The sequence below is a fragment of the Lissotriton vulgaris genome, chromosome 5, assembly GCF_964263255.1.
Source record: "Lissotriton vulgaris chromosome 5, aLisVul1.2, whole genome shotgun sequence".
NCBI lineage: Eukaryota > Metazoa > Chordata > Amphibia > Caudata > Salamandridae > Lissotriton > Lissotriton vulgaris.
Window position 1 is genome coordinate 177,169,396 of NC_141693.1, and position 144,179 is coordinate 177,313,574.

Here is a 144,179-nt window from a genome sequence, read left to right on the forward strand (position 1 = left end):
ATGGAAATTAGGTTGGTTTGTGCGTAAATCTAAATACTATCAGGTAAAACTGCCAGGACAATAGCTGTGTGGATTGATAGGTAAGGGAGTTAAAAAAGAAATACATTTTTAGTAATGAGGCTCAAACCGGAGCAGATATGCACAACATTAATACTAGAATGTGCATGTTTTCATATAAGTATAATGATTTGTTATTTTTGAGTGTTCCTATCACTGTAACATGTCTGGCATTCAAGTGAGAGTGTGCATTTATCAGATAAGTAAATGTGGAAGTATACCACTTTCAGCTTTATTTTTTATCAAACCCCAAAATAAATGTGACTAAATACAGATAAAATTAGCAAAAAGTAAACAAGGACAAACACAGACAGAAATTACCAAAAAGACCTATAAAACCGGGAGCCCTCACTAGTATACAAAAGGTACTTCTAGAAAGTTACCTTTTTACTGGCTAAAGTCTCTGGAGGGTAATATGTGTTAGCCTACAGCTGCAGGCCTCTGAGTGCTTAAACCTGATTGAGATGTGAAAACCGCTCCCAGAGCAGGAGATAATGGCTTGGGTGTGGGGAGGTGTTTCTGTTCCTTTGACAGGATGACCCTTTGGGCGGTCCCCAAAACCCTATTTAACTTCAATGGGGCCTTTCCTATCACAGAAAGATGTCAGATGACATCTGCACAGGCCCCTTCTTTGTTCCCCTCTGTCAACCAGGCTCCAATCAGATTGTTAGTGGGCCTGCCCCAGAACTGGTCTGAAGTGACCACAGAGGAGGCATCACTCCTTTCTCAGGTGACATCCCTGGGATGGGTACACAGGCTCCGGACAAGTGGAAGAGAGTTTCAGCATCTTGGATTTAGGCAGCAATGTGCATGGGATTGTTTGCTGTAGGGCACACTGGAAATGCTGCAAAAGTGGGTAGTTACCCCTGGGAGTTTTTACCCTATTGGTTGGCGAGGTGTCAGGAGTTACCCATACCCACAAGATTGTGCCAGGCATAAATTTGGCATTCCCAGTATCCTCCTGAGAATACTGCTGGACCTGTGGAAGATCCGATGAGGACTGCATCTGCTGTCTAACACACAAGAGCCCTGAATAACTAGACCTGCTCTCCCTTTTGTATCCAGGACAAACAAGTGGGCTCCATTGGTCAAAAGCTGACCTTCTGCGCAAGTGGGTCAAACGCTGACCTTCTGCTCAAGGTACAGGGACATAACAAGTTCAACAAGTCTTTTCATGCATCTGCCCAGCTGACTTGTTCCACCTTGAACTGCCCTGGACCCTGCTGGTGACTTCTAATGGAGTCAGTCTTGACTCCAAGTGCTGTTAATGAGGTCCTGGAACCCTGGGCTGTGTAAATAAAATAAATAAAAACATGTAAATCTCTATTTGTAAAGCGCCAACTACTCACCCTTACGGGTCTCAAGGCGCTGAGGGCCATCATGTAAATTAAGTGACCTATTGCCCAAAGTCACATGGTGCTGAGCTGAGCTGCCACCAGAGCCAAGGATCAAACCGTAAACCCCTACTCCGAAGTCAGCTGCTCTGGCTGCTGCACCACACCTCTCCACTATTCATCTGGGCAGATGCATGAAAGGACTTGTTGAACTTGTTATGTCCCAGTCAAACTGTACTCTACCTAACATTCTTAAAAACTTAGGACATCGAAACTTTTTGGCCCCAACAACCTCTAGAGGACTGGGACAAATCTGCCAAGCCAATTTGAAGAAGGTGTGTTGTCGGTAGGCTAAAGAGTCAGCTTTCCTCTATTCAGAGCTTTTCCGTAGCAGCAAATCCAATTCAATAGGATGTCGTTGAGAAAGTATCTGGCCTCTTGGAGCCCTATTCGGCTACAGTTTGCAACCTTTCCCTGCTGGAAGACTCCAAGCCTTGAGAAAGTGACAAAATGCGACATTGAAATCGGATGAAGGCGCCAAATGTATCCTGCAGGTTAGGAACATTCCTGGGTCAGGAAATTGAATTTTTTTTGCTCAAAGCTGTCTGAACTTGTGAAGCACTTCTTGGCCATAGCCTCCTGTTTTCCCCCACAGAAGAGTTTGGATTTTCATCTCAAAGGTAAGACTTCTGACCAGGTTGAACCTGGTTTCTGTAGCCAACCCGCGTCCATCACAGGTGCCCCCAAATAACTTCTAGGTCCCAGTTTACTGCCACCAGTTGACCATGGTTGGTGCTTAACAATTATTGATGCTATTTGTATTTGAATTTGTGAAAATTCATATCTCTGGTTTTCCATATTGGATTTTAGATGCTTTGGTGTCATTCTGTTTATTAAAATGTACTCTCTGTTTCTAAATAGGTTTCAGGTTTTTCTAATTTTGTGTTTTGCTTCTATTACTGTTTTGAAATTGCATAATTAGGGCTCCTTGTTTTCTGTTTTTACAGATTTTTACAGATAGACACAGGCAGAAAACCATTTATTTCCATGTCTGTCTTTATTTGTAAATGTGGATGAAAATGGAAATTGGGTTGCTTTTTCAGTGATTCTAATTACTCTTTGCCATAACAGCCAGGCCAACAGCTGTGTGGTTTGATAGGTAAAGGGGTTAGGAAGAGAAATTACTTTTAGTAAAGAGGCTTAAACAGCAGTAGATATGCACAAGTTTGATACTGAAAGTAGCATGTATTTTCATATAAGTGCCTTGATTTATCTTCTGCAGGTGTTCATATCACTGAAACCTAGCAGCCATTCAAGCATGAGTACATATTTATTAGTTAAATAAATCCAGAAATAAACCAGTTTCAGCTTTTTTTTTTCATAACACCCAAAATAAATATGGATAAATACAGACACAATTTGCAAAAAAATAAATATGGACAAATACAGATGGAAATGTGAAAGAAATATCTATACTAATATAATAAAGAGAGAGCCCAAACCTTTGAGGCGGGTAATCTCAGCACCAATCACAACACCCAATACAGCGTTAAAAAGGGCAGTTGCAGCAGAAGGACATAGGCTATGCAGACGACCACCATATACATTTAAAAGGTAAAAGAACCGTGACAGCAAAGTAGTCCCTTGTGGGCGTGTCTGCGTTGTGCTGTGGGCGTGTACTGGGGGCGTGACACTTGCTGGGGGCGTGTGGTACGTTCCGCCCTTCATGCCAATTCTCATATCGTGTGCTGTGGGCGTGTGCTGGGGGCGTGGGCATGTGCGAGTTATGGAAAAAAAAAGCAAAAGTTGTGTCCAATATTGCATTGTTTTTTCTTCCCAGGTTCTCTACATTCCAGCTCCAGGTGTCCACCCTGCTCCCTTTAAATACCCCTGCACCCCATAATCATAACCCACCCTTACTCCTTAAAATACCCCAACACCCTTAAACACTAACCCATCTTAACCCTATAAATATACCTTGCACCCCAAAACCCAAACCTATCCCTAAACCCTAAAAATACCCCTGTACCCCAAAACCCAAACCTAGCCCTGAACCCTATAAATACCATTGTACCTCAAACCCCAAATCTACTCCTGAACCCTAAAAATACCCCTGTACCCCAAACCCCAAACCTACCCCTGAACCCTTAAGTACCCCTGTACCCAAACCCAAACCTAGCTCTGAATCCTTAAAATACACATGTACCCCAAAACCCAAACCTACCCCTGAACCCTAAAAATACCCCTGTACCCCAAAGCATAAAACCTAGCCCTGAACCATAAAATAACCGTGTACCCCAAAACCCAAACCTACCCCTGAACCCTAAAATACTCCTGTACCCCAAAACCCAAACCTAGCCCATAACCCTAAAATTACCCTTGTACCCCAAAACCCAAACCTAGCCCTGAACCCAAAAAATAATCCTGTACCCCAAAACTCATACCTATCCCTAAACCCTAAAACTACCCCTGTACCCCATAACCCAAAACGATATCTGAACCGTTAAAATACGCAAACACCCCAAAACAAATACCTCAGTACCCCAAAACATATACTCCTATACCCATACTTACCTTATCCAAACATTAAAAAAAACATGCTTTTACCATTCATGCATTGACAACGAATTTCGTTGTAAATGTATGCGTGGTAAAAGCATATAAAATGTAATGCCATGCATTATAATGGCATTGCGGAGTCATGGTACTTTCGTAATGAAAGTATGCGGAGTGATGGTATGCGGAAATAAAGTTGCGGAATAATGGGCGTTTACCCTCCCCCGGTAAGTACATTGGTGGCACGGCGGCCCAAATCTCCAGCAACATACTCATATTTTTTCACCACCGAATTGAAAAATGAACAGGTCTCTCTCATTGATAGCCAGCACCGACATACACTTTTAGACACACCTCCCGCCACAAGCTCTAGAATTGCAAACTTTAGAGCTGGGGAGCTACGTTCGAATCTCAGCATCAGCTCAACATCCTGTGATTCCAGGCAAATCGCTTTGTCTCCCCGTGCCTACCAGAAATGAATGTGTTCTTCTGTAATGTAAATTGTGCTCATGCCATGTTGTTGAGTACGCGCTATATAATATTGCAAGGAAAAATAAAGTAGGGAAACTCGAGTTCACACACTACTGAATGCGCACTCTCAATCGGAGCGTTTCACAGGCCTGTCACAGATAACAAATGCTTTCAAAACGAAATCCTACAAAACAATATACTACTGGCCGGCAGCAATTCATACCCGGACAACGTCGGGACGGGCTGCTAGTATACTATAAAACCGGGAGCTCTATGCATAATAATTTACACATTGCCTCAAAGTTAAGCCTGACTGCTCTGTGCCATAGCTACCAGGGGGTTAAGCTCAGCTATAGCAGCTTTAGTGGATCACCCTGACAAGGATTGTGATTATAGCGTGAGGTGGGTAATCACCCCCTCAACTAATACTCCAATTTCTTACACTCGTAACCTCAATATCCAGCCAAATTATATCTCTTTATATTGTGTGATTTAGAGGAAGGTGTTATGAAAATAAATTCCAAAAATGAGTTCTGTTTCATAATCTCCCCTGCACCTCAACAAATCTGTTCGTATGTGTCCATTCAAGCAAATTGTATCTGCATGTACACTTACAACGCAACTTTTACCACGCAGTGCCTTTACGACACAACTTTTACAATGCAAACATTACAACGCATTGCGCTGGGGGGCGCTCTAGGATAGGGAATAGGCTTAATTTACTGTCCAACACCTTCCCTACTATCCACGGGGACTGGAGTTGGAATAGTAAATTAAACTATTCACTATCCAGCGCCCCAAAGCACTATGCGTTGTAATGGTATGTGTTGTAAAATCCGCGTTGTAAAAGCATGCGATGTAAAAGCATGCATTGTAATGTCGTACATCCGTATACTATACGTACACTTGCAATGTATTTGTAAAGCGCAAACATATCACCCCTCAAGGGTTTCAAGGCGATGGGGGCACTTGGGGAGATTAAGTGAGCTATTACCCAGAGTCACATGGTGCTGAGCTGCCGCTGGCACCTGAGATCGAACCGTGAGCCCCACACTCTGGCCGCTGCGCCACACCTGCGAAATGTCCTGTAAACTGATAATGGAAAGTCAGCCACCCTACCAAACACAAAGATCAGTTACACCCGCATAGGGAACAGGAACAACATCTAGTGGCCTGTGGGGAGGAAATCGGCAACCACTGCGTATACTTACAATTACTCTGCTGGGTACTACTCAATCTTATAAACATCTGTATAGCAAACAAAAGCCAAAACAATTGTCATAGCTAATGTTGGTCTGCTACCTAAGCAGGAAAAAAGTGCAACATTAGTCTGCTTAAATGTTCCTCTTTCTTGGAACAAGGCTTCTTTGTAGCTCTATTACGCACATAAAATTATTTATAAGCAACAGATGCATCAACATATATTTTTGCAATGGTATCACAATGTGTTTCCTCAATTTCTCCGGGTCTACAACTCATTACAACATTTGACCACATTTTTCGAGAGAGTAGTGCTGATGTATACTTATGCCAGGGGAGGGGACATTAATAGAGGATCAGAGGTGCATAAGAGAGTTGGCAAAGAGACTGAGTAAAACCCAGCAAGAGCGATCCACGCAAGATTCCCACGCAAGCTCCGCGCCACTGCGCATCGTAAGCCTGAGGTAAGTCAGCAGCGACTCACATCTGGCTCGCTGTCACCCCCTTGCCTTTGAAGACAGCTTTCGTTTCTTCGTGCTGGTGTTTTTCCGGTTTTTAGAGGTCGGTGGGGGCTGCGAAAGAAGAAGTGGTCTCTTCTGAATCTCGATGGAGTGGGGAGACGAGGGGCGCGTGGGAGAGAGTGCCTATAAAAGCAGCGACTGCTGGGGAGCTGCGCAGGTGGCGTCGGAGAGCGAGAGTCAGTGGCCGTCACTGGAACCTCCCAGCGCTGATGCTGCTATGGAGCAGGTGGAGGGCACCGTGCCAAGGTCGCAGGGGCACATCATCCGGGTCCTTTGCTGCATCACCGCCGTATCCTGCTCCGTGTGTCTCCTCCTCACGGCCACCAGCTTGGTGGTGTTCCTGTATCATAAGGCGGTAAGTCCAGCTGAACATTCTGAAAGTGTGTTTTGTTCCCGGGTACAATCGAAACTCGAGTACTGTTGGCGTAGTTCTATGACACCTCAGGGAGGTCACTAATTTAACTAACTCCTAACTATATATTCACCTTAGAGTTTAGCTGTAGTTGGAGGCAGGTGCAATGTGACTGTCATGCAATATGTAGCATGCAATATAGTGAGCCGTTATTACTGAGATCCTAAATTGTTCATAGTGGATGCAAATTTTGTGTGCCCGGCATCCTTACTGGTCACGCTGGAACCAGCACACGTGTGCTTGGCAATGATGGGTACACTGCAAAGCTGGCCCCTTCCGGAGCATCTCTTCCTATTCTACAGTGATGCTCTCTGTGGAAAGTGTTTAATTCTGATTACATTCACAGTAAAACGAATTGCAAGTCTTAAACATGTCTGTTCAGTCACGCTCTAGCTTCATTTGCTTCGCTTAAGAATGATTTAGGGCCGTGCTAATTTTGAATATTAATAGAAAATCGTCAGAGTTCTGGAGGAAGTAAACGCGGAGGATCCGCGCTGGCGGAGTTCCCTCTATTTAAAAGGAAGAGTGGAGTTGTGGAATTGGCCCTAGTTTCGGCTGTTTCATTTCTCCTTCCAGGAAGCAGTGGATTGTTGTTAAATTTCAACCCTACGCTAAATCCGGGCACAGGAATGATACCCTATAACCACGGCCATTTTAAAGTTGAAGCATGTGTGTGCATGTGTGTGGGTGCGTGCAAGCTTTTTATTTAGTGGCCATGGGACCTGGTAAGGTGTCTTGCGTCTGCGACTGCCTATCATTGCACCTGCATGTGTTTTGTTTGCACTTTATTTCCCAGCCTGGTATAGTGTTGGCTCCGCAACAGAACTGTTCATAGTGTTTCAAGTTGCTGCTTCTACGTGAGATGGTTTTATTTATGCCGGTGCCTTTCATATACTGTCCCTACAAATGCACTTGGTTGTTCTTCGGGGTGAATGTGCCCACTGTAACATCATGTACCTGCCATTGGCTAAGATTTGCTGAACTGCAGCATGTGCCGGAAGCAAGCTCTCTGTTGTAGACCATGAGTGGGAACGTGAAAGTTCACTTTTCCAATATTCTCAACGCACAGAGACTAATTACAACCGCTTGACCAGGAAATAGCGTGTGGAAGGCTTAAACTAAACTCACCAATCCGTGTGCGATGTTGCATCACAGGGAAGGGGGGACTGGCGTGTTATCTAGATTTAGAAAGGACCCAGCAACTCTTAAACTAGCTGATGGCACACAATAATTTAAAAAAATATATATAAACACGCCCTAATTAGGCTCTACATTGTGTCCTTGCTTAACTTTACTGGCATAAACACTGATCTATTTCTCACCAAAACTGTAAGATTCCTTGAGGAAATCCTTCTTTACGTTGAATATGCTTTACTTCATCTGGCATTCCCTAAGAGAGTCTGTTTATCTGCAGTTTTTTTTTCATGTCACATATAACCTCAGACTGAGTCACCTCCAGGTGTCTGAGTGAAATCATGAAATGCACGACTGAGAGCTCTGAAGTTGAGGCTGAAGGCGATGTGAGTTCCCAGCAGTCAGAACTCACTGACTGCTGGGAGAGTGAGTCAGAGAGTCGTAAACGCGTACAGACTACATGCACATCCGATCCTTGGACACTCTGCAGAATGCAAAGCTTGTGAAGGAGGTTTAAAGCTGCAGGGAAATAAAGAGAACTCTGAAAGAAATGAAAATGCAGGTGCGTGGGTTGTATGCATGGGAGGTGATGATGAAGTGGAGGAGATAAGGAGCAGCACATGCAGAGGGGGAGAGAGTGAACATACTGATCTGAAGAGGAAAGAGATGACGTGAGATATGCAGATGGGGAATTTCAGAAAGATGTGGGGAGGAAAAAGAGCCCAAGTGACTAACAGCGAGAGAATGAGCAGGGAAGGGGTGTGAAGGGGAGAACCGGAGTACTGGGGACACTCGGAAGGCCACTGCTCCTTTGACAGACCGAAGGAATTTTTAATACAGTCACAATTCGAATTATTCACAGCAAAGTCATTGATGATATTAATTTATCTGGCACAGCTAACGGGCAGTGCAAAGCCAGAAGCAAGGGTAGCTTCTGGCTTTAGGAAGTGATGGGGCATAACCGTTTGGCCTTAATGTTTACATTCCAAAAGCCGGCAGTGCTGCAGTGCCAGAGCTACTTTCCCATGTTACATCACTCACATACACATACTCACCAGGCACTAGAGGAGGGGAACCGTTGAAGGCCACACTGGGATCTTATACACAAATAATTAAAGACAAAGCAGTGACTTTTGATGTCAAAAGGGTGACATATAGAGAAATCCATCTAGTGGCTGAATTGCACAATGTGAAATAAGAAATCCTTGGACCTGTAGCTGCTGGCGAGAGACGTTGCAAAGTATTTGTTTTGCAAAATGTGTAGAAAACATTTCACACTTGTGAAGGGTAAAACGTTTTTTTACCCTGACATGCGTACATGCAAATCACAACTCTCTCGACAAATTACGTTCAATATATTCTTTTTCACATTTAAATGTTTATGTATTAATTAGATTTTCTTTGCAGAGAATAGTTTGTTTTTCTCATAAAGTCAGTGAAATGTGTCGCAAAGGGCAAGCCCGGGTTCCACCTTCAAACACTTGTGACTTCTATGAAATCCCATTCATGAGGTTTGTACACATTCAGCTGCAGTAAACGGGAATGGTAAAGGAAGACAAGCATTGGTAAAATGCATTAGGTTTCGCCAATATGAATAAAAATAAGCTGTTTTTTGTTGTAAGTTGTAGCTTGCTGAGAAGTTGTAGAATATAGGGAACAGAACGTCTGTTTAAGTGTTATGGTTTGTTTATGTAGATAAAAGGCAAAATATTGTGATGTTACTAGTGGTATAGTGCCGTTAAGTAATAGCAATTATATTAAAAATGTTAGATTTCACAAGTGCAGCTCAAGTGTTGTGCAAGCAAAACACAAACAAAGGAAGTTCCTGCCGTCATTATTACATTGGTGTCTGCAACTCGACCATACACAGCACATGCCAGTAACCATGGAAGGTGCCTCAAATGTATTGCTATTACCATCTTCTGATTTGGTATCCCACACGGTTCTTATAAACACACTCAAATCACAGGGTATCGGAGGGTATGCCCTTAACTGGCTCATTGCCTTCCTCTCCAACCATACTTTCCAAGTTTTTTCCCATGATGCCTGTTCTGAAGTCCGCTCTTTTGCCCATGGAGTGACCCAGGGATCCATCCTCAGCCCTCTATTGTTCAATCTTTACGTAAGACCACTGGGTGAGATGGCTGAGAAATCCGGTTTATCCATGCATTCCTATGCCGGTGATTCTCAAATGATTTTTTCCCTATCTGCTCATAACACAGCCACCCCCTCTATTTTAAAGACTGGCCTAAATAACATAGCATCATGGATGCAAAAAACGTTTTGAAATTAAATGGAGAGAAAAACAGAGGTACTGGTGTTAGGAAAACAGAAAGATCTCTGGAGCCAGAAACATTGGCCAAGCAAAATGGGTGTTCTTCCATCTCCAACACCACAAGTGCGTAACTTAGGTATCACAATAGATGAGGCCCATAGTATGCATCCGCAATCAGTCAAAGTTGCAGCCACCTGCTTCATCATTATTAAATGGCTAAGGAAAATCTGTTGGATGCTACCAGAAGCGACAAGAAAAACCGTAGTCAATGCCTTAATTACATCTAGGCTTGACTACAGAAACATGCTCTATCTTGGAGGAAACAAATCGGTAATCAATAGAATGCAGATGGCTCAAAATGCTGCAGTCGGACTCCTATGTGGAGTCCCTAAGACCATGTCTATTTCAACTCAACGGCGCAAACTTCACTGGCTGAAAATAGAGAGTCGTATAAAATTCAAGACTCTTTCATATATGCACAAAATTAAATCTAGAAATGCTCCAAGTTACCTGCTTGATCTGGCTAAGCCCTACATTTCTTTGCGGAATCTTCGATCAGCCACTAAAGGTTGGTTTATCATTCCGAAATTTAAACTAGCCCGTATAGGCGGCAAATCCTTTTCACACTTAGGACCCTTACACTGGATATCCCTTCCCATAGCTCTCCGCAATGAGACAACTATATTAATTTCCGCAAGTCACTAAAAACTTGGCTGTTTGACAAATAAAATACGCTATGTCCATCTCGCCTTGATCTGCGTTATGCGCCGGGAAACCCTTGTTGGGTAGCTGCTGCGCTTTAGAAATGTAAAAACGAAACTAAACTAAACTGATTGTAAAGCCCAATGACATGAATACCAACATCACTGATTTCAAAAAGTGACATGACAGCAGCATGTACCAAAAGGAGGCTGCAGAGAGCAAGAGAACGATGAGCTCATGAATACCATCTTCAAACATTAGCCTATATGAAGAGATAGAGTCCCCACAGACACTGCCTGCAGCCAACTATTGAATGAAACTGACTCAGCAAAAACAGATAATCTTGTGCACAGTGACTGCACATCTCCACAAACCACACCAGGCTCCGGTCTGAGAAGGTAAAACTAGAACCACTGGAGCAGCAGCCTTTTTTATATCCCGGAAAAGCTGTGTGCTAGGGGGGTTATAGGTGAAGGGCAGATTGCACTGGCTGGTGCGTTAATCAGGGCTCCTTGTTGGAGCAGCAGCCTTGTTTATATCCCGGAAGAGCTGTGTGCTAGGTATGAATGCCATAGGGTGCAGGTCAGAGGCGGATTGCACTGGCTGGTGAGTAAATCAGGGCTCCTTGTTGAAGCAGCAGTCTTGTTTATATACAGGAAGAGCTGTGTGCTAGGTAAGAATGCAGGGGGGTTGCAGGTCAGGAGGGTTGCAGGTCAGGGGCAGACTGCATTGGCAGCTGGTGTGTGAATCAAGTCTTGTTGGAATAGCAGCCTTGTTTATATCCGGAAGTGCTGTGTGCTAGGTATGAATGCAGGGGGGTTGCAGGTCAGGAGGGTTGCAGGTCAGGGGCAGACTGCATTGGTGGCTGGTGTGGGAATCAGGTCTTGTTGGAATAGCAGCCTTGTTTATATCCGGAAGTGCTGTGTGCTAGGTATAAATACAGGAGGGTTGCAGGTCAGGGGCAGATTACACTAGTTGGTGTGTGAATCAGGGCTCCTTGTTGGAACAGCAGGAGTGCAAGGTCAGGATTGGTTGTAAGTTCTGAGCTGTGTGCCCTAGCAGTGATACCGCTGTCGTGGCTGAGGAAACCTTGGGGATGCCTCTATTGGGTCCCAGTGCTGGATTATCACTGATAAAGGTCAGGACTGAGAAGTATTGGCAGAGTGTCTCGCTGCTGAAGGTGAAAGATGAGGTGCACTGTGACTGCATTTCACTTCCAGAACCTAAAGGCGCGGTTCTTTGGACTGAGGTGCATTAGCGCAGGTTTCACTGCCAGAATGCCAGGATCATGGTGTAGGCCACTTACACTGGATGTACCAGGCTCTACAGATTGTATTGTTCAGGCGGATCTTTCCCCTGCGCAGCAGACGCAGCCCCTTAAAGTTCTTCCACTTTGGAGACACGAGTTTCCAAATGAAACTGAAAACACATTGGAGAGGTTAAAGAGCGACTACAACTTAGGGAGGCATGAAAAGCATGAGGAAACTCCTCTTGGGGAATATCATTCAATGCACCGCTGGGCAAGAAGAGGTGGTATAAATGAGCAAAGCATAAAAAGGCAAGGTGAAGGGGAGCAGATCTGACTGTCCACTCAGTGCCATTAAAGGTCCGTTTTTAGTGTCTTGGGGGCATTTTATCAAGAACGGCGTTACAAAATTATCGCCGGTTTGGCGGCAGAAAACTGACGCTAAAACGGCAATAATGGGCTTCATAATATGCCCTTGAGAATTCTAATAGAAGCCCATGTTCTGGTGTGAACATGTGTAAGGATCCCAGAGAAAGACGTATCACAAACGTACACAATTAATTATTCAAAACATTTTCTAATAAAAGAATTCATCACATTTAATAGAGCAAACACTGTTCTTTAATTACAATGTGCTAGTCAATAAATCAGACATTATACACAATCATAATAATGCCCTGAGCACAGGAAAGGGAGGGAAGTTTAAGGTGTGAAATGGAAAGGGTAGGGTAGTTCAAAAGAGAGACCTTAATGTCATACTCAATAAAACATTCACTATTAATTAAGATAGGCTTCAACTTATTCAAGCCAAAATTACAATTACAGTGACATTGTAGAAGTCATTTGACGGTCACAATCATAAATATTAAACAGTCATGGATAGTGCCGGATGACAATACTGGTAGAGCCGTCGACGTTTTGACCCCTACATGGGAGGTTGACTTGAGCCCTTAGACGGGGTCTTCATCAGGACAACAAGGGATGTAGAGGGGCAAGACAATTCATGGTAACTCGGGCCAGCCGGCTCCGGGTATTGGGAATCTGTTGGACCACCTTCTGTGTGGTCAGCTACTAGTGGACTGAAGACCAATTCAGGCCAGATGTGTGTTTCAAGATGGGGATGGAGTCTGTCCTTCTGCTGAGATGAATAGGAAATATCCACTCCTGCACTTCTGATCGATCAGGAGGCCGCGAAGGCGTTTGACAGGGTCTCCTGGGATTATCTGTGGTATGTTATGAAGTGGTGCGGGATAGGGGAAAAGTTTATAAAAGCTATACAGGCCTTATATATCACCCCTACTGCTAGAATTAGAGTTAACGGAGGGCTCTCAGCTGCAGTAAACATTGCTAGGGGGACCAGGCAAGGGTGTCCTTCCTCGCCCCTTCTTTTCGCGCTATATTTGGAGCCGTTATTGCGGCGTTTTGAATCTAATGTGGATATACCACCAATAAGAGTAAATAATTGTATAGTGAAGACCCTAGCATACGCAGACGACGTAGCAATCTTAACATCGAACCCTACTTTAGCTTTAAAAGAGGTAGAAGCAGAGGCCCTGATGTTTGGTCAGATATCTGGGTATAGTTTGAACAGAGCCAAAACGCAGATTATAAAGAACACACATGCTAGGTGCGATGATAACAGAGTGGTTAGCTCGGCAGTATATTTGGGGGTCTCATTATCGGCGGACTTGAGAGCAGTAGTCGAGAGTAATATGGCTCCATTAATTTTGAAGGTAAAGAGTGACTTAGAGAGAATGAACAATCTTCATCTTTCCCTGATGGGATGCACTAACGTAATAAAAATGTTGATTCTGCCCAAATTTCTTTATTTTTTTAGAACTATTCCCTTGGTTTTTGAAGTTAAATGGTTTAATTTGTTAGAGAATGTATTGAATAGATTTATTTGGGCACATGGGAAGACCCGGCGTGCATATCGCTATATGTCTCTTCCAAGAGAGAGAGGGGGGTGGGGGCCCCCTGATTTTAGAATGTACCAAATGGCAGCAGCATTACAGTACATGCAGGGACTAATTGGGGGTGGTGGACTCGAGCAAAGAGTTACGACCATGTCCACAGAAGTGTATTCAGCAGTGTTGGGGGTTGAGACAGAAAATTCTTTATTAAATTGTGTAGAGTTTGGGTACTACAAAAGGACTAGATTTAAGACTGTAGAAGCATCAGTTAAGATTTGGAATGCTTTTTAAAAAAAGGCGAACCTAGGAAGATATTATAGTTATATCAGGCTATACAAGAACAAATCCTTACCGCGGAAGTCTTTGCTGATTCAATAATGGCTGGATGGGCACAAAAAGGGATAATACAGATTGGGGACTTAATGGACGAAGAGGGGATTGTCCAATTTGAAGATCTAACCCGCAAATATGGTATCGGAACTAGGGATTTTTTAAAATTTCTACAGATAAGGAGCTTTCTCAGCAATAAGCGGGGTGGGGCAGCGGGCTTCAGCCGCAATGAAATACTCGAGAAAATAGTACTAGGAGGGGATTGTACGATAAGATCTTTTTATCAAGTCTTGCAAAAGGGAAGGTGGATGACATGAATAAATTTAGTAACAAATGGGTTAAAATCCTGTAACTTTAGAGGAAGAAACACGTTGGTTGGTTGAAAAATATTAAAAATAGTACTTTTCATATTCGTGTCTGATATATTTTTCTTCTTGTCAACTTACAGGGACCTATGACTGCAGAAAACAAAGGCAACCATGAACCTCTGAAGAACTCCTGCATGACAAGCCAGGATGAAGGTGAATAACATGATTTAAAACATTGTCAGACTGATGAGCAAATGTAGTGGGCCACAAAAAAGACATAATATTTGGACATTCAGAACTGAACAATCAAACCATGAAAACAAACCTTCCCCTCCTCTACTGCTGAAATCTGAAAATCCAAAAATTAATGTTGATATTAAGGCCTTTCCTTAGAAGGGGCTGGAAATGTCATTGGGCCTAGTAGCATGGCATATTGTAAGGGATTGTGGTTGTGGGGTTTCACACAGTTTGTGTCTCTAGAAATTTGTTGTAATCTCATGTAAAATTCCAGAGGAAAACATGCAGGAATTGTCAAGGAAACACCAATTCCTCCATGTTATTTCTCATTCTTTTTCCACAACTGGAATTATCAGGACTCACTGTAACAGTAACTCCCGGATTTGGAAATAGCGGGAATTGTAATGGGTCACTCATAATAAGTCCAAAAATAATCTCCAAGAAAATATGCTGTGTGTACAATTAAACACACTAATAGCACATAGTATGTGTTGACAAACGTTCGAAGGACAACAAGAGAAGTACAAACGTCCCACTGTAAAGTTTTAAAGAGAGCGCAAATCGAATCATAATCACCAACTGACCATAAATATGTCACATTTCACAAAAACTAGTGACATATAAGCCTGTGCCATCTGGTTATGTTCCTTCATCAGCATTAGCATTATGCAAAATGTAATGCTTTTGTCGGCCACAACATAGTGCTCATGTAGCAGAACCCATTGCTAAGACCCCTATGAATATTTACACTTATACAAGATCCAGATGTCATAAAGATTCCCTGCATAAAAAACAAGCTACAAATTGACATTTGCAATAATGAGACTCATCAATTCCATCAATGCCCAGTTGTCCAACAATTATATCTCCCACAAATGCAAGCATGCTACCACTCCATCAAACCATTAAATACATTTTCCTTGCCTCTGCTACAGGATGTGAAAATCCTGACATTAATGTCGTCAAATTAAGGAATTAAGGCCCTCTTTCCGAGGGCCTGGAAATTCCAATGGGCCCAGTAACATTACAAGGATTGTCCCCTCATAGAATTGGAGGAATTTGGAGACTATGAGTTCCAGCCAAATTCTGCCTATTTTTCAGTGCTGCTAATGCAACAGGCCCTAAATTGCAGCACGAGCTGTGCAACATGTATATTTTTGCCTGTTGGTTGAACTCCATGGAACTCGCTAAGTTTTTATGTAACTCCACGGAATTCCGCGGAGTGAATCTCCACAAGTTACGCCCACCCCTAAACTTAACACATTGGCCCCATCAGAATTGTGGCAATGGGATTCACACAGAAAATGTGTCAGTAAAAATCAGTTGTAAACACTATGTTATATTCCCAGTTAAAACATGCAGGAATTGGCACAGAAACACCAATTCCTGCATGTTATGCCTCAGTATTTAGCAATAGCTGTTATTTTCCCACCAACGGAATTATGAGAACCCAGGATAACAGACATTTCTGGGTTGGCAAATAATGAAGTTTTTAACAGGTTGTTCACACAATGAGGGCCTTTGCGGATAAAATACACCAATTGCACATAATAAGTGTTGACAATCCTTTAAAGGACAACAAGAGTTGTAACAAAGTCTAACTGCAACGTTTTTAAAAGACGAATCATAATCATCAATTGATGAGAAATATGTCACAATCCGCAAAAACTACTGACATTTAAGCCTGTGTCACGTGGTTCTGTTCCATCATGAGTATTATGCAAATATGTAATGCCTTTCTTCTGAAACAACATAGTCCTCGAGTAATAGAACCCCTTTTCAAGCGCCCTATGAATATTCACACTTGTACAAGACCCAAATGTCATAAATATTCTACTATATTTAAAAAAAATCCACAAATTGACATTTTCAATGTGAGACTCTTCACCAATACCATCAATGTCCAGCTGGCCAACACCCACCCTGAAAGATTTTACTATGAAACTGAAACTGTTCAACTGCAGCTCCATCTCAGATTGATACTGAATCACAAAAGTCATGTAAACTGTGTGACAACTCTATTTGATCTGGAGAACACCAAGCTATGAAGCAATCTCCAATCTGGTTTCTCTCCTTGTTGAGAAACACAAAGCTTAATATTCAACAAGAGGAGTGCTTGGAATTGATTACCAGGATTCAGCACACACTTAAATTCTTCTGGAGGTCTTGATAGCCTTTGATACCATTGACTACATGATAGTAAATTACCTTAATTTGTCTGCTGGAATAGTTGTAGTGTTCTTATCCTGTTTTACTTATTTAATAGCCATTACACCCAGTTGGGAAACCCTACTCTGGTTAAAAAAGCTAGGAAAGAGTATTAATTATCTCTCAAACAAGCTAGACTTGATTGGGATGAGGCCCACTGGGAGGATCTAATGGAGGCAAGCAACAAGAGAGACTCTGCTTCCTTTTGGGCTCTAATTAAGAAGAGTGAAAGGAGTGATAACACCCCAATCCCGAACCATATTGGTAATCAGGCCTGGTGGGATCACTTTGCTCAATTGTACACCGAGGAGGGTTGCACAGAATATGCTTCCATCAAAACCAGGCCCCACCTGTTTTGGACGCTACCCATCCCTTCCAACTGAATGAGATTGTGAGCACAATTAATTGTATCACTCCAGCAAAGGCGGCAGGGCCAGATGGTATCCCGGTTGATTTATTTTTAATGGAACCACAGAAGTGGGCTCAGTATATCTTATTCTTAATTAACAACATAATGGAAATAGTGGATGTCCCGAATTTGTGGAAAGAGGCAGCGGTTATACCAATATTTAAAAAGGGAGACAATCAGGACCTTGCCAACTACAGGCCTATTACCTTACTAGACTCTAAGTAGAAAGTGGTCGGCAGAGCCCTCTTAAACAGGATTCAGATTTGGATGGAGGATGAAGGTATACTTTCCAATTACCAAGCAGGCTTCAGGAAAGCCACAAGCACAGTAGATCAAGTATTCAGACTACTTTTTCTTTTCGGGAAAGTAGTTATTATTGGCAAGGGAAGCCTTTATCTTGCGCTTATAGATCTTAAGACCACTTTCGACTTAGTGCCGCAAGAAAAGCTATGGGCAGTGCTCCAGGAAATGGGCATTTCCCCATTATATTTTAAATCTTTTAATACGCCTTCATGAGGATACTTATGCTCGAGTTAGATGGGGGGACCAGGGGCAAACTACTGAGAAGATACTGGTCAACAGGGGGGTCCGCCAGGGTTGTGTGCTGGCCCCTACCCTCTTTTCACTTAATGTGAATGGAGTGGTTAGTTTTTTGAGCCAAGTTCCAGCTGACGCCCCAACCCTGGCGGGGGAAAAAATTGCAACCCTCCTGTTTGCTGATGATACTCTTCTAATCTCGAAAACCCCGATGGGACTTCAGAAATTCCTCACCCGCTTCCAATCATTTTGTACATTAAGGGGCCTAACAATAAACATTTCAAAGACTAAGTTTATGTTTTTTAATTCTGGGAAACATTTTAGAAATAAACTTACTCTCAAAGGTTCCCCTTTAGAAAGAGTCCATTCCTTCGACTACCTCGGCATTAGACTTTCTGACAAAATGCATTGGGGCCCACATCTGAACAAGACGTTACTGAATCATAAGCGGGTGGCAGGCGCCATTGCTAGAGCTCAACACTCCTCTCCATCTATACTGGTACCCCCAGCCCTAGTAGTTTATGAAGGAAAAGTGGTGAATTCAGCAATGTACGGTGCTGAACTCTGGGGCTTTGAAAAAACTGAAGAGATTGGAAGATCAGAGAATAAATTCCTCAGAGAACTGGTATCTGTCCCCATCAATACCCCACTTAAGCCTTTATTCTCTGATATGGGTAGACGCCCTTTTAGTGAGGTGGCCAGATTTCGCCCCCTCTTGTATTGGGTAAGACTAAGAGGCACCCCAGAACTTTCTAACTACGCGACTGGTCTCTCCGAGTTGATTACCATGGACACTAACAAGTGCTTAGGGACTTGAAAGACCTGTTGTCCAACTTGATAAGTATGGGCGAAATTTGCGATTTTGCGTTCCGCGCATTCGCGCGAAATTGAATTTGCAATCCGCGAATTCGTGCGAATTTGCGGATTTTGGGGATTTTGCATGTTTGCGGGGTTTTTTGCGTGTTTGTGGGGTTTTTTACGTGTTCATGGGGCTTTTTGTGTGTTCGCGGGCCGCTTGCATTGCGAAGTTACCCATGCGGTCGTGTATGTGCACAGCACCCTCTGGTTCACCACTGCCACCCTCTAGTACATCACTGCCACCCTCTGGTTCACCACTGCCACCCTCTGGTTCACCCCTGCCACCCTCTGGTTCACGACTGCCACCCTCTGGTTCACCACTGCCACCCTCTGGTTCATCACTGCCACCCTCTGGTTCACCACTGCCACCCTCTGGTTCACCCCTGCCACCCTCTGGTTCACGACTGCCACCCTCTGGTTCACCACTGCCACCCTCTGGTTCACCACTGCCACCCTCTGGTTCATTACAGCACCCTCTGGTTCACCACTGCCACCCTCTGGTACAGCACTGTCACCCTCTGCTTCACCACTGCCACACTCAGGTTCACAACTGCCACCTCCTGGTTCAACACAGCACCTCTGGTTCACCACTGCCACCCTCTGGTTAACCACTGCCACCCTCTGGTTCACTACTGCCACCCTCTGGTTCACCCCTGCCACCCTCTGGTTCGCCACTGCCACCCTCTGGTTCATCACAGCACCCTCTGGTTCACCCCTCCCACCCTCCGGTACACCACTGCCACCCTCTTGTTCACGACTGCCACCCTCTGGTTCATCACAGCACCTCTGATTCACCACTGCCACCATCTGGTTAACCACTGATACCCTCTGGTTCAGCACTGCCACCCTCTGGTTCACCACTGCCACCCTCTGGTTCAACCCTACCACCCTCTGGTTCACCACTACCACCCTCTGGTTCATCACAGCACACTCTGGTTCACCCCTGCCACCCTCTGGTACAGCACTGTCACCCTCTGGTTTACCACTGCCATCCTCTGGTTCACGACTGCCATCCTCTGGTTCACGACTGCCACCCTCTGGTTCATCACATCACCTCTGGTTCACCACTGCCACCCTCTGGTTCACTACTGCCACCCTCTGGTTCAGCACTGCCACTCTCTGGTTCACCCCTGCCACCCTCTGGTTCAGCACTGTCACCCTCTGGTTCACCACTGCCACCCTCTGGTTCACGACTGCCTCCCTCTGGTTCATCACATCACCTCTGCTTCACCACTGCCACCCTCTGGTTAACCACTGTGACCCTCTGGTTCAGCACTGCCACCCTCTGGTTTACCACTGCCACCCTCTGGTTCACCCCTGCCACCATCTGGTTCACCACTGCCACCCTCTGGTTCATCACAGCACCCTCTGGTTCACCCCTGCCACCCTCTGGTACAGCACTGTCACCCTCTGGTTCACCACTGCCACCCTCTGGTTCATGACTGCCACCCTTGGGTTCATCACAGCACCTCTGGGTCACCACTGCCACCCTCTGGTTAACCACTGTCACCCTTTGGTTCACCACTGCCACCCTCTGGTTCACCACTGCCACCCTCTGGTTCACACCTGCCACCCTCTAGTTCACCACTGCCACCCTCTGGTTCATCACAGCACCCTCTGGTTCACCCCTGCCACCCTCTGGTACAGCACTGTCACCCTCTGGTTCACCACTGCCACCCCCTGGTTCATGACTGCCACCCTCTGGTTCAACACAGCACCTCTGGTTCACCACTGCCACCCTCTGGTTAACTACTGTCACCCTCTGGTTCAGCACTGCCACCCTCTGGTTCACCACTGCCACCCTCTGCTTCACCCCTGCCACCCTCTGGTTAACCACTGTCACCCTCTGGTTCAGCACTGCCACCCTCTGGTTCACCACTGCCACTCTCTGGGTCACCACTGCCACCCTCTGGTTCACCCATGCCACCCTCTGGTTCACCCCTGCCACCCTCTGGTTCACCCCTGCCACCATCTGGTTCATCACTGCCACCCTCTGGTTCACCCCTGCCAACCTCTGGTTCAGCACTGCCACCCTCTGGTTCAGCATTGTCACCCTCTGGTTCACCCTTGCCACCCTGTAGTTCATCACTTTCATCCTCTGGTTCATCACTGCCACCCTCTGGTTCACCACTGCCCCCCTCTACCGAGACCTTTTGTGACGCAGCGGCAGCCCAAAAGATGCGGCATGGTGCTGGGTATTAACAACGTGACGCATCTGAGAGATGAGTCACGTTGTAAAGCCCTGCGCCATCAGGAGGCGTTCCGGCGCAGGGGAGGGCGTTCCTGCACCGGAACGCCTCCTAAAAGTGGCTGAGTGAAATCTACAAGATTTCACTCAGTCACTTCTAGGCCAATGCTGCGTTAAAACCCTGCGCCTGCTTGAAGCAGGCGCAAGGCTTGATGCAGCATTGGGGAGATAAGGCCCCTCAGAGCATTGCTGGAGCTGCGTCGCAAGCGGAACGCAGCTCCAGCTGTGCTGTTTTTGCCACATGGTGCGCCACATTGTAAATGCGGCGCACCATGGGTGGCGGGGCTGCGGCGCACAATAACTGTCGCATCCCTGGGGATGCGCCAGTTATTGTAAATCTGCCCCTATACATTTAGCCAACGAGGGAGCACTTACTGATTAGACAGTAGAAAGTATTCCAGTTGAGTAGAGGTATTGCACAAAAAGGTGGCATCTTCGTGGACAAACACGCAGGGCGGGGTTCAATCTGCCCCCTGTTAGACTTGTTTTTTGTGCCCTTCTGCCCTCTGTTAGACTCGTTTTTCCCTTGTTTTTGTGCCCTTCTGCCCTCTGTTAGACTCTTTTTTCCCTTGTTTTTCTGCCCTTCTGCCCCCTGTTAGACTCATTTTTTGTGCCCTTCTGCCCTCTGTTAGACTCATTTTTCCCTTGTTTTTCTGCCCTTCTGCCCTCTGTTAGACTCGATTTTTGTGCCCTTCTGCCCTCTGTTATTCCCTTGTTTTTGTGCCCTTCTGACCTCTGTTAGACTCGTTTTTGGGCCCTTCTGCCCTCTGTTAGACTCTTTTTCCCCTTGTTTTTCTGCCCTTCTGCCCTTTGTTAGACTGCTTTTTGTGCCTTTCTGCCCTCTGCATCACCACATCATCACTCAGCGATACCCCAGCATCACTCAGCACCACCACATTATCACTCAGCACCACCACAGCATCACTCAGCGCCACCACAGCATCACTCAGCGCCACCACATTATCACTCAGCACCACCACAGCACCACTCAGCACCACCACAGCATCACTTAGCACCACCACAGCATCACTCAGCACCACCACAGCACCAATCAGCACCACCACAGCCCCACTCAGCGCCACCACAGCATCACTCAGCACCACCACAGCATCACTCAGCACCACCACATTATCACTCAGCACCACCACAGCACCACTCAGCACCACCACAGCATCACTCAGCATCACCACAGCATTTTAATATTATTTATTTATTATTTATTTATTATTATTTAAGTAGCTTATACAGCGCGCAGCTACCCCCGGAGGGGTGTCCCGGCGCTAAAACAGAAACTCAGGAATATAGGAGAGGAACAGGACAATTGTAGGGCTAGATTCCTGATCTGGAGAACAGCCACGTTTTTAATTTACTACGGAAGAGGGATTCAGACGGGCAAAACCTGAGGTCAAGTGGGAGGCAGTTCCATAGTTTAGCAGTCATTACGCTAAACCCTCTGCCGCCCATTCTGGATCGTCGAAAACGTGGTACAATCAAGAGACGTAGATTGTTAGATCTCAGTGATCTGACTGATTGAGATATTACCACTCGCTTTTTCAGGTATCCTGGCCCAAGGCCATTGATAGCACGAAAGGCGAGGGTGAGGATCTTGAATTGAATGCGGCTTGCAATGGGAAACCAGTGTAGCTCTTTGCAATAAAAAGCAACCGACTGACGGTAGGGGATATTTCCAATCAGTCTAGCTGCCGCATTCTGCACGATCTGAAGACGATCGATCAAATATTGAGGGGCACCGGCGTACAAGCTGTTGGCGTAGTCTAAATGAGATGTGATGAGGGCCTGAGTGATGGTTCTGCGGGCGTCTAAGGGGAGGTAAGGGAAGATCTTTTTAATCATGCGAAGTTTCGCAAAGCAAGCTGAGGTGGCCTTGTTGATTTGCGCTTTACAAGAAAGTGAGTCATCAAACTGAAAACCAAGGTTACGTGCTGATTGAACAGGAGTGGGCGAGGGGTTAAGCACTGTGGGCCACCACAGGCTGGGGGCTATTGGAGTTTTCTGGTTAAAAAATAAGACTTCTGTCTTATCAGTACTATGCCTAAGGTGGTTGATGGTCATCCAGGCACAGATGTTATCTAAACATTGGCGGAAGTTGGCAAAGGTGGAGTCAGAGTGATCTCTAAAAGAGAATATCAGCTGAGTATCATCAGCGTAAGAGACCACTCTGACCCCACAGGACTCCACCACTGCAGCCAAGGGTGCGAGATAAATGTTAAAAAACAGAGGGCTCAGGGCAGAGCCCTGCAGAACACCACACAGCAGGGGTTTACCCTCTGATTTAAAAGGCCTGAGCGCCACCTTCTGAGATCTGCCCGTAAGGAATGACTCAACCCAGGCTAATGCGGAGCCACCAATTCCAACCTGCCTTAGACGATTTAGTAGGATTTTATGTGAAACCGTATCAAAAGCGGCGGATAGGTCGAGGAGGACCAACATGGCCTCCTCGCCCCTATCCACACACTCACGGATCGTCTCAGATACTTCCAAAAGAGCAGTCTCAGTACTGAAGCCCGCTCTAAATCCGGATTGAGAATCGTGCAGTAAAGAATTGTTTTCTAGGTATTCTGTCAGTTGTAGCTGCACGGCCTTTTCCAGAATTTTTGCGGGTTTGGGGAGGAGGGAGATGGGGCGATAATTGCTAAACTTTGTAGGATCAGCATCAGGCTTTTTCAGGATGGGGACCAACAAAGCCTCCTTCCAAGCAGTCGGAAATATGCCATGATAGAGGGAGGCATTCCAAATAGAAAGAAAGGGTCTAGCCAGTGAGGGGGCCAGGTCACCCATGACCTTGGCAGGGATTGGGTCAGAAGCAGAGCCAGATTTGCACTGGGTAAATAGCCTGAGTGCCGTCTCAGGAGTCAACTCGTTAAAAGACTGTAAAGAAGCAGATTCCGGGGCCATGACAGGGGGGACCGGGGAGGGTTTCTCAGTAGGAAATGAAGTTTTAATTTTATCAATTTTCTCTAAAAAGTAATCAGACAGTCCATCGCATAGTGCCTGGCTAGAGGGGTTCTGCGAGGCCCTGGCGGGAGGGTTTACAAATTCCTTAACAATATTAAAAAGGGTTTTAGAGGAGTTCTTAGCGTTAGAGATTTGTAGAGAGAAATAGTCTCTCATGGTAACTCTTTTTAGTTTAAGGAATTTTTTCAAAGCGGTTTTGTAAATTGCTTTAGATTCAGGGTCATAATTCTGCCGCCACTTGCGTTCTAGTATTTTGCAGCAGCTTTTTTCCTCACGGAGGGTCGGAGAGAACCAAGGGGCAGAGGGGCGAGTTCTAGCAGAGGTATTGGGTTTGAAAGGGGAGATGGAATCAATGGCAAGGAGCAGCACGGAATTAAGTTTGGACACATTTTCATCAATGTCACTAGACAAAGGGTCCGGCTGATAGTTGAGTAAGGGGTCTAAGGTCGTGCAGGTGACTTTATTCCACATTCTTCCCAGCTCTTTACCAAGGACAGTAGGTCTAGGTCCAGAACTTAGCTCTAAGTCAAAAGGGACAAGATGGTGATCTGACCAGGTAAGAGGGAGAGGAGGATGAACAATAATATTCGAGAAATTGGCAAAGATAAGGTCAAGTGTATGCCCAGCTGTATGTGTTGGACCCTTAACTAATTGGAGCAAGTTCAGATTCTGCATAGTTTCTAACAAGTAGTTGGCTTTCGTGCAGAGAGAATTATCCACGTGGAGGTTAAAATCTCCAAGTACCAGAAAATGTTGGTGCTTAAGGGAAAGATCAGCCATCAGGTGGGTTAATGCCGTTAAAGAGAGAGTCGAGGCAGTAGGAGGGTTGTAGACTAGAATGCCCGCCAAGACTACTGCCGCGGTATCAGCAATAGTGAAGTACATAGCTTCAATCATCCCGATATTCGTCAGTTTGCTAATGGACAAATTGAGATGGGATTTTAGGATAATGGCGAGACCGCCTCCTATTTTGCCCCCTTCACGATTGATACCCTTCAAAAGATAACCCGGAGGGGTAGCCAGATGGATGTCAGGGTTAGAGGTATCCCTGAGCCATGACTCAGTAAGAAACAAGATATCCCAGGCGTCCGATACAATTGACGCCCAGATCTCGTTAGAATGACGAGGCAAGGAACGACAATTAATCAGACCTGCTTTCAGCGTCGAAAGGTAGGTCAAGCGCTTGGGCAGGCTGAGGCAGGGAGAGGGGCGTTGGCTCCATGGCGAGAGGGTAAAGTTACATTGTAGACAGTAAAAAAGGGGCGTCCTCCAGATGGCAGGGACTACAACGCGTAGTGGACGGACAAGTTGTTGGTTTTAATTGAAGGAGCTGGGATCTGGTCCAGCAAGTACGACTAGAGACAGCCCGACCGCCAGGGGGACTGGCCCTAGGCACGGGCCAGGCGCGGACGGGCGCAGACGGGCTTGCCTTAGGTGCACCTTCGGCGCGCAAACGGCGCTCCCGCTGCGCTCGTCCGCTGCGCTTGCGTGGAAGGCACATTTATAGAGAGAGGGGTGGGCGTGGCCTCACGGGTGGGCGTGTCCCAGCGTTAGAGCAGCGATGGCGGCCGTGGAATATTTCCCTCAACACAGCGCTAAGATCCGCTGTATCGGGGTGTAACAGAGTGTAACAGAGTGGCTGCTTGGCGGGAGTTCCAGAGAAGAGCTCTGGGTAGGTGCACAGTGATTAAAAATATAGTTAAACACACTTCACAATTTTTTTAAAATAGCGAGCAAAACACCTCCGGCTTCCGCCTCAGAGGTCTACAGTTTCCTTATGTCGCGCTATCAATCAGCGCTTTAATAGGATAGGGGGTGGGCGTGGCCTCACGGGTGGACGTATCCCAGCGTTAGAGCAGCGATGGCGGCCGTGGAATATTTCCCTCAACACAGCGCTAAGATCCGCTGTATCAAGGTGTAACAGAGTGGCTGCTTGGCATCACTCAGCACCACCACAGCACCACTCAGCACCACCCCAGCATCACTCAGCACCATCCCAGTATCACTCAGCACCACCACAGCACCACTCAGCATCACCACCGCAACACTCAGCACCACCACAGCACCACTCAGCGCCACCCCAGCATCAATCTGCGCAACCATTCAACAACAACTGATTCAAACATTTTCTCTCAATGTTTCAAACTTTATTACAAATGTCACACAAAGATGTTAATATTTCACTTCTGTTCTTGGATTTTCGTCACAATAAAATACACTGAACATAATCTTCACAAAAGTTATTTACAAAAGTTTAAGCTATTGCCATTATAAATTAAAATCACTTTTATTTAAGTATTAATTATTTTAAAAAACTTAAAAGCCATTGTAATTTGTAATATCAATACAGCTAAGTCACGTAAATACAAAACATGTTGTATAACAAATGCTATAGGTGTCACATTTGCGAAAGTTATAACTATTGGCATTGTAAATGACAAAGCTATTAATTTAGCTATTTTCAAAACCAACACATAAATAAAAAAAATGTCATTTACAAGACCAATAGCTCAAACTTTCCTAATGCGAGACCTATTGCATTGTAAATGCTTTTTTTATATCTGTCAGTGCTTCCTGTTGAGGTTTAATTTTCGTGACAGGCGCCTCATTGCTTACTTGTAACTATTCTCTGACCCTGCTTCAAGGGTCAGAGCAGGGTCAGAGAATAGTTGCAAGTAGGCCACGAGGTGCCAGGAATCACTTACAGGCTTACAGCAGCAGGTGCCCAAATTGAAGTTAATTTCTTTGTAGCCCTTTTGGAAAAGGTTACAAAAAATTAGCTTCAACTTTTGCACCTGCTGCTGTAACCCTGTAAGTGCTTGGCTGAAAATGCGTCCCCGATGATTTGCGGATTTTACCGAGATTTCGCGAGATTCGCGGATCGCGAAATCGCGGAAAATCCACAAATTCCGCAAGCGGAACGAATTTTCAGCCCATGTTTACAAATTGGGTCAATCAGGCCCCTCCGACCAATAGCGTGATAAAAAAGACCTATTGGAACTGGGTTAATCATCAGCTCTTACTCAATCCCAGGCTTGGGAGACTTACTGATAAATTTTTTCAGCATAAATGAGTTGGCTCCCAGGAACCTAATTTATATTTCATCAGGAAACCCAGAGATAGGGCTCTATATATGCAGTTTAGATTTGGGTCCCTTATGCTAAATACCACTCTGGAAAAACGGGATCCTTTAAACTCCATCCTAAATTACTGCCCTTGCTCTGATGCCGAGCAAGAAACTATTTTTTGCTTGCCCAGCATATAAACAGGCCAAGGCAAAATGTCTGAAGCCTGTATGCCTTCAACTGGGCACCAGAAACCACCTTGTGGCCCTACGTATCGTGAGAACAGATTCATCCTGGTCACTGTTTGTTTGTGGCGTTGCTAAGTACCTGGGATGTGCGTGGATTATCCGTACTAAAGTACAAAAAAATAAGGAAGCATGTCCAGACAAATAGTATTCATTTTAGGGCTTTGAGAGTAAAGTATTATTTGGTAATGTCATGTAATGTGCTGTTGTTTTATGTTAGCTCCGAGACATTTGTATCAGAAAACTTTGTAAATTTATACTTAATGGTAGAACGCCGACTTGGATATGATGCTAATTTATCAGAGTGGTTTTGTATAGTAAGGCTTTTTAAATGTTCTTAAGTCTGATATTAACTTTGATATGAAATGCTAATTTTATACCCTTTTATGACTCTGAAATGCTTTCATGATACTAGCTATCGAATAAAGCCTATTTGAAATTAAATGAAAATGAAACTAAGCTTCTACCATCACTGAAGCATCCAAAAGAAGCTGAGAACTATTCAAAGAACTCAAGCAGTAAAAAAAATCCCTCTACTGGCCCACCCATCAAACATTCAAAGGAGCAATGTACTTCCATAAACAACTTTTTAAAAGAGAGGATGAGCACATTACATGGCAAATCAACAAGACAGATGTCTCAGTCTACTTGCCAAAAGAGCCACTTTATGTCAAACAGAAGGGTTTCTCCTTTGACTTCTGAAATGTTGCAACTATTTAGAATTCAATGCAGACAGTATTTGTTTCTAGTCAAAGTGGCAACCCCACCCGAGCAGGGTATGTCTTCTTTGCAACAGTAGGGAAAGTTATTCATTCCAAAAACATAACATATTTTAACAACTCTATACAACTGTGTTGTATCCAAAGATCACAGGAAAGAGAAGTAAACTTAAGGATTTAAGTTTATTTGTGAATAACAAGTACAGCACCAGATCAGTCAGAGTGCTCTTCCAAGAAGCATCAGTCTTCAACTGAAGATCAGAGGCTTAACATTCTAAAATAACCTAGCAACCTAAGCACTTGGATACAGCAGTATAATGGAGAACATACAATAAAGAGAATAACTGAGAAAACATAGGAAATAAGAAAACATAGGATATAAGACACCTCCCTTCCCATAAACAGAAACAAAAAAGAAAAGAAAACATTTCAAATACAAGCCAAAAGAACAAAACAAGCCAACATCTTACAAAACATATCTCTAAAAGAAATAGAACATATCAAGTAGCATATTCATCTAAACATTTAGGTTTAGACCTAATTCTAGAACTGGACCTTGAGCAAGGGACAGACACATCAGACAAAGGCATCTCACAATTGTTAACATTCACGTTATCGGCAGGAGGGTCAGGAATGCTAAGGCTGCAACCATCCACTTGTAGGCCCAGGAAATCACTCATGTAAGGAGATAAAGCATCCAAATCTGTCTCAACTTCAACAAGATCTAAATTTGAATTCTTCACCTTGGCAACACTTCTCTTACTCCACCACTTGCCACCAAGTACTTTGACAGCATGTTTGCTGACTTGAACAACAGTTGTTTCAGGATAAAATTTTGACCCCTTAACCTTACACGGCCTTCTGATTCTAACCTTGTCACCAATATCCAAACAAATTTCTTTTACATGTTTATCTTGATCATACCTGATTTTAGACCTCATCTGAGCAGACTCAACCTTTTACTTAACTTGATTCAAATCAGGTACACCCCGTTCGTGAAAAGTTTTGCTAACAACCCAACCAGGAGACAACTCATTAAAAGATTGTCTCACTCTTAACAAAAAGAAAGGAGTTATTCCAGTGGTCGAATGCGGGGTGTTGTTATATGACCAAATTCTGTCGCTCACGACATCCTGAACACTAATACCAGAAGAAATAGCTAATTGGACTGCATCCTTCAAGACACGGTTCATTCTTTCCACTAAGCCATTACCTTGAGGACTATATAAGGCAGTGGTAAGATGCTTAATGGCAAAATTGTCCAAGAATGTTTTCATATCATGTGACACGAATTGTACTCCATTATCTGAAACCAGAAAGGTTGGAATTCCCTCAGATTGAAAAAGTTGTTTAAGAAATTTTATGACATTCTCAGTGTTAGGTTTCTTCAAAAACTTGAAGACAATCCATTTGGAATGATAGTCAACAATAGTAAGAATAAAACTAAAACCTTGATTTAAACCACCAATCGGTCCTAAAAAATCCATGCCTAATGTATCCCATGGACTATTAGGAAAGACAACAGGGCACAGTGGTTTATTAACAGTGCATAAAGATTTCTCAGCATGTGAACATTCAACACAATCATTCAAAAAGGTATCCACACAAACATCCATTCCTGGCCACCAATAATGAAGTCTCAACCTCTTCTTGGTACTTGTAATCCCTCCGTGACCTTTGTGAGCGATGTTAACGATCTTATCTCTGATGGACACAGGAGGAATAAGAGAAAAACCCCTCAAAACAAAATCTCCCTCCAAGCTTAATTCATGTCTGATTTTGGAGAAAGGAAGAAGATCCTTATCAACTTGATTCTCTCTGGGCCAACCCTCAGCAATGTATTTTTTTTAAATACAAAAAGAATAGTCTTGCAAAGACGCCTTAATCCAATCTGACTCAGAAACAACATCCTTAGCTAAAACCAAGCCATCAAGTAAATTAACTACCACTTCCTTGTCATCAAGAATTGGTGCAAAATGTGGAGAGCTTGAAGGACATCTAGACAAGAAATCAGCAGTGAAGTTTTTTCCACCTGAAATGTGTCTCATTACAAAGTTAAAATCATAAAGTTTAGAAAAAAGTCGAACTAATCTTAGACTTGCATTCCTTAAACCTTTGTCATTCCAAATGTAAATTAATGGTTTGTGGTCTGACACCACCACAAATTCACGACCCCAAACATAAGTAGAAAAATGCTTAACTCCCCAAACACAAGTTAAGGCCTCCTTTTCAATTGTACTGTAGTTTCTTTCTGATGAAGTGAGTTGACGGGAAGCAAAAGCAACTACATTCTCATCACCTCCATTGACTTGACTCAGCACAGCGCCTAAACCAGCATTACTGGCATCCACTGTAATATATGAAAGAAAACTCTCATGAAAAGGTTTAAGAACCGGAGTTCCTATTATTAAATCCTTTAAAGACTCGAAAGCCAATTTATGCTCTTCATCCCACACAAATTTAACATTGTTCCTGTTAAGCATCCTCAAAGGCACACTTATATGTGCAAAATTCTGAACAAATCTTGAATAAAATTCACTTAAACCCAAAAATGACCTCAACTGGTCTTTGTTACTGGGTTGAGCACAATCTCGAATACCTTGCAACAGGTCACTTTTAGGAGTAATGCCTTTATGAGAGATGGTATGACCAGATACTCAACCTCATCAAGAAGAAATTTACACTTTTGTTTTTTAACAGTCATGCCATGATCATTCAAAATATCTATCACTTGATCTAATTTAATGAGATGTTCCTCGACAGTGTTAGTAGATATCAAAATGTCATCTTGATAGGCTAAAACATCACGAACCTCGCCAAACAACTGAAACATTAATTTCTGAAAAACTGATGTTGCTGAAGCAAGACCGAAAGGTAACCTCAAATATCTGTAGGGACCAAACGGCGTGTTGAAAGCAGTCAAATCCCTAGACTCCTCACATAACTCAATCTGATGATATGCTGCTCGCAAATCTATGGTAGAAAAAACTTTTGTACCTCTCAATTGAGTCAGCATATCTTGGATACGTGGTAGGAGAAAACAATCCACCTGTATGTTCTTATTCAAAGCTCTAAGGTCTACACACAGCCTAAGCTCATTACAGTTCTTTTTAAGTGCGACCACAATTAGCGAAACCCACAAAGAAGAAATAATGTGTTCAATGATACCATCCTTACACAGCTGAAGAAGATGAGTTTCCAATTTCTCCATAATACATAAGGGAACATGTCTGACCTTATGAATCACTGGAACAGCGTCAGGTTTCAAAATGATTTTGTGTTCGAAGCCCTTGACTGATCCAAGACTATCAGAAAACACAGCCTTGTATTTCCCCATGATACTCTCTAAGGACAATTGTTGTACATTGATTCTTCATGTAATGTGGTTGTCTGTAATCTTAGTCCTTTCTTAGTGTTCTCTCATTCTCTGTCTACCACAATGCCTATGTATGTTCTTACTTCCACCTGAGAATTCTACTAGTGTCAGTTGATGGTCTGGTCAGCTAGCGAGGTTGTGTACTCAGCTGTGTCCTACAATAAATCTACATGTATTCAACTAGAAGTATCCTGTCATCACTTACCATCTTATCTACAACATTTTGGCGACGTTTTCTGCTGACCAGACCAGAGAAGAAACCATCTAACACAGCTTGAGTTACACCTCGCGAAAAGAACCCACTACACCTATCTGCTGCCAGTAACATTGTCAAAGGAAGCTTGAAACCAGATGAATGAAGAAAAACAAAGAGGAATTTAAAGCAAGTGAAGAACTGTGAGTACATTACTCATCTCTGGCAGTATGGCGCAACCTTAACTGATCAAGAAGTAAGGTGTAGGAAAATTATAAAGCGGTCAAGTAATTTGAAATCTTTGAAGCACAGTGGAAACAGAACAATCCAGCTGCAAGTATTTAAAGCGCATTGATAAGTTAAGTAACCTTTTTGAAGTGATAGCAAAAGTCAAATGAAAGTACATCTCTACCGATTGAGCTGAAACCAAGACGAAAAGGAATTACAGATGCTGTGAAACTCTTCTCAATAATTAAAGCAAGCCTGTAACTCTATGAGTTCAGTTCATAGGATTTCCCCTGTTTGCCAATATTGTTACAAATAGAGTTTTAGACCTCTCTAACTGAACATTTTAAAGCAAGTACTTCTAACGGTCTAGCCACTGCTGCTGTCATAATTGAGATAATGTCATCTAAAGCGGACACACATGCTGCCAGGAACGACTGAATCACCCAAAAAAAAAAACACGGACATATGTTGCCTAAAAGGGGTGAATTAGAGACACAAACGGAGGAAGAAAAAGAAGAGACAACAGCCAAGTTCAAGTTCTTCTACCGTGAGTCTAACGTACTTATATGATTATAAGCATGGGCGGAAAATCCGTTTCGCTCTCGGATTTTGCGGATTTTCGGGAAATTCGCAATCCGCGAGATTCGCGAATCTCCCGCAAAATCCGCAAATCCGCGAGCAGCGGATTTTGCTCGCACTGCTCGCACTGTTCGCGTGAGTTCGCGGCTTCCCAGTACAACTTCGCGCCCCGCGAATAAGTGCTAAATTGCAGAAATACGATCTTAGCAAAACTGAAACTACTTACCTGGTTCAAAAGTTCAGGCTCATCATTAGTAGCCATTTCCTGTAGTGCTTCCTGAGGGGCCCCTCCAGAGTTCAGTTGCCAGTTACAACTATTATGTGACCCTGCTCTGAACCTCAGAATAGTTACACATATGCCACAAAGGTCCTGAATTACAGCTAAGGGAGACAAGCAGGAGCCAGGCTGGAAGTTAAAATCCATTAATCAGCCCCTAATTCATTATTGTCAGTTGGGGCAGGGCAGGTGTTGTAACTAATTTTGCAACAATGAAAGCACTTAGCAAGTGCAAAAGATCACTAATCAGGGCACACTAAGGAAGCAGGTGCCAGCTAAAAAAATATTCTGTGACACATTAATCAGCCCCAAATTAATTCAGGTCACTTGAGGCAGGGAAGGTGTGCTTTGCCGAAAATAATGTACACTGGACAACCAGAGGGTGTGGTGATGAAACAGAGGGTGGCATGGGTGGGCCAGAGGGTGGCATGAGTAGTCAGAGAGTGGCAGTGGTGACAGAGAGTGGCAGTGATGAAGAAGAGTGTCCCAAACAGGCTGGACACGTAGAAACAACAAGTTCGCAAAACTTGCGACCCGACAGGTAAGTTCGCAAATTGCGAAATTGTAAAAACCCTCGCGAACTGGCAGAAACACGGGCGAACAAAAATAAAAAAATCCGGAAATTCGCGGGAATTTGCGGATTTTGCGGATTGCGAGTTCGCAAATCCGCAAAATTCGCGAACGCGAGATTCGCAAAATTCGCCCATGCTTATATGATTACCGTTATTTTCTCTCCGTGTTGTTCCGCACTTCTCCTTGGCACATTTAAAAATGATGACGCATTTCGTTTTCCATTGGAGTCAGCGGAGGAGCAGCATGCTCGATTGTGACGTGGGGCTTCATTTCAGCGTGGACGGTCTTTCAATGTCAATCTTGACAGGCTGGCTGCATCATCGCGCATTGTCACGCAGCGTGTAACGTCACTGCGTGAGGTCAAGCACCCATTTTGTTTTCACCATGAAATCCAGTTTCCTTGGCAACTGAGCTTCCGGAGCACATCGCAATGAAAGAGTCTTGTGTTAAACTTAAAACAGCGCTCGTCCCTGCTCCAAAGTTTATGCATGAAATAAAGGTAAGCCAACATATTCACTTCATCTTTATATGTCGGAATGTTATTCACTCTACAGCATTCAACGTGAAAGCCTGCACTCGGTTCTTGGGTATTTGAAGACAGTTTATGTGTAAAATTCTTCACGGCAGCGCCATCTTGTGGAGTTTGAACTATTTCATGTGTGGCTTATTTTTTTGGATTGTACAGATTGATGGTCAAAACACGGACCTGCATTAGAGTATCAAAACGCAATGGAGATTTTATGAGTTAAAGTGTGTTAAATACTTGAAAATAATAAAGTCAGTAGCCAGCGAAATTGAGTGTATTGATACCACATTTTGTCCACGCTTTGAGTAAGGCACCTAATCACGAGAAGGCGCATTTCGCATGCAGAAGCTCCAAAGCAATTTAAAGCTGAGTAATTTGGGAAACACAACACTTATTGATGGAAATTAAGAACTAACGTATCGCTTGTATCAGTAGCAGTGTCAGTATTTCTAGTAAATGGACAAAAGAGTGCAGAGCAAAATTAGTCCATATCTGAGTCAAGGAAGCAAGATGACAGAAGTAAAAGAAAGCAAAGTAGGGAACAGAGCATGGACAATGGTCTTGCAAGTAGAGTCAAATTTGCAAGATGAACAAAATGTCCACAACCGGGACAAAGGTCCCAGGTGAGAGTCTCGACGGAAGGTCCACATCGGGGACAGAGGTCCCAAGTGAGACTCTGGATAGTAAGTTCACGACGGGGACAAAGGTCCTGGTCCCATGGGAGTCTCTGGACGGTAAGTCCACAACGGGGACAGAGGTTCCAGGTGAGACTCGGGATGGTGAGTTCACAATGGGGACAGAAGATCCAAGTGTGACTCTCGACGGTAAGTCCACAACGGGGACAAAAGTTCCAAGCGAGTGTTTGGACTGAAAGTCCACGACGGGAACTGTCAGAGTTTGGACAAGAAGTCCACAACGGAGGCAAAGTTTGAAAGCCCGTATTTGGGACCAAGGTTCCAAGATTTACAGCAAGGATGGATGAATCCATCTTTTGGAGTGAAAGCTTCAAGAAGGATAATGAATTTCTTTACATTGCTTGTGATACTGCTAGAGGACGAAGTATATCAAAGGACAAAGATTCTAGCATCTAAACAGGAAAGGGCAAACAATGTCAAGTAGAAGTGAAGGAGTCCGGAATAGTGGCGTGGAGTCTAGAGACTCCGAAACAGGAACAGTGAGTTCTGAACTGGGTCGGTGAATAAGGTAGAGTCAAGTCTAAAACCTGTGTTCAGGACTGAGAATGTACAGGATAATTGCTGTAAGTGTGGTGACTCCAAAACTTAAAGAAAAAGATCTGAAATGGGACAGTGAGTCCAGAAGCAAGTCAAGGAGTCTAGGAGAGGATTGAGCGTCTGAGCGATTGTGACTGAGAAGTTTCCAGTTGAATTAAGAAGAAGGTTTTGAATCCCGGAACCTTGAGGAAATTTGTGACAGTGGGGCTTACAGAAGTACCAGGTCTAAGGTCCCAGATTCACGACAGAGAGTTGTGACAGAAAGTTTCTGAGAGGAACCAGGACTAGGGTTTGTCCCACAACATATGTTGTGTGTGAGTTGTGTCAAGTTGTTAGGCAACTCATTAGCTTGTGTAAGGGGGAGGTTATGTTGTTTGTGGCCACCCCTGTTTGGTTGTGTTGTAGGTGATCAAGTCACTAAGTGCATTGGTAAATGGTGCATGAATGAGGTATGAGAGTGCTCGTACTAGATCAACACCAGGTACACGATGACAATTTAAAGTTACTTATGAGACTTGATTGGTCTTGCCTGCTGCAGGTCACGATGCTTGTGTCAATGGTTGGGTTGACTTGTTGATAATGGTAGAGGACAACCTTCATGGAGCCACATAGAGCTACTTATAACGAACTTTGAACCAGTTTCATATTAGTGATTACTTCAGGTTGTATGAGCGATTCCCTCTTCATCCAGTTTCAAGGGTCTGTTCTCCTTTTGTTTTCTTCACAGAGAGGTTGTTCTGACATTCAGTGCCTTATTCTAGTTTTAAAGGCCAATACCCCTGATGTACTCTATCTAGGAGATCTTATATAATCTTACCTGGTGTGTTTAACCTATTGTGTGTTTTGGGTGTCATTATGGAAAGTGTAAGAACAGCTGTTGTGGCTGTGCTTTCCTAGGGCGGTGTTTTTACCCAATGGTGTACCCTTCTTTGAGGAGGGTGTGGGGCCTGTCGGTACCCATGGTATACCCTATGTAGGGTATGTTGTAGTTTTATTTCCAGGGTGTGAACTTGTGTGTTTGGGGGGGTCATTGTGGAAAGCGTAAGAAGAGCTGTTGTGGCTGTACTTTCCTAGGGCGGTGTCTTTTACCCAATGGTGTACCCTTCTTTGGGTATGGTGTGTTTCTCCCAAGGGTTTGTGTCTACACCTACCTGTGTGTTTTGGGGGTCATTGTGGAAAGTGTAAGAAGAGCTGTTGTGGCTGTGCTTTCCTAGGGCGGTGTTTTTACCCAATGGTGTACCCTTCTTTGAGGAGGGTGTGGGGCCTGTTGGTACCCATGGTATACCCTATGTAGGGTATGTTGTAGTTTGTGTGTCTTGGGGGTCGTTGTGGAAAGTTGTCCTAGTCCTAGGGCGTTGTTTTTTTTTATTTACCCAATGGTGTACCCTTCTTTCGGGAGGGTGTGGGGCCAGTCGGTACCCATGGTATACCCTATGTTGTGCTGACGTTCAGTGCCTCATTCTTGTTTTAAGGGTCAATACCCCTGATGTACTCTATATAAGTGAGCTTATATAATTGTACCTGGTTTGTTTAACTTATTGTGGGTTTTGGGGGTCAGTGTGGAAAGTGTACCTACCCTCTGGTGTACCCATGTTTGGAGAGGTTGTGGGCATAAACACCTTTCCTTGTTGCATTGATTTTCACTCATCTAAACCATGTTTTGGTTTCACCAGGGGAGGGGGATGGAGTGTGTAGTACAAAATGTATTCTATCTTATTGTTTTCCGTTCGTGTTAGTGATATTTCTGATACCTCGTGTGGTTCTTAATTAGATTTGTGTATCTCATTTTTGTACTACATGGGGTAGGTGTTGTAATCTCTGTTTTTGCTTTATTTCATTTCTTTTCTATAAAGGAGGGAGATGTGTTGTACATTGATTCTTCATGTAATGTGGTTGTCTGTAGTCTTAGTCCTTTCTTAGTGTTCTCTCATTCTCGGTCTACCACAATGCCTATGTATGTTCTTACTTCCACCTGAGAATTCTACTAGTGTCAGTTGATGGTCTGGTCATCTAGCGAGGTTGTGTACTCAGCTGTGTCCTACAATAAACCTACATGTATTCAACTAGAAGTATCCTGTCATCACTTACCATCTTATCTACAACAACAATTCTTCAGTAACTAGAGCATTAAATGTGGTAGAGCGATCTAAAGAAATGGGATTATTAGTACCAGGTCTTAACACTAAAGGAAATTTTCCTTGATCCCTCCATCCCAGAACATTATAGCCTTTCTTAGCTACATACATTTTTGCCTGTACAGTATGATCTTCAAAAGTGAGACTATCAGTGAAATAGCCTATTAAGTCAATAACCTTTCCAATAAATGCAACAGTACGAATGTCAGGAGGCAAAAGTTGAACTCCTTTCCAGTGTTCTAAGAAAAGAAAATCAGCAATAATGGTGATAGGAGTTCCTGAGTCTACAGTAACTTTAACAAGAACCTCACCAATTTTTAAATCACACACAGGATGATAAGTAGAAGAATCCTCATGGCTACCTATCATATCAACGGACAATAACATTTTCCTTACAATTTGTTCTTCACTTACATTAGACACTTCTTCAGAATTAGTAACCTCAAGATACATTGTTTTAGATTTGAATTTACACACTGCAGCAAAGTGCCCAATTTTTTTTACAATTAGAGCATTTTTTTTAAGGCAGGACAGGAAGTCGAATTAGCCAGATGTGACTTTGAGCCACATCTAAAACAAGCAGGAGGTTTATCAGTTTTCTTCCAGATGAAAACACTAAAAATAACATCGTAAATGAAGTGGAACATAGGCAGGCACAGTTATGTAGAAAGGCAGACAGAGTTATGTAGAATGGAAGTAATCCAAAGTAAGTAATTCCAAAGTCAATCAGAGACGAAGAAACAAATCTATGAGCCTGCATCGAAGTATAGAAAATAAAATGAAAGTACATGCAGCGAAGCTCCCAATAGACTTTTTTAAAATTAAAATATTCAAATATTAAAACTTATCTTCATAGTAGTAGAAGAAGATGAAATTTAGTATGTGTAGCAAGCAGGATTCAAAGTCTTTAAGGTTGTTCAGTAGAAGTGAGTTGAAGTATTCAAGGTCCACGAAAAATTCAAAGAAAGACAGTGAATGAAAACTGAAGTCTGACAAGATCTTCCAGAAAACATTGAGTCTGGGCGTAGGTTCAGGAAAGTGCTGACTTGACCACCTCGTCGCCAAATTATGTTGTATCCAAAGATCACAGGAAAGAGAAGTAAACTTAAGGATTTAAGTTTATTTGTGAATAACAAGTACAGCACCAGATCAGTCAGAGTGTTCTTCCAAGAAGCATCAGTCTTCAACTGAAGATCAGAGGCATATCATTCTAAAATACCCTAGCAACCTAAGCACTAGGATACAGCAGTATAATGGAGAACATACAATAAAGAGAATAACTGAGAAAACATAGGAAATAAGAAAACATAGGATATAACAAACTGTTATTAGAAAAATTATATATATTTTACAAAGAAGATGTATCCATCCAGTGTTCCCAATCAGATCGCCTCGACGTTCCGATAAAAATTCAATAGCCTGACGCGTTTCGAGGCATGACGCTTCTTCCTCAAAGGCTTGGCTTCTTTCACATATGGCGCCATGACAGCTCTCTTTGGATCAATTGTTGAGCGTGCTTTGATTAGCTGATGGCCCCCAGTGGGCTGCGCTGAGTGCGCTTACATCTGTGGTGCGCGCTGGGACATGTGGTCCTGCAGAGAAAACATAAATAATTCCCCTTAGTGGGTTCAATTTTATTAAAAGCAATTTAAATGTCCTTAGTAGGAACCAGACTGTCAGGGCAGCAAAATCTTAATTTACGGCTTACTGTGCTGCATAGCAGCTCGGATACAGTTCCAACCGCAGTCTCTCTTGATTTAGAGATGGTGCCCTCCTCCACGGCAGGGCCTCCGTGTCCATATTTTTTCAAACAAATGGCCGTGAGCTGCAAGGAGGCACTCAACAGCTCGCCCACCATCCAGTGTTTCCAATCAGATTGCGTCGAACGTGCTGTAAGAATTCAAAAGCCAGATCCATTTTGAGGCATGACGCCTCTTCCTCAAAGGCTTGGCTTCTTTCTCATATGGCACAATGATGGTTCTCTTTGGATCAATTGTTGGGCATGCATTGATTCACTGATGGCCCCCAGTGGTCTGCGCTGAGTGCACTTACATCTGTAGTGCACGCTGAGAAAACATAAACATTTTTGAGTTCCCACACTATACTCCCACAAACCTAGCACCCCACACTTGAAATATAAGATAAAGAAAAATAACAAAATAAACATGTTTAATTATCAATTATTAATAAATGATTTTTTTTTTGTGAAAACCTTTATTTAACATTTTCAACCAGATAAAAACACGGGCCTACAACCCCCAGGGCTGGCCGCTAAGCAATTGCAACACAATATTACGATCAAAACTTCAGAAATAAATTAATTTTTAATTATTTGTTGCTTAAATATCTTCTAATTCTATGTCCCTACAAAGACACCAATCCACACCTAATTTATAACTTAAAAAACAATTGTTATGCTATTTAAACAACTAATAATCAATTAAATAATTCACAATAAATTAATAATTAATTATTTATTAATTAATACTTAATTAACTTCCTGCACTATACCCCTACAAACCTAGCAACCACACATAATATACAAAGGAAATACAACTACACAATTGACATCATTAATAGTCAATTAAATAATTATTAATACATTAATAATCAATTGTCAATTAATCATACTTATTTAACTTCCTACTCTATAACGCTACAAACCTCTCAACATGCTACAACACTAGTAGCAATTAGATTACAAATTATATATCACTTAAAATTACAAACTATGTTTAAAAATATAGTCAACAATCATGCAAACAATATTTACCATATGCAATTAATATATGAACTAAAGCACATAACATTATCATTAAAAACAAAATGTTCTACAACTACATTATTGAAAATGACATTAACAACATAGATATTCTAGAAAACTATATTACTTACCTAAACATGTGAAACTCTTGTCAGCTATATTTCTGCATCTGGGTATTTTTGTATCATCATTTTTTCCCGATGTTTCTCTAGCTCAATATTTAAAACTTGTTATTTTGTCCAAACAATGGAAAAATGTTGCTCTGGGAACCCAAAATGTGTGGGTCAAGGTGTGGCAATGAAAAGTGAGTGGAGTCACAAGGGCGGTCAACGTATAATTTTTTTTTTTTTTACATCTCTACTGCACAAGAGGGGCAAATGTGACAGAAAATATGTTCAATCTTAATTGTACACAAACTCTTCAAATTAAAATTGTATTGGTTAAGGCACCTGTTGCAGGGATCTTTATGCACTCAGAAAATCTCAGAGGCTAATAATAATAATTGAAAGATAGCTCTAGTGGTTAATGCAGTTGCAGGAGACATCTGTGTTTTGTCTAGTCAACGTTTGGACACACAGCGCAGCATTGAGGGTTAATGTGCGTTGCTCAAAGCACATTGTGTAACATGCAGATCAAATATTTGTATGTTATGTAGATAGGTAAGTTAATTATTGGTTTTGACACAGAAATACCCTTGCTACTTGCAGTTCAGATTGAAAACTTTCTAATATGGCATATACACAGTGAGTTATGAACCAGCATCAAGGAGCTGCCTACGAACATCGAGGAATGAGTTTAGAACCTTGATGGTTATTTTCTGAATATGTTGTCTTTGCATACTGATAAAGTCTTATTACAGCAGACAACCCAAGCATTGTGTTACGTGTTAGTTCCTGACTTTCTCTTCCTTCCGCGAATGTATTCTTACTACAGAATCCTATGAGACTCCCACACCTAGTGCTATTTAAATTATGTAACCACCATTTGTGCTCTGAACTCACCATCGGATCTTCGTGTTAGCCCAGCGAATCCCTGCATCTAAGGAGGCGTTGAGGAAAGCGTTCACCACCTCGCCGGACCCGCTTCGCGGGTCCCGCAGCGCTTTGCCTTGCAGAGGCGGCTCGTCGTGTGGGAGTGTTTCTGGAGAGGCGCGGGCAGGTGATAGCGTCGGCGGGGCTGCGAGCACACAGGCAGGGACTCCAGTGTCCAGGAGCCCCTGCGCGCCCAACCCACCACACCTGGGCTGCTCTCCCCGCTGGCCACACCCCCGCCAAACGGACTGAAATTCAGCCTCTCTCTCCAGTTCTTTGGGACCATTTGTGCTCTGAACTCACCATCGGATATTCGTGTTAGCCCAGCGAATCCCTGCATCTAAGGAGGCGTTGAGGAAAGCGTTCACCACCTCGCCGAAGCGGGTCCCGCAGCGCTTTGCCTTGCAGAGGCGGCTCGTCGTGTGGGAGTGTTTCTGGAGAGGCGCGGGCAGGTGATAGCGTCGGCGGGGCTGCGAGCACACTGGCAGGGACTCCAGTGTCCAGGAGCCCCTGCGCGCCCAACCCACCACACCTGGGCTGCTCTCCCCGCTGGCCACACCCCCCTGTCCATTAGCCTATTAGCCAGTAGCATTAGTGTTTAAAGGCGACCTTTGCCACCGCTTCGCAGGAGCGGGCCGGGAGAAGCCCGGGACAAGGGCGGGACCGTCTGTGGCCGTCAGGGGCCGAAGGAGGCCGGGCTGGGCCATCCCACTGACATTCACCGGACTGGTATCTTGTTTTGTTGGTTGTGTTTGTAACCTACCTTGCTTCTTTTTCTAGAAGGGGTAGGAGGTTGCATAGCATGGCTTTTTCTACCACCACTCCTACTTTGTTGCCCTCTTTGAACGAGACAGGGGCTGTTATCATGGGCCCCTTTGGATACCTATTTTAAACGATTACCCCAAGATATTGATAGGGAAATTGCCCTGGCAGAAAGACGTGCGGGACGCAGGTTGTCCATTGAGCTTCTAAAAACCCCTGTTGACAAACGTCCCTCTCAAAGTTTTCCATCACTGGTCACGCCTTTATCATCTATCACACTGCCTGTTGCACAGGAAATCCCACACCTTTCTCCCCCAATTACTGAGTTACCGGTTGTTCTACCTTTGGAAATAGAAACCTCTACGTTGCCTGTAACCTCTCCTAGTGTTCTTACCAATCCATCCACCGAGCAGCAACCAACAGTCCAACCCAGTGCTCTAAAACATGTCGCAAAACCTAAACCTTGTCTTAAAACGAAAAGGAGTGTAGCTCAAAAGAAATGTTATGCTCCAAAACCTCCAAAAAAATATAGGAAATTAGGAATATGTACACGACCTCGTGATATTGTTGGGAGTAATCCTAGTGGGCCACCAATGGGCGAGGGAGAAGTTGTTCCACCAGGTTTAGATCCCATAGTAATAGCACCCCCTGGGACACCACCATCTAATCCGCCACTGTTCTCGGAGTTGGAAAAATTAATACGATCCCTCCTGAACCCCTTTGAAGACAGACTTAAAAAGCTAGCTGACCAGCTAGACCATCTAGAGCAGGCCAGTCTAGATAACTTCTTTTCAACAAAATCATTAATTAAGTCCTATCTTAAGACGGGTGAGAGTAGGAATCCCCAGCAACTAGCTGGGTGAGATGAAAGTGCCCCCACGGTTGCAGTTCATTCTCCCGTGGCTAGTATTGTAACTGGCCCACAGGGAAAGGGACAAAGCCGCAAGATTACCACTGAATCGCCAGCTATCCCAAGCAAAAACAATGGTGGGAAAACTAAGCTCCCCGATATGGTAGTTAAAGGTAGCAAAGACTGCCCAAAAAATGTCACCTCTGCAAATAATGTTATTCAACACTTACCAAGTACCCTGATAGCTTGCCAGGGTCCTGTGGTTGGTGATAATGGTAATTCTTGCAAAAATAGTGTTGTAACAAATAATTCCCATGCTTCTCAAGTTCAAAATAAGGTTGGTTCTGTAACTGGTGGTAATGACAGCTCTAGGAAAAATAAAGCTTCCTTGGTGTCAAAAAATGTTCCCATTTCACGCCCTGTTGTTCTAGAAACAAGTCGACCAACACCCTGTGTGACAAAGCCTCCACCCAGGATACCCCCCATACATCTTACCCCGGATTCTTATCCCTATGTGGCTGTTCTTACCAATGTTCCACCTCTATTGGTAGGCCAAACAGAAACTTTCCAGTTGTTAAAAAATAAGGTCATGCACTGGTTAAGGGTTAATAGACCACTGCCCGGGGAAGTGGATGGTTTGATTATCGGGGTAAGAAGGGCTAATTGGATAGGATGTACTCCAAAAAACCTGGGGGGAGAATGCATTATAATCAATTTTCAAGATCCAAGGGTGGTTGGATTGATCACGAGGCCAGGTTGGAGCACTAGCAGTGGTGGGATTGGTATTGTGGATCTCACCTTTTTTTACCCAAGACCAATTGGTGCTCAGTTTGGTGGGAATAGTGATCTGGGGAGTTCCAGCTATCCACCCCGATAGATAATATCCCTTTTAATGTACCTTTTCTTTGACCAAATTTTTGTTATGGTCAAGTTTATAATTCTTATGATGGGATGAAAAATTTGGGGTGGGGCTGCTGACGAAAGTTGGGTGATTCCCTGAAAACTGGGGGCAATATGGCTAGGGGGGATATATCTGAGCATTTTGTGGCATCAACCTTGGAAGCAATAGTGTGTCCAAAAGAAGTGACTATTGATGGGAAGAATGTGAATTGGAGTGGGGACAGTAGGGTGTGTATGGAAAGTTTGGGGGGTGAAGAATCGTCCATATTAAATACCACTGTTATCCAGGGAACTGATGTTAACTCTGTGGATACTGCTGTAGACCAGGAAGGTAATTGTGAGAGTTTGGCCAACCTTCCACCTATGCCAGCCATCGAGGTGGGAACCAGTGATGGCCCTAGCCCGGGGAGGTTTTTCTCGTGGAATATCGCGGGGCTAGCTCCTAGACTATTGTCTCAAAATTGGATAGATTTTGTCAATGGGTTTGAAGTGTGTCTATTCCAGGAGACATGGGCTTGCGATTCCATCTTCCTCCCAGGCTATTTACATTTTTCAATTCCAGCGAGTAGAGGCCCTAGGGGTCGACCTATGGGAGGTTTAACAGTTTGGGTCAAGCAAAGTTTACAAATCAAAATAAAAGTGCTTGACCTGGGTTGCAAGGATATCCAACTAATAAGAATGACATTGGATAAGGGGGGTGTGATAGATATATACAACATTTATGCTAGGGGTACCAATACTGGGAATTCTCCCACCCTAGAGGCCCTGTCCACTTTCCTTGAATCACAGTCCCTGGGAAACAGAGTGGTAGCGCTTGGCGATCTTAATAGGACCTTCGAACCGTTGGAGAATACGGAAAATCCAATAGGGCAAGAGGAAGATGTCCAATGGGGTGTCCCGAATCTAAATCTGACACCGGTCAAACGGTGGACGAAAGATATATTGCTATTAAATGCATTATGCTTGGAATATGGGTTGAGGGCCCTTAATGGAAGGACAAAGAGCGACCAGGGAGGTGATTGCACATTCGACAATGGTCATAGTAAAAGTAGAATAGACTATGTCATTTGTAGCCTTAATTTATGGCATGGGATACGTGATATGGAAATAAAGGGTAGATTGGAAAGCGATCATAATCCCCTTTGTGTCACCCACACTTGGTGGATGGCCACACCAGACAAGTCACAATCGCGTGGTGAAGTATTACCTGCTATGGCCAATGACATGCATAGAGTCAAATGGCCAAATGTGCTGGCGAATGTAGCGTCCATGGACTATATAAGTTCCGAGGTGGATACTGCAATCGCCGTCATGGAGATAGCAAATCCCGTAATTCCTGGGTCCGCCTTAACGACAGCTATACATGATAAGTTCTTTTCCCTTTTAAAACCACATTTTATGAGATTGACCAAGGCAAATAGAAAAGCCCCACCCAAAATGGCTAGGTGGTTTAATAAGCAGTGCAGGGTAGCTAGATTGGAACTGGGTAGAGCAATCAGAAGTAGGGATAGGGTTTTGATTGGTGTAGCCAGGGTGTGTTACTCTTACAACGCATCTATTACAACGTAATGCTGTTACAACGCAGCTATTACATCGCAAATACCATTACAATGCATGCCATTACAACGCATGGCATTACATAGCAGATGCTATTACAACGCATACCATTACATCGTAAGTATTGGTAAGTATTTAATTTTTTTTTATTTTATTTAATATTTTATAATTGATTTAATTATTATTAATTATAAAAAAATATTTATTTCGTTTTTAAATATTATAAATTAAATATATTAATTTAAGTATTTTTTTAAATAAGTATGAGTATAGGAGTATATGTTTTGGGGTACTGATGTATATGTTTTGGGGTGTTTGGGTATTTTTAGGTTTTAGGGCAGTGTTTGGGTTTTGGGGTACAGGGGTGTTTTTAGGTTTTAGGGCAGGGTTTGGGTTTTGGGGTACAGGGGTGTTTTTAGGTTTTAGGGCAGGGTTTGTGTTTTGGGGTACAGGGGTGTTTTTAGGTTTTAGGGCAGGGTTTGGGTTTTGGGGTACAGGGGTGTTTTTAGGTTTTAGGGCAGGGTTTGGGGTTTGGGGTACAGGGGTGTTTTTAGGTTTTAGGGTAGGGTTTGGGTTTTGGGGTACAGGGGTGTTTTTAGGTTTTAGGGCAGTGTTTGGGTTTTGGGGTACAGGGGTGTTTTTAGGTTTTAGGGCAGGGTTTGGGTTTTGGGGTACAGGGGTGTTTTTAGGTTTTAGGGTAGGGTTTGGGTTTTGGGGTACAGGGGTGTTTTTAGGTTTTAGGGCAGTGTTTGGGTTTTGGGGTACAGGGGTGTTTTTAGGTTTTAGGGCAGGGTTTGGGTTTTGGGGTACAGGGGTGTTTTTAGGTTTTAGGGTAGGGTTTGGGTTTTGGGGTACATGGGTGTTTTTAGGTTTTAGGGCAGGGTTTGGGTTTTGGGGTACAGGGGTGTTTTTAGGTTTTAGGGCAGGGTTTGGGTTTTGGGGTACAGGGGTGTTTTTAGGTTTTAGGGTAGGGTTTGTGTTTAGGGATAATTAAATTATATTTACCATTTTAAAATTGATTAAAATATATTTAATAAATTAAATTAATTATTTTACACTAATTACATTTTTAAAATAAATTAATTAAATTAAATAAATAATTATTATTAATTTAATTTAATTTCATTATAAAAAATATGTACTTTAAACTAATTACTTTTTTTAATTAAATTAAATTATTTACCATTTTTAATAAAATTACATTTATTAAATAGATATTATTTATTAAATAGATATTATTTAATTAAATTAATTTAATGACAATTTTAAAATGTCTTTTAATTAAATTATTTTAAATAAATTAATTACAATAAACTAAATAACATTTTTTTAAAAAGGTATACTTACCTATACTTACGATGTAATGCCATGCGTTGTAATAGCATTTGCGATGTAATGCCATGCATTGTAATGACATCCGTTGTAATGGATCCCGCGTTGTAAAATCTGCGTTGTAACGGAACGCGTTGTAATACAACGCGTTGTACTGACACCAATCCGTAGCCAGGAAACACTACAATGTTAGTATCCGTCAGGCTAAGAAAAAGTGGGACGAAGAATATTGGGATGAATTGCTGGAGGCCTCAGGGGCAAGGGATTCCAGACTTTTCTGGAAAATTGTGAAGTGGGGCCGAGGTGGTACCCCAAACAACCCAGATAACAATGTCAATGAGGCATCCTGGGTTGAGTATTTTAAACCCAAGTATGCAGAGAGCAGGGAGACCGTGGTCACGGAACCAATTCCAGTTGTATTTTGTAAGGAAAGTTTGTTTTCCAACAAAGAAGCAGAATTGGTAATTTCCTCTTTACAAGGGGGAAGGGCACCGGGTTTAGATGGGATACCCTCTGACATATTTAAAAATGATAAGGTACGGTGGGCCAGGTATGTGACCCTACTGGGAAATGCCGTAGCAAAAGGGGCTGTAATCCCAGAAATATGGAAGGGGGCAATAATTATACCTATCTACAAGAAAGGTGATCGGTCACTCCCGGGCAATTACAGGCCAATAAGTTTGATTGCCACTGTCCAAAAAGTGGTGGGGAAGATGGTGGTAAACAAACTTATGGACTGGGTAGAGGAGAACAACGCTCTTTCCCCTTACCAGGCAGGTTTTAGGCGGGCGACCAGCACGGTAGATCAAATATTCCGTTTTACCATGTTGCGGTGGGGGACGGTGCTCCTTGGCGAAGGCAGCCTATATGTCGCTTTTGTAGACTTGCGGGCTGCCTTCGATCTGGTCCCAAGGAGCAAGCTTTGGGCAGTTTTGAACGGGATAGGGGTCCCACCGGAGTTGCTCACTCTGATAATGCGACTCCATGAGTGTAACTTTGCCAAAGTCCAATGGGGGCTGAACGGGGAATCCACTGTTGACTTTCCGGTCGAGCGGGGAGTACGGCAGGGATGTGCAATGGCACCCCTGCTCTTCTCCCTATTCATCAATGGAATTGTGGATAGAATGTTGGACGCAAGTGTGGATGCACCTTCGCTAGCGGGCATCAGGGTCCCGATCCTGATGTTCGCTGACAACACCCTAATTGTGTCCAAAACCCCAGCTGGACTGCAGCGTGCTCTAAATATATTCGACACTTTTTGTAGGGAGCATGGCCTTGAAGTTAATGCTGGCAAAACTAAGCTGATGGTTTTCTCCCAAAGACGTAGACCCCAACCAAGGGTATCTCTGAACAACATCGAGCTCGAGGTAGTAAAGGTTTTCACCTATCTTGGGGTTGAGATATCGAGTAAGCCAGGTTGGTCTCGCCATATAGAAAAGGCGGTATTGAGACACCAGCAGATTGCAGGGGCGCTTCGGTTAGAGCAAGTAAAATCAAAAACTAGGCCTATAAAACCGGTACTTTTGGTCTATGATGCCAAAGCTCTAGGGTCAGCCCTGTATGGGGCAGAAGTATGGGGTTTTGAGAGGTTCCCTACTTTACAAATATCAGAAAATAGGTTTATGAGGGGAATTACGGGTCTCCCCCAGAGCGCGCCATTAATCCTGCCTGGACTTGATCTAGGGAGGAGATCGATCAGTGACCCAGCACGATTAAGGCCTATCCTTTATTGGAGATGGCTTTGGACAACCCCAGAGATCCGACACTATGCTGATGGGTTTTTAGCCTTAATTAAATCAGATACTTTCCATAAAATATCATGGTTGAACACACTCAGGGTTGTTCTTGGTGAACTTGGTCTCCCTAATCTTTGGGACAATCCCTCTGGGAAAGTATTCCCAAGCATAAACACCATTAAGACCATTTACTGGGATTATATAGAAGAAAGACTCTGGAGGAGTACACAAGCCGAAACAATGGGGGGAAGATTTCTGGAAATTAAAACGAGACCTGTATTAGAACAATATTGGGACAGTATTACTGTCCCGATAGACAGGAAGTTATTTTTCCAGTTAAGGTCGGGCTCCCTCCCCTTGAGATCATTGACGGGCAGGTGGAGGAGTTCGAATACCACATCCTGCCCGGTGTGTGGTGCAACTAACGAAAGCATAGCCCACTTTTTATTTTTGTGTGAAGCCTATGCAATCCCAAGGAGAGCATGGCTGGCCCCAGTTTGTAGAAATCTTGGGGTATCCAGCGGTGTTATTGTGCTGGGAACAGCAAAGTACTTGGGGTGGGCATGGTCCATTAGGCGGAGGGCTTTATCCTTCAACATGAATTGAAATTTTTATAGCAGTTTTTATTACTTTTCTTGTTAAAGCTTGCACAACTGTTTAAAATGTATTTTTATGTATGAAATGCAGATTTTTACTCTTATGTATTTTAAAATGTATGTATGTGCTTTTATGAGTCTATAACTCGAATAAAGCTTTACAACAACAATTATGTAACTACTCAGATGGACAGACAGATCTGACATCCAGACAGCTCATGGGTATTACATGAATAGAGAGGTTGAACAAAGGCAGAAATCTAGCTACAGTGTTTTCTTAACTGGGAAGTGATAACAAGTTTGTGCCTTTGTTTCCTTCCACTTCCTTGGCATCCAGTAACAGGCTCCACATGGCTCACATGTAGGATAATACTCGAACAAAAGGAGGGATGACGGCAGCCTTGGTTTTGGGCCTAACTGGAAATGAAAATAAGAAAGTCCCTTGACCGCTTGAATGTTGCAGCTTGGCATGGAAATAAAACAATGCGCATGTATGCTTCTGAATGTGTCCTTGTGTCAGCAGACTACCCTGGGACAAATTTAGCATATTACACTGGGGCCTGCCAGATCTGGCTCAGGAGTAGCTTCCTGGACCTCCCTCACTTTCTGAACTTCATCAATTAATCCAAATCCCAGGAGTGCCCAGCATCACTCACCTGGATGTCGATTTGCCAGAGGTAGCAGAAGTGACATCATATGCCCTTTGAACTTAATGATGTCACAGGAAGTGACATCCTATGAACTTTGACCCTGCATTGTCCCAAGAAGTGATGTCACATAACCGTCATCCTTATGAAATCACAACAAATAACATTGTTGAAGTTACATAATTACATAATTAATATTATAAAATTTTCTAGGGAGAACAAAGAGTAAGTGTTTCTCGCCTTGAGAAGGTTTTGAAACAAAAATGGGCTTTACTAGTGCATTTTAATACACAATTTTCACATAAATCTGCTAAAAAGTCATAGGCTCTAAATAAACACTCACTAAATATTTAAGTCCTTTCATGGTGTACCAAGCTACTGAAATCTGACAGTCCCCATGAGGTCACCCAGTCACGTTTTTTAAACGTCCTATGGGTTTTCCCTGATGTTAAACATTACCTTCATTGCTAGGGCCAGCATTTTGCCATGGTAACCCTTTTTGCCAAAACATTACATCCCAGTGCCAGAATTTTCCTAATACTGCTTCTCTATCTAATATGTCAAGGACCACATTTTGTCAAGGATGGTCCCATGACCCTGCCACAGTTTTTTTCCTGTATGCCAAGAATTTGCTACACATGCGCCATCACAAGTAATTTGCCACAAGTGCCAACTATGCCAAGAATTTCCTCCAGGAGGCAATTGCTGATATTTTTCCATTTGTGCTCCATCCCAAAATGACCCTACAGAATGCCAGCAGTAGCCTTTTGCCAATGGTATCCCGTATGCAAGTATTGCAGTGCCTACATTTTGTCAAGAGTCCTGCTATAAGCCAAGAAGCATGCCCAGTCCAACAGTAGATCTGCAATCATAACAACACATGCTCACATTCACACTCATTCTATCCTTAGCACTCACGTGCACTCATTCATTTTCACCTACTCTTGTGCACTCACTTTCAACCTGAATCTCCTATTCATACTCTCACTCACTTTTACTCTGACTCACATATACATACTCACTCATTTTGACATGCACACACATCTATGATCCCGAATACAAACATACATGCTCACACATATATACGCTATCCCACCCAAACTCACTCGCATCCACATGCATGCACACAGCACACATTAAAACCATGTATTTATTTTTCTTATCTAAGAAGCCAGTGAAGGTCCAGATCTTGCAGCTTCCCTTTGTATTACACTAATAGTGAATAATAAACTATTAATCACTATTAGTGAAAATAAAATGAGCAGAAAACAAGGTTAAAGCATGAATCTGATAATGCAAGACAACCCTGTGGTCTTGGCACTGATTTTGCCACCTCTGAGGCCAGGGGTCACAAAGGCAGTGGCAGGGGTAGCAAGGGGCAAGTTAGGGATCGCTACTGCGACCCCAGGCAACAACTCAACAACATCCATAATAACGCACTTCGATTTTTCAGCCTTTGAAACAGCTTTGAACTCCTGTTATGGCCTCAATATTGTCACTTCCGCTTGGCAAAATTCAGCAAAAATGCTGACTTCAGTAATTGTTAAACGCCTTCACAAGAACCACACACTGAAAATGTATAGGAAAGAGTTGCATGTGCGTCTCCCTGTGTGGTACACCCAAGATAAAGACCAGGATGTGGTTGTTTGCAGTTCTGAATCACTTTCCTGTCACTGGTTCTTAAAAGCCAGACTTTGGTGCTCTTGTCTTCCTACTCTTAATGCACACTCGGCCTCCAAGCAAAATATGCCGAGGACACATCTGAATTGTCAGATTACTCAAAGATATGGAGTTGCTGAGACAAACAGTTTGAAAGGTTATATTTAAGAAAGAAAGTTACATGAAAACCGTAAATGAGGCATCCTGTGAACTTGAAAAGGATTTAGGTAGACAGATATTGCACCTGTGTCCCATCTATAGTGAAGTGGCATGGCCCACGCCAAGGCAAACGTATGCAGGTTGGCTGTCGGGCTGCCAGCAGCAATGTGGGCGTGTCCTTCTCTACCGGTACGGATACCCATCAGTACTGTGAAAGCTTAACTGAAGGCGTAACACTCAGGGCGGACTGGCCATATCGGGCACCGGGCTTTCCCTGGTGGGCCGCCAGGGCGGGGGCCGATTTTGGGCCCACGGGGCCGTTTTTGTTACACGGCCATAGCTGCAATATTGGCCCTGTAACTAAATCGGCCGATACCGGCCCTGGTAAAGAGCTCAGCGGCACCACCAACCCCTGGGGGGGTGGGGGGAGAAGGAGTGCAGCTGAGCACTTTGCCATGGACTGTTCTGGTTACGTGCTCAACCCTGGTAACACTGTGCAAGCCTGCAATGGATTTACAAGGCCTGATGGCTCCCTCCCAAAATACTGAATCATGGGAATTGTAGTATTTTATGAGTCCACCCTTTTTTAAAGAAAAAAATACAAACAAAAAGGGATTTTGTTTATGGTTGTGAAACGGGGCTGCCATTGCCTCTTGGGTCAAAACTCAACCCTTCTCTGTATTACATGGGCATGCTGCTCCACTGTAAAGTGGACAAAGGCAAAGGTGATTGGTGCGCTGCACCCGCTAGGAAATTTGCAACTGACCGCTGGGTTACCATGTGCAGCTGCTGTAGCTTAACTATCAGCACTCAGGCATTATATTCAATGAGGGAGACCTGCTAACAGCTGCGCATGTAATTAGAATAAAGAAATGGAAACACAGTTGATCTTATCACAGGGGAACCACCACTCAGTTGGGCGTTTAGTGGGACATAAAAAACCTATTCTAATCAGCGGGAGAAAGGAGCAAGCAGCACTAGGTGATCCACAAGGGACACGCCTTGGAGTATTAAGTGGGTAGTAGGGGGAGAAGTCTTTCACACCAATGTCCCTTGTTTAACTTTGTAACAAGGAGGCTACAATGGTGACGATATTTATGACTCCCTCCCTACGCAGTGTGTGACTATAGGGGTTCCTGAGCCCTTCCTCCATGGGCCCCGGATGACCCACATTTAGGTTAAGAGAGATGTGAGCTGGTCTCACTTCATTACAGTTTGGAACGTGTGATACCCGAGTGCAGTATCACATTTATAATGTGTGCATGCAAAAGTGCATGTTTTGTGTTTTTCTGTTGCTTTAAAACTATTTTAAAACTGTGGGTGTTTATTATTTTTTACGTACCTAGGGACACAGGAATTGTGAGTGGTGACAAAGGTCAGCCTTGATTTTTAATGACACTGAGAGTAGTGTATGCAACAAAATGATCTCTTATTCCATCCTGACAAATGCCACAGACTCTCTTGAGCCAAGAGGTAGAAACATATTGATGGTTTGAGTGGTGATGGGTTATTGGTTCCCCCTAGTCTCCACACTGGTTTTTAACACACAGTGATATCTCACTTAAATTAAAAGGTAGTTTGATGTATCACATTGGTTTTTAGTGTATTCATATCACAGTTTCAGGAGTAAGGTAGAAGTGCCTCCTTTACTATAAAGTGTACCAGGCCTACACTATAAAGGTTTTTTGAAGAGCAAGGGAAGTCCTATGATGAAGCATGACACCTGGTGGTGAGGACATCCTGTCACATTTTTGTGTGTTTCCAGAGATAGGCTTGGGGTGGCCAACCACTTGTAAAAATAACAAGTAAACATTTTCTTGGGTGGCTTTTGTTGTGTTTAGCATTCGTCATTGGAAGTTAGCTCACCCCAGAGACCCCATAGCCTCTAGCTCCCTACTGTGAAGAATTTCCAAGGCTTTTGTGGTTTGGTGTTAAATTAAGTCCCTCTCTCCGTTATTGTCTATGGAAGTGTTTTGCAGCACCTGCATGTGACCCGTGTGGTGAGGTCACCTTTAAGGTATTAGTACATTTACATGTATGGGCCCAGATTTACAGAGGTCTTGCACTGGGTTTGCACTGCTTTTTTAATGCAGACCCTTCAAAAAATCCTTTTTTACATTTACAAAGTAATACAAACAGTGGTGATTTGTATAAAAAAGAAAAGTAACGCAATGCAGTGCATTGTGTTGCTTTGCTTTACCTTACAGCAGGGAGTTTTCATGTATCCATCCATGGATTTTGATGGAAATTCATATCTACAAGGACTTGCAGACATGGATTTCAGCCAGAATCCTGTGCCTCGACGAGGCTGACAAAACAATGAGCGATATCTTTATTTCCTCTTGTGATTTCCCCTTTGAATATATACTGTATTCTGCTGCACACACTCAAAGACGAAATAGCTCCAAAATAAATGATAGTTTTTTGTGCAGGAATGTAACCCTTCCTGCACAAAATTTTCCTGACCTCAATGCAGATACCCTTGCACTATGGTGCTCTGATGCCTGTGTTGATGCTAGGCAGCACAGAGTGTGTCAGCACAAGAAGAGAGCAGAACTGCACCCTTTCTTTGAAGATATGATGCAGTTTTGCTCTCTACAGGTGATGCAATGCAGTGCAGCAACTGTGCATTCTGCACTGCAGTGAGCCATTTGTTAGTAAATCTGGCTTGATGTGTGTGAATAGCAACGGTCTTACTCTTTTGTGGATGAGTGTTTGTATTAGTGCCCTTTCCTGAACTTCTCCTTACCCCTAACTGAACCCCGTCCATTTCCTCCCATAACCACTTCCATTTATTAGTAGATGTTCCCCATTTTCCCAATACTCCCATAGTCCCTCCCACATTCACTCCTAAGGGGCCTATTATGATGTCAGTCGGAAAGGCTCAGAACAGGATTCGGATTCTCCTAATCGGATTTAGAACCTACGTTTCAGACCGAATCGGATACATTTCCAACCAACAGATTATGATGCACAGAAACTGTTTGGGGTGTCCAATTTGTTTCCAAACGGCAGTTGGACAGCATGAGTCGTTCGGAGACAAATCGTACAGCTCTATGGACACGGTTTCCGATGGCCGATTCTGACATCCTTTCTGAATCGGTTTGCCCGACACGAAACACACCTCCCTTCCTGCACAACTTACAGAAAGAGAAACTCGAAACCAGGGGAAACTGCAGGGAAAAGGTAGGTAGGGGGAAAAAGAGAGAGAACCTGATAATCACAGTTCAGCAATGTCACCTAAAGGGGAAGAACACACAATGCTGTTTCATTTCAGATCTTACAATTTTATTACAACTCCACCACTGTCCATTGTCAAGTTTAGCTACATTTCTTAGGACCTTGGTAATGCGGCACGGGGGGTAGAACTTTGAGTGCTCCAATCTTTAGCTTCCCTCCTAACTTACACTGCATCCCCAATTTCCCAACTAGGAATTTTCACTCCTTGATTCTGGTCGTAACACTCCTTGTACCTGGCTTGATGAGAGACCACCTTCCTTGCCCCTTCCTCCTGATTGGGGTTCACTTCCTTGCCTCCCTCTAACCAGATTGGGTTAAACTTAGTGCAGGGCTCTCTTCTGCGAAGCGAGATGAAAGGGGAGATGCCCGTGACCAGATTGGGGGAGGTATGATATGCCCACAAACAGTTTCTTACATGGTGTTCTATGTTATGACCATTGGTCACAGCTAATTGAATGTGCTCTTTGATCATCCTATTGGCACGCTCGATCAGGCCATTGGCTTTTGGGCAATATAAAGCTGTTAGTTCATGCTTTATATCCATATTGGTTAGAAAATCTTTCATGGCTTGTGACGAGAATTGGACCCCGTTGTCCGTCACCAGGGTAAAAGGTATGCCCTCTCTAGAAAATACTTATCTGGGAAACTCCAAAACCGAGTCGGTGTTAACTCGATGCACCCATTTCTGAAAGATCCAATGTGACGTGTAATCAATCAACATGAGCATAAACCGGCTCTGAACTCCCAGGTGGTCCATAGGCCCGATGATGTCCATGGCTAACATTGTCCATGGTTTAGTAGGTACCTGGACAGAGGAAAGAGGTGCCTTGTGAACTGTTTTCGATTTGTCGCTTCTTGCACAGCTCACACAGTCCTTGACTTGTTGTTCGGTCATAGTGTCCATCATTGGGAACCAGTACGTCGCTCTGATTCTCTGTTTTGTGATGCTACGCTCCAGGTGTCCAACATCCCAATATTCCTTCAGATCCTCATCCAGTGCACTCTTTTTGTCAGGCCATCCTTTCACTGTAATCTCTTTGAGGTTGACGTTGCGTCTTCCTCCGTGAACTTATTCCATTCTTCTTCTGTGATGGCCGGGTTGTCTACTGCCATGATAGGATTGTCCAGGGGTTCTTCTTGGACCACATCACGAAGAGGGGATCTGGACAAGTAATCTGCAATAGTATTTTCCACTCCGGGTACGTACTCTACTTTAAAGTTGTAATTCTCCAACCCCAGTATCCACTTGCTTATACATGGGGTGCTGTTTTCCATGCCCTTTACCGTAAAGATGGAGGTTAACGGCTTGTGATCTGATCTGATGGTAAAAGGCAGACCCCAAAGGAAAAACTTTAAAAGTTTCACAGCCCAGAAACATGCTAGGGCCTCCTTGTCGATTACCGAGTAGTTACATTCTGCATCAGTGAGGCATCTGGAAGCGAATGCAATGATCCTCTCTTCCTTTCCTTCCTTTTGCATGAGAGTGGCTCCCAATCCTTTATTCGAGGCATCAGTGTTGAGGATGGTTTATTTCTTGCTGTCAAAAAATCCTAGAGCTTGGGAATTTAAGACTTCTTCTCTCAATTCATCCATGGCAGCTTTATGTTCTTCTTTCCATACATATTTTGTATTTTTTTTTAAGAGACTGCGCATCACATCACACTTCGCAGCAAAGTTCTTAATGAATTTGGCCAAATACTCCATAAGTCCCAGGAAGGACTTAAGTTCTTCCTTGTTCCTCGGGTACGGGGCATCTTTCACTGCTCTTAACAGACTGACCTTGGGTCTGAACCCCTCTTCCGAAATGGAATGGCCCAGATAGTCCACAGACGTGACTCTGATTTTGCATTTGCTCCGCTGAACCACCAACCCTGAATCAGAGTGCCTCTGGAATACTGTTCTGAGGGTTCTGTCATGTTCTTCCACACTGCTACCACATACCAGGATGTCATCTTGAAAGCACATCGCACGGTCTATTCCTCTTAGGACTTGTTGCATTATCTTCTGGAAGACCGCCGACACCGACGCCAGACCAAAAGGCATTCTCTTGAACATGAATGCCCCTTGGGGAGTTATGAAGGTGGTGAGTGGTCTGGAACTTGGGTGGAGGTCCACCTGGTGATAGGCCATGGACAAATCAATCACACTGAAACATTTTGCTCGTCCCATGGTACTGAGCATTTCGTAGATGTTTGGCAGAGGGTGTCTCTCCACCTACATGTTCTCGTTGAGACTGCGAAGATCCACAATAGCCTGATACCCTCACCATTGGCCTTGGCCGCGATGACCACTGGGGCCAACCACTCTGAGCAATCCACTGGTTGTATTACCCCGAACTTACACAATTTGTTCAGCTCCTTTTCTAGTGGATCTCTCATCAGCTGGGGTACAGGGCATAACTTATGAACCATTGGTTTGGCATTAGTTTTGAGTTTCATTTTATGCTGGAAATCATGCAAGCAGCCCAATCTCTCTTGGAACAAGTTAGGACATTCTTCGCAAATGTCGTCTCTCCCATGTACTTTTCCAGTGAGAAGGACTTGTTCTTCGCTGTTGGGGTCTAGGATAATTCCCAGATCATTCTGTTGCTGCCACCCTAGCAAGTTAGATCCCGACTCGACTATTTATAACTTGCCATATGTCTCTCTGTCCTTGAATTGATCTTCATTTCTTTCATCCCCATGAGTGTTATGGGTTCCTTGCTATAACCAGTGGGAGAAATGTCAGGTTTTTGTAATAAGGCCTCCTTCTGTCCCCCCATATTCTCATAGTCCAGCTTGTTTAGCAGTGTGAAAGGCGAGCACAAATCAGCATACATGGTCACCCTTTTGTTGTTCAACAGAACTTCACATTTAGGATAAATAGCATTGATAGAACCAGTGTCATTCTTAAGTTGCAAAATACATTTTTCTCACCATCTATTACACATTTGACTTCTCTGCTGTATACTTTTACACCTTCTTTGTCTCCAATTTTAGTGTGAGGATCCCCTTCTCTGCATACCCTGACGAAATGCCCCCTTTTGTTGTATTTTTTACAAGTTACATTCCTGGCTGGACATTGAGGAAAATTTGCAAAATGGTTACTACAACCGCATCTATAGCACTTAAATTGAAAATCCCTGCCGTTAACCTTTTTACTTGCATTTCCTTTACCTACTACGCTGCACACTTCTGACTCTTCATCATTGGTGTTGACAGTGGCTACCACATCACCCCCAGGTTTCATTTCTTTTATGCACTTGGCAGTGTGTTCAATAGATTTGGCGATCTCCAACGCTTCTCTCAAACCCGGGTTCCTAGCTAAAAGTTTCTCTTGGACGCAAGGATTGTTAGTGCAACGCACTATTTGATCCCTTATGAGAGAATCCATGAGGTCACCAAACTCACACAACTGTGTCAAACCCCATAAGGCCCCAACATAGTTTTGGACAGACTCTTGCTTCCCTTGTGCTCTGTTAAAAAAGCTTATGGTGCTCTAAAACAACATTGATCTTATCAACAAAATGTGTTTCTAATTTCTCAACAGTGCACACAAACACATCAATGTCCCCCCCTCCCTGCAGGTTCAGGTAAGGTCTCGTATATCTTCCTTCCATGGATTCCTAAATTGTGAAGGAGAATATGTTGTTTGCGCATAGCAGTAAATCTCTCGCCCCCAATGGCAATTATATATGACTCAAAAATCTTGAACCATTCCTTCCAACATATCTCAGGTTCTCCTATCTTATTTAGGAAAGGTGGCGGTTAAAATATAAACAGAGATAGACATCAAACACACCCGGGCAAAAAGCGACACAGCTGATGTCCTCGAGGAAACTCTTATACAGTGCTAGAATGTAAAGTTAAAAGCATATGCATAACGTGCTGTGGCTGAAATATTTGCAATGGAGGAACAATCATTTACACTTTTTATTTTCCTCCCTCTGCTTGTGAGGAAACTTACGCACTTGCAATGAGGTAAACTGATGTATTCTTGTAGCACAGTCAATATACTGATGATGAATCGTAATGCTGACAGGAGGTCCGCAGTATGGAAATTAATGTCAAAAGAAAAAGAAAATACCTATTACATTGACTGGGAAAATCGAGTCATTTCCAAGGAAATCCACACGGTGGCGCTGTTGCATAGAGAACACTCTCAAAGGAACTGCCACCGCTGACAGGTACGTGAATGAAAGGAAGTTTTGTCACGGAGAATGTAAACGAAGGAAGAATTTCACAGCGTACCTCAGGAGCAGCTACACAACGAAAACTGAAGTGCCCACAGGATCCACAGGAATGCAGTCCTCACTTGAAAATGCTGCCAGCCTGCCACTGACAGGAATAGCGTGAAAGCAATCACATGGAATATGGCATCCAGAGACCCCACGCCTTCGCCCAGAGCACTAAGATGACAGGAAATGCACCGGGAAAAAGGGTCCTGACAGCTGACACATCCGGCACACCTCACGTCTTCGCCCAGAGTGAAAGGAAACGCACCGGGGAAAGGGGTCCTGGCAACTGACACATCCGGCACACCTCACGTCTTCGCCCAGAGTGAAAGGAAACACACCGGGGAAAGGGGTCCTGGCAAATGACACAGCCGGCACCTGATCACGACTCCACTAGCGTAAGCTGACAGGAATGAGCTTGGAAAAATTGTGACTGCTGCTCCAGCTGGCAATTCGGAAAAAATGCCGCCAAGGATTCTGGTAGGTGAGGAGTTCAATCTCGCGCCCCTCCAACAGCCAGGAGGTAAGAGACAGGGGACGCGAGATACAAACGTGCAGGTAGAGGCCCCAACTGCAGTAAATCCAGGATTACGATAGCGATCCACATCACAATCACAATATTTATGGAGCGTGAGACCCGCACATCAGCGAACGTGGCAGAAGGCAGACGTACAAATTTGCCAATCCGGGCAGCATCAGTCACATACCTCAAAATCCATGAACCGAAGGCATAATCTGGCCAGGAGATGTTACGGCAGTCAACAAAGTCGAACAGGGTTGCCAGTCTAAAGAGCAACGCGAGTGAAAAAGAATGGAGGTCCTCAGGAAGAGCAGGAACCACATGGAATGGAGAGAGTACGCAGAGGGGAGATGGTCAGCACTGCCCCCTTCGCAGTGGTTGTCGCCAGTGTTGAAAAGATTCAATAACGCAGGAAAAGATGACTGACACAGGAAGCTCTGGCAATCACTTAATTGACCATCCACTCTCCAACTTGCCAGCCTCCAAGAACATCACCAACATTCCAAGGTGAGCTTCAGTGGGGTATACCAACATTCTATGCAGTGTAGGGGTGGGCGGAATGTTCCAACATGCAGATAGATACAACAATAGGCTTTGGTTAGGGGGACCATGTCCAGTATTTCAGACAAAAAGGAAAAGGGAGGCATTGACTTAGTCCAACAGGACTTCCATGATTCATCACTGAGGATAAACTAACTGTTCTTAATCCACCTGTGGATATTGGTGAGGCACTGAGACAAGTTAAAGGCTACATTACAGTGGCCAAAGTGGCGTTGAGAGTGTCATATAAAGGTTGAAGACTAAACGTATCAGATCAGAGCTTTAAGGAAATCTTCAGTGGATATTTGTGATCCTGGAGAAGAATGGTCCCAATTTTACTTGTTGGGAGTGGTTTAGCAGGAACGACTCAAGCAAGGGCTGTGCGGTGCCCCTTATCTGGGCTGAGGTGGACAGTTTTTCGAGCAAGATATGATAGTCCGTGTTATCACAGGCAGCTGAGAGATCTAAGAATGACAGCACATAGTGGCACCTTGGGCACATGCCACAATCAGTTCTTCTCTAATGTTAAGTCCATTAGTCTCAGTGTCCCAACGGGGTCTAAACTTGATTGATAATGGCTTAAGAGATTGCTGGTCTCCAGGTGTGCTTACAACAAAAATTTTACTTTATTTTGGTTTTTCACAACCATAAAGTGTACATAAAAATAACCAATAGTTTAAAAGCAAGATAAAATTACTGGTTTGGCTAAGAGTTTACAGTTTATAAAACGCAATCGCTTTCCGGATTCAAAATTTGATCTGTCCCGGGTTTTGGTATCAAAGGCGGCATGTCTTTTCTTGCTGTTTTACTTTCAAGGTTGGAATTAGGTCCATGGAGCAGAGATCGCCAGTCTATATGCCATGAATTTCTTTTTTAACTGTAGCCTGAAGTAAGCTTCTAAATAAAGTTGTGGTTTTAGTCTTTTATAAGAATTAATTACTGTCCAGGCGTGACGGCGGTTGGCCAAGGTTCTTTTATCCTCTACCAGAGATAGAGACTTTGCATTTAATTTACAAATTTTGTTAAACGATCTTCGTTCCAACTGGCTGTTCCAAATTTCTTCGATGTTTAGTACTTCGATAGAAGTTCTCAGGTAAGAGCCCCAGGTGTTTGGTTCATTTTCATTGTATTGTTTCTTGATCTCCAGCCAACATAGGTTGTTTAGTGTACCTATTTCAGACTCTCTGAGTTTCCAGCACCATTTTGCGAAGATAGCTTTCCGCTGGTAAAGTTGATTTTGTAGGCCGAATTCCAGGCGTATTTGTGCTGGGGATGCTTCTTTAAAAAGATTAAACACAGATTTGTATATTCTTATTTGTAGTTTATTAAGGATGTTGGTTTCTTTCCCGTGCCATATTTAAGCCATAGGACAAGGTAGGTAACACTTGGGCTGCCATTACTTTTAAAATGTGACCATACGAGGGGGATTGTAGTTTCTTTTGGAGCAGTTTGTAAGCAAAGGTGAGTGATTGTGCTTTGGCTATAATATCCCCACTTTGATCCACAATGGACATATTTCTGCACAGTTTAATGCCCAAGTATTTATATGTGGATATCTCCTCGATTTGGGTATTCTTAGCGTACCATTTAAAAGATCCTCGGGTTGGGCCTGCTAGTCTCACGACCTTTGTTTTTTTATTGTTAAGTTCCAGACCTACTAGGTCGAAGTACTCTATTAGCTTGTTTATAACCCTCTGCAGGCCTATCGGTGTATGACTTAATACCACAATGTCATCTGCATATTGCAGGAACTGGATGGTTTCGTTTTCCAATTTTGGAGGATGACCGTTTACCTGTTGGAGGTGGCTATTTAAGTCGGCTAAGTATACGTTAAAAAGACTTGGAGAGAGTACACAGCCTTGTTTTAATCAATTTCTTATGTGTGTTTTTGATGATAATATTCTTCCATCCCCAAGTTTTACTTTAGCCCATGTTCTACTATATAAGGCCTTTATTATATCTATAAGATTCTGAGGGAGTCCCCAATCTTCTAACTTTTTCCATAAACGATCTCTTGGTACTCTATCGAACGCTGATTTTAGGTCGACGTAGCATGCCAGTAATCCTGTCTTCTTTTTTACAGCTCTTTCAATTAAAAGTGCCAAAACGGTAAGATTTGTAGTGCAACCCATGCCTTCCCTAAAACCGGTTTGGAACTTCGGGACTATTTTGCTTTTATTTATCCACTCTTGTAAGTGCCGTAATATACAAGATGAGAAAAGTTTTTCCTCTACATCAATGAGGGCTATCAGCCTGAAGTTCCCAGGTTCCATTCTACTCCCGTTTTTGTAAATAGGGTGGAAGATATTACCGTACCAGGATCCTGGTATCTTTTTGTCTGTGAAGATATGATTGAAGAGTGGAGTGAGGTAATTTGCCCAGAAGTCGGGATCTTTTTTAAATATGGCATTTGGTATCCCATTGGGGACTGCTGCTCCTTTGGCTTTTAGTTTTTTTATCAACAGGGTTGTTTGTTTCACTGTTGTTAATGGTGTTTCTGTTTCCCATTTGTCCGATATGTGGGAGGTTTCTATCTTTCCTGGTACTGGGCCCTTGTTTAATTCATTCCTTGCTTCTGTAATCCGGATGTCAGGCGTGGGTGTATTGTATAGCGTGTCTATGTATTGTAACCACGAAGTTTCACTTATTCCTATGTTTCGCTGCGTGCCAGTTCCTTTTGATAAGTTATTGATTAAGCTCCAGAATTCACTGCTGTTTGGTAATTTGCTAGTCCTGAGCAAATCTACCCATACTTTCCCGTTATGTATGTGGAAATTAGCAAAATTAATGTACCTAAGCGGCGTTCATTTGCCCTCTCCCGTCCCCCTCCCTGTAGGCACCACGTATACCCTGAAATATCGACCACATCATTCTGCCAATGAAAGCCCGTACCCATATGTACATGGCAGCCATTCTAGGCTCCATGGCCTTTTGCCCATTGGAATCCCCGGCTTCCCTCCTGCGCGTATCTTAAACCTTCTCTCACATGCATCGGCCATGAAACCCTCTCCCTCTGCGCGACCCTGCCCTGAAAGGCAACCCTTCTGCTTGACCCACGCAAACCCCCCATTTCCTCTTGGAGAGGCATCCTTTGCCTCAGCTGACATAGCCCTCCCCAGCTGCACCTGACTGCCCCCGCTCTCTCATGTACGGGTCATAAGATCACTCTCTGTGCGACTCTGTCCCTGCGCGCACCCTGACCCCCTCCTTCTCCCTCGCACGAACAAGTCATAAATCTTCCTCCTCTGCAAGACCCTGTCCTTGGGAGTCACGGCCGCGCCTGACCAACACCTCCTTTCCTTTCATGAATAACCCCTCTGTTAGTAAACCCTCCCTCCGCGATGAACTGTCCACACATGTCCGAGGCCATCACCTAAGCCGGGAGATACTGTTTACTGCCCCTTATTGTATGGAGTCACTCCTCTTCAAAGAACCCACTATTGATCCTGGCTTCCCCACCCCCTGGGTTACGATCAGGCGCACACAGCCTAATAATCAGCGGAACATTCAGCTGCGTCATTGCCCCCTCTCTTATCTACAGTTCAAGGGTCTCTATTGATGACGTATGTGGGGTAGGATTGACACGAGGATTATAGGGATGTCATTTCTTTGTGTCACAATGTCCTGATTGTAATGCCAAATGTTTTGTAAGGTATAAAAGACGGAGTCTCAGCTCACTTGTTAGAGCACCTCCCGAAAGACACTGTGTTTCGTGTCCGACATGACTGGCTCTCCTCATGAGAAATAAAACACTGTTCTTGATTCCTGCTTCCAGCGCCCGTCTCTTTATTTGGTAATATTTCAGAATGGGAACTAAGAGGCGTCTTGCGCCAACAGCCCGGGCATCGATACTGGTATGGGCTCACCTTTTACAATTGGCGTCCCAACGCGGGGTCCATCAGTGACATAAGGTCCAGTGAGAGAGATCCAGACGATGAAGTGAATATCTAAATGATCGGAGTATACCTGCCTTGAGAGGGCCCTCGTCCGGCTGCCGATTGAATGAACTTCACTGATTCTGAACGGACCTCTCTCGAGTGACCTATTGTCCTGACTGGAATCCCACAGGAATGCTACGCGGAGTAAGAGAACGATCGGGCGCTGGAGGAGGAAGATGAAGAACTATCCGCATGGTCCGGTCCGGGTAAGATTAAGTAGGGTGTTTTTTACGCCTGATTGGTAGGGTGGTTCTATCCACCTGATTGATTGATTGATTGTATTGGAATCGGTATTTGTATACTGATATTGTTGGTATTGGTTCATTTAGCTTTGGATGCTATTTGAAATATTGGTTCTCTTATTGAGAACGAGACATTCTCTGTTTGCAAACAGCGGCGAATAGGAACGTCGTCTCTCTTTGCAGATAGAGAAGGGTAGGTAATGCAGACTTTTGTCCCCGTTGTAATCCGTCATGCCTACTTTTCTCCCCACTGATTGTTTGGAATCGATTAATAATCGATTGTTGCTCTTTGAGATCTTCCCTGTCTACAAACAGAGACAAATAGAAATATTCTGTCTCCCTTTGTGGATAGCGAAGGACAGGTAATGCAGACGTTTGTCCCCGTTGTAATCCGTCATGCCTGTTTTTCTCCCCACTGATTGATTGGTTGCCTGGACATTGTTGTTCCAGGAATTGTTTCGTTTGAGGTATTTTCTATTTGCAAACAACGTGGAATAGAAATATTCTGTCTAGTCTTTGCAAGTAGTAAAGGGTAGGTTATGCCCCTTTGTGAATTCGTCAGTCCTACCCACTCCCCACTGATTGGTTATTTGGGGGGTAGCTCGCATGGTCCGCCCAGGAGACTACCCTTATGGAGGACATATGCTCCCCACTCATGGGCCATTTAGTAGAAATAGACCATCTGGTCCGTCCAGAAGGCTACCCTAGTAAGTGGAAGTACATTGTTTGGTCTGTCCAGGATGATACCCTAATGAAGGAATATATGTTCCCCTTTTGATCGATAATCTAGTTCCACCCCGGACCATTTATTGGAGGTAACTCGTCTGGTCCGTCCAGGAGTGCCCCTAATGAAAAGGACACATAAAAATATGAAGTGATCACCGCACCCCATTAATAAGAAACTTTAGCTCGAAACACGCTAAGGAAAAGAAGAATAAAAAAAAAAAAAAAGAAATCAGGCTAAATCTGTAACCACCTGATGAGCTTTTGATTTCACTAAAAATAAGAAACATTAGAAACAGTCCGTAATAAGAAATATAAAATGGCGAAAAATTTTGACAACAAGATAGCCACGAGGTAGCTAGGTTACGCTGCCTACTCCTGCTCCAAACATGTCTGCCTCATTGCCCACCACGCCCAAATAACGGTCACATGAAATAGATACAAATCAACAGGTACCTACCCCCATTCCGGAAGCTCCCGAAGTGCAACAGGTCCGCGGTTATGCCCATCCGGAAGGCGAGGCCTCGAGGCATGCGGGGCTCGCCTGGCCGCAGTCGGAAGGAGAGGCTGTTGGGCGGACGGCCCAAAGAATCGGAATGACCTCTCCTTCTCCCCTCTTCTGCTGCCCTGCAGGCCACGGGGGGGGGCTGTCTTGCCACAGCCACCGACCACCCCCCACCCCCTCTCTTGCCTGATCTGGCCATCGATGAGGACCGGAGCCAAGGCGAGGTCGGACAACGCTGAGAGTTGCAGATAGTCCCGCCACATGACCACGCCCGAAGATTACAGGTAGTCCGGCCACATTTCAATGCCTGGACAATTACAGGTAGTCCCACCACATGTCGACGCCTGGACAATTGCAGGTAGTCCCGCCACATGTCAAGGGGGGGGGGCTGTCTTGCCTCAGCCACCGACCAACCCCCCCCATCTTCAATAGCCGGCACGGCCAATATCGAAGCGGCGGAGCCGAGGATCGGCGCGGGGTCGCTGGAAGGGGGAGGTGGCGCGAACGAGCCTCTCCCACCTCCCTCCAGGTGGAGGCTTCCAGCGATGCCCCAACGCTCTTACTTAAAGAGGGTCCACATCGAAAAGCGGTCTTTTGCCCGGGACGGGCACACGTCCCATGCCTTCTCTCCTCAACTTTGAAGATTCTATGAGAGCCGGGGGGGCTCCCCGACCCCTCCGCATGGGCGCCCCGCCCCCCTCGCTGGGAACCGCGACATCGACGCACTTCTGCCGGCGCCAGCCTCAGTTTGGAAATGGCTAAAGCACAGCCAAGGTACAGACTTGTTCAGTTCCGGTGGAACACCAGAATGACCCGGCAGGAAAATTGTTGCCGCCCTCCCCACTCTTTGAACTAATGGTCCATACTGTTAGACTGTTACCACATTGCGAAAAACTTTTTGAACTGCCAACGGAAGGTTCTGGTCCAACCATGAGTCTTTGTAGACATTCTGACTATACTGGAACCTGCCTGACCTCGCCCAAAATGGCGCCGATACACGAAACAAAACTTTCAAAACTCCCTGTTCACCCGGATTGCTCGAATCTTGATGCTCTGAGATACGTGTGCATTTTTGGACAATGAAAGTCGATAAGATGGATAGTGATTATGTGCTTAGAGAAGAAAGCAATGTAAGACAGATATTGATCATGTGTTTGGACAATGAACTGATTTAGGGTGGGTACTAATTATGATTTGGAAAATGAACTGGTGTAATTTAGACAGTGAATGAGCATTTGGATACTGAATTAATGAATTAATTGAAAAACAGAATTCTTGACATGCATCATGCTTGCTCTGTAGGGAAGTTTGATACGATTTTATTGCACTGCTGCACTTTATGCATTGAACTGCCACCAACTTCGTTCTTCTTATGTACAGTTCCAATCTGCTCCGTGGCCGGTCCACTGGGTTGTAGGCCTGTATTTATACATCAACACTTTTTTTTTATTAAAGGTATTTTGAAAAAGAAAGCATAGTTGTAGTGGTTGCATTAATGAGTTTCGAATGTTTTGCTACTATGAGCAGAGAATCAGTATGATGAAAGCTAAAGGTTAAAAAGGACCAGATATTTAGCAGCTACATTATGTGTCACAGGCAGCTGGAAAAATGTTTTAGACACACTTAAAAACGACACCACAGAAATGCCAACTGACCGCCACCCTTGCACACCACCAAAAAGGGGTCGCGACCGAGTAACCCGTGTAGATACACAGATCGTCAATGATTATCTATCTGACATTACTGTTCCCTCTGGGCTTAAACGCCGAGATGGTAAAGAAATGCACTGCGTAGAGATAGGTCGAGTATGTGGTAGGTAAAAACATTTCCAGATTACTGCATGCTGATGTGGTTTGAATGCTGCCCCCCCACCCCTTCTTTCTCCTCCCTTCTGCAGGTCGCATTGGAACATCGGCTGAAGTATGGGAGAACGATGATCGAACCACCGACGAAAAAGGGATGGAGGGAATATGAGCATGGTCCTTATGACGATAAGTCCTTAAAAGACGTAGACTTGAACATGACTGTTCCTCCTTAGAACATAGCAACTGGGGGGATGGACTGACATAGAAACTTGACAGTACTGAACGACGGAAATAGACTCGAAATTAGCACGCTAGATAACGCGATTATGACGTTTAATTAGATCGGGAAAGGACTAGTGAAAGTCCTGAGGTAAGGGTACCCAGGCACCACCCGTCTGGGAAGTTAGAAATATTGTTGATGTTCGAAATGTACCACCTCCTTCTCGCCCTCTTATAGATATAACGAAACTGCCCGACTGTTCTCCTGATCGATACCCTCTGTTGCCTCAGCCCGGAGAACATCCAGCCAAAGGAAGAAAATCAAAAGTGGTTTAAGATCCACCTATGGGCAAATAGCCCAGCCAGGTTAATTCCTGACCAACTGACTGCGGTGTGAGTATTAGCAACTGAGAACACTCGCAAAGATAGTAAGCGAGAGGAAAAGGAGGAAAAAGGTAAAAAGAGCTCAACATGTAAATAAATAGGATACTAAGGATGCGCAGCATGCAGGAAAATTTTTGTTTGGCCAATAACTGTTTTATGTTTTGTCGTGAACTCTTTTATATGTAACACATGTACTGTCTTCCCCTGTCTGAGTTTGTGTGTATGTAATGTACGAGTTTTATGTCCTCCCTCTGTCTTGTGTTTCCGTGTTACCTGACCCCTACCGTTCTGTGTTATGAATGCACTAAACGACCTGTTGCCGTACACGTCTCCCATCCCTCTCTCCCTCTACATGTCATACGTGTACCGAATGGCTCGTTTAGGTTGCGGACGACTCTCACTCCCTACGAGAGTCCCTCTGTCCCATCTTTTTATATGGTAATATTGTGCCCCGTCGGCACCAGTCTAATTGGAAACTTAGTGAACGCGAAGGTGTTCAGCAAAATTGACAGAAACTAAAATGATTGTAACTTGCCATATTACTACCTCTCCTTTCTACAAAATGAATGAACTTGAATTGGCTAAGAAAGAGAGGACAGGTAAGACGACTGATATCCCCTAATCTGGCCCTTCTATAAGGGGGACTATATGTCAATGGCATCCTAATTTTTATTGTTAGAGACAAGCGCCAAGGTCCAGATTGACCCCCAGTGCCCAGATTACCCCACCCCCCCCCTTTTGCACCCAAGCGCGAGCGCCCGAAGCATCCCCGCCCCATTTTGATAGACCCCAGCTGCTGTCCCGGAGATAAACATGATGACCATGAGTAACTGTCGTCCCTTGAGAAAAACCTGTTTTACCTGACTCCTGATGATAGCGCCCCTGCCCTGTTTGACGAGGTTAGCCAGCCTTGAAGGGAAATGTTCCGAAAATATTGAATTTAATGAAATGCACAGTTGATGGGAATCTTATTTTATCCCCATTTGAGTTATAAATGGGACGATGAGTAAACTTGGCATGAACCCAATAAGAATGCCGACATATGCACTGCTTGGTAATAGACCTCTGACTGTGACCAATGAGCGTATCTCCCAAATGCGTAGGATTGAGGGAGGGATTCACAAGCATAAATGTCTTCGTCTGCCAGTTCTCTAAAAGCTTGTTTTGTACCTATTCAAAGATTCACGACCACCGAAGGAGAAGGGTCGGATGTGACGTACAGCCTGGCTGCAGATCTTGAGACACGTGTGACCTCGACCAAAGGGGGAGCTGCAGAGCAACAAGATACGGGACGAGACAGCAATTTCAACGTGGAAAATGAAAAATGACGGGCCGCCTTGAAGCCCTCCGTCTGCTAACCCACGTGTGCCTGGAGTCTCCGTTCCCCTTCTTTGGGCCCGATTGATGGGCCTGCCTGCTTGTTATCCTTTGCTCCCTTGGTCCCTTTTGTGTGTCCCAGGAACTCTGACCCAACTCCGCCCTCTCTCCTATCGACTATTTGAACAACACACACACCCTCTTTTTCACGTGACTTATTGCCAAAAGGAAGAACTGCATTCAAGTGGGAATAGGGTGTTGCCACGGAAATATAGGTGCCGAGCGTAAGGCGCCACTAAATGGATTGGTTAGGGAACAGGACTGTGGTCTAACAGCAGAGGACTGACCGCACCCTGCAACGCGTAAGGATAGAACCGAGCTGGACCTATAGCTCCACCGCCGGTGCTCAACAGCGCCAACGAAAGTACACGGACTAGAGCCTACCAGTGATGGCTCACTACTAAAAAGACACTGTGACGAAGAGATCTTACTGAACTGAATTCCTCCCTCAACTACTTGGTCAAAATGTTCATTGGTCACATTCGTTTTTTAAAGTCAGAAGCATTTATGCTATGTAGTACGTTTGCAAATGCAATTTCCTATGTACCTGCATTTTGCCAATCACACCAACTGTTCATGATTTTTATGCAATATGTTAGTATTGACAAATGCTATTTCATCAACCACATGTTTATATGTACGCCCCTTAACTAGGAAGGATAGGAAAATGAACTTTGTTGTTTATATGTACGCCCCTTAATTAGGAAGGATAGGAAAATGAACTTTGTTGTTTATATGTACGCCCATCAACTAGGAAGAATAGGAAAATGAACTCGCTTATGTTAAAAGCGGCGACTGTGGAAATTAGCAAAATTAATGTACCTAAGCGGCGTTCATTTGCCCTCTCCCGTCCCCCTCCCTGTAGGCACCACGTATACCCTGAAATATCGACCACATCATTCTGCCAATGAAAGCCCGTACCCATATGTACATGGCAGCCATTCTAGGCTCCATGGCCTTTTGCCCATTGGAATCCCCGGCTTCCCTCCTGCGCGTATCTTAAACCTTCTCTCACATGCATAGGCCATGAAACCCTCTCCCTCTGCGCGACCCTGCCCTGAAAGGCAACCCTTCTGCTTGACCCACGCAAACCCCCCATTTCCTCTTGGAGAGGCATCCTTTGCCTCAGCTGACATAGCCCTCCCCAGCTGCACCTGACTGCCCCCGCTCTCTCATGTACGGGTCATAAGATCACTCTCTGTGCGACTCTGTCCCTGCGCGCACCCTGACCCCCTCCTTCTCCCTCGCACGAACAAGTCATAAACCTTCCTCCTCTGCAAGACCCTGTCCTTGGGAGTCACGGCCGCGCCTGACCAACACCTCCTTTCCTTTCATGAATAACCCCTCTGTTAGTAAACCCTCCCTCCGCGATGAACTGTCCACACATGTCCGAGGCCATCACCTAAGCCGGGAGATACTGTTTACTGCCCCTTATTGTATGGAGTCACTCCTCTTCAAAGAACCCACTATTGATCCTGGCTTCCCCACCCCCTGGGTTACGATCAGGCGCACACAGCCTAATAATCAGCGGAACATTCAGCTGCGTCATTGCCCCCTCTCTTATCTACAGTTCAAGGGTCTCTATTGATGACGTATGTGGGGTAGGATTGACACGAGGATTATAGGGATGTCATTTCTTTGTGTCACAATGTCCTGATTGTAATGCCAAATGTTTTGTAAGGTATAAAAGACGGAGTCTCAGCTCACTTGTTAGAGCACCTCCCGAAAGACACTGTGTTTCGTGTCCGACATGACTGGCTCTCCTCATGAGAAATAAAACACTGTTCTTGATTCCTGCTTCCAGCGCCCGTCTCTTTATTTGGTAATATTTCAGAATGGGAACTAAGAGGCGTCTTGCGCCAACAGCCCGGGCATCGATACTGGTATGGGCTCACCTTTTACATGTATCCTTTTTGCCTTTCCGCATGCGTCTTTATAATCTTTTCGTAGTTTCACTATCCCGCTATTCATTGAGTTTTTTTCCTGCTTATTTATGGTAGCCATTCGCCTTAGTTTTTTTGCTATTTCCCTTTTTTTATCTCGTAGCTTTGAGGTATACCATGGATGTCTATAGGCATCATATATAGTTTTTACTATCGGTTTAGCAGGGAATTTTTCTAGCAATTTCATATGTAAGTTCTGCCATTTTTTTGCTAGGTCATTTGAGCCAGGGTCTCAATCGTTTCTGCGTTTGTATACACGAATTCCATTATTTCATTTGTTATGTTACCTCTCCATTTAAGTTTCCTAAGATTGTTATCTTCTGGGGTTGTGGCTAGAGAGACAATACTCTCTTTATGTTGTATGTTTAAACTCAGTATTGTTTCTTGCGGGAAGTGATCGCTTTCTGGGCGAGGGATGATACAAAAATGATTGATCTGCTGTAAGAGCTCGTTGCTGATTAGCGTGAAGTCTATTGTGGATTTTTTGTTTCCACTTGAGTATGTTGGCTTTGCGGGTTGATCACCCTTTATGTTCCCATTAAGCGCCAGAAGTCCCAATGAGTCCAGTTCGTTCCTTATTTTTTGGAAATTGCTTTTATTATCTTTGACACTGATCAGGTTACTGTTGAAATCACCAGTAATCAGCATCCTGTAGGATTGGTGGGTTATTTGTAATGTTTGTATTAATTTTATTAGTTCCAACAGTTTTTTAGTCTTTGTAGACTTCTCTGTGTGAATGTAGACATTTAGGATCAATAGTTTCCACCCGCCGTGTTTTGTAAGTTGTTTATTTTCTAACTTTATGATTTGTATCCAGTTTTCCCCTGAATCCATTATCTCAGACTTCTAAGTGAAGTTGTTAGTTATGTAGGTAGACAAACCCCCCCTTGGGTGTCCATATTTTGCTATTTTTTCAGCCATTACATGATGTTCTTCATAACCTGCAATTTGTCTCGGGGTAACATTCCATGTTTCTTGCAGGAGAATTATATCGAATGTTCCCAGGAAGGCAATTGTGTCTTGGTCGTGTTCCATGTCTTTGAAACCGTGTACGTTCCAGGAGCAGATACTTATTTTCCTTTCAGTTTTCTTGTTTTCATCGGTGTTTCTAAATTACTCTATGCAGCGTGAGCTGTTTCCATCAGGAGCGATGGGAATTCAAAGCTTGTGGAATCCATGACCAATCCTGGTCGTGTTCTGCTCGTAGTTTAGGTTGTCTTGTTGTTATCTTACTGGACTCAGATTCCCTCCTTATTTGTTGGGTGATTGATTCATTTCTTGCTCCTTTTAAAATGGATGATGTTTTTCCTTTTCTGTATGTTTCTGATGGGGCCACGCTGTTTAGAAGGGGGTATGCATATTTTATAGGAATCGGATAGACTAGTGTTATGCCCCATGCTGCAAAATCTGCTCGTGTTGAAAAGATGAGGTCAGTTATCTCCTTTGATACCCAGGTTGTGCTGCTCGTTTCACATTCTGTGTCCTTGTTCGTTGGAACGAACTCTACTGATATTAGGTCATTAGAGGTTATTTCTCTTAATTTTGGTATCTCACGAAATAACCTCAGTAAATTTCCCCGGTTCAGCGTGTCCATTGTTCCTTTTGTCTGATATTCCGGTCTGAATAGTAATATCCGTCCTGTCACTGTGTCAACCATTTGGGTGTTCTGATTCTGAGTGAAATTACTTCTGTCCTCTCTTTGGACTGGGGGCATCTCTTGCCCTAGGTGTTCAACAGTAAGTGCTCCAAAAGGGCTTTCCCTTAATGATGTCTGCGCTTCTTTGCGGTGTGTAGTCGATAATTCGACTGATCTATAAGTCGTATTCGGCCTCTCTAAAATCGTTTGTGATACTCCAGAGGTGGGATTCTGTGTCACTCCATTATTTCCAAACGGGATTATTAATTGGGAATTCCTCCTCATTCGGTGTTCTGGTTGTGCCTCGTGATCATTATCATTTTTGACTTGGATTAATTGTTTTTCTTTGCGTTCCCCAATGATCAAATTATCTTGCGTCTTAGACTCCCATGGGCCTTCTAGTATTTGCACTTTTTCCTGTATAATTTGCTGTATATTTCCTAAACCTCCTTGAGTTTGTGCTGATTCGTCCATTATTCTTTTTGTTTTATTTGTTTGTTTTTTTCCTGTGCTGACTTCGTTTTTTGAGTTCTGTTGCGTATTTTTATGTACACTTTATGGTTACTAATAGTTTAAAAGCAAGATAAAATTACTGGTTTGGCTAAGAGTTTACAGTTTATAAAACGCAATCGCTTTCCGGATTCAAAATTTGATCTGTCCCGGGTTTTGGTATCAAAGGCGGCATGTCTTTTCTTGCTGTTTTACTTTCAAGGTTGGAATTAGGTCCATGGAGCAGAGATCGCCAGTCTATATGCCATGAATTTTTTTTTTAACTGTAGCCTGAAGTAAGCTTCTAAATAAAGTTGTGGTTTTAGTCTTTTATAAGAATTAATTACTGTCCAGGCGTGACAGCGGTTGGCCAAGGTTCTTTTATCCTCTACCAGAGATAGAGACTTTGCATTTAATTTACAAATTTTGTTAAACGATCTTCGTTCCAACTGGCTGTTCCAAATTTCTTCGATGTTTAGTACTTCGATAGAAGTTCTCAGGTAAGAGCCCCAGGTGTTTGGTTCATTTTCATTGTATTGTTTCTTGATCTCCAGCCAACATAGGTTGTTTAGTGTACCTATTTCAGACTCTCTGAGTTTCCAGCACCATTTTGCGAAGATAGCTTTCCGCTGGTAAAGTTGATTTTGTAGGCCGAATTCCAGGCGTATTTGTGCTGGGGATGCTTCTTTAAAAAGATTAAACACAGATTTGTATATTCTTATTTGTAGTTTATTAAGGATGTTGGTTTCTTTCCCGTGCCATATTTAAGCCATAGGACAAGGTAGGTAACACTTGGGCTGCCATTACTTTTAAAATGTGACCATACGAGGGGGATTGTAGTTTCTTTTGGAGCAGTTTGTAAGCAAAGGTGAGTGATTGTGCTTTGGCTATAATATCCCCACTTTGATCCACAATGGACATATTTCTGCACAGTTTAATGCCCAAGTATTTATATGTGGATATCTCCTCGATTTGGGTATTCTTAGCGTACCATTTAAAAGATCCTCGGGTTGGGCCTGCTAGTCTCACGACCTTTGTTTTTTTATTGTTAAGTTCCAGACCTACTAGGTCGAAGTACTCTATTAGCTTGTTTATAACCCTCTGCAGGCCTATCGGTGTATGACTTAATACCACAATGTCATCTGCATATTGCAGGAACTGGATGGTTTCGTTTTCCAATTTTGGAGGATGACCGTTTACCTGTTGGAGGTGGCTATTTAAGTCGGCTAAGTATACGTTAAAAAGACTTGGAGAGAGTACACAGCCTTGTTTTAATCCATTTCTTATGTGTGTTTTTGATGATAATATTCTTCCATCCCCAAGTTTTACTTTAGCCCATGTTCTACTATATAAGGCCTTTATTATATCTATAAGATTCTGAGGGAGTCCCCAATCTTCTAACTTTTTCCATAAACGATCTCTTGGTACTCTATCGAACGCTGATTTTAGGTCGACGTAGCATGCCAGTAATCCTGTCTTCTTTTTTACAGCTCTTTCAATTAAAAGTGCCAAAACGGTAAGATTTGTAGTGCAACCCATGCCTTCCCTAAAACCGGTTTGGAACTTCGGGACTATTTTGCTTTTATTTATCCACTCTTGTAAGTGCCGTAATATACAAGATGAGAAAAGTTTTTCCTCTACATCAATGAGGGCTATCAGCCTGAAGTTCCCAGGTTCCATTCTACTCCCGTTTTTGTAAATAGGGTGGAAGATATTACCGTACCAGGATCCTGGTATCTTTTTGTCTGTGAAGATATGATTGAAGAGTGGAGTGAGGTAATTTGCCCAGAAGTCGGGATCTTTTTTAAATATGGCATTTGGTATCCCATTGGGGACTGCTGCTCCTTTGGCTTTTAGTTTTTTTATCAACAGGGTTGTTTGTTTCACTGTTGTTAATGGTGTTTCTGTTTCCCATTTGTCCGATATGTGGGAGGTTTCTATCTTTCCTGGTACTGGGCCCTTGTTTAATTCATTCCTTGCTTCTGTAATCCGGATGTCAGGCGTGGGTGTATTGTATAGCGTGTCTATGTATTGTAACCACGAAGTTTCACTTATTCCTATGTTTCGCTGCGTGCCAGTTCCTTTTGATAAGTTATTGATTAAGCTCCAGAATTCACTGCTGTTTGGTAATTTGCTAGTCCTGAGCAAATCTACCCATACTTTCCCGTTATGTATGTGGAAATTAGCAAAATTAATGTACCTAAGCGGCGTTCATTTGCCCTCTCCCGTCCCCCTCCCTGTAGGCACCACGTATACCCTGAAATATCGACCACATCATTCTGCCAATGAAAGCCCGTACCCATATGTACATGGCAGCCATTCTAGGCTCCATGGCCTTTTGCCCATTGGAATCCCCGGCTTCCCTCCTGCGCGTATCTTAAACCTTCTCTCACATGCATCGGCCATGAAACCCTCTCCCTCTGCGCGACCCTGCCCTGAAAGGCAACCCTTCTGCTTGACCCACGCAAACCCCCCATTTCCTCTTGGAGAGGCATCCTTTGCCTCAGCTGACATAGCCCTCCCCAGCTGCACCTGACTGCCCCCGCTCTCTCATGTACGGGTCATAAGATCACTCTCTGTGCGACTCTGTCCCTGCGCGCACCCTGACCCCCTCCTTCTCCCTCGCACGAACAAGTCATAAACCTTCCTCCTCTGCAAGACCCTGTCCTTGGGAGTCACGGCCGCGCCTGACCAACACCTCCTTTCCTTTCATGAATAACCCCTCTGTTAGTAAACCCTCCCTCCGCGATGAACTGTCCACACATGTCCGAGGCCATCACCTAAGCCGGGAGATACTGTTTACTGCCCCTTATTGTATGGAGTCACTCCTCTTCAAAGAACCCACTATTGATCCTGGCTTCCCCACCCCCTGGGTTACGATCAGGCGCACACAGCCTAATAATCAGCGGAACATTCAGCTGCGTCATTGCCCCCTCTCTTATCTACAGTTCAAGGGTCTCTATTGATGACGTATGTGGGGTAGGATTGACACGAGGATTATAGGGATGTCATTTCTTTGTGTCACAATGTCCTGATTGTAATGCCAAATGTTTTGTAAGGTATAAAAGACGGAGTCTCAGCTCACTTGTTAGAGCACCTCCCGAAAGACACTGTGTTTCGTGTCCGACATGACTGGCTCTCCTCATGAGAAATAAAACACTGTTCTTGATTCCTGCTTCCAGCGCCCGTCTCTTTATTTGGTAATATTTCAGAATGGGAACTAAGAGGCGTCTTGCGCCAACAGCCCGGGCATCGATACTGGTATGGGCTCACCTTTTACATGTATCCTTTTTGCCTTTCCGCATGCGTCTTTATAATCTTTTCGTAGTTTCACTATCCCGCTATTCATTGAGTTTTTTTCCTGCTTATTTATGGTAGCCATTCGCCTTAGTTTTTTTGCTATTTCCCTTTTTTTATCTCGTAGCTTTGAGGTATACCATGGATGTCTATAGGCATCATATATAGTTTTTACTATCGGTTTAGCAGGGAATTTTTCTAGCAATTTCATATGTAAGTTCTGCCATTTTTTTGCTAGGTCATTTGAGCCAGGGTCTCAATCGTTTCTGCGTTTGTATACACGAATTCCATTATTTCATTTGTTATGTTACCTCTCCATTTAAGTTTCCTAAGATTGTTATCTTCTGGGGTTGTGGCTAGAGAGACAATACTCTCTTTATGTTGTATGTTTAAACTCAGTATTGTTTCTTGCGGGAAGTGATCGCTTTCTGGGCGAGGGATGATACAAAAATGATTGATCTGCTGTAAGAGCTCGTTGCTGATTAGCGTGAAGTCTATTGTGGATTTTTTGTTTCCACTTGAGTATGTTGGCTTTGCGGGTTGATCACCCTTTATGTTCCCATTAAGCGCCAGAAGTCCCAATGAGTCCAGTTCGTTCCTTATTTTTTGGAAATTGCTTTTATTATCTTTGACACTGATCAGGTTACTGTTGAAATCACCAGTAATCAGCATCCTGTAGGATTGGTGGGTTATTTGTAATGTTTGTATTAATTTTATTAGTTCCAACAGTTTTTTAGTCTTTGTAGACTTCTCTGTGTGAATGTAGACATTTAGGATCAATAGTTTCCACCCGCCGTGTTTTGTAAGTTGTTTATTTTCTAACTTTATGATTTGTATCCAGTTTTCCCCTGAATCCATTATCTCAGACTTCTAAGTGAAGTTGTTAGTTATGTAGGTAGACAAACCCCCCCTTGGGTGTCCATATTTTGCTATTTTTTCAGCCATTACATGATGTTCTTCATAACCTGCAATTTGTCTCGGGGTAACATTCCATGTTTCTTGCAGGAGAATTATATCGAATGTTCCCAGGAAGGCAATTGTGTCTTGGTCGTGTTCCATGTCTTTGAAACCGTGTACGTTCCAGGAGCAGATACTTATTTTCCTTTCAGTTTTCTTGTTTTCATCGGTGTTTCTAAATTACTCTATGCAGCGTGAGCTGTTTCCATCAGGAGCGATGGGAATTCAAAGCTTGTGGAATCCATGACCAATCCTGGTCGTGTTCTGCTCGTAGTTTAGGTTGTCTTGTTGTTATCTTACTGGACTCAGATTCCCTCCTTATTTGTTGGGTGATTGATTCATTTCTTGCTCCTTTTAAAATGGATGATGTTTTTCCTTTTCTGTATGTTTCTGATGGGGCCACGCTGTTTAGAAGGGGGTATGCATATTTTATAGGAATCGGATAGACTAGTGTTATGCCCCATGCTGCAAAATCTGCTCGTGTTGAAAAGATGAGGTCAGTTATCTCCTTTGATACCCAGGTTGTGCTGCTCGTTTCACATTCTGTGTCCTTGTTCGTTGGAACGAACTCTACTGATATTAGGTCATTAGAGGTTATTTCTCTTAATTTTGGTATCTCACGAAATAACCTCAGTAAATTTCCCCGGTTCAGCGTGTCCATTGTTCCTTTTGTCTGATATTCCGGTCTGAATAGTAATATCCGTCCTGTCACTGTGTCAACCATTTGGGTGTTCTGATTCTGAGTGAAATTACTTCTGTCCTCTCTTTGGACTGGGGGCATCTCTTGCCCTAGGTGTTCAACAGTAAGTGCTCCAAAAGGGCTTTCCCTTAATGATGTCTGCGCTTCTTTGCGGTGTGTAGTCGATAATTCGACTGATCTATAAGTCGTATTCGGCCTCTCTAAAATCGTTTGTGATACTCCAGAGGTGGGATTCTGTGTCACTCCATTATTTCCAAACGGGATTATTAATTGGGAATTCCTCCTCATTCGGTGTTCTGGTTGTGCCTCGTGATCATTATCATTTTTGACTTGGATTAATTGTTTTTCTTTGCGTTCCCCAATGATCAAATTATCTTGCGTCTTAGACTCCCATGGGCCTTCTAGTATTTGCACTTTTTCCTGTATAATTTGCTGTATATTTCCTAAACCTCCTTGAGTTTGTGCTGATTCGTCCATTATTCTTTTTGTTTTATTTGTTTGTTTTTTTCCTGTGCTGACTTCGTTTTTTGAGTTCTGTTGCGTATTTTTATGTACACTTTATGGTTACTAATAGTTTAAAAGCAAGATAAAATTACTGGTTTGGCTAAGAGTTTACAGTTTATAAAACGCAATCGCTTTCCGGATTCAAAATTTGATCTGTCCCGGGTTTTGGTATCAAAGGCGGCATGTCTTTTCTTGCTGTTTTACTTTCAAGGTTGGAATTAGGTCCATGGAGCAGAGATCGCCAGTCTATATGCCATGAATTTTTTTTTTAACTGTAGCCTGAAGTAAGCTTCTAAATAAAGTTGTGGTTTTAGTCTTTTATAAGAATTAATTACTGTCCAGGCGTGACAGCGGTTGGCCAAGGTTCTTTTATCCTCTACCAGAGATAGAGACTTTGCATTTAATTTACAAATTTTGTTAAACGATCTTCGTTCCAACTGGCTGTTCCAAATTTCTTCGATGTTTAGTACTTCGATAGAAGTTCTCAGGTAAGAGCCCCAGGTGTTTGGTTCATTTTCATTGTATTGTTTCTTGATCTCCAGCCAACATAGGTTGTTTAGTGTACCTATTTCAGACTCTCTGAGTTTCCAGCACCATTTTGCGAAGATAGCTTTCCGCTGGTAAAGTTGATTTTGTAGGCCGAATTCCAGGCGTATTTGTGCTGGGGATGCTTCTTTAAAAAGATTAAACACAGATTTGTATATTCTTATTTGTAGTTTATTAAGGATGTTGGTTTCTTTCCCGTGCCATATTTAAGCCATAGGACAAGGTAGGTAACACTTGGGCTGCCATTACTTTTAAAATGTGACCATACGAGGGGGATTGTAGTTTCTTTTGGAGCAGTTTGTAAGCAAAGGTGAGTGATTGTGCTTTGGCTATAATATCCCCACTTTGATCCACAATGGACATATTTCTGCACAGTTTAATGCCCAAGTATTTATATGTGGATATCTCCTCGATTTGGGTATTCTTAGCGTACCATTTAAAAGATCCTCGGGTTGGGCCTGCTAGTCTCACGACCTTTGTTTTTTTATTGTTAAGTTCCAGACCTACTAGGTCGAAGTACTCTATTAGCTTGTTTATAACCCTCTGCAGGCCTATCGGTGTATGACTTAATACCACAATGTCATCTGCATATTGCAGGAACTGGATGGTTTCGTTTTCCAATTTTGGAGGATGACCGTTTACCTGTTGGAGGTGGCTATTTAAGTCGGCTAAGTATACGTTAAAAAGACTTGGAGAGAGTACACAGCCTTGTTTTAATCCATTTCTTATGTGTGTTTTTGATGATAATATTCTTCCATCCCCAAGTTTTACTTTAGCCCATGTTCTACTATATAAGGCCTTTATTATATCTATAAGATTCTGAGGGAGTCCCCAATCTTCTAACTTTTTCCATAAACGATCTCTTGGTACTCTATCGAACGCTGATTTTAGGTCGACGTAGCATGCCAGTAATCCTGTCTTCTTTTTTACAGCTCTTTCAATTAAAAGTGCCAAAACGGTAAGATTTGTAGTGCAACCCATGCCTTCCCTAAAACCGGTTTGGAACTTCGGGACTATTTTGCTTTTATTTATCCACTCTTGTAAGTGCCGTAATATACAAGATGAGAAAAGTTTTTCCTCTACATCAATGAGGGCTATCAGCCTGAAGTTCCCAGGTTCCATTCTACTCCCGTTTTTGTAAATAGGGTGGAAGATATTACCGTACCAGGATCCTGGTATCTTTTTGTCTGTGAAGATATGATTGAAGAGTGGAGTGAGGTAATTTGCCCAGAAGTCGGGATCTTTTTTAAATATGGCATTTGGTATCCCATTGGGGACTGCTGCTCCTTTGGCTTTTAGTTTTTTTATCAACAGGGTTGTTTGTTTCACTGTTGTTAATGGTGTTTCTGTTTCCCATTTGTCCGATATGTGGGAGGTTTCTATCTTTCCTGGTACTGGGCCCTTGTTTAATTCATTCCTTGCTTCTGTAATCCGGATGTCAGGCGTGGGTGTATTGTATAGCGTGTCTATGTATTGTAACCACGAAGTTTCACTTATTCCTATGTTTCGCTGCGTGCCAGTTCCTTTTGATAAGTTATTGATTAAGCTCCAGAATTCACTGCTGTTTGGTAATTTGCTAGTCCTGAGCAAATCTACCCATACTTTCCCGTTATGTATGTGGAAATTAGCAAAATTAATGTACCTAAGCGGCGTTCATTTGCCCTCTCCCGTCCCCCTCCCTGTAGGCACCACGTATACCCTGAAATATCGACCACATCATTCTGCCAATGAAAGCCCGTACCCATATGTACATGGCAGCCATTCTAGGCTCCATGGCCTTTTGCCCATTGGAATCCCCGGCTTCCCTCCTGCGCGTATCTTAAACCTTCTCTCACATGCATCGGCCATGAAACCCTCTCCCTCTGCGCGACCCTGCCCTGAAAGGCAACCCTTCTGCTTGACCCACGCAAACCCCCCATTTCCTCTTGGAGAGGCATCCTTTGCCTCAGCTGACATAGCCCTCCCCAGCTGCACCTGACTGCCCCCGCTCTCTCATGTACGGGTCATAAGATCACTCTCTGTGCGACTCTGTCCCTGCGCGCACCCTGACCCCCTCCTTCTCCCTCGCACGAACAAGTCATAAACCTTCCTCCTCTGCAAGACCCTGTCCTTGGGAGTCACGGCCGCGCCTGACCAACACCTCCTTTCCTTTCATGAATAACCCCTCTGTTAGTAAACCCTCCCTCCGCGATGAACTGTCCACACATGTCCGAGGCCATCACCTAAGCCGGGAGATACTGTTTACTGCCCCTTATTGTATGGAGTCACTCCTCTTCAAAGAACCCACTATTGATCCTGGCTTCCCCACCCCCTGGGTTACGATCAGGCGCACACAGCCTAATAATCAGCGGAACATTCAGCTGCGTCATTGCCCCCTCTCTTATCTACAGTTCAAGGGTCTCTATTGATGACGTATGTGGGGTAGGATTGACACGAGGATTATAGGGATGTCATTTCTTTGTGTCACAATGTCCTGATTGTAATGCCAAATGTTTTGTAAGGTATAAAAGACGGAGTCTCAGCTCACTTGTTAGAGCACCTCCCGAAAGACACTGTGTTTCGTGTCCGACATGACTGGCTCTCCTCATGAGAAATAAAACACTGTTCTTGATTCCTGCTTCCAGCGCCCGTCTCTTTATTTGGTAATATTTCAGAATGGGAACTAAGAGGCGTCTTGCGCCAACAGCCCGGGCATCGATACTGGTATGGGCTCACCTTTTACATGTATCCTTTTTGCCTTTCCGCATGCGTCTTTATAATCTTTTCGTAGTTTCACTATCCCGCTATTCATTGAGTTTTTTTCCTGCTTATTTATGGTAGCCATTCGCCTTAGTTTTTTTGCTATTTCCCTTTTTTTATCTCGTAGCTTTGAGGTATACCATGGATGTCTATAGGCATCATATATAGTTTTTACTATCGGTTTAGCAGGGAATTTTTCTAGCAATTTCATATGTAAGTTCTGCCATTTTTTTGCTAGGTCATTTGAGCCAGGGTCTCAATCGTTTCTGCGTTTGTATACACGAATTCCATTATTTCATTTGTTATGTTACCTCTCCATTTAAGTTTCCTAAGATTGTTATCTTCTGGGGTTGTGGCTAGAGAGACAATACTCTCTTTATGTTGTATGTTTAAACTCAGTATTGTTTCTTGCGGGAAGTGATCGCTTTCTGGGCGAGGGATGATACAAAAATGATTGATCTGCTGTAAGAGCTCGTTGCTGATTAGCGTGAAGTCTATTGTGGATTTTTTGTTTCCACTTGAGTATGTTGGCTTTGCGGGTTGATCACCCTTTATGTTCCCATTAAGCGCCAGAAGTCCCAATGAGTCCAGTTCGTTCCTTATTTTTTGGAAATTGCTTTTATTATCTTTGACACTGATCAGGTTACTGTTGAAATCACCAGTAATCAGCATCCTGTAGGATTGGTGGGTTATTTGTAATGTTTGTATTAATTTTATTAGTTCCAACAGTTTTTTAGTCTTTGTAGACTTCTCTGGGTGAATGTAGACATTTAGGATCAATAGTTTCCACCCGCCGTGTTTTGTAAGTTGTTTATTTTCTAACTTTATGATTTGTATTCAGTTTTCCCCTGAATCCATTATCTCAGACTTCTAAGTGAAGTTGTTAGTTATGTAGGTAGACAAACCCCCCCTTGGGTGTCCATATTTTGCTATTTTTTCAGCCATTACATGATGTTCTTCATAACCTGCAATTTGTCTCGGGGTAACATTCCATGTTTCTTGCAGGAGAATTATATCGAATGTTCCCAGGAAGGCAATTGTGTCTTGGTCGTGTTCCATGTCTTTGAAACCGTGTACGTTCCAGGAGCAGATACTTATTTTCCTTTCAGTTTTCTTGTTTTCATCGGTGTTTCTAAATTACTCTATGCAGCGTGAGCTGTTTCCATCAGGAGCGATGGGAATTCAAAGCTTGTGGAATCCATGACCAATCCTGGTCGTGTTCTGCTCGTAGTTTAGGTTGTCTTGTTGTTATCTTACTGGACTCAGATTCCCTCCTTATTTGTTGGGTGATTGATTCATTTCTTGCTCCTTTTAAAATGGAAGATGTTTTTCCTTTTCTGTATGTTTCTGATGGGGCCACGCTGTTTAGAAGGGGGTATGCATATTTTATAGGAATCGGATAGACTAGTGTTATGCCCCATGCTGCAAAATCTGCTCGTGTTGAAAAGATGAGGTCAGTTATCTCCTTTGATACCCAGGTTGTGCTGCTCGTTTCACATTCTGTGTCCTTGTTCGTTGGAACGAACTCTACTGATATTAGGTCATTAGAGGTTATTTCTCTTAATTTTGGTATCTCACGAAATAACCTCAGTAAATTTCCCCGGTTCAGCGTGTCCATTGTTCCTTTTGTCTGATATTCCGGTCTGAATAGTAATATGCGTCCTGTCACTGTGTCAACCATTTGGGTGTTCTGATTCTGAGTGAAATTACTTCTGTCCTCTCTTTGGACTGGGGGCATCTCTTGCCCTAGGTGTTCAACAGTAAGTGCTCCAAAAGGGCTTTCCCTTAATGATGTCTGCGCTTCTTTGCGGTGTGTAGTCGATAATTCGACTGATCTATAAGTCGTATTCGGCCTCTCTAAAATCGTTTGTGATACTCCAGAGGTGGGATTCTGTGTCACTCCATTATTTCCAAACGGGATTATTAATTGGGAATTCCTCCTCATTCGGTGTTCTGGTTGTGCCTCGTGATCATTATCATTTTTGACTTGGATTAATTGTTTTTCTTTGCGTTCCCCAATGATCAAATTATCTTGCGTCTTAGACTCCCATGGGCCTTCTAGTATTTGCACTTTTTCCTGTATAATTTGCTGTATATTTCCTAAACCTCCTTGAGTTTGTGCTGATTCGTCCATTATTCTTTTTGTTTTATTTGTTTGTTTTTTTCCTGTGCTGACTTCGTTTTTTGAGTTCTGTTGCGTATTTTTATGTACACTTTATGGTTACTAATAGTTTAAAAGCAAGATAAAATTACTGGTTTGGCTAAGAGTTTACAGTTTATAAAACGCAATCGCTTTCCGGATTCAAAATTTGATCTGTCCCGGGTTTTGGTATCAAAGGCGGCATGTCTTTTCTTGCTGTTTTACTTTCAAGGTTGGAATTAGGTCCATGGAGCAGAGATCGCCAGTCTATATGCCATGAATTTTTTTTTTAACTGTAGCCTGAAGTAAGCTTCTAAATAAAGTTGTGGTTTTAGTCTTTTATAAGAATTAATTACTGTCCAGGCGTGACGGCGGTTGGCCAAGGTTCTTTTATCCTCTACCAGAGATAGAGACTTTGCATTAATTTACAAATTTTGTTAAACGATCTTCGTTCCAACTGGCTGTTCCAAATTTCTTCGATGTTTAGTACTTCGATAGAAGTTCTCAGGTAAGAGCCCCAGGTGTTTGGTTCATTTTCATTGTATTGTTTCTTGATCTCCAGCCAACATAGGTTGTTTAGTGTACCTATTTCAGACTCTCTGAGTTTCCAGCACCATTTAGCGAAGATAGCTTTCCGCTGGTAAAGTTGATTTTGTAGGCCGAATTCCAGGCGTATTTGTGCTGGGGATGCTTCTTTAAAAAGATTAAACACAGATTTGTATATTCTTATTTGTAGTTTATTAAGGATGTTGGTTTCTTTCCCGTGCCATATTTAAGCCATAGGACAAGGTAGGTAACACTTGGGCTGCCATTACTTTTAAAATGTGACCATACGAGGGGGATTGTAGTTTCTTTTGGAGCAGTTTGTAAGCAAAGGTGAGTGATTGTGCTTTGGCTATAATATCCCCACTTTGATCCACAATGGACATATTTCTGCACAGTTTAATGCCCAAGTATTTATATGTGGATATCTCCTCGATTTGGGTATTCTTAGCGTACCATTTAAAAGATCCTCGGGTTGGGCCTGCTAGTCTCACGACCTTTGTTTTTTTATTGTTAAGTTCCAGACCTACTAGGTCGAAGTACTCTATTAGCTTGTTTATAACCCTCTGCAGGCCTATCGGTGTATGACTTAATACCACAATGTCATCTGCATATTGCAGGAACTGGATGGTTTCGTTTTCCAATTTTGGAGGATGACCGTTTACCTGTTGGAGGTGGCTATTTAAGTCGGCTAAGTATACGTTAAAAAGACTTGGAGAGAGTACACAGCCTTGTTTTAATCTATTTCTTATCTGTGTTTTTGATGATAATATTCTTCCATCCCCAAGTTTTACTTTAGCCCATGTTCTACTATATAAGGCCTTTATTATATCTATAAGATTCTGAGGGAGTCCCCAATCTTCTAACTTTTTCCATAAACGATCTCTTGGTACTCTATCGAACGCTGATTTTAGGTCGACGTAGCATGCCAGTAATCCTGTCTTCTTTTTTACAGCTCTTTCAATTAAAAGTGCCAAAACGGTAAGATTTGTAGTGCAACCCATGCCTTCCCTAAAACCGGTTTGGAACTTCGGGACTATTTTGCTTTTATTTATCCACTCTTGTAAGTGCCGTAATATACAAGATGAGAAAAGTTTTTCCTCTACATCAATGAGGGCTATCAGCCTGAAGTTCCCAGGTTCCATTCTACTCCCGTTTTTGTAAATAGGGTGGAAGATATTACCGTACCAGGATCCTGGTATCTTTTTGTCTGTGAAGATATGATTGAAGAGTGGAGTGAGGTAATTTGCCCAGAAGTCGGGATCTTTTTTAAATATGGCATTTGGTATCCCATTGGGGACTGCTGCTCCTTTGGCTTTTAGTTTTTTTATCAACAGGGTTGTTTGTTTCACTTTTGTTAATGGTGTTTCTGTTTCCCATTTGTCCGATATGTGGGAGGTTTCTATCTTTCCTGGTACTGGGCCCTTGTTTAATTCATTCCTTGCTTCTGTAATCCGGATGTCAGGCGTGGGTGTATTGTATAGCGTGTCTATGTATTGTAACCACGAAGTTTCACTTATTCCTATGTTTCGCTGCGTGCCAGTTCCTTTTGATAAGTTATTGATTAAGCTCCAGAATTCACTGCTGTTTGGTAATTTGCTAGTCCTGAGCAAATCTACCCATACTTTCCCGTTATGTATCCTTTTTGCCTTTCCGCATGCGTCTTTATAATCTTTTCGTAGTTTCACTATCCCGCTATTGTAGGAGAGTAGGGTCTGCTATCCTATGGTCACCCCAAATTTTTGCTTTTTGCTTCACTGGTTTCTGACTTAATGTGGCTGTGGGCCTGCTAATCAGACCCACAGCCTGCTGTTCTCTCTCTAAATTACTGCCAATGCACTCTAGGTGCATTACGAATTGGAACTGGTTCATCTTATGAGCCCCTGTAATAGTGCACCCTAGGTGCCCAGGGCATAGGTGTATCCAAGGCCTACCAGGGGCTGCAGCACGTATTGTGCCACCCCTGGCCTGGCCTCCATAATTGACACAACTGGCTGATCACTCAGCTGGGGTAAGTCGGTGTAACCACCTCTTACTTAGGTACAGTATGCCTGTGCCTAACCCTAAACTGGACACATACGTTCCTATCAGCCACTCCTATGGAAGGCCTCATCAATCCTGGAGGCAGAGTGCTTGGAAATATGTGAGATGGTGCTCTAGCATGAGCTGAGCCTATCTGCAGCGGTCGGGAACAACTCCCTAAGCTGTTCCGGGATATTGCCATACCATATACTCTTAAGTGCATTATAATCCTCGCGGTTAAATGCTATCTTTGGTTTGGCTTTATCAAAACATGTCGAGTAAGGTGTCATACGAATTGGAATACTATCCCCTCGCCAATTCTGGCGACGGGGATAGCATTCCACCCTTCTAGAGGGACACGACAGGTGTGTAGCCTTAACCCCGGTTAAAGTTAAACAGAGCCTCAGCTTCACAAAATGGACGCTGCCACCACAGACACAAGTCTGGCCTCCTGCTGCTGACCGAAACTCGGCAGATGGTGGCCTGGACAAAGGGTTTCCTGCCTTGGGAGGTGCGAGCACCACCCCAGACAGGATTTTGTGTATTGGGTAGGACAGGGCTGAATAGAATCAGACATGCCCGGGGCACACAAGGTGTCCCCGTGCATAGGCCAGCCCAAACCGGTTCTGGGGCCTTCCAGCCCCAGTCCTGGCGCGGAGCTGGACAAAGGAAAGGGGGTGTAACCGCCCCCCTTCCTGGTTCCTCCCAGAGGAGGGACCTAGTAGGTGATCCACCCCCTAGATTGGAATAAGAGGGGGAGCAGTGCCATTGCACAGCAGATCATCCCGAAATCAACTTAAACTAAGAAGAAGACTGGACTTCGACATTCTGCTGCACAGAAGACTGAAGAAGAATCTCCCTTGTGGCCAAGGAGTGACCACCCTGTGAACACAGGTACCAACCAGCAACTCGACGTCTGCTTTGCCGCCGCCTCCCGCCGGAGCCCGAGCCCAGAGCCCGACAAGAACCAGATTCCCAGACCTCTCAGAGCCCGATCCACAGTCCCTGCAAAGAAGGGACCCGTGGAGGCACAGAGTGACGTGGGACCGGACCTCTTGAAAGACACCCGAAAAGCTGACTGCGCAGCTTCTGAGGCATCCTCGACGTTGTGCTTTGGGGATTGAGAACCCCCACCACCGAGCAGCCCTTGCACCGAAGATCAGCCCTCCAGCATCTCCACGATCTGCGTGGGGCCCTTTTGCATTGTGCCACTCGACGCGCCATCCCGGCCACTAGCCACGCGGCCAGCGGCCATCTTGGCGACGAACCCGAAGATTTAAACAGCAGGTCTGGTTGCTCCAGACCTACCCAAGCTCCTGTAAAAAGGAGCACCCGCTCTGACCTTGCTGGTCCGAGTGAACAGCATCTTTCAACTTCTGCGTGGCTTGCATTCGCCAAGGCCTGTTTGCTCCGATCAGGTCGCCGACACCGCCAACAGCGAGAAGCCTACGTGGGACAGCTCGTGACCGACTCCTGGACGTCCTCGACCCCGGGTATCCACGTGGCTGCTGAAAGAAGCTACCCGACAACGCCTGTTTGCACCCGACATCACCTGGTTCCACTCTGGTTCCACGGCAGTCACTGGCTAGTGACTTTGAACACTGTCCCCTCTGCTTTCAGGTCTTCACATCTACAGATCCACCCTTGGATCCACCGGAACTCTTCTCATCGAGCCGCCTGCAGCATCTCCTGCTCCAAGCACCATCGACCAGCGTGACGAAACCCGACACATCTTCGACCCTGTGCACCCGCTTCCTGTGGGTGAGGTAACTCAGCTCCGCCGGTGCTCCTGCACTGGTACACATCCCAAGGGCCTGTGTTTTAAGTTTCAGCTCCGTAGGTCACTCGGAAGGTTCCTAACTTTCTAACTTTGTGCTTTTTACGCACCATAGACTTTGTATTGAGAAGTGCGTGCACTTTGGACACTGCACCCGAGTCCCGTGGGCCTTTCCCGACTTAGCTAACTCCAGTCTCGAATAGCTCCAGCGATTCCCAAGGCCCTAGGCCTCTTCACTTTCCTCCTGGTATCTCTTATACCACTTATTTAGTATATGGTTTAGGTGGCCCCTAGGGCTCATCCATATTGTGCAACTTTTGTGTATTTTAAACTGTCTTGTGATTTAACGCTTGTGCTTCTGTGCTCATAAAGAGTCCAGAGGATTTTAATAGTTAATAAATCAATATATATTTTCAATATATATCTGTGTGGTGTCCCTTTCATTTGGTATTCAAGGGGGTTGTGTATGGTATAACAGCTGGCTTCACATGCCTTTCAGAGTTTAGCCTAAGACTGCTTTGTCCACGTTACCACTAGGATAACTGGTCTACAAGGTTGAATTACAACCATCATCATAAGGGTTGCTTGGCATGGTACAAAGTGATCACTAGAATTAGTGAGCATTATATACCAGGCCAACTTCTCACATTGGTGGCAGCGGTGGGATCTGAGCTTGCTGTTGTTTTACCATTACAATCTTTGAGATTATCATTTGAAAGATCATACAGGTACCTGCTAGGTACATATAAAACAAGACTAGTATACTTAAGTTCTACTGAACTTAGTTGTTGTAGAGCAAAGGGAGTAGCACACCCTAGCTACAACTACTAGATAGGTTTAGTAGGTAAACACCAGTGTAGGTAGATTGCAACACATCCACCCACACTAGAGCAATGTCTGGAACAGAGGGGTCCAGTGGACTTACTCCTGTTGAGAGTGACCCTCCAAGGGCACCATCCCAGTTTGCTATTTTTCCTTTTAAGGAACTAAGACAGCTTTGTGTCTTAAGGGGTCTGAAGACAGGGCCTTCCCCTACTGCAGACCACCTAAGAGAGCTTTTGGATCAGTCTGAAGCTCTAAAGACCTCTAAAGCAAACCCCACAGGGAATGCTGAAGGAGGCCATCCTTCAGAGGATGACACTGTAGACACCCCTACCCCTATCATCCTAGTAGATGAGGAAGCCTCCACCACTGGAGCTCCTCAAGTAGATGTAGAGGAAGAGGAAGAAGAAGAGGAGGAGGAGGTGGAAAGCAGTGAGTCAGATGATGACAGAGATAGTCAGGTGCTGGTCAGTAGACTGAACCAGGCTAACTTAAGTCAACTTGGGAATGAATCAGGTAACAACCCATTCAGACCCCCAGGTGGACTTAACCAGGGCCATAGGAGGAGAAGGCATCACTCAGGTGAATCCAATACCTCCCATGTCTCTAGAGGCTCTCATGGTCACTCCAGAAAGGAGATGACTAGCCCTCAGAGAAGGGAACATGAGGCCAAGATGAGAGAGGCTGAGCTTAGGATCCAGAGGCAAGAGTTAGAGGTTGCCCTGGCTAAGGAGAAACTTGCTAGAGCAAGACAGCCTAGAGAGAGTGGGGTAATAGAACCCACTGGTGGCAGCAATATCCACAAGGATAAAGACAGGTCTTTTGATAATAGAAACCTGAGTAAGATTGTGCCCCCCTACAAAGCTGGGGATGACATCCATAAATGGATTACTGCAATGGAGAGAGCCTGCAGAGTACAGCAGATCCCTCAGGAGCAGTGGGCAGCAATCTTGTGGCTCTCCTTTGAAGGTAGAGGCCGAGACAGACTCCTCACAGTTAGTGATGGGGATTCTAGAAACTACCTGGTCCTGAAGAGTGCTCTGATTGATGGGTTAGGCTTAACCACTGAACAGTACAGGTTAATGTTCAGAGATACCCAGAAGACACAGACTCAGGACTGGTCTGAATTTGTTGAGTGTGCCACTAAGGCTCTGGAGGGATGGTTGCTGGGAAGCAAGGTTACAGACTATGAAGGATTGTACAATTTGCTGATGAGAGAACAAATTTTAAATAATTGTCAGAACCAGCAGTTGCATCAACATTTGGTTGACTCAGATTTGACCTCTCCCCAAGAATTGGGAAAGAGGGCAGATAAATGGGTAAGAACCAGAGTTAAGCAAAAGAACCAGAACCAGAACCAGGGTGGTGACCAGAAGAAAACAGACCAGAAGGGTGGGGAGCAGAAAGCTAAAGACCAGAAGTCTTCAACAGGGCCCCAAACTGAGACAGAGGGTGGGTCCCAAACTTCCAAGAAGAAGAAGAAAGAAGGTCAGAAGAAACCCTGGTGTAAAACTTGTAAGAACACCTCTCACTGGACAAGTGAGTGTAAAAAGGGTGGAGCCCCCAGCACTGCAGCCCCTAAGGCACCTGCACCCACTAGTACAGTTAGCAGTGCTGGTCCTCAAGCCAAGGGTTTAGTGGGAATCACTTTGGGAACTGAAGGAGATTCTGACCTAGTCAGAACTCTTACACAGGCTGTTCTGGTTTGTGAAGGGGACATAGATTTGACCCCTGACATAAGTCCCAGTAACCTGGGCAAATACAGACAGACACCTTTGATTAACAACAAAGTGGCTCAAGCTTACAGGGACACATGTGCCAGTGTCACTATGGTGACACCTAACTTTGTGGACCCTGGACAATACATGCCAGGCGATGATTACCTGGTGACCAATGCCAGCAATGTCACTACTACACATAGTGTGGCACTTGTTAACTTTTCCTGGGGAGGGGTAACTGGCCTAAAGAAAGTTGTGGTTAGTGCTGATCTCCCAGTAGAATGTTTGTTGGGCAATGACCTGGAGAACTCTCTATGGTCAGAAGTTGAGTACAGGACTCATGCAGAGATGTTAGGGATATCATCACATGTCCTTGCTGTGACCAGGTCACAGGCCAAAAAGTGCCTCTCTGAACCTCAGGTCTTGGATCCTGGAACAATGGACCAAGTACCTCCCAAGAAGAAGAACAGGAGGGTTAAGGCTGCGCCTTCCCAACTGCCTACAAGTGAGGATCAGGCTTCACAGGAAACTGATCTTGAGACCCCTGAAGGAACTGTCCCTGAAGAACTTGAACCTGATCAGGTTGAGTTTCTGGGGACAGGGGGACCTTCTAGGGCAGACTTGGGGCAGGCTCAGTTAACCTGTCCTTCTCTTGAACCCCTCAGACAGCAGGCTGCTGCTGAGGCTGCTGGGAATGCTCAAGGTGCCCATAAAGTATATTGGGACGATGGACTCCTTTATTCAGAGGCTAGAGACCCCAAGCCTGGTGCTACCAGGAGGTTGGTTATACCTCTGCAATTTAGGGGCTTCCTACTCACCTTGGCTCATGATATTCCTTTAGCAGGACACCTAGGCCAGAACAAGACTTGGGACAGGCTTGTCCCTCACTTTCACTGGCCTCACATGTCTGAAGACACCAAGGAGTTTTGTCGCTCCTGTGAAACCTGCCAAGCCAGTGGTAAAGCAGGTGGAACAACAAAGGCCCCCCTGATACCACTACCTGTGGTGGGGGTTCCCTTTGAGAGAGTGGGGATTGATATTGTTGGTCCAATGGATCCCCCTACAGCATCTGGGCACAGATTCATACTGGTGGTAGTGGATCATGCCACCAGGTACCCAGAGGCAATTCCCCTTAGGACCACAACAGCTCCTGTTGTGGCCAGGGCCTTACTTGGAGTTTTCTCCAGAGTGGGGTTTCCTAAGGAGGTAATATCAGATAGAGGTACCAACTTCATGTCTGGATATTTGACAGCTATGTGGAAGGAATGTGGTGTAAACTACAAGTTCACCACTCCTTATCACCCACAATGCAATGGGCTTGTTGAGAGATTTAACAAGACCCTAAAGGGCATGATTAAAGGATTACCTGAAAAGCTCAGGCGAAGATGGGACATCCTTCTGCCCTGCCTTTTGTTCGCTTACAGAGAGGTCCCTCAAAAGGGGGTTGGCTTCAGCCCCTTTGAATTGTTGTTTGGGCACCCTGTAAGAGGACCCCTGTGTCTTGTGAAGGAAGGATGGGAGTTACCTCTCAAAAAGCCTAAACAGGACATAGTGGACTATGTACTTGGTCTCCGCTCCAGGATGGCAGAGTACATGGAAAAGGCATCCAAAAACCTTGAGGCTAGCCAAGAATTACAAAAAGCTTGGCATGACCAAAAGGCTGTCCTTGTTGAATTTCAGCCTGGACAGAAGGTATGGGTGTTGGAGCCAGTGGCCCCAGCAGCACTCCAAGACAAATGGTCTGGACCCCATACAATTCTGGAAAAGAAGGGAGAGGTTACCTACTTGGTGGACCTAGGAACTCCCAGGAGCCCCCACAGGGTGCTCCATGTGAACAGATTGAAGGCATATGTCAGCAGGGCAGACATGGGCTTGCTCATGGCTACAGATGAGGGACAGGAGGAAGAGAGTGACCCTCTCCCAGACCTGCTCACTCAGAACCCTGAGGATGGCTCAGTTGATGGTGTGGCCTTAGGTGGCAGCCTCACTGAACATCAGCAACATGACTGCAGACAAGTTCTACAGGCATACAGGCATATGTTCTCCTTGACCCCCAGTCAGACTAACTGGTGTACCCATGTGGTGGACACTGGTGACAGTCTTCCTGTAAAGAGCAAGATTTACAGGCAACCTGACCACGTCAGGGACTGTATAAAGACTGAGGTGCAAAAGATGCTGGAATTAGGTGTCATTGAGCCTTCAGAGAGCCCCTGGGCTAGCCCAGTGGTTCTGGTCCCCAAACCTCACACCAAAGATGGCAAGAGAGAGATGAGGTTCTGTGTGGATTACAGAGGACTCAATGCTGTCACCAGGACAGATGCACACCCTATTCCAAGGGCAGATGAGCTCATTGACAAGTTGGCTTCTGCCAAATATTTGAGCACATTTGACTTAACAGCTGGCTACTGGCAAATCAGGTTAGCTGAGGAGTCTAAAGCCAAGACAGCATTTTCTACCCCTAGTGGGCATTATCAGTTTGTGGTGATGCCCTTTGGTTTGAAAAATGCACCTGCCACCTTCCAAAGGTTGGTGAACCAAGTCCTCACTGGGTTGGATGACTTTTGTGCAGCTTATCTGGACGATATTGCTGTCTTTAGCTCCACCTGGGAGGATCACCTGATCCACCTGAAGGAAGTGCTTGAGGCTCTGCAGAAGGCAGGCCTCACTATCAAGGCAACAAAGTGCCAGATAGGGCAGAGCAAGGTTGTATACCTGGGCCACCTTGTAGGTGGAGGCCAAGTTCAACCACTGGAGAGTAAGATCCAGACCATCAAGGACTGGTCCCCTCCAACTACCCAGACTCAGGTCAGAGCTTTCTTGGGCCTGACTGGGTACTACAGGAAGTTTGTTAAGAACTATGGGTCCATTGTGACTCCTCTTAATGATCTGACATCCAAGAAGATGCCCAAAAAGGTTCAGTGGACAGAAATCTGTCAAAAGGCATTTGATGACCTGAAGAAGGCCATGTGCTCTGCACCTATCCTGAAGAGTCCTGACTACTCAAGAGAGTTCATTGTCCAAACAGATGCTTCTGAGTTGGGAGTGGGAGCAGTGCTTTCACAGCTTAATGTAGATGGCCAGGACCAGCCCATTGCTTTCATTAGCAGAAGGCTGACCCCCAGAGAGAAACGTTGGTCAGCTATAGAGAGGGAGGCCTTTGCTGTGGTGTGGGCCCTGAAGAAGTTGAGACCATACTTATTTGGCACTCACTTCAAGATTCAGACCGACCATAAGCCCCTCCTATGGCTTAATCAGATGAAGGGTGAAAACCCCAAACTACTCAGGTGGTCCATTTCCCTACAGGGGATGGACTTTACAGTGGAGCACCGCCCAGGGACTGACCATGGCAACGCAGATGGTCTCTCCAGGTACTTCCACTTAGAACATGAAGACACAACTGGTCAAGGTTAGTCTAATGTCCCTGCGTTTGGGGGGGGGTTATGTAGGAGAGTAGGGTCTGCTATCCTATGGTCACCCCAAATTTTTGCTTTTTGCTTCACTGGTTTCTGACTTAATGTGGCTGTGGGCCTGCTAATCAGACCCACAGCCTGCTGTTCTCTCTCTAAATTACTGCCAATGCACTCTAGGTGCATTACGAATTGGAACTGGTTCATCTTATGAGCCCCTGTAATAGTGCACCCTAGGTGCCCAGGGCATAGGTGTATCCAAGGCCTACCAGGGGCTGCAGCACGTATTGTGCCACCCCTGGCCTGGCCTCCATAATTGACACAACTGGCTGATCACTCAGCTGGGGTAAGTCGGTGTAACCACCTCTTACTTAGGTACAGTATGCCTGTGCCTAACCCTAAACTGGACACATACGTTCCTATCAGCCACTCCTATGGAAGGCCTCATCAATCCTGGAGGCAGAGTGCTTGGAAATATGTGAGATGGTGCTCTAGCATGAGCTGAGCCTATCTGCAGCGGTCGGGAACAACTCCCTAAGCTGTTCCGGGATATTGCCATACCATATACTCTTAAGTGCATTATAATCCTCGCGGTTAAATGCTATCTTTGGTTTGGCTTTATCAAAACATGTCGAGTAAGGTGTCATACGAATTGGAATACTATCCCCTCGCCAATTCTGGCGACGGGGATAGCATTCCACCCTTCTAGAGGGACACGACATGTGTGTAGCCTTAACCCCGGTTAAAGTTAAACAGAGCCTCAGCTTCACAAAATGGACGCTGCCACCACAGACACAAGTCTGGCCTCCTGCTGCTGACCGAAACTCGGCAGATGGTGGCCTGGACAAAGGGTTTCCTGCCTTGGGAGGTGCGAGCACCACCCCAGACAGGATTTTGTGTATTGGGTAGGACAGGGCTGAATAGAATCAGACATGCCCGGGGCACACAAGGTGTCCCCGTGCATAGGCCAGCCCAAACCGGTTCTGGGGCCTTCCAGCCCCAGTCCTGGCGCGGAGCTGGACAAAGGAAAGGGGGTGTAACCGCCCCCCTTCCTGGTTCCTCCCAGAGGAGGGACCTAGTAGGTGATCCACCCCCTAGATTGGAATAAGAGGGGGAGCAGTGCCATTGCACAGCAGATCATCCCGAAATCAACTTAAACTAAGAAGAAGACTGGACTTCGACATTCTGCTGCACAGAAGACTGAAGAAGAATCTCCCTTGTGGCCAAGGAGTGACCACCCTGTGAACACAGGTACCAACCAGCAACTCGACGTCTGCTTTGCCGCCGCCTCCCGCCGGAGCCCGAGCCCAGAGCCCGACAAGAACCAGATTCCCAGACCTCTCAGAGCCCGATCCACAGTCCCTGCAAAGAAGGGACCCGTGGAGGCACAGAGTGACGTGGGACCGGACCTCTTGAAAGACACCCGAAAAGCTGACTGCGCAGCTTCTGAGGCATCCTCGACGTTGTGCTTTGGGGATTGAGAACCCCCACCACCGAGCAGCCCTTGCACCGAAGATCAGCCCTCCAGCATCTCCACGATCTGCGTGGGGCCCTTTTGCATTGTGCCACTCGACGCGCCATCCCGGCCACTAGCCACGCGGCCAGCGGCCATCTTGGCGACGAACCCGAAGATTTAAACAGCAGGTCTGGTTGCTCCAGACCTACCCAAGCTCCTGTAAAAAGGAGCACCCGCTCTGACCTTGCTGGTCCGAGTGAACAGCATCTTTCAACTTCTGCGTGGCTTGCATTCGCCAAGGCCTGTTTGCTCCGATCAGGTCGCCGACACCGCCAACAGCGAGAAGCCTACGTGGGACAGCTCGTGACCGACTCCTGGACGTCCTCGACCCCGGGTATCCACGTGGCTGCTGAAAGAAGCTACCCGACAACGCCTGTTTGCACCCGACATCACCTGGTTCCACTCTGGTTCCACGGCAGTCACTGGCTAGTGACTTTGAACACTGTCCCCTCTGCTTTCAGGTCTTCACATCTACAGATCCACCCTTGGATCCACCGGAACTCTTCTCATCGAGCCGCCTGCAGCATCTCCTGCTCCAAGCACCATCGACCAGCGTGACGAAACCCGACACATCTTCGACCCTGTGCACCCGCTTCCTGTGGGTGAGGTAACTCAGCTCCGCCGGTGCTCCTGCACTGGTACACATCCCAAGGGCCTGTGTTTTAAGTTTCAGCTCCGTAGGTCACTCGGAAGGTTCCTAACTTTCTAACTTTGTGCTTTTTACGCACCATAGACTTTGTATTGAGAAGTGCGTGCACTTTGGACACTGCACCCGAGTCCCGTGGGCCTTTCCCGACTTAGCTAACTCCAGTCTCGAATAGCTCCAGCGATTCCCAAGGCCCTAGGCCTCTTTACTTTCCTCCTGGTATCTCTTATACCACTTATTTAGTATATGGTTTAGGTGGCCCCTAGGGCTCATCCATATTGTGCAACTTTTGTGTATTTTAAACTGTCTTGTGATTTAACGCTTGTGCTTCTGTGCTCATAAAGAGTCCAGAGGATTTTAATAGTTAATAAATCAATATATATTTTCAATATATATCTGTGTGGTGTCCCTTTCATTTGGTATTCAAGGGGGTTGTGTATGGTATAACAGCTGGCTTCACATGCCTTTCAGAGTTTAGCCTAAGACTGCTTTGTCCACGTTACCACTAGGATAACTGGTCTACAAGGTTGAATTACAACCATCATCATAAGGGTTGCTTGGCATGGTACAAAGTGATCACTAGAATTAGTGAGCATTATATACCAGGCCAACTTCTCACAGCTATTCATTGAGTTTTTTCCCTGCTTATTTATGGTAGCCATTTGCCTTAGTTTTTTTGCTATTTCCCTTTTTTTATCTCGTAGCTTTGAGGTATACCATGGATGTTTATAGGCATCATATATAGTTTTTACTATCGGTTTAGCAGGGAATTTTTCTAGCAATTTCATATGTAAGTTCTGCCATTTTTTTGCTAGGTCATTTGAGCCAGGGTCTCAATCGTTTCTGCGTTTGTATACACGAATTCCATTATTTCATTTGTTATGTTACCTCTCCATTTAAGTTTCCTAAGATTGTTATCTTCTGGGGTTGTGGCTAGAGAGACAATACTCTCTTTATGTTGTATGTTTAAACTCAGTATTGTTTCTTGCGGGAAGTGATCGCTTTCTGGGCGAGGGATGATACAAAAATGATTGATCTGCTGTAAGAGCTCGTTGCTGATTAGCGTGAAGTCTATTGTGGATTTTTTGTTTCCACTTGAGTATGTTGGCTTTGCGGGTTGATCACCCTTTATGTTCCCATTTAGCGCCAGAAGTCCCAATGAGTCCAGTTCGTTCCTTATTTTTTGGAAATTGCTTTTATTATCTTTGACACTGATCAGGTTACTGTTGAAATCACCAGTAATCAGCATCCTGTAGGATTGGTGGGTTATTTGTAATGTTTGTATTAATTTTATTAGTTCCAACAGTTTTTTAGTCTTTGTAGACTTCTCTGGGTGAATGTAGACATTTAGGATCAATAGTTTCCACCCGCCGTGTTTTGTAAGTTGTTTATTTTCTAACTTTATGATTTGTATTCAGTTTTCCCCTGAATCCATTATCTCAGACTTCTAAGTGAAGTTGTTAGTTATGTAGGTAGACAAACCCCCCCTTGGGTGTCCATATTTTGCTATTTTTTCAGCCATTACATGATGTTCTTCATAACCTGCAATTTGTCTCGGGGTAACATTCCATGTTTCTTGCAGGAGAATTATATCGAATGTTCCCAGGAAGGCAATTGTGTCTTGGTCGTGTTCCATGTCTTTGAAACCGTGTACGTTCCAGGAGCAGATACTTATTTTCCTTTCAGTTTTCTTGTTTTCATCAGTGTTTCTAAATTACTCTATGCAGCGTGAGCTGTTTCCATCAGGAGCGATGGGAATTCAAAGCTTGTGGAATCCATGACCAATCCTGGTCGTGTTCTGCTCGTAGTTTAGGTTGTCTTGTTGTTATCTTACTGGACTCGGATTCCCTCCTTATTTGTTGGGTGATTGATTCATTTCTTGCTCCTTTTAAAATGGAAGATGTTTTTCCTTTTCTGTATGTTTCTGATGGGGCCACGCTGTTTAGAAGGGGGTATGCATATTTTATAGGAATCGGATAGACTAGTGTTATGCCCCATGCTGCAAAATCTGCTCGTGTTGAAAAGATGAGGTCAGTTATCTCCTTTGATACCCAGGTTGTGCTGCTCGTTTCACATTCTGTGTCCTTGTTCGTTGGAACGAACTCTACTGATATTAGGTCATTAGAGGTTATTTCTCTTAATTTTGGTATCTCACGAAATAACCTCAGTAAATTTCCCCGGTTCCGCGTGTCCATTGTTCCTTTTGTCTGATATTCCGGTCTGAATAGTAATATGCGTCCTGTCACTGTGTCAACCATTTGGGTGTTCTGATTCTGAGTGAAATTACTTCTGTCCTCTCTTTGGACTGGGGGCATCTCTTGCCCTAGGTGTTCAACAGTAAGTGCTCCAAAAGGGCTTTCCCTTAATGATGTCTGCGCTTCTTTGCGGTGTGTAGTCGATAATTCGACTGATCTATAAGTCGTATTCGGCCTCTCTAAAATCGTTTGTGATACTCCAGAGGTGGGATTCTGTGTCACTCCATTATTTCCAAACGGGATTATTAATTGGGAATTCCTCCTCATTCGGTGTTCTGGTTGTGCCTCGTGATCATTATCATTTTTGACTTGGATTAATTGTTTTTCTTTGCGTTCCCCAATGATCAAATTATCTTGCGTCTTAGACTCCCATGGGCCTTCTAGTATTTGCACTTTTTCCTGTATAATTTGCTGTATATTTCCTAAACCTCCTTGAGTTTGTGCTGATTCGTCCATTATTCTTTTTGTTTTATTTGTTTTTTTTTTCCTGTGCTGACTTTGTTTTTTGAGTTCTGTTGCGTATTTTCCGTTGTCATTATAGTCTGAGATTTTTCTGTGGCTCAGAAATTTCTTCTGTGATTACCCCCTGATTTTTGGATTCAATTATGTCCTTTTTTTCTATTTGACTTAATAAACTCTTGTTCCTCTTTAAAGAGAATATGGGATAGTTTAAACTTTCCTGTTTGGATTCAGCAACATTCTTCCTTGCTTTCCGGGCTCGTTTCCGTTGTCTTTTTGTTTGTGTTTCGATTACGGCTGATGATGCATGTATTTTCCTTTCTTCTTGTCCTCTATTGTTTGCTTCACTTTCTTCGTCCAGATTTATGACCATTTCTTTCTCAATGATTGAACTTTTTCCATTTTGGTTTTCTATTGTTAGGCCTTCACTCCTCAAGTCTTTATGGGAGGCTTCTCCATGTATCCTTGTTGAACGTGTCACACCTAGTATTTCTGACAAAATTAGGTGTGCTTACATTTGGTGAATAACAACTGGTTTAAGTGCCCGAGCGAAACATGTTAGGAGTGAGATGACCCACAGATGTACGACATCTTCTGTAGACTGAAACACAAAACAGTTGCTAAAAATAAAGTATTGTACAACCTAAAATCGTCACTCATACAGGTGAAGACTATACCCAAAATGAAGAATGGGTGATAATCCTTGTGCTTTATTACTCAGAAAGTATAGGCCTACTTCATAATGGACCATGCAGATAAAAATCAGAAGAGTTCTCCTTGGAATCTATGGCAAGTGTAGATTTCCTGGAATATGAATATTCTTAAGCAAGAAATAGACAAATGTAGATTTTTGGCAACCAAGTGGAAACTTCTGCATATGTAAATGTGATGCAACATTTTTCTTTTAAAATGGGAAAAATATTTTTCCCATGAATAATTCCCTCCCTCTCACTAATATCTTTAACTGGAATGATATGCATTCTTTCAAAGGATATGAAAGGACCCGCAACAGTGATGCAAATTCTAGCAAACTTGCAAGTTTGTAGCCGTTCACCTGCTTTTAATGAATGTCTGACCCCGAAAATGCCCACAGTGCCTTCCCTCACCATTATTAGTGAATGTGCAAGTTCAATACATGGCAGAGTGACTTTATTCACAAGTACATCAACCATAGAAGATGTTAAAAATGCACTCCAAATACCTGACAATGGTTACTCGTGACCCATTACCTTTTCAAATCCTCCCACAGCCTTCAACATTGTTGATCATCAAACCCTGCAGGGACCCTGTTCTCAAGAATCAATCTTTTACCTGTAACCTGCAGACACCCAAAGGATCCATCATGTGAAACTCATGAGAGTAATCCTGGATGCCAAGAGCATCAAGTTGCATTCATACGCAAACAACATGCAACGGTCCCTACAGAACACATCAGAAAATAGCATTAGCTATTTCAAAGGTTGACTGACCCCGATCCTGGACAGTGTGCCAGTATTTTATTTGAAATTGACCAACGAAGACAGGGTTCATGTCAATCACCAGAGACAATGAAAAGGAACAGGTGTGTGGAGCAATGGCTTTCAGAGGTAAACCTTGACGTTTTCAGTCACCAACAGGTCCGCGGCACCAAATACCTATTCACCAATATCAATACCAACTTAAGTATCAGAGGGAACATCTAAAAAAAGAAACAAACCATCTCACACTGAACTCACCTTGGCTTTTGAAAGGAAAACTTCGCTCTCTGAAGTAGACTTTACAACAGCCATATAAAATAGCCTTAAAAGATTTATTTCTACCCTACCTTGAAAGATGTAACTCTGTGATAATCAGCATCCTAAAATAACATATGATTTCACAGAAAAGTATCCTTAGGCCAGTGGTCAATTGATCAAGTGTCAGTAAGTTTCACAGAATATCATATCCCATCACAAATATCTAGAGGCTCCCTCGACCAGACCAAAACACCTTCAAAGTGTGTGTATTACCTTCAGCTGAGCTCTCAACTACACCTGGAAAGCACAAAATCTCCAACAAGCAACATAACACTTGTAACAACTTCCCCGGGCTCGAGTCAAACAAGAATCAGGTAGAAGAAGATGAAACCTAACACCCTCTTTGCCTTGCTGCTAGGATCTGGAACTCACCGTCCACACTTCTCAATTCTTGGCAAGGCACATCCTGAAAAAGGTGAATTACCTGGCACTTTACTCATCATGCTTCACAGAGGGAAAGATGTTCTCCCTAAATCAGACCACTGACGAGATGTATAAGCTCCAGTTCTTGCCCATATGTCTTTAATTCCACTGCCCAAGTGATGACATTTCTCAGTTTGTTGAATAAAATTTAATGCATCAGTAAAGAAACCCAATGGATGCATCCAGCAGCCCTCCTCGCACTCCACGTTTGCTTCAACACCTACACACTTGTGAACTGGAGAACTCTACTATATCTGGTACACGAAATAGAGCACTTCGATTGACAGTAGTAACCTCATCAGGATAAAACAGAAGAGAGTCGATAGCACAACACTACACCTTCTCTTGCTTTGATCCCAGAATCACAAACTCCCTCTCTACACAGATCTGTCATCGCCCTTACCCCTACTTTTCAAGAAGGCAATGATATGAAGCCTTCTTCTCAGACAGAAATGTACATTCACCATATCAATTTCCTAAAAAAACGGCCCATGGACTCACAACTAAATGGAGTTTACTCAGAAGTGAGGTGTACGAAAGGGCTCAGTCTATGTTATTCAGTCAAACAAACTTTGTTCCCCACTAGGCACTGGGAATTGGTGGACAACCCACTTAAGGATGCACTGTAGGCCACCCAAAGGTGACTGGACACTGCTCTTTGGAGACCGTAATATCTGGCACCTTACGAAAAAACTGAAAGAATTTGACCGTGGGATACAATTGGTATACACACGTAGTGTGCATGCCAATTGTAACACGAAGAACTGTGTGTATCTAATCCACTGCTCTTGTCAACTATAACATATAGGAATGACAAGAAAGCCAATCAAAGTGAGAAAGACAGGAACAAGAATATAGGTAGATGTACAGCAACAAAATTAATTAACAATTACTTCAAACATAATCATATCATTCATACTGACACAATGGGGTTGAAAGACAGGATACCTTCTACTCTAGTATTAAAACATGAGGATGAGGGCATGGTTTTTCAATTTGCAATTTCCAGTCAATATCATTGTGCCCCTCTCTCTCTGCTTCCAATAAAAGAGAGAGAGAGAGAGAGCGAGAGAGCGAGCGAGAGAGAGAGAGATAGAGAGAGAGAGAGAGAGAGAGTTTGTGTTTGTGTACTTTTTTGCCCTTTAGATATATAGGGATTTATTTGGCATAAAGAACCTGACATTACTCTTACATCTCAGATGTAAGTGATCAATCAGTAAGGAGCGTAATGCTGCTCATGAAGCTGAGTACGAGTGCATGCCAAAAACAGGACCTTGCATGAGCATTTGTTGATACTTACTCCACCATTTCGATTTGAAATATGGTGGCATGGCAAAACAGCACACTGCACATAGTTTTTAATATGTTTTCCAAACAACAGCCTAGCTCATGTATTCTGAATGCATCATGAATGTGCCTGCCAGGGCATTCCATGAAACTAACATATACTGGAAAGTAATGTCTTCAAAACTCATGAATTTTAGCACTTTATGGCAAACACGTAGATATGCAAGATCATTCATTGAGTAGAAAAGTCAAAGTAATGGAAAACTGTTTCATTGAATATACTGATAGCTATGAAACATTTTATTTAATTGACCTGGGGCCCTATTATGCATATAGCACACTTTCCCTGTTTGTTAGCGCACCCTCCTGCAGGAGGATGTTTGGTTGGGTCAACGGGACACCCTTTCTTCCCTCCACAGGGCTGCCTTTACGAGGCACACTCATAGTGCGCTAGCTTTTAGTGGCATGTTTGCCTCTGCATATTTGCCTTTATGCCTGCTTCCCTAATACGGCACAGCAATTCCTTCATTTGTTTGGGGCACCCACCCCATGCAAATGAGGGAATGCCCTCTCATGATAGCGCTATCGGTATTACAGAAGGGGCAGCACAGGTTCTGAGGTGCCTTCTTTAACACTGTTAGGCCCCAGGGCTCACAAACCGGGCACACCTACACATTGCGTCCCTGGGGCACAATTTATTAAATGGTCCCATGTGTGCAGCTGGCTAGTTTGAGCAGTATATGTGCAGCAGAGAACATTTTGAACCCATAATGTGCAGCTATGTAAGTATAGTACACAAACGTACACACCCGCACACACCAGTTATGATTGCTGATTCATAATACGTTTCAATATGTTAAAATTATGAATTAAGAACACCTAAGTACATAGAGGCCTACAGATAAAGACACAAATTCCAAGTTGGTGCAAGCAAGTGTCAGAATTCAGCGTTGCAGGGTATTTATCACACACAGTATGCTGTATGCAGTTACCCCAAAACTCACACTAGGTGCTATTTATGTCACCTGATAAATTATGATCCCACGGCGAGTCTGACTTTATCCGACAAATTCAACTTACTCTTCCAGCCTACTCAGAATAAGAGCCTTTCATGTGAACAGCAGAAGAGGAAACCACTTGTAAGCACTGATATGTAGGCAAATGTGTTCATTACCATGAAGTTACTTAGGTGGATGAAGAAGGGGTGGGAATAGAACTGAACAGTATGGGTGATGTGGGATAAAAAATGGCGCAAGAGGGGACTTGCTCTATTGTACAGTGTGACTGACCCAGTTTCCTCTTATTTTTCAGACTTCCCCCAAAATCTCATGGATCTACTACAGGCGAGGAAGACAACAGTGGCACAGCTCCAGTGTGAGTGGACAGAAGTTCTGACATGTCTCAGTGTTGTTCCACGTAGTCAGGAGGACTTCTCCATTATGAAAAGCACCATCTTTCAATGCCCTCCTTATGAGGGAGCTACCTGTCCACTATCAAATGTCTATGCATATGCACATGTTCCATAGGTTAAAAAAAATAATGATTTATTTGGTTATTTGTTTTGCTGGGAGCTGAGGAACCACTCACATATTCAAATATTGTCCAGCTAAGCCACCACTGCAACCACTTAAACCATTCTTTAATTTAGAGCTTTCTTATTGATTTACAAGAATTACTAAACAGTAGAGTTCAGATAATGACAGTAAAGGCAGATGCAGCCCCGGACAGCGCAGGTAAGAGCGGTAAGGCCCGGCCGGGTGGGGACGATAAATATGGAAAATTAATCATTTATTTAATTATCTCGCTCGATTGGCTATCCAAATTACCCCCACCAACCCCATGTCGAGCTCACCGCTCTTACCTGCACCGGCCACGGCTTGGCAGATGACATCTAACTTTCATCCTACAACATGAACCTTACAGCTAATCCATGATCTTTGTTGTGGTCTTCCAATCTACAGAAGTAAAAAGTCACATGTATGCTGGCTCCCTCACCCCTCATTTCACTAGCACAGCTTTGCCAGTGCATGAACCCACTCTTATGACAGAGCTGAGACTCAAGCTGACCTCTTCTAGTGACCCTACTTGCAGATCAACATGCAGTGCTGGGATCCACTGAAAATCTGCTACTGTTTCTCAATCATAGCCTAATGCAAACCTTCAGTGTTTGAACACAACAAAGTCGATGATAACAAACCTAATGTGTGTACTTTGCCCCCTGATGTAACAGTGGGGTCCTCAAACATACAGTGGCCGATACGAAGCATCCACAAAATCAATGTATGCACAACAACCAGTGCCACTTCACCTCAGTCTTAACCTGCAGCCTGGCTGCTATCCTGGAACTGACACTAGCTCATCCAGGGCACCTCACTTCGACCCTTAAACAGTTCTATTTTTCAAATGCACCAAGTGGTTTTCCATGCATAAAGAGAGACTCCACTGGCGAGTTCGATACAGACACATAAGGAGGGGAGCAGTGAATGACTGAGTCTCAACTCTTGCAATAATGGGATCAAAAAAGAGAGATAAATGAAAAGAATAGACAACGAATCTAAGAACACAGGAGGTGACTTTAATGGGAATATGTAAAGCGGACATGTACAAAGATGATGAAGGAATAGAAAGGATGTGATATTCAAACTCATCAAATCCGCTTCCTAATTTCTATGATGACAGTTCTTTCAACCCTTCATCAGATTCCACAGCTTGAAACTCTGACACACTTCTTGGATATTATGAACTACTCACTCCGCAACAGATCACCTTCCCCGTATCTCTGAGAACTGGTCAAGTTCACCCGCTACTCGAAAACCAAATCTACACCCTATGAAATACCAAGAAAAGTAACACCCTATCATTCACCTCCCATTCTTCTGGAAAAGCCATGATCAAGCTATAGCTTTGGAAGTCTCTGGCCAAATTGACTGTCACATCCTTTAACAGATGTAAAAGTAATGCTTCCATTTTTGCTGGAGCACTGAACTAGCAAAACAACTGGCTGTTAGGAATCCCCTGAAACTCGCAGACAAAGGTGATGGTGCATCTGTGCCTTCTTTTACCTTTCAGAGGCCTTCAACATTGTTTAGTATCAAACCCTTCTCCACACCCTTTGTGAGCTTCAAAGGAAATCTTCAAATTTTCTTCATCTGGGTCTCCTTTTCACAGGACAAAGGCAATACATAATAAGTTCAGATGGTTGCTCCTAAATTCCTTCATTCTCTGTCAAGCACAGAGTATTCACAGGCTCCATTCTTGCTTCCATGATATTCAACAAATACGGATCCCCTAAGCACCCAACTGGCCCCCCAAAGCCTATTTCTTCATCGGTATGCAGTGATACCGAACTATGACTCAAAGTGAAACAAATATCCTTGCCCTAAATCATTACCAAGAGAGTGGATACCAAGACATCACCTGGTCATGGATTTTAGGAGTTGACCTTACACTCAAACTGGGTACTTGCTCATTATCTCAACAAAAGCAACAGGAAAGTGCAAATTGACCAATGCATCAACTCTATGCAGCTTGCATTCTTACCCCCCAACTGCACTTCCATCATCAGATCCTTGCAATTTAACACCAACCCCTGAAAGGCTTTCAGAAAATGTGAAAAACAAATCCAGATTGCATGATAAATCAGATCAGCCTTATTCACAGGTTCATGAAATACCTATTGCTTCTGGTATTCAGATCTTCCATACAAGGCTTATTCCTCTCCCATATTGATTGGATTAATAGTCTGCTGAGTGGCCTCCTATACTCCTCTTTCATAAATTCAAGGCTTTCTTCTACTTGGCTACTCGTTGTTCAACTTTTGGTAATCTCTCCCCTGTCTGGTTCTTCATTTAGTGGCCAGCAATGCTGGGTTCACCTCGTCCTCCATCACAAAGCTCAGAAACCTGGGTGTTATATGACGACAAGCTGTCTTTCATACACCACGTCAATGCAGTTGTCTCCTCATCCTTCTACATCCTCAGGATGATAAAAAACTCCTACAGTTTCTCCCCACTAGTGCTTGTAGAACTTGCATCAGCACACTGGTAATGTCTAAAGTTGACTACTGCAACGGTCTCTTAGTCAATGCCCAGGAAAAAGTCCTTAGTAAGCTACAACTGGTCAGAATGCAGCCGCCAGGATTCTGTCAGTTGCCCCCAAGTTTAAGCCGATATCCAAGGTGATGCGACAGCTCCACTGGCTGCCCATGCGAAGCAGGACCAAATTTAAGGCAATGTACATCGCCTACAAGGCAATCCACAACACAGGACCTGAGTTTATGAAGAAAGCTCTCAGCTCATACAGGCACAGCAGACCCTTGCGCTCCTAAACAGCCGACCTGCTGACTGTCCCTCGTACTAAGAAAGCTTCATGGGGCGATAGAAGATTCACAGTCTCTACTGCCAGATTATGGAACACGCTCCACCTTCACATTAAGACTAGTCCTACCCTGCAAACCTTCAGGAATCATGTGAAAACCTGGCTCTTCAAACAATAAGTCACCCGCTCCATGGCCTTTCCTTTCCTTCTAATCCGTATTACCGAGACACCCAAGGGTATTTACGCGCTTTACAAGTTGCTTTAATAAAATAAACCATATAACTCCTACTCTCATGGAGCTTCATTGGCTTTAACTAAAGGCAACAATAACATTTTAGAGACTTTGGGCTTTGTTTGGAGTTTGTCGGATGGGTTACTCCATTACAAATGTGCCTGACGTATTACAAGTGCATTGTATATAATGCACTTGTAATAAGGTGGACAGGATAGCCATCACATTTGTGAAGGAGCAGCACTGCCTTAAGTTTTGCCACATCCTTCCCTTTGTACACTTTGGCCACAATGACAGGTTTGACTATCTGCCCAAACACTGTACCTTTTCAGAACCCACCTAGAACCCAAACAGCACACACATTGTGCTTATGCAGACACCTAGAGCAAGTAATTACAAAACTAGAATGCAGTCCTTCTTCCATCTTTTATCCTCACCCCCTGGCTTGTTCCCCCTTTTCGGTCAGATATCGCCCCTCTATAATGACATTCAGGAAGGAAGAAGGAATTGAAGACCTTCTACTTCTTTATCCACCCCCCAGGCCATATAACATTATCTTGCCACAAAAGAAACCTTTTTGCCCTGGGCTATCGCCTCCTCCACCCACAGACGTCAGCTGTGGTTGTTTACCTACTTTGCTTCTGGAATGCCTATTGAGTAGCCTTTCTGAACTTCCATGTATGTTACTGTAATTCACAGTTTTCTGCACATTTATATATCCCTGTCCCTTATCTCCAGGTCTATCGTCTTTCTGTTTAAATACTCCCAAAATAATTAAATAACAAATATTTCCCTAGCACTTTGATGCTCAATGATGAACAACGAAAGAAGCATGCATCCTATATAGGACTTAAGCCTACGACGTTCTCTATCTGGATATATTAAAATGAGAATGAACCCGTGATCAATACAGTTGATATATGCACCAGAAGAGACTGTCTTTCAGACACATGACTCTAAGGTGTTTCTCAAGCTTGCAATAGACAACCTCTCTGTGTGAAGGACTAGACATGTCTTAAGCACTGGGAAATCAGCGCAAGCAAAATAGTGAAATCCATGTGGCTAAAACTTGTTGGCCTGTTGTAAAAGTAAAAGCACACACACACACACGCACAAACGCACACAAGCACACACCCACGCGCGCACACACACACACACACACACACACACACACACACACACACACTCTCTCTAAAAATAACAGATTGAAAACCTTTTAGGCCATTTCCTGGTCTGGGGGCTTAGTGGACTGATGTGTCCGCTGTAGGGGCCTGTGTTTGACCTCATGGTCGCAAGTTCAAATCCCAGGAGGTGTACTCAGCAATACACCCTTCTGAGGTCGATAAAACAAATACTATTGAGCTGGGTAACAATAAACATCTGTTATTCACCACTGAGATATCCACGGGTGGATGTGTGCTTTTTATATACACATGTAATGTGCTGCTCTGCTACTGCACCTCATGCCTATCATCTTCCCATACTGGACCTTAGATATTCCCAAGGCTGATGCTGTAAAGAGTTTTTGTGAACTGACCCCATTGTGATAGTCCATGCATATGTAGTCGTGTTACCCACATTTTCTCTTGCTTTGCTCAACAGTGGCAACGGGTCAAAACTATTCGCAGAAAATGATGTGGAACAGTGACGGCATCCTCGAGAATATTGATTACCAAGAAGGAGACCTAGTGATAAAGACACCAGGCTTCTACTTCGTGTACTGTCATCTGCACTTCAAGAGGACCTGTGAGGGTGACTCTATAGACTTGAGAATAGAACTCCGCGTGAATGGCAATCCGGGGCATCAGACGATACACACCTGCAAACCAGAGGCTTCTTCCGAGAAGGTCTACATAAGTAAGTTCTTCGGTGCTGTGTTCAGTCTAAGAACTAACGATAGTGTGTCCGTGACCACCGACTGGGCAGACTTTGTTGATACGAAGATAATGACCAGGAACAATGTGTTTGGAACATTTACTCTGCATTAAAATTCACCAAAACAAGGCTATGATGCCTTCATTATTTCCGCTAGTTGTACGCTTACCATATCATGCACCTGAGAAGACGTGATCTCAAAAGCTGTCTTTCCACAACGTATGGCTCTTGGACATCTGCAACTTTGAAATTGGAGCTAATGGTGAGCCAACTCATCACTTCCATCCATCACCATCCTGAGAATGACCCTGGTCCAGCATGCCACCCCTTTTATGGCATTATCAAGGTGCACCATGCCCACCAGTAACTGAATGGACGGATGTAGCTGGCAGGACCAGGATAAAAACTCAAACTTCTGCAATGCACAGAGCCTACCAAGGGGCACTGGACTTTAACTGGAATCCATTCTCTGACATGATGGAAAGTCAAGGCATGAACGTCTTCTTAAGAATAGCTGATGACCTGACCTGCAAGACTATGATGGAGCAGAAATGTCTTCGACGGAGCAATGAAACGAGATTCAGATCCCGTGAGCTACATTGAACTAGTAATGATTTGAATTTGTCTTACAGAAAATGGAAGGATGGAAGTGTTATTTTTCATTTGTTCTCAATTCAAGGACTTATTTATCAAACTTTATTATTAAGTGTAATTAACATGCAGAAGGAGTGCAAAAATGAAAAGCTTTGTTTTGTGTAGTACGCATAATACCTGTAGTTCTTACGAGGATTACACATACCTCACTAAACAAAAACGACACAACTTTGCACATTCCTACTGCAAAACTTGGTACCCCATCCCAGTATTCTGACTTGTACAATATTAAAGCACTGCCTTATATTTTGTCCACATCCTTTCCTCCAGCTATTAACTGGAGGAACCAGTGCAGAGAAAAAAGGGTTGTAATTGGGAAATGAGTGGATTTAGGGTGTGGTAAAATGCCTGTGCATGATATTTATTATTGCAACTTCATTATCTTGGAATAGGACTGTTTAAATCACCTTGGGATAAAAGTGCATGGTGTAGTTACAGATCAACCCTGGTTTAATTTTGCTGAATGGTAATTCCATGTTAGTAATATGGGCACCAGAGGGCCTACTGCCCTCTGAATCACAAATGTAAAACAAAGACTAATATTACCTACTATATTTTGAGGCACATTTTTTAGACCAGTGATTCCCAAACTATGGGCTGCAGCCAACAGGTGGGCCGCACAAGTCCAAGAAATAAATAAATAAGGATGCTATTAAATTGTCACATTTGCAGAGCTTCAAAGACAGAGGTCAAATGTCAAGCTATGTCTTCTGACAAATTGCTGCTTATGTTTATTATCATGGGTATTGGTGTTTACAAACTCCTTGGACTTTGCAGCTGGAAAAAGAAAAGTAGAGCTAAATGTGTGATGATCTTGCTGGGGTAAAGAGAGTATGAAAGAAAATGTTGAAGGATATCATTTTTTTAACACACACCAAAATGCAAATACCTGTACATGAGTTATACACAATCAGCAATTAGGAAAACTAATAATGAAACACTTTTTTTGTATCCTGAAGTTTGAGGCAAATGAAGTTTTTAATAGGATCAAAACAAATCAAGACACTTCTTGGTGATGCACAAATGATACATATTCACTGAAACCTAATTTCCATCCATTATCATTTGTGTGCTACATAGTTGTGTCAGTAAAACTGGATGTATCTTCAAATTTAGTGGAAAATGTGTTGTCTGTATATGACAGTGTGCTACCTACCACATTAAAAAAAATATCACCTGACTCATGTCTATTGAAGCTAGGTGGGTCACAAACGTTTGTTGTTCTAAAAATTGGGGAATGGTTCTAAAGTGTTTGGGAAGCACTGTTGTAGACTGAATGTGGGTCAACTTTAAAATGACAGGAAATATATCAAAATCTGTAACAGTATTAATGAATCTGCATAATGCAAATCACAGTGAGTGCAAAACTAAATAAAGATCAGAAATTAAAATCAAACTTTAAAATACAAAGAAACAGTTGCAGGAATGAAAAAAAAGTGGAAAGGATCCCTGTTTGAAAGAAGGTCATGTATTTATTTATTTTTGTATTTCTTAGTCTTGTAAAGCACACAGCTACCACAAAGCGTTTCCCGGCGCTTAGCTTGGTGAAACAAATAAAATATCCACGTAGAATAACCATGTTTTCAAACCTTTGTGGAACGCAAGAAGGGAGGTACTGTCCATAAGGGATTTGGGAAGGGAGTTCGACAATTTAGGACCTAGCACTGCACAAGAACGTCCTCCCATTTGGGCCTAATGGAACCTTGGTATAGTGCAAAGTCTAGGTTGGAGGGTCTTAGGGGAAGAGAAGGGATGTAAAATGTCCCTAGGTCCTGGATGTATTGTAGCCCTTTTCTAGCTTTGGCCTTAAACAGATAGCAAAGAGACTTAAATTGGACCCCTTCATGAACTATCAGCCAATAAAGTTGAAGAAAGTGATGTGAGACTGTGGTGTATTTGGGAAGCCGGTACAGCAGCAAGGCAGACAAATTCTAAACCATCTGCAGGTGCCTCATAGATGCCTGGTTTATTCCCAAGTGAAAGACATTACCATAAACCAGTCTAGATTGAACTAAGGCCTGAATCACCATCCTCTGGGCAGATTGAGGGGTCATCCAAATGATCTTCCTCTCCCATTTCAGTACACTGAAACAGGTAGAGGCAACTTTAGTCAACTGAGGTTTCATTCATAGTTTGTCATCAAGAACAGAGATGGCCTAGGTAGTGGGTCCAATGTTGTGGGCCCCAAAGCTGGACATGTTTACCCAGAATCCTAACCTCTGTTTTATCACCTCCACTATGGCTTCCACATTGGGACACAGCTATCAAATACTGAAGGCTTAGCAGAGAGCCTTGGGGGGCACCAGAAGGTAAGGTTTGGATTTCAGATCTAGCATTGGCTGAACAGACTTGAAATGTGCAGTCCTAAAGAAATTAAGTTAACCAGGCAACAGCCTTTTTTTTACAAACCCAAGGAAGATAGGCATTCAAGCAAGATGGAGTGAGGCACAGTATCAAACGCTGCACTAAGGTCTAATAAAATAACCACAGCTGTACTGCCCTCATCCAGGAGTTGTCTAAGGTGTTCAGTGACTCCAAGGAAGACAGGTTCAGTACTGTGTCTTGCCTTGAAATCCTGACTGAGGATGAAAAAGCTCTTGTGCCTCTACATAGGATGGGAGAAGAGCAATTATATGTGCCTCCAGAAGGTTGGAGAGTTTTGTTAGGGGTAGAATAGTGTTTTTCCAACTCTAAGGGATGAGGCCCTCACGTAAGAAAGTGTTCAGGAGATTCACCATCATATGTAATAGTATCGGATCCAGTAGGCAGAGTTTGGATGGTGTTAAAGGATCCAATAGAGAGCCTGACTTGATGGATTGCAGGATAGGAGAAAAGGTGGAGAGGTCGAAGGTGGCCAGGATGACATGGTGGGCAGATCTGCTCACCCTGTCACTAAGGAGCTGATTAGGATGGCGGGTGGACTTATGTCTTCCGGCCATCCCTACTGAGAATCAGGACCACCCGACAGGCTGTTGGTGGTCCCAACATAGGCATTATGAAGCGACCACCACCACAGAAATTGCAATGCCAATAATTTCCATTGCAGCGGGTGCCTCTGGCTGCAGCACCCACCGCAATGCAAAATAGGGACACCTGACATATCCATGCACTACATGGTAGGCACCATGTGGTGCCTGCCACTTGGTGCAGGGATATGTAGGGCGGTACCATAGGTGCCCCCCAGAGCTCATATTGGAGGGCCAGAGGGGAAGGGGGGCCTGCTGAGGGCCCACAAAGTCCCTTTCCGCCTGCCTTTTCATGGCGGGTTAGGCGAGTTGAAAGGGACAGTGTAATCCCTATGGCGGTGCCTGGCAGGCATGCCACCATGGTAGGGAATACCACCCCCTCCACCGCACCCTCGTGCTCTGGGAGCCCATCGGATGAATGGCAGTTGGTCTTGCCGACCACCAACCATCTGCCCGCCATTGCAATATGGTGGCCGGATATGATGGTTCTGATGGCGTGGGACCGCCACTGACGGACTGTCGGTGGCGGTTTTACTATCATCATAATCGGCCCCTGGATTCTTGTTGAGGCTGGTTCAATGGATGGTTAGAAATATCGGAGACCCTAAGTTAGTCTTAACATGGTTGGACAGTTGAAGATGGATGTCTGCCAATTTTTTAACAAAGAACTGGGCAAGCTCCTCGCATTGACTCTTGGAGAGCAAAGGGGCAGGAGACACATTATAAGGATCAGTGAGTTCCCTAGCCATCTTAAAAAGAGTCTTTAGGCAGTTGTGTTCCAATGTAATTTTATCAGAATAGAAGGAAACACGATTTGTTCCGCATAGTTTGTGATTGTTTTTAATTGCTAATTTATACTTCTTTTTTGGCATCTTTTCGCATAGGAGTTTCTCCAAAGTCGCTCAAGTCTCTCGCAGTGCTTTTTTTCTGCTCGAATGAGCTTATTCAACAGGTGTTGCTGGTGTTTGGAAAATGAGCAACAGTTTATACTATAAAGGCGGAATTCGTTACTACAGCTGGCATGAGGATGTACAGCAGCAACACTATAATTCTCAGTGCCATTTGTTAGTCTGGTGTTCCTCTCCTTTGTTATGAAAGAGAAATTATAACCATTACAAATGGAGAAAGTCACTGTATTGTCAGGCGGTAAACATCTAGCAGAGGAATGCGGTCTTAGGGGCATATTAGCAAGGGCAATCTCGCCTCTTTAGTGGGACTTTTTCCCGCTAAAGCAGCGATATTTTTATTGCCCTATCAGCAAGCTGTTGCTAACAACAGTTAGCGACAGCTTTTCGGCGATAGCGACGGGTTTGGGGCCCGCTTTGCATGTCAGCGATATTTATCGCTAATGACATGCAAAGTGGACGTACCCAAACTGTTAGCGACTGAAAGCAGTCACTAACACAGCTATCGCCTAATAGCAACGCAGGCTTAGCGATAATAAAAGTCACGCTAAGCGTGATTATCGCTAGAATCTAACGCCTGCTAATAGGATGACTTACCTGTGTATTCAATGGGAGGTGGATTGTCAGGTTAAGCCCCCATTGGCGTTAATGCGTGAATATTGCTGGATTTCCAGCGATATTCATGCATTTCGCTGCTATCGCTGGATATTTTAGCACAATGGAGAAAAACATTGCTAATAGCATGTTTTCTCCGCTAACATATCCAGTGATAGGCTGCGATAAAATAAAACTCGCTAAGCGAGTTTTGCAATAAATATTGCAATTCCTTGCTAATATGCCCCTTAGTGTTTTTAGTTGGTCTGATGTATATCGAATTACACTGCAAGGAGAAGCATTTCTGGTTCCTGTCGCCGGCCAGCCGCGGATGGGCGCAGACGGGCGCAAAAGGGCTTGCTTTTGGTTCTTCTCCGGTGTGGCAGCGCTGCAGTCCACATTTACGGGGTCGGAGTTCTAACTGACTCCGCCTCCTAAGCATGCGATTGGTTTCCGTTTGACAAATAGGAAGGTCATTCACAGGATCCTACAAAAGTTTATCGAAGAAAAAGCAGAGAGATAACAAGAAAGCAGTTAGTAGTATACAGAGACATAGGGGAGTAAATCTCTGAAAGTTATAAAAAAAACCTTTGGCCGTATTAGTGAAAGAGGGTTGGAGCCGACTGTATAGGAAATGTATGGAAAAATACAGGAGGAGAATCACGAAGACGCACAGCACCATTCTCAATAAAACCTTACTTGCAGAAAGGAACTATGTAGAGACTAATGCACAAACGACTGCATAGTTTGAACGTCTGTGATAAAAATTTTGCAAATACAAAATCAGAAATCACAATGCACAAAGGATGGCAAATTCAGAAAGAGAGCTGCAGTTCAAAATTATCAACTTTTGCAAGAGAATAGTAAATAGTGAAAGCACTTTGCAATTCACTATTGCTGCACAAAAAAATGCAATTTAACAAAAAAAAATAGCTGCGAATAAAGCTGCAAACATTGCACTAGGCTAAAGCTGGGTGCGAAAAGAGAGGTCATTTTATAGTTTATTGTACATGCAGAAAGAGGTAGATCACAGGGCAACATTTTGCACTGCATGATGACACCTTATTTAATATATCTTGTGAGGGATGTTCAGAGCCCTGGGAAGGCTATGGGAATGGTTTCAAAATGTCCCGAAACACCCACGTCTTTAATGTTAATGAGGCAGGAAACTGACAGCAATTAGTACATTCTGGGAACAGGGGCATGCATTCGTCATGTTCCAGTATTGTGACTGCTGTGCTTTAAAGGGGTCCCTTTGCCATACAAAGTAGAGAGAGAGGTTGCAAGTGGGCTGCTTTCTGCCGCGTGCCCACCTCTGTTGCGCTATGTGTATTTGAGAAAGATAGACAAATGGCAGATTCATTACAGCCTCTTGTAGGACTGCCGTCATTCTGCGAAATGTTCACCGAAATCCACCAGTTATGGTTCGATAATCTAGCCATACCCTGCGACCCTGTCATGCACGGCTTATGACCTCATTTATTACAACCCTCATTACATCATTAATCACATCACTGATGGCATATCAATAGACTTCTTTGATGGCATTACAAATTCCGACTGGCATCACTGCATTCATTTCCGCAATTACTAAATTTGGCCCCAGCATGGTGAAATAGTACATGCAACCACAAGAGTGGGCCCTTTTCTTGTGCTTTTTATTGATTCCGGGGACAAACCCACTGATATTTTCAACTGCTTTAGTTGAAATTAGGGTAATCTGAAAGATATGACTGGGTGTATGAGAATACTTACAGACTGGCGAGAAGTCCTTCTAGTACCAATTGTATTCTGTATCACATGGGCATTATTTCTTGATTGCCAGTACGAGGTGAAAAAGTATTGTTTGCCATTTAAGGAACCATTAATTTGCAACTATGTTTTTACAGCAATGTATTGTTTGAATTAGAGGGACGGTGTTTACGCCGGTCGCATGTTTTCTCAAGCTATTCCACTAAGTGGCGCTAACACGCTTTAAATGATATCTATTTTTCACAAATGCGCTCGCTTCAATTAATGCCAGAGTCTCTTTCTTACCAATATGTATGTACACTTCACGGCCATATTTCTGAAATCAGTGGCGCAGGGCAATGCAGTAAGGGCAGCAAATCACCGTGCTGCATTGTCAGTGGCGTAACGAAACTTAAGGGGGCCCCCCTGCAAAGTTCCTGGTGGGGGGCCCCATGCTCCAGATCCAGTCAGGAGCTCTCAGTGTCACACAGGAGGGGCCTCCCGCACGTTGGGGTCTGTAGGGGCTTTTGAAACGCACCTCGTTTCAACCTTCACGTGTTGTGGGCAGGGATCCCAGCCCACTTCCTCTATAAGGAGCCCATTCATTTCAGATTTTGGTGTCACTCCATGGCCAGATAGACTTGCCTTTCCAGATTTATTGAATAATTAATACCCCTCTCTTCCTGTGCTCCAATGAAGGAAAGCAACATCTGTCCATTTTCGAGCAAGGTTCTTCATTTGCAACCAAGAGACCAATCAGTAACAGTCTGAGTTTGTAACGGTTTCTATCTCGATCAACAGAAATTAGGGTGCTTGGGATGCGACCAGCACAACACCTCCTCAAGCATTAGCAGGAGCCCTTTCCAAAAAGCACCAACCACCCCACAACCCCAGACCCGGGGCCTCATTTATGAGCTGTGCGTCACTTTTACGCCGCTGGTGCATCCCTTTTTGTGACGCACCAGTGGTGTAAAAAATGTGCCTTGTTGCGCCATATTTAGAAAGTGACGCATCTAGGTAGATGCATAACTTTGTAAACCCCTGCGCCACATTATACCTGCGCCAGGTATAATGTTTACAAGGGGGGGCGTATTGACGCAAGGAAGGGTCGTAGAAGTGACGCAGTGAAATCCATGAGATTTCACTGCGTTACTTTTAGGGCGCCGTTGCGTCAAAATCTTGCGCCTGCCTCACAGCAGGTGTAAGACTGACGCAGGCCATTTCACATGGGGCTTGCCCCATGTGAAAGGACGCATTGCTGGAGTTGCGTCACTTTTGTGACACACTCCAGCAATGCGTCACTTTTGCGCTTACAGATGCGTCTGAAATACGGACGTATCTGTAATTCCTTGCGACATGATGCGTCATACATTAAATATGACGCATCAGGAATGTCGCAAGGAGTGCACACTGAGAAGTGATGCATCGCTGCTTTCACGCCCCCTATGTTTAAAATCCCCATGTGTGGCTATGCAGGGAACTCATCAGACCAATTTCCCACAATTTCTGTTGGGTAAGGTATGTACAAAGAAAGTCATTTAGTTGGATGATCCTAAAATGTGATGTGAAGACAAGTTCCCAGGGAAGCACATGCCTCCCTCCAATTGCCTTCGAAGAGCGAACCTAGATCTCTCTCCCTCCCCTCAGGGAGGTGGGGAAAAACGTAAAGAAAGTAATTCACTAATGTTCTATAGATTTTCAAGAATGTATGCATCTGGAACTCTTCTTTCCGGAGTTTATCTTCTTAAGAGTCAGAGTTATGGAGGTCCTCATGTCGCCTCTGATCATGGACGCCAATTCACCAACTTGCTAGGGGTAGCAGAAGTGACATCACATGCCATTTTACCTTCACTTTCACTCATACACATGCTTACACATACACACACATTTATAAATAAACACACTGCTTACACATACATATTTAATAATACACACTCTCTCATTAAAACACACACTCACCCGTAGGCACGCACACAGCATACATTTAAAATAATACTTTTTTTACTTATCTCAGCTGTCATATAACTGCTATTTGTACTCCATTTTCTATAGTTAGAAAACAAGGAGAGTGGAGACACAACCGACATCCGTAAAGGCGAGCTGCTCCCAGTGTTCTTGGCAATGATTTTTGCAACCTGTGCGGTCTGGGGTGCACAAAGGCAGGGACAGTGGTCGCAAGGGCGAAGCCAGTGGTTGGAGCAACAACACCTGGTGATCCCTAAATCACGTCCATGCTCCTGATCTAGAGCCACAGGGCATGTTACAAATGTAAATATTTGTCAAATTGGGAGAAATGTACTTCAAATTCTTACTGTAGCATTGCAAAGGACTTTATTACTGCCCCGGCCATGGCAACGCCAGTTTGGAGATCCCTGTGGTGTCCCATTATCAAAACACCCAAAGTTCTGCCACTTATCGGAGCCAATCTCCGGCCCATTGAGGTGCTTCTTTGGTAAGTTTATGTTTACACCCCATGACTTTGGTTGTACTGTACCATGTCTGAAGACCACTCTAGTAGCTGTTGGGGGAGAAGGAGAAGAAATCCCTCCATGAAGGAGATGCTGCAGCGGTTTTCCCTGCCTAGCCCATTTTCTGATGCATAAGTTGGGTTCTCGGTATCATACCATCACTTATTTATTATCATGAATTGTGCCACTGTGTAGTATGAGGTGATATCAGGGACTGCAATGCCTCGAGGCAGCACTATTTTAAAAGCACTATTCTAAAAGAATCCATCTGCATAGCACAATAAACCCTCCGAAGAGCATCACTCAATGTGTCGGTGGAAGGGGAAGGGTTTGTAGGGTTTTGTAGCATTATTCTATCAGCATCAGTTGGTTATGATGAAAAAAAACCATATTTTGCATTGTTTTCAAATCTGATGGGTATTGGAGCTCAAGTCCAGTAATGCCAAGCTGAGAAAAAGCAGGCTTCTGAAAAGACAATGGATTAACATTTTTGAATGTGTAATTCAGGTTTTTAAAGAGGGGTAAGACTGAGTTATAAAGATAGCAACCTTTAAGGTCACACAGCGACCCGGAAAAAGGACATAAACTGGCAGTGCCTAACACCAGTCGTTACAGGTGATTCAGCCAGGAGGTGTGAAGTGGGGATAAGAGAGTGTCTGAGAAGTTAGAGAGGAGTGTCACTAACTGAACACCTAGCTGCCATTTTCCTTTTTGTTCACCCACAAGTTACCATCATCCTGATGCCAGTGTAATGTACTAGAAAGCTTTACCCCTACAGTTGGGTCTTTCGTTCATTGGGAAAATATTCATAATGAGTCTGATGGCTATTTGTCTGGTTTTCTGGCCAAGATTTAGGTTCTACATCTCATGGCAGGAAAAGGACAGACCAGGGACTTCAGTTGTCTCCTTCCATGCCAACATAAATCACAGGCCCAATGTCTACACTGATTGGAAAAGCCTCATGTAGCAAAAGTGCTACTAAGATTAGACATATTTTTATTCCAAAATACCTAGTTGCACTGTACTCGCTGATATCAACTGCACTGAAATAACAAAAATATCTACAGGCTTATTTTAAATCACTAATTTTGACTCACAAGTGGGTTGAAGAGCACCTAAACGGATTAGGAAGAGGAAGGGTTTATTTAAAGGGTATAAATATTTATCTATTTACTGGTAAACCAACTACACTGTACTTCTAGACCTGTGATATCAGGGGAATGCTGGATTTTGTTATCCACACTGAAATTACACTGTTACATAGCACTTCTTACACAATCTTAATAATTATGTAAAACACAACTAGCAATTGAAAAGATGTATATCTGAACCTGTCTGAGTTTCTTCGTGTGACCGGCGGACCTGGGCAATCCGAGTGGGGGCAGGACTACACAGCCAGGAAATCCCTCCACAGACCGGCAGCAGCAGCCCCTTCCCCTGACACCGGGGGTTATTTCTACGCCTCGCGTCTCCCGCTTTGCGGGAGACGCTTCCTGTGACCGGCAGACCTGGGCAATCCGAGTGGGGGCAGGACTACACAGCTCAGAAATCCCTCCAGAGACCGGCAGCAGCAGCCCCTTCCCCTGACACCGGGGGTTACTTCTACGCCTCGCGTCTCCCGCTTCGCGGGAGACGCTTCCTGTGACCGGCGGACCTGGGCAATCCGAGTGGGGGCAGGACTACACAGCCCAGAAATCCCTCCACAGACCGGCAGCAGCAGCCCCTTCCCCTGACACCGGGGGTTACTTCTACGCCTCGCGTCTCCCGCTTCGCGGGAGACGCTTCCTGTGACCGGCAGACCTGGGCAATCCGAGTGGGGGCAGGACTACACAGCCCAGAAATCCCTCCACAGACCGGCAGCAGCAGCAGCCCCTTCGCCTTGACACCGGGGGTTACTTCTACGCCTCGCGTCTCCCGCTTTGCGGGAGACGCTTCGTGTGACCGGCGGACCTGGGCAATCCGAGTGGGGGCAGGACTACACAGCCCAGAAATCCCTTCAGAGACCGGCAGCAGCAGCAGTCCCTCCCCCTTGACACCGGGGTGGATAAAACCAGCTGACGCAACGCGCCTCGCAGGACGCGCGCGGGTGAGCGCCGGGCTAAGCCCGGGCAAAGGGCGGGCCCTCTACGGCCCTCAGAGGCCGGAGGAGGACCGGACGGGCCACCCCCCTTGACCTTTTTTTACATCACTGAGGTAATGAGTGTTTGAACCCTTCCTACACACTTGTTAAGGGATATCCCCACTGGACACTAGCCGAAAATTTCCAAATACCCCCTGATTGTTTTGTTGTCTTGCAATATTCTAACACAAGCAAACTCCATCATGACTCGCAAGGGGGCTACCAAGAAACCTATCAGCCAGAGAGGCTCACGCCCTGGGTCATGTCCGTCCACCGCTAACACAAATGAATCTTGCCAGTTTACAGATAGCACACCGACCATGCATTCTCCCGAACAATCGAATAGTACAGCGCAAAACCTCTTGCTACTGGACGAGTTAAATTCTCTTTGCAAAACTAGGTATGTGATTGTAGAAGATAGAAATGAAACCAAAAGTACCCCACCTTGCCCCGCTAAAAGATCTAGTATATCAACTCCAATCGTCAGCCCACTGGTACACCCTTCATTACCCAAAAATGCAATTACGCAAGATACAGTACTTCCCCAGTTCTCATCCAGTAAAACGAAGTGGGATGGGGTTAATCCCATAGGGAACGAACCCAAACTACAAAAACTATGCTCTAGTCCTCCATCGACCATAGCTAATCCCTCCTAAACTTGGAGGAAAAATTAGACCAACCAGCACCTCTTTTCAACTTGATTTTTCTGTCTCAGATCGAACAACTGGTTAGATCAATCATTTCTCCGCTGATTGAAAAAAATACCACTCTAGAGGATAGGCTGCTGGGAATAGAGAAAAGTATTAAGGCTAACTTACCTCCCACTGAAAAAATTGTAACACCTAATTGTTCCCACCCACTTGGTACAACGGAAGTGCCAATGCCACCTGCAAAAAACAGTAATGACCAAACTCACTCTCTAGTCTCTAACTCACCCCCCCCCCCCAATTGCCCCTAAAGTCTACTCCAAACCTGGTCTACCACAATACAATGCTACTAGAGTAAAGCCTTATAAAACAACTCATATACAACTACCTCCGGAGGCTGCACCTTTTGTGTGTGTCCTTGCGGGAGTCCCAGTACTCAAACACAGAAAAACTAATGGGAACAAGACCTACTAAATAAAGTCACGTACTGGTAAATATAGGTATAATGTAAAATATAATAGAGAGAGACCCCCTGCACCAGGGGAATAGGGTACTTTTCATCAGTAAAATCAAAAATTTCCTTGGCAAGATTACTAAGAAATCGAGCCCAAATGTTAATATTGGACACTATTATTAAACAATTATGACAGAACATATATGTATATATAAAAATTATACCAAATGTATTTGTATATTAAAAACATAAACAATGCACAGTAAAAACAAATTAACATTCCATTGGCATATTATGCTAAAATTGTCACAATCATAATTCATCTAAAAATGTTATGCTTTACACAAATTCTCACATTACACATGTTATTGTGAACAAAAGATAAGAACCTAAATAAAAACAGTACCATACAAATTGTCAATTATAAAAACACAAAGAGGGGGAGAGACGAACAAAAGACAGTATGATTTGTCATCAAGATTTGCACATCAAGTGTCAGAAATTCAAAAACTCAATCCTGGACACACTTAATTCTTGCAATACACAGGATGAGCGTGATTACTCGATTGTGCAAAGGGCGTGTATTGCAAGAATTAAGTGTATCCAGGATTGAGTTTTTGAATTTCTGACACTTGATGTGCAAATCTTGATGACAAATCATACTGTCAGTAGATGTTTCAGCCCTCAGGCTAATGTGCTGCATAACTAAATATATATGATGTCCCAAAGGCGAGACCAATTACATTGCAAATGCTTGTTTAAGACTGCCAAGGCTTCCCAAACACAAACTCAGGATCAAAACGTAACACAGTGGTTGAGGATACCTTCACTAATAAGAATTTATTTCTACCCAAACAAACCATTTTTAGCGACATTAGGATGATGAAAGGCTGGAAAAAAACGAACTTTCTAATCTGTACCATGCTGTTTGCATGCAGCTCTTTGATGGCCGTTCATAGATCACTGTGCTAGATTACTATTGTAACTTATGAACTGCACAGTAACAAAAGGATCTCTGTGACAAAAGCAGTAACCCACTGAGCTATGCACATAAAATACACGTCTGTGACTTTTGGTACACATTCTTTGCAGCAGGCTTATTAACCATCTGTGCTAACTTAGAGGAGTGAACACTGCCACCAGACAAACTTCCATCTCTCTTCAGCAGGAAGATTAATCACCAGGGACATCTTGACACTTTTATTGTAGCTGAAAACTGCTGTATACACAAGGAACCCTGCCGGGTGCTTTTAAAACTATACCATATTTCAAAACACATGGTGGTTACCCCTCCCTCTCCCTGCCTCTCAGGAAAACACCCAGGGGCAGGTTTACAAGACCCCTGTGCCAGCAATACGTCACTTATTGTGACGTACTAGAGGCACATTTCACTTCTCCATATTTAAAAGGAGAGGAAAATACACCCTGGATGACTTTTCCTCTCCTTGTAAATATGGCCCTTCACACGCAGCACTTTGCATGGAAGGGGCGTTCCATTAGTATTGCTGTGGGTGTTCCCGCTCAACACCTATGGAATGAGACACATTTCTAGATTTACAAGGAATCGTAAATCTGGAAATGTGTGTCAATGCTACTCCTCCCCAGGGGAGGTGCAGCAAGGAGAAATATTCTAATTTCCCATTATTTTTCCCTCTTTCAAAGCATGCTGCATTCTACAGCACACACTGAAAGTGGAAAATTGGTGTAGTGTTTGTTTTTGTGCAGGAAGGTGCCCCTTCCTGCACAAAAGCAATCTCCGTCATGACGCAGGCGTCCTTGCACCATGGTGCAAAGGTGCTTGCGCCGGTGCATGGCTGCAGTCTGTGCGCCAGCGCAGGGGGAAGACTAGGAATGCGACATATTATTGTAAATATGTTGCATTCCTGTGCTTGGGAGGTGCCGCAGCATGGAACAGTCAAAGGGCTTGCGTTGCCGTGCTGGGGCACTTCCTTGTAGATCTGCCCCCCAATGCCCCGTGCGACCAGTCCGTCCTTGGCCGTAAATTTAAGAATTTCGTCTAAAAAGCATAATGAGAAATGCCAGAAACTACGCAAGATTACATCTACGTACACAAAATTTCGTCCATGGCTACTAGCTTTCTGCTTCACATGCAGAAAGCCTCATCAATACCATATTGTGAAACCTCTTCAAGGACTGGGATCTGAGAAAATTTGCTCCATCGACCCCTTCATCTTCCTTCTGAGGCTGGTGAACATGCACTAGAAAGCAGGCACTATTTCACAATATTTTATGTGAGATATCTATATTCTAACTCAAAAAAGTAATATTAGAGCACCGAATCATGCTGATAGGAAATAGAAGTAGGGTCTATTGATCAGCCATGCTCTTTCAAAGTTTGTGCTAGTGAGACATCAGCAAACAACTTTTTTACCTCACTTATATACAATTATTTTATTGGTCTGACAGTTTAACAAACAGACGATAAATGCCAACATAAGAGACATACACTCAACCAAATTAGGGGACCAATAAGTAGGAGACCGTACAACCGGTGAACAGTACTACTCTTGAATGCTTTCCAGTGCATGTTATAGAACCCACTGATGGTGCATATCACAATAGGTAGATGTGCATTAATTATCTAAAATGAGTACATAAAGGCATGTTAATGTCAGGGGAGGTTTAGTTGTTTCTTCCAGGTGTTTTATGCTTCTTGTATGTTTATGGAAATCATACAATGCCTTTCACTCACACTTTAGTGCTTTAGCCACCTGTGTTATATTTGTCCTGTATGTGTGAGAGAATTTTGAAATGCTCCGTCTACTACTGCACTTAAGGTATTTATTGTGTTGTGATTCTCTGTATAAAGCTTTCCACTACACATAAGAAAAAACTATTCACATTGCCAGTGCTTGTTTTACTGAATGATGTGGGCAAACGAGTGAACCCTCACAAAATATATGAGCAGAGTTTACTTTTAGATTTACAGTTGAACACATTTTTTTTTTTAATAGATTGGTGGATTTTATAACATTTTAAAACATAGCTGACTTTGTAAAATATGAAATCAATGCTGACAAGTGGCCAATTCTGGCATTTTATCGCACAACACTTTGTATGCTGAAAATTAAATCTCATAACAAAACTGTTAAGAGCAAAGCTACATGTCATTGTTTGAACAAAATTAGGTAATAGTATCCTATGTCATAGTGCCAAAGCAAAGAGTTGTGAAATGCAAATAAAAATTTAGTTCTGGGCTTTCTTCCTTTTTTCTTGCAGGCAATCACATGTTAACCAGCCTAGTGGATGAGAGGGTAGCAATGGTCTTGCAAATATAATTGCGAGTGTCTCATTGCTAAAGGGCTAACATTATGGGGGTCATTACGATGTCGTGCGGATTGCCTCCACCAGCATGGCGGTAGCCACCGCCAGCAATCCGCCCGACACTGTTTCCCAAATTCCCCCGCCATATTAGTATGGCGGGGGGGAACGCGGCGAACGGAAAGACCATCCGCCGCTTTTCCGCCCTGGTCGCCTTGTGACCGCGGCGGAAAGGGCATAACATGGTGGCGGTGTTCAATGGACACCGCCAGCCATATTATGATGCGTGCAAATGGGTGCCTTTCCGCGGGGGCGATGCCGCCACGGAAAGGCAGGCGGTTTTTGCTTTGGGGGGCCCCTGCGGGCCCCCCTGGTGAAGGCCGAGGTGGGAGTGCCCAGGGGGGGTACCTATGATACCCTCCTTCATTTGCATGTACAAAGCAGCAGGCACCGCGCAGTGCCTGCCGCTTTGTATATGCAACTGCTTAAATGCATTTTTAGCATTGTGGTGGGCAGTGCAGAGTGCACCGCCCGCCACAATGCTAAAAATAAAGGATGTGCCCGCCACTGTGGTGGGCACATCCTAATTCCCCCTACGGGACCCCCGCCCTTATGGTGGGCGGTCCAGGATACCGATAGGCTGGCGGGCGGACTAAATCCGCCCGTCATCCTAATGAGGCCCTAAAACTCCTTAGATAACCTGACAAAGGACGTATTTACTTTAACAATGTGAGCAGCAAAAGTTAGATATGTCTACAGACATTCAGGAAAGAAAAATAATGTCCTGTCATTGATTTTCCCAATCACATCCTTTGACTAGAACACAGTGCGATTTAGGTGGCGTTCTTACAACAGCACTGTTAATGCCCCTGCTTGAAAAAACGCAACATATGCTTTAGGTGCCGCCCCACGAGGGCCACAGGTGAAAATGACTTTATATTTCACCACTCTGCGAGATTTGGAGATCCATCATTTAAGCACTGGTGCAAAATTTGTGCACTCATCTAGGTCTGTATATATGTAAAAATGTGTGCACTATAAATTACATTAGTTACATTAGTTTACTTTTGCTTCATTCGTGGTTTCTAGTACCTGCCTGGCTCTTCCCCAACCATCATCCTTTGCTCCAGCCTCACAACCTCTGAGGGACTCATTTATGAGAAATGACGCATCACTGCGTGAAAGCAGCGATGCGTCACTCCTTGCGACATTCCTGATGCGTCATAATGCGTCATATTTAATGTATGACGCATCATGTTGCAAGGAGTTACAGTATTTCTGACGTATCTGTAAGCGCAAAAGTGACGCATTGCTGGAGTGTGTCACAAAAGTGACGCAACTCCAGCAATGCGTCCTTTCACATGGGCAAGCCCCATCTGAAAGGGCCTGCGTCAGTCTTACGCCTGCTGTGAGGCAGGCGCAAGATTTTGACGCAACGGCGTCCTAAAAGTGACGCAGTGAAATCACATAGATTTCACTGCGTCACTTCTACGACCCTTCCTTGCGTCAATACGCCCCCCTTGCATACATTATACCTGGCGCAGGTATAATGTGGCGCAGGGGTTTACAAAGTGACGCATCTACCTAGATGCGTCACTTTGTAAATATGGCGCAACAAGGCAAATTTTTTATGCCACTGGTGCGTCACAAAAAGTGACGCATCGGCTGCGTAAAAGTGACGCACGGCCCCATAAATGAGGCCCTGAGTAATTAAGAGATGCAAAGTGGACCACTTGTGCTGTGGGCAAAAACTGCAGGGAGCTGGGGTGACCACCCATCTGTAAATTTCACAGACCGCCCCAGTTTTGGGTGTCAAGTCGGTTGTCTGTCATAATTCCTTTAACAGATACCTTTTGTCCATAATGCTGGGGATTGCAGCAATCTGTGCAGCCCCCTTTGGAGAAGCCTCAAGATTTTAGCTCTGTTGGGATTAACTCGTACTTCTTTGAACGAAGAGGCATTAACAGCCCCACCCCGAACTCAGAAAGACTGTCAGCCCATTGTCATTCTGTCGGAGGCCGATTCTCACAGAATGACAGTGGGTCATGGTATCCTGCTATGTGGAAGTGCCAGTGTCACTAAAACAGGAGACATGCTTGGGCAGGGGAAGGTCCGGGTACACTGCATTTTGAAATATTGGACAGGGCTACAGGCAAAAACTGGGTTTTTTGTACACGGCCGATTTTCGGGCCGTCATAAAAATGTCAAATTAACTCTGGTGACGCTTAATCTCATTTTTGTTTGTTTAAACTATAGAGTTTTTTAGGTACTTGAAGTAATACATTCAAGAAAAATGCAAGGAAATAAATACAATACAATATGATGCACTGAGTATGAAATATCTTAGTAAACACTAGAAATCTATACTACTATTATAAAAGAAGAACTTTGAACCTTTGAGGCGGGTAAACTCGGGAACCACAGCACCAATCCACACACCCGATACATTGTTGTAATCGTCAGGGTGTGTAGGTGGACATAGGCTATATAAACTTAATAAATATACGTTATTTAAAAAATTTACCAAAAAAAAAAGTAGTTCCTTCGAAGAAACGCCGGCCGCAACGTGCGTGCCCGACGTGAGGAGCGCGGGGAGGAGCGGCGTCCAGGAGCGCGAGGAGGACTGCCGGACATGGCGCGGGGAGGAGCGGTGAGGAGCGGCGGACAGGTGGTGAGGAGCGGCAGACAGGCGGTGAGGAGCGGCGGACAGGCGGGGAGGAGCGGCGGACAGGCGGGGAGGAGCGGTGAACGGCGGATGAGGTACGTTATTTATTTATTTATTTAGGAGCGGTGAGTGGCGGAAAAATGAAGCAAAAATGAAAATCGTGAGCAAAAGGAAGCAAACTGAGCATTACTAAAGTGAGTCAAATGGCGCATTACAGGAGGAAAAAGTTACTTGTGCAGGTTACAAAAGTGTACATCGTGAGCAAGAGGAAGCAAACGGAGCATTACAAAAGTGAGCCAAATGGTGCATTACAGGAGGAAAAAGTTACATGTGCAGGTTAAAAAAGCGTAGAAAGTAAACATAGAGGTGTAGGAGGAAAAAGTGATGTGTGCAGGTAGCAAGAGGAAGCAAACGGAGCATTAAAAAGTGAGCCAAACGGTGCTTTACAGGAGGAAAAAGTTACATGTGCAGGTTGCAAAAGCGTACAAAGTTAACATAGAGGTATAATACTGCAATATATGGAGGAAGACTCCGGGGGACCCACGGACAACGTCGGGGCGGGCGGGGGCCCTGAAGCCTAATTGCTTCCGGACAACGTCGGCACGGGCTGCTAGGTAGATATAAAAAGGAAATGAAGAAGGAAAGACAAAAAAGCAACATAAGGGCTTCTTATCAGAAAGAAGTTACAAATGTGTAGTATCATTGCTAAACAAAAGCATCAAATTAGATAATAAACAACAGGTTTATAACAATAAACCATATTGATAATATACTGAATCATGTAGGTTTAGGTACCTCTTCAATCCGAGGATTATGTTGACAAGCTCTTGTTGCAGAGGAATCTAGGACATTGTTACAGGTAAAAGAAGATCCCTTTAGATGGCAAGAGCAATTGGATTGACGTGCTCTATCAAGTCAATTATTGTAGCAAACACCACACCACCAAGCTTTAAAAGAAATATTAGCAGCGTCTCCCATGCTTTGGTAATCTGCTGCCGAAAGGCAACTGGAAGAAGTAAATCAAGTACAAGAACATTATCTCATTGGGTGGACCAATCCTTTGAAATACTACCCCAAAAAATATTGGTGCTGGTATAGTGTATATGAGTGTGAAAGATAGTATTTATCTTTCACAAGACTTGTAACCAGACTTCAGTTTAAATGAGAGCAGGGTGTTATCTTCACGGTAACGTGCATAATATCAGGACCAATAACTGATCTCCTAAGGAATGGAAAACACCTGCCAAGGCTCCCTTTAAATATCATGCCCTTCTAAAAAATGCAGTTCTCAAGGCCGGACTAGAGGAAAGTCAATTAACTACCTAACACCTTTAACTACTATACAGATTTACTTTGACAACACCGTACTTACCTGTAGTAGATGCTGGAATTACAGACAGCATGACGTCTCAAGTCAACGCAAAATGCACCTCCTGCTTCCCCTTCCTTTGCATACTGAAAAAGAACCTTTAAATGGTTCCCTCAGAACACCAGATGGGCCATCATGCCAGCACGCATCACCATCAGGATGGTCTATGGCAACACTCTCTATACTGGAATCTCCAAACAACTTCTACACAGATCATCCAGAACACTGCTGCAAGACTCACACTTGACCTCCCATGCCACACCCACATCACACCACACTTCAGGAAGCTTCTCTGGCTTCCCATTGTTAAGCACAGCCAATTCAAACTTCTCACACACACATATAAAGTCCTAAACAAGATAGACCAGAATACCTAAGCAGCCACATACACCTTTACCAACCCACCAGACACCTACACGTTGCCTCACTCGTACACATTCCCCGCATACGCAAACGCATAACTGAAGGTCACTCATTCTCCTACATCACTCCCAAGACATGGAACGGGCTTCCTCAACACAGCATAGCTCCTCCTCACTTCTTAAGTTTCGCAAGAAACTCAAGACCTGCTCTTCATACAAGCACCTATGGGACAACAAACCTACACACCTGCCCAAGCATCTGGATACGCTCTCGGGTGATTAGTGAGCTGCACAAATCAAGGTAACATATCATAACTGACTATTAGAGAGTAAGGTGCAATAGGTAAGCAATCGCATGATGCAAGAAGCCAAAAGTAAGGTGCTGTGATACGTGCCTATATAATTTTATAGAAAAGGATAGGGGAGTCACAATTTCACCACCCCACCATTTGTGCCGTTCCAGTGTTCAATAATGCCTTAAGCATTCGACTATTGTCCAACTCAAGGAACAATTGATTTTCAATAGAGTAATTTGTGTTTGGGTTGCATGCAACACATGTAATTTACTTCATTTTAAATAGTTTTGATTGTGCTTTATATTTTCTACAGCATTATTTTTATTGGAGCTTGACATCAGGTTTATCGATAAAATAGCTGGGGAACCTTGTTTATTGTGCAATATTGTTTAGTCAACTACAGTAAAGCAATTATTCCTTTATGCTGGTTTTAAAATCCCATTTCTATTTTGCTTTCAAACTTTTTACTATTTGCAGGTGAAAGTTTTTATTTTCTCTCCTTTTTTTTATGGCAAACTTATGGTTGTATGAATATTTGCACACTAATTGGTTGTGACCGAGTTCCAATCATTTTCTATTATTTTCTTCTTTTATCACTGATTAATATAATTCTGCTCTGTTGTGTACTCATTAATTGACATCAGACAAGCATATTTTCCTAGCAGCATGATTGCATCACTGGTAATTCAAGGGGTTTGGCTAATGGTTTGAACTGTATTACATTTGCAGAAAACGTTGCTCTTATCTCCTCTTCATTACTTTGGTTACTTATCTTTTAAGTGTCCTTCTCAGACTGGTCTCCATAAACAGCCTTTGTTTAGGGATCTTAGTGTGCCCTCACAGCAGGTTGTGCTGGGACTGACTTAAGACAGGAGTGCCATGTCATGGGCACAGTGATGCGGGATCTCAGAAGCTAGTTATTCTCAGCTTTCCTGGAGCAGCACTCAGGTACAGCTGGAGAGCAACCTGACCTAGAGACTTCTTCACCCTTCCTGCAGTTGGGGCTGCGGCCCTACACCTACCCTCTACCATCCTGTAGGTTGCAGTTCTCTGTAGGAACTGATTTACAGTAGGGGTGGGCATTAGATGGTCACAGTAAAACTGCTGCTCGAGCAGAAAATCCCCTCACTTGTAATCTGGCAGGTGGGCGGAGACCCTGTTTGGTGATCCTGGAGCTATGCGCCCAGCTCCGGGACCCCAAACTCCTAATTGGGCCCATAGTCTCTGAATGTCTGTCCCAAATATGTTATGTTATGCTGTTTTGTAACGCGCTCAATTACTGCCGGAGTATCCTGGCGCGAAGATGAAGAAACAGATTACACAGCCAACACTACGAAGAAAAGAAAACTAGAAGGCCTGCCGAAACAGATGGGTTTTCAACGCTTTTTTAAAAGAACCAAAATTCAAGGTAGCTCGCAGGGATAGAGGGAGCTCATTCCAGGCCAACGCGGCCTTCACCGCCACTGATTGCCCTCCAAGCCGGGTGAGCCGGAAGCGCGGTACCTGCAGCAGATGTTGAGCGGCAGAGCGCAGGAGTCGCTTGGGAGAGTAGCGACTGAATCATTTCATCAAGTAGGCGGGTCCTTGTCCATTGATAGCTTTGTGGGCCAGTGTCAACATTTTAAAAGTAATCCTTTGAGAAACTGGCAGCCAGTGCAGACTCTGCAGGTGATTCCTTACACTAACCCGGCTGGAAATATTACCCAACAGTCTGGCGGTCGCGTTTTGAATCACCTGGAGACGCCTCACCATGTAAGCCGGGGAGCCACTCAGCAGGGCATTGGCATAGTCGAGGCGCGAGAGAATTAAAGCTCTCGCTACTGACTCTCTTGCTGAGGCAGGCAGATAAGGGAAAAATTTCCGCAGCGCCTTAAGAGTCCCGAAGCAGCCTCCTGTCAGCTTCTTGATATGCCCCTCAAACCGGAGGTCTTCCCCAAACCAGACCCCCAAGTTCTTAGCGAGGACATTAACTGAACAGGGCATCGGGAAACCCAACTGCCAAAGTGATTCTCTAAAGTTAGGGGGGAATTGACTGTAGAGCAGTATTTCCGTCTTATCCTCATTGCACTTCAGTTGAGCGGAAGCTAACCAATTGAAAACGGAGGATAGACAGATCTGAATCCGCTCGGTATCTAAGACAGCACTGGGCCAGGTGAACAACAGCTGCGTGTCATCGGCATAGGCAATTATTTCGGCCCCCAGTTGTTCGGCTAGCTCTATCAGGGGGGTCAGATAAACATTAAAAAGAAGAGGGCTCAAAGTGGAGCCCTGAGGGACCCCAGTCGTGAGAGGCTTAGCCGAAGATGAAAAAGGAGGGAGCCAGACCTGCTGGAATCGAGACGAGAGAAAGGAGCTCAGCCAGTCCAGGGCAAGGCCCGAGACCCCAATGTCAGCAAGTCGATCGAGGAGGCGTTGGTGAGGCACTATGTCGAACGCGGCAGAGAGGTCCAATAAAATTAGAGTCGCTCTGCCGCCTCAGTCCAGACACTCCCTAACTGCCTCAGAGGTCTCCACCAAAGCAGATTCCGTAAATATGCACCTGTGGACAGTGCACTTGCCAGTTTCTATTACCAATCACAGCTACCTAGTAGAGGACTATCTCACATGCAAATAATATTGGTCTGTCTACAGTTTCGCATCCTCAGATTTCATACTATCAAAAAAGTTTCTCCTATATTTCTAAAACCCTGCATGAAAAATGTATCCTGACTTAAAACAGCTGTCTGGTCCCATTTCTTGATTTCTTTCAAAAGACCCTCTCTTTACTCTCCCTCCTCGGCATGCCTCCTCTCTAGGAGTATAGCCTACTCTAAGTCACATGCATATGTACCTTAATCTCAATTGTTGTCCCCACTCATCATTTTCATAGATCACAACCTCTCCTTCTTTGAAACCATATCCTGCAATCAACAATATCTCGTTTCTTCTAGCCTATCTGTTGAACCACCAGTCATTTTCATGAACTCACCTAGCTCCCAGTAATCATCTCATATAACATTATCATTTTAATCAACCACAAAGAAATTGGAGCAAATGCAAGTAGTGATCTTGAGAGCGCAAGACTAATTCAAGTAACCAACAAAAAAAAAGAATCACTGAACTAACCATGGGTTCCAGAACAGCATACTGTCTGGTGTAAAGTTCTTCAACATCTCGTATGGGGTAGTATATTCTTTATAAAAGTAATTACAATAGACATGTGAACAACATAAGACATAGGTGATGAATAGAACGGTAAATGGGTAGCTGGTATTGTATGGAACAATGGTGAAATAATAGATGGGTGAAAGGAAGCATGAAAAGTGAATGGAAGTTGGGTTTTAAATATGTATGAATGGATAAAAGGATTGATAGAAATTTGAAAGTATGGATTGATAAATGAAGGGATGGGTAAGCCATATGTGTTAACTGGTGGATGTGTGAAAAGATGGGTGATGGACAGATAGAAAAATAGATTTTTGCTAGAAGAAAGGATGAATGGATGGATAGGGGATGGATGGATCGATGGATGGATGGATGGATGGATGGATGGATGGATGGATGGATGGAAGGATGGACAGGTGAAAGAATGAATGAATTATTAAGTGAAAGGATCACAGGATTGATTGGTTGGCGGATGAGAATGTGAAACGATATTTAGGTAGACAGATGGAATGATCAGCGAAATTAACTCTTTGACAGGTGATCGGGCTTACATGCTACCCTTAGTGGTTTAAGAGGAATTGATTAAAGTATTGGCTATTTGATCTTTCTAGCTATTTGACAGTGAGCAGGTGGTCGGCCACTGTACTCTTGAGCTGCTCTCCTACTTAAGAGTCAGAGTATCTGCTAGTCATGACTCACAGCATTGCTGGCAACGTCATGAGCAGGGTCATCCACATTCATATTAAAGTGGCTATTCAATGACCAATGTCAGATAGGTTTCAAGCCCTAACAAAAAATCATAAAAACAAGGACCAATAAGTATTCGCAAATTTGTCATGGTTGGCCATTATCAGTAGGTTATCACTTTGATCTGACCAACATCCTCACAACAATGGTGAGAAAGTAAAATGAGGAAACATTCAATATAATGGCCAGCCCACTCATTCCCCCCTTCATCCCTTTTCAAGGGTTTTAAACCAAGAGCCAGAGAAGTTCAGAGAATCAACTCAACACTTCATAGTGACAACATTGTTTATGCTTGATATCACTTTATTAAAAGGGTCTTTACCTACCCCCACAAAATTCTCTCAATTTACTGAATCTTTCACAGACTTGATTTAACCTGCTACATGCTCATCAGAGGGATGTAGTTGACATGCTCTGAAGGTAATGAACTTTAGTGGTTGATAATCCTAACAAAATGTCAATATCGGAGAGAGTAGAATAATTGAGTCAACTGTACGTTGGAAAACAAAAGACAGTAATTTGTAAACAATTATTCAGAACAAGAATGGAGAAGAGCACAATATCATCAGTTTACCGCTGATCGTTCGCGTGGGAGCCCTGTGAGAGAGAGCAGCAGCAAAAGCGGCAGTGGTTCGCAGCACCGGAGCTCGGAAGAAACCTACCTGAAATCTAGCCGAGAAACCTGGGAGAGTCCGTGCGGCAGCCCCCTCCCCGAAGCAGCACTGTGAGGTGAGGTGTGGCGCTGCGGAGCTGCGGCGGATTACTCCTCAAGAAGCCGCCGAGAAAAACCGCGGAGCAAAGTCTGGAGCCCCCGAGTGACTATGTGGCTCCGGCTCAGGTTTTTGACCTCTGAGCTCTTGAGCTCCGAGTCTCGAGGAGACAGGCTGCCAGTCACCATCCCTGGAACCCCCGAGTTGTTCCAGGCTGCCAGTTGCCCTCACACCCCCCCCCACCATCAGCAGCAAACCGCCAGCCATAGCACACTGAGAGTTGTGCGCTCTGTGAAGTGCTGTGATTGCAGGCGGAAAAGCGGAGTGAGGCGGGGGGCTCTGTGGTGGAGCAAGGGTCCCCGCGGCTCACGGAGCATGCTCAGGAGGAGCACAGCAACCCAGGGCTATAGAAGTACCAGACCCTGAGGATCTGTGAGGTGCCAGGTCTTTGCTGAGAGCTGGGAGCTACTGGTGGGGACGATTAGGAGCCCAGAGCCCAGACCTCAGAGCCTTTGAAATAAGCCATTGAAATAAGTGAAAGAGGATCGCATGATTTGTGGTCCACCAGGGGAAGTCCAGACCCCTGTGCTCATCTTGGAAGCGATACAAGAGCGATACAAGAGCTGGTGAGCCCCTTCCTCGTGAAATATTTTGCAGTTTGGAAAGGGGGTTCAGCAAGGACTCCGTTTAATTCTACATATTGTCTGCATAAGGCTGGATCAAGACAAAGTCAAAGTCAAGATTTAGCACCATCAGGTCTCACCATCAGGTCACACCATAAGGTCTGGTAAAGTGAGGAAGGCACCAGGGGACAAGATACCAGCCTCACGAGGTGCCCTTAAATGGAAAAGACTGGAAAAACTGAATGCTAATAAGGCAAATAGTCCAATACAGAATCCACTAATTTCACCAATTGCCTCTCTCTTTGAAAAGTCAATCCAAAATAAAAACTTGTCACTTTCTCGATTCCAGTTTTTGAAAGACCCGGGGGGTGTTTTGTTTTCCTCAACGGAGGGAGTATTGGGCTTAACAACTCCGATTGCACCCATTACTATGACTTCCTCGGTGGAGCACGTGGCGGCCATGCCAAATGAAGCTTCTTCAACACCAACAACAAAAACAGCCCCTGTGAGACAAAGTACTCAATCAAGCAATACTTGTGATTCCTGTAAACATACTAAACAGTTGGAGACTATAGGAAATATAGAAAAAGTAGCAGGTCTTTGGGGGGAAAAAATGTGAAGTTATAACAGCAGCATTAGTACACACTACCCCTGAGGTCAAACCAATGATATCATTAAAACTACAGTCCCCAAAAATGCTAACAACTACCAATCCAAGCCCAGTTTTAACAGTTTTTACAGATTCTACAGTAAATCGGGATGACAAAGGCGCGGCTTTAATGGATCCGGCCTCCGATGAGTTGGCCCTCTTCAGTCCTAACACACACCGATCGATAGACAAAAGTGAATGGAAGGATGAGCCGGCTGAGTTCTTCCTAGGAAACGGGGAGTTGGAGGGGGTAGGAGCAATGGAGGCCAGTGAGCGCCTCATTGAAAACCCACAGAGGCCAACGGGTCCTAGGGTGGTTTTATTGCCAACAGGTAATACAAACTACAAGGATCCATCGAACGAGGAACTCATGTCTAAATCTCAAATGGATATGGCGTTTGAGAATCTGGTCGCCCCTCTTTTAAAAGCTTTGCAAACGTCAACAACAACTTTGATAATGCAATCAGACAAGTTGGACATTCAAATAGATTTAATGAACATTATTGCGTCCAATATTGCAGGGATAAATACAAAGTTGGACAACTTGAATAGTCTAATAAATAGAGCACAAGCACATACTTATCAGTCACAATCCTCCTGCTCCTGTGGCCCTGTCTTGGACAAATTGAGTTCACTTCCCATCATCCTTGAACAGATTCTAACCTTAAATCAAAGATTGATTAATGTGGATCAGAAGTTGGACGGTCTGATTAGTCCTAAATCCGAAGAAAACTTACAGGATGATGAAAATACCCCAAATGCGTAAACCATCAATGAGGACAATATGGCCTTTGTTAAGTCCAATATGAGTGAAGTCACCAATATAACAGCCGAGAAAGAGTCTAGAAATAATGAGACCTCAAAGCAAATGTTAACAAAGAGACAAAGGAAAAAAGAGAGGAAAGCTAGAAACAAGAGAAGTGTGGTAGCTTCAAACTTGGGTAATGGAGTATATTCCATCTTTTCTAACCTGAAACAAAGTCCATTTAAAAATGGTGACACTAGCGGAAGTCATTTAGACACATTAGTAAGTAATGACATGTCTAATGGAGGAAAATCATTGACTAAAAATGCACCTAAAATCCTTTGGCAGTCAGGCACTGTGACCAAATCCTTACCCGTTGCAAAAGCGCAGCAAACCGAGAAGGTTAGCACAAATCATTTGTCTACTCCAAATCCTTATAAAAAGTGCAATAAAATTGGTGATCAGTGCATGCAGTCAGTGGTAAAGCATAAGACCAAGCCCAATGAAGCCATAGTCCAAGGTTCGGATAATGATAACAAGGAGGGGAAATTGCAATCAAGTAGCATCATTTTGAAATAAATACCATCTAAACCACAGGTAGACGAACAACCGACAGAAAAAAATACTGCCCCAGATAGTTTAATTAGCCATGCACAAATGTCAGCGTGTAGTGATGAAGGTCCAATGGCAATTCCAGCTTCCTCTACACAAACAATAACAGACCTGGCTATTCAAACTAGAATGGATCCACTCAAACGTGAGCGTCAAGGACTGAACGCGGAGTTAAGCACCCGACGCAGAAATCATTAAAATTTTGTGTAATGAATCCAGATGTGGTTCAAGCAAAGACGGAATCAGGTATTTCGACACAGACACTCAATCCTAAATCTGGAATAGAGTTGCACAAAATAATTTGGTCTCCAGAGTATAAGACACAGGGGGCCCACGATATATTGAATAGGAGCAACATCCTGAAGTTGTTGGCTGAATTTGAGGACCTAAAAGAAATTAAAACAGCTGACCTTGAGCAGGTTCAATTTCTTAAAGGCCCTAACGACACATCAACTGATCAAACTTTGACAGCCTGGAAATCAATAGAAATAGCTGAAGCAATTATGGGGAAATCGTATATTTTTCAATCTTGGGGTATTCAAATATCTCACCAAATTTCCCCACGCTACCCGCCGCCACTGAAGAGGTCGGGTGGAGTTTAACTTATCAGGAAAATTGATGATGCACATACAAATCAACAAAAGCCTGTATACTCAATTCTATTCAATGCAAAGGGTAGAAGTGAATCCCCACTAGCATGTGTAGAAACAAAACGGGGTTATGGGGAATCGCAAAATACTATGGATAACTGGAAATGGCTCCCTGGTATGTTAAATGCAAAACAGAAGGTCTGACCATTCAAAGTTAAACAGAAACAAGATACTAATAAGGATATATACATGTGTTATCTTGGAACATTGCAGGCGCAAAAATATTACTAGAAGGAGGATTATCATTGGCAGAATGGCACAAATGTGACATAATTGAGCTACAGGAAACCTGGCTACGAGAAGAAATTGCCCTTGTTGGGTTTATACACCATAGTGTAGCTGCTGAAAAATGTAAGATCTATGGCCGTGCCATTGGTGGCCTTTCAGTATATGTGTCAACATCCTTAAAAATTAACTCAGTACAACTACAATCACCCGGTCCTAGTATTCAGTTAATCAAACTAACAAATCAAAACACCAATAATACCAAGTAAACAATTTTGGTTAATTATTATACGCAACCTAAAATTAAGGAGAAAAAGTTAAAGAATGCGATATTGTGCAATGTTATAATGGACTTACGCACTATAGACCCAGTATCCAACATTATAATCACTGGTGACTTCAACTCCAACCTGATCCTAATACCAGAAGAAGATGATAAACTAACAGCGGATAATATCCATTGGGGTGTTCCTCAACAGATACAAGGTGGTACAGGAACACGGAAGGACCAACTAGCAGTTCAATTAGTGACTGAATTAGAATTTCTCGGTTTGCGTGTACTGAACGGGAGGTTTCCTGAAGACCAACCCCCGAGTAAAACGTACTATGGTCCACATTCTCAATCTACCTTGGACTTTACAATGGTTAGTCTTTCAATAATCCCTTTGGTAATCAGCTTTCAAATAGAGTTTACCCTATTGAGTGATCATGCTATGCAACACACCATATTTAACCTCAAAAAGGAAAGATTGCAATCGTCATATACACTAGAAGGTCATCTAAGTTCTGTCAACCTGAAACGAATAAATTGGTCCAACTCAAATGAAAACGAGTGGTTTATTACAATGAAGGACACATTGAATGATATAGGGAATGCAGCAAGGAATGCGATCCAAGCATGGTCTCTTTTCTTGTGAAAACTAAAACAAAAAATGAAGCTACCTGTTATGAAAGCCAGCACTGAGGGACCACAAAAAAACACTCGAAAGAGCTACAAGATCTGTGAAGGCTACTTTGAAAAACTCAAAAGAAGTTACAGTTTGCTGACCGTGGTGCATGTCAATGGGCCACCTATCATGCGCAAAGAAACGTATATGAAAATAAGTTCTGGGAACTTAAAAGGATAACTAATGAGAGTTTTTGGTCCAAAATAATTTTCAGTTCAAAACTCAAGAACACTAATATATTTTGGCAAATCATAAATCAGCTAACAAGACCCTGTAACGCACTTACATCGAATGTGCAGGAATCGGAGTGGGCAACGTTTCTTGCGACAAAGTTTACAGATACCTCGACAAAAACACTAAGTGGTTATCCCTGCCCAAAAAGTCAAAACAAAATGTGCTCCGTAGAAGAACAAGGGAGTCAACCTTCGCCTGCAACGTGCTAAGTACCGAGCTTCAGAATAACTTATATACGACGGAAGAGATAATTAAAATAATTAAGAAAGCAAAATCTAATGGGGCGCCAGGCCCGAACGGCATCCCACAAGCGGCGTACAAATATGCACCAGAATTTTGGGGACCATGTCTGGCGGAACTGTTTGCAGATGTGCAAAATAGGAACAGAGTACCTGAAAGCTGGCAAGGATCCATAATTATGCCAATCTATAAAGGTGGTGAAAGATCAAATCCGAACAACTATCGACTAATAGCGTTGCAGGACGATGAGGCAAAATATTTTGCATCGCTTCTTTTAAACTATTTGGTCACTTGGTCAGGTGAAAAAGAGCTGATTCCCATTAATCAAACGGGGTTCAGGAAGGGGATCAGAACAACCGCAAATATCCTATCCATCACTATGATTGCGGAGAAGTGCATGAGTAGTAAACAGGACCTGAACTTGTGTTTCATTGATCTTCAGGCCGCCTTTGACAGTGTAGATCGTAATTTATTGTGGTCGAAACTGAGAGCATGGGCCATACCGGAGAGTATTCTAAGGGGGTTGCTGCTATTTTACTTTGATACCTGGTCCCCAATAAAAATAGGGGATGGTACACGGCTGTTGAGAAAAGTTTTTACATTGATTGGTCTTAAACAGGGGTGTGTCCTTGCGCCTCATCTATTTAATCTTTTTATTTCAGATCTTTCCAGGAAACTGAATACCTGTAATGCTCACCCACCGAAATTAGGTGATCTACAGCTCACCCATCTGGCTTATGCCGACGATATAGTACTCATGAGCTTAACCAAGGTGGATATAACCAGATTAGTAACTGAACTCTCAGTTTTCCTGTCGGCAAACAAGTTGGTTTTAAATATCACAAAAACCAAAACTATGTTGTTAACCAACCGCCGAGGATCACATCACGATATTTGGCTAAAAGGAAAACCACTAGAGAAAGAATCAAAATACAAGTTATTGTTTTTTTTTCTAGATGATAAGCATGATTTAAAAGATCAGAAGAAATATCTGACGCAAAGAGCGGGAGCCCTGATATTTGGATTAAGTACTTTGACAAAAAAATTGAAAGGTCCATCACTTAAACCCTTATTAATCGTGATGGCCAACAAAGTTTTCCCAACCCTCACGTATGCAAGTGTGGCAATGCATGGGAAGGATGCGGATCTACTAAACAGTTTAATAACTAAAATTTACAAAAAGGTTCTTCGCTTACCCAGCATGTCATCACCAGCGCAAATGCGACTTGAATTTGGTTTAAAAAACAAAACACTGGGCAGATTATATTCATACATCAAGGTGTGGAACCAGATCAAGCAAAAAGCAATCAACAATAATCTTAATACTATGCATGGGCGGAGAATCCGTTCCGCTCGCGGATTTTGTGGATTTTCGGTAAATTCGCAATCCGCGAGATTCACGAATTTCCCGCAAAATCTGCGAGCGGAACGGATTGGGTCAAAAGTTCAGGCTGACTTTTTGTAACTATTTTAGAATGGTGCCGGCAAGCTGCCAGAACCTCTAAAATAGTTACAAAAAGTCAGCTTCAACAGGAAGCACTAATAGATAAAGTAAAGCAGGTGCTAGTGTTGAATCTCAAATTCATTTACACAATCATTAATCATCCCAAACTAATTAATGACTGTGTAACTTAATTTGACCTTCAACTCAAGCACCTGCTATACTTTATCTATTAGTGCTTCCTGTTAAAGCTGACTTATGCCTGAGGGCAGAAGGGCACTGAAACCAGTGGGGCAGAGGGCAAAGGGGCACAAACAACAGTGGGGCAGAGGGCAGAAAGGCACAAAAACAAGTGGTACAGAGGGCAGAAGGGCAAAAAAACGAGAGGGTGGCAGTGATGAACCAGGCAAAAAAAAAAACGTGAACTCGCAAAGCGCCCCGCGAATACGCAAAGTTCCCCGCGAACATCCGCGAACACACGCAAACACCCGCGAACACGCAAAAATAAAAAATTTGCTAATTTGCGCGAATTCGCGAATTTTGTGGATTGCGAATTCGCAAATCCGCAAATTCGCGGATCGGGAATCGCAAAATTCGCCCATGCTTACTTAATACCTACCTATGGCAAGAGCTGAAATCACAAAAAAAATCAAAAGCAAATCAATTCCTTATGCATGCTTTGGAGGCTACTTGCTCAAAAACTCTTTGGGATAAAAATCTGTCATTTGCAGTATTAAAACAGGCACTAAATAAAGTGGCCAAAATTCATTAATTCGTTTTGGATAAAGAAATGTTTTCCCATCGTTCCCACTCTTGGGTTGTGATAAATGGTTATAAGACATTAACCCCAGCACTGTACTTGGAAACAACTTATTCCATTTTCATTAAGAGAAAGCTGATGGCACTGAGATTTGGCAAATTTCCGACATTAGCTGAGGAACCTGCTTGGAAACAGCATGCAGCTGTTTCATGTCGACTGTGTGGTAGCCCCAAAGAATATCTAATACATATAATTTGTCATTGTAAGATGTTGACCAAGGAACGGTTATACTTTTTAAAGCATAGTTTTCGGATTGAGAGGCTACGAACATGTAGATCTGCCATTATTTGAAGCCTGGACGCAACTGCCCCTCGAATACATTGCAAATACATGGTGAAAATACAGGGGAAAGATATGATAAAAAGAAAACAGAGCGTTACAATTGCAAAGTATATATTTTTAATGAAAGGATGAACCGTGGATGTGATGTTTATGTTTATGAGTTAGTAATGGCTAAATTGGGGATCATGATTATGATATGAGTCTAAATGTCGGGAAATAGTTTAAGAATATGTTCTCTGACTGTATCAGGTCTAAATAATTTAACAAAAAGACACAAAGTTGCAGTGGAGTTAAAATATATACAACCTGATGTTGTTTGTATACAAGAAACGCATATCCCATGGGTTAAGAGGGAGGTCTTAAAGGATTTAGGATTTATGTTGGTATCTGCTTCCAAACAATCTAGTATGATACGTGGGGTGGCCATATTAATTAAAGATAGCTTAATAACAGTTGGCCGTAAAGTAGAAGATAAAAAGGGCCAGTGGATCATTGTGGAATTGAAAACTGGAAATAGACAACATACTCTAGTATCGGTATATGGGGCCAATTTGGACGACCCCGAACCATTAATAGAGATCAATATGGAGTTAGTTAACTTTCAACAGCCGATAGTGGTCTGTGGCGATATTAATATAAATCTGACCAATAGTGCATTAGGAGAGGCGCAGGCAATTTATAAAGGACGTAAGCCTAGGGTGTATAGAGCACTTAAGAATTTATTACAAGATCATGGATTGGTTGATACTTGGGGTATGCTGAGAGAGAGGGATAGTGGATTTACATTTTACTCTCATCTTCATAAAAAGTTAGTGAGATTAGATTATTTTTTTATACCTCGAAATTTATTGGAAGGAACCAATATCAGAATTTATCCCAGGATATCTTCGGATCATTCTCCTGTAGTGGTAGATATTCATCGCTTAGCCAAAAGGAAGATACAATCCAGCTTTTCATATGATCGAAAGCTTGGCTTAAATGCAGAATTTATTGCACATATGCAGGGCTGGATTCAAATCTTCTTTGATGAAAATCGAGGCACTGCAATTATCCCGGTAGTATGGGATACATTTAAAGCAGGGTTTAGGGGAGAATGTATTAATTTTGTAACCAGGCAACGTAAGAAGCTAAGGAAAGAATTGGATAATTTATATGAACTTTTGATTAAAGCTGAGATTTGCTTAACTAGAAAAGTGGCACTGGGTAATACAGGGCTATCTGAAGAGGAAAATGAGGTTATTAAGGCTAGGACCAATATTTTGGGTTTCTGGGATAAAGAATTGCCAGGAAATTTTTATCTTCAAAATTGACGAGTTATGAATTTGGTGAGAGGATAGGTAGGACCTTGGCAATAAGGCTTCGAATGAAACAGACAGCCCAGAATATAAGTGCAATGAAAGATTCCCAAGGTGATTCACATTCCGATTCAGAAAGCATCTTGGGAATTTTCAAAAGTTTTTACGCAAATCTTTATGCTAGGGAGGATAGTACGGTTTCAGACGACTAATGGTATGATAGAATGTTGATAGATTTGAAGATTTTAGATCCTGGATTAGCTGATGAATTAGATCTACCCATAACTATGATTGAAGTGGAGACCACAGTGAATAGTCTCGCAGTGGGTAAAGCCGCGGGGCCAGATAGATTGCCAGTTGAAGTTTATAAACGTTTTTTTTATTTTTTAAAAGATGAGTTCTACCAGGTAATCTTGGCCGCTCAAGATGGCAATCCCCCCGCTACATGGTCTGAAGCAACGATAGTTGTGTTTTGCAAAAAAGATAAACCCACTGATAGTGTAGGATCTTACAGACCCATATCGTTGTTGAATGTAGACAACAAGATATACTCAAAGATTTTAGCCAATCGGTTATCCGGGGTAGTAGCATCGTTAGTATCTAGACATCAACATGGGTTTATCCCTAAAAGAAGTACCATTGATCATATTAATAAAGTTATTACGCTGTTTGATTTGGCCGCTGTGAACAAACGGAAATTAGCGCTTTTTTTATTAGACGCGGAAAAAGCGTTTGACCGAGTGTCTTGGGCGTACCTCTGGACTTTAATGGATAAAATGGGTTTTGGTCAGAGATATATTAAAGCCATAAGAATACTTTATCTTAAACCCACCACAAAAATATCTGCCTTGGGAGGACTCTCTGAGCCGGTGTACATCACTAGAGGGACTCGTCAAGGTTGCCCTTGCTCCCCGTTATTATTTTCATTATATATTAACCCTTTTTTTTGAGTTACTAAGTCGGAACCCTTTAATTCCTTCCTTTATTGTTTCCGATTTTTCTTTTTCAGTATTCGCTTATGCGGATGATATAGCAGTAGTAACAGATACACCTGAAACTGCTAGTTTGGAGATTGAGAGGATGGCTAAAGAATTTGGTACGATAACTGGGTATAAACTCAACTCGTCCAAAACTCAGATTCTTTGTTCTGATGCCATAACTTGGGAGGATGAGAGGGTGGTCGGAGAGGTTACCTATTTAGGGATACGGATTAAAATAGATATGGTTGAATTGGTTAATGCAAATTGGAGCAATGCTTATCAGAAAATTAAGACTTCTTTGGAGAAATGGGATCGGGTATACCTGACGATTATAGGCAGGACTAATATTATTAAAATGAATGTCCTCCCTAGAATCCTTTACTTATTTTGGTCCATTCCCTTGGAAATTCCAAAACCTAAGCTGCAGGCTTTACAATCCCTTTGTGGCAAATTTATCTGGAGTCCTGGTAAACCTAGGCGAGCGATGAAGTATCTCACTTTACCCATTGAAAGGGGAGG

At 43.8% G+C, this 144,179-nt stretch overlaps 1 protein-coding gene across 1 annotated transcript; it reads left to right on the forward strand.

Moving 5' to 3' along the window:
- The first annotated feature begins 6,269 nt into the window (after positions 1–6,269).
- On the forward strand, positions 6,270–110,637 carry TNFSF8 (TNF superfamily member 8). Its single transcript, XM_086919996.1, has 4 exons — positions 6,270–6,494; positions 14,600–14,672; positions 103,692–103,754; positions 108,532–110,637. The coding sequence occupies exons 1-4, from the start codon at positions 6,357–6,359 to the stop codon at positions 108,915–108,917; spliced, it is 660 nt and encodes a 219-aa protein (XP_086776122.1). The 5' UTR covers positions 6,270–6,356; the 3' UTR covers positions 108,918–110,637.
- The last annotated feature ends 33,542 nt before the right edge of the window (positions 110,638–144,179 follow it).

Excerpts from the sequence above, each read along its gene's own strand:
- TNFSF8 (XM_086919996.1), top strand. The coding sequence starts at position 6,357 with ATGGAGCAGGTGGAGGGCACCGTGCCAAGGTCGCAGGGGCACATCATC. Across the intron at positions 6,495-14,599 it reads TGTTCCTGTATCATAAGGCG|GGACCTATGACTGCAGAAAA; the intron begins GTAAGTCCAGCT and ends GTCAACTTACAG. Across the intron at positions 103,755-108,531 it reads AACAGTGGCACAGCTCCAGT|TGGCAACGGGTCAAAACTAT; the intron begins GTGAGTGGACAG and ends TTTGCTCAACAG.